The 121,896-nt window shown below is 40.4% G+C and overlaps 11 protein-coding genes, 4 long non-coding RNA genes and 1 pseudogene across 25 annotated transcripts; 12 read left to right on the plus strand and 4 right to left on the minus strand.

Annotated features, from left to right (window-relative positions):
- The first annotated feature begins 1,217 nt into the window (after positions 1-1,217).
- On the plus strand, positions 1,218-2,507 carry LOC117481635. Its single transcript, XR_004555794.1, has 2 exons — positions 1,218-1,309; positions 1,479-2,507. It is a non-coding gene; the product is annotated as an uncharacterized LOC117481635 (long non-coding RNA).
- Positions 2,508-3,364: 857 nt separating this feature from the next.
- Positions 3,365-28,017, plus strand: LOC117481625. 4 transcript variants are annotated; one of them, XM_034129388.1, is made up of 5 exons: positions 3,365-3,484; positions 3,678-4,064; positions 26,708-26,854; positions 26,993-27,042; positions 27,126-28,017. In XM_034129388.1, exons 1-5 carry the CDS (start codon positions 3,448-3,450, stop codon positions 27,237-27,239), a joined length of 735 nt encoding a protein of 244 aa, XP_033985279.1. In that variant the 5' UTR covers positions 3,365-3,447; the 3' UTR covers positions 27,240-28,017. The 4 variants fall into 4 exon arrangements, with proteins under 4 accessions (XP_033985279.1, XP_033985280.1, XP_033985281.1 ...); XM_034129389.1 differs by having other exon boundaries at positions 3,681-4,064; XM_034129390.1 differs by lacking the exons at positions 26,708-26,854; positions 26,993-27,042; positions 27,126-28,017 and adding exons at positions 4,197-4,340; positions 4,495-4,556; positions 4,726-5,699.
- LOC117481632 lies at positions 8,365-9,137 on the plus strand. The gene is made up of 3 exons (XR_004555791.1): positions 8,365-8,496; positions 8,651-8,712; positions 8,882-9,137. It is a non-coding gene; the product is annotated as an uncharacterized LOC117481632 (long non-coding RNA).
- Positions 13,221-20,794, plus strand: LOC117481624. Of its 4 annotated transcripts, XM_034129385.1 has the most exons (8): positions 13,771-13,827; positions 14,236-14,397; positions 14,536-14,585; positions 14,666-14,827; positions 19,436-19,831; positions 20,237-20,389; positions 20,528-20,577; positions 20,661-20,794. In XM_034129385.1, the coding sequence occupies exons 4-8, from the start codon at positions 14,824-14,826 to the stop codon at positions 20,772-20,774; spliced, it is 717 nt and encodes a 238-aa protein (XP_033985276.1). In that variant the 5' UTR covers positions 13,771-13,827; positions 14,236-14,397; positions 14,536-14,585; positions 14,666-14,823; the 3' UTR covers positions 20,775-20,794. The 4 variants fall into 4 exon arrangements, with proteins under 4 accessions (XP_033985275.1, XP_033985276.1, XP_033985278.1 ...); XM_034129384.1 differs by lacking the exons at positions 13,771-13,827; positions 14,236-14,397; positions 14,536-14,585; positions 14,666-14,827 and adding an exon at positions 13,221-13,288; XM_034129387.1 differs by lacking the exons at positions 13,771-13,827; positions 14,236-14,397; positions 14,536-14,585; positions 14,666-14,827 and adding an exon at positions 19,108-19,293 and having other exon boundaries at positions 19,368-19,831.
- A 4,360-nt stretch (positions 28,018-32,377) lies between the features above and the next one.
- Positions 32,378-34,170, plus strand: LOC117481631. The gene is made up of 4 exons (XR_004555790.1): positions 32,378-32,584; positions 32,990-33,151; positions 33,290-33,339; positions 33,423-34,170. It is a non-coding gene; the product is annotated as an uncharacterized LOC117481631 (long non-coding RNA).
- A 4,184-nt stretch (positions 34,171-38,354) lies between these two features.
- LOC117481629 lies at positions 38,355-40,021 on the plus strand. Its single transcript, XM_034129402.1, has 4 exons — positions 38,355-38,808; positions 39,422-39,574; positions 39,665-39,708; positions 39,793-40,021. The coding sequence occupies exons 1-4, from the start codon at positions 38,454-38,456 to the stop codon at positions 39,904-39,906; spliced, it is 666 nt and encodes a 221-aa protein (XP_033985293.1). The 5' UTR covers positions 38,355-38,453; the 3' UTR covers positions 39,907-40,021.
- A 4,223-nt stretch (positions 40,022-44,244) lies between these two features.
- On the plus strand, positions 44,245-46,461 carry LOC117481630. Its single transcript, XM_034129403.1, has 4 exons — positions 44,245-44,769; positions 44,903-45,046; positions 45,201-45,262; positions 45,432-46,461. Exons 1-4 carry the CDS (start codon positions 44,412-44,414, stop codon positions 45,492-45,494), a joined length of 627 nt encoding a protein of 208 aa, XP_033985294.1. The 5' UTR covers positions 44,245-44,411; the 3' UTR covers positions 45,495-46,461.
- A 2,672-nt stretch (positions 46,462-49,133) lies between these two features.
- On the plus strand, positions 49,134-50,097 carry LOC117481634. The gene is made up of 3 exons (XR_004555793.1): positions 49,134-49,248; positions 49,442-49,843; positions 49,977-50,097. It is a non-coding gene; the product is annotated as an uncharacterized LOC117481634 (long non-coding RNA).
- Positions 50,098-57,824: 7,727 nt separating this feature from the next.
- On the plus strand, positions 57,825-63,006 carry LOC117481916 (annotated as a pseudogene).
- Positions 63,007-63,015: 9 nt separating this feature from the next.
- LOC117481628 lies at positions 63,016-64,687 on the plus strand. 2 transcript variants are annotated; one of them, XM_034129400.1, is made up of 5 exons: positions 63,016-63,081; positions 63,275-63,661; positions 63,794-63,937; positions 64,092-64,153; positions 64,323-64,687. In XM_034129400.1, the coding sequence occupies exons 1-5, from the start codon at positions 63,045-63,047 to the stop codon at positions 64,383-64,385; spliced, it is 693 nt and encodes a 230-aa protein (XP_033985291.1). In that variant the 5' UTR covers positions 63,016-63,044; the 3' UTR covers positions 64,386-64,687. The 2 variants fall into 2 exon arrangements, with proteins under 2 accessions (XP_033985291.1, XP_033985292.1); XM_034129401.1 differs by having other exon boundaries at positions 63,800-63,937.
- Positions 64,688-68,226: 3,539 nt separating this feature from the next.
- LOC117482235 (stromal interaction molecule 2-like) lies at positions 68,227-80,932 on the minus strand. Its single transcript, XM_034130277.1, has 12 exons — positions 80,647-80,932; positions 78,070-78,200; positions 76,293-76,404; positions 76,059-76,170; positions 74,444-74,559; positions 73,939-74,116; positions 73,673-73,850; positions 71,543-71,704; positions 71,142-71,242; positions 70,803-71,050; positions 70,027-70,210; positions 68,227-69,892 (listed from the first exon to the last, which is right to left on the minus strand). Exons 1-12 carry the CDS (start codon positions 80,768-80,770, stop codon positions 68,464-68,466), a joined length of 3,075 nt encoding a protein of 1,024 aa, XP_033986168.1. The 5' UTR covers positions 80,771-80,932; the 3' UTR covers positions 68,227-68,463.
- Positions 80,933-84,002: 3,070 nt separating this feature from the next.
- LOC117482410 (recombining binding protein suppressor of hairless-like) lies at positions 84,003-89,729 on the minus strand. 2 transcript variants are annotated; one of them, XM_034130528.1, is made up of 11 exons: positions 89,542-89,729; positions 88,713-88,745; positions 88,464-88,559; positions 88,141-88,306; positions 87,245-87,419; positions 86,989-87,126; positions 86,715-86,827; positions 86,436-86,576; positions 85,922-86,077; positions 85,663-85,766; positions 84,003-85,073 (listed from the first exon to the last, which is right to left on the minus strand). In XM_034130528.1, exons 1-11 carry the CDS (start codon positions 89,559-89,561, stop codon positions 84,731-84,733), a joined length of 1,485 nt encoding a protein of 494 aa, XP_033986419.1. In that variant the 5' UTR covers positions 89,562-89,729; the 3' UTR covers positions 84,003-84,730. The 2 variants fall into 2 exon arrangements, with proteins under 2 accessions (XP_033986419.1, XP_033986420.1); XM_034130529.1 differs by lacking the exon at positions 89,542-89,729 and adding an exon at positions 89,377-89,441.
- A 630-nt stretch (positions 89,730-90,359) lies between these two features.
- On the minus strand, positions 90,360-100,564 carry hgsnat (heparan-alpha-glucosaminide N-acetyltransferase). Of its 2 annotated transcripts, none has more exons than XM_034129514.1 (18): positions 100,548-100,564; positions 98,849-98,952; positions 98,608-98,744; positions 97,130-97,248; positions 96,919-96,988; positions 96,548-96,617; positions 96,292-96,395; positions 95,557-95,633; positions 95,406-95,436; positions 95,162-95,322; positions 94,878-94,993; positions 94,545-94,666; positions 93,481-93,607; positions 93,178-93,264; positions 92,962-93,039; positions 92,708-92,778; positions 91,987-92,099; positions 90,360-91,536 (listed from the first exon to the last, which is right to left on the minus strand). In XM_034129514.1, the coding sequence occupies exons 2-18, from the start codon at positions 98,927-98,929 to the stop codon at positions 91,355-91,357; spliced, it is 1,746 nt and encodes a 581-aa protein (XP_033985405.1). In that variant the 5' UTR covers positions 98,930-98,952; positions 100,548-100,564; the 3' UTR covers positions 90,360-91,354. The 2 variants fall into 2 exon arrangements, with proteins under 2 accessions (XP_033985405.1, XP_033985404.1); XM_034129513.1 differs by lacking the exon at positions 100,548-100,564 and adding an exon at positions 99,283-99,427.
- A 99-nt stretch (positions 100,565-100,663) lies between these two features.
- LOC117481697 (dynactin subunit 6-like) lies at positions 100,664-103,024 on the plus strand. Its single transcript, XM_034129518.1, has 7 exons — positions 100,664-100,782; positions 100,961-101,025; positions 101,158-101,263; positions 101,386-101,471; positions 101,587-101,634; positions 101,768-101,910; positions 102,685-103,024. The coding sequence occupies exons 1-7, from the start codon at positions 100,754-100,756 to the stop codon at positions 102,775-102,777; spliced, it is 570 nt and encodes a 189-aa protein (XP_033985409.1). The 5' UTR covers positions 100,664-100,753; the 3' UTR covers positions 102,778-103,024.
- A 186-nt stretch (positions 103,025-103,210) lies between these two features.
- Positions 103,211-114,625, minus strand: gtf2e2 (general transcription factor IIE, polypeptide 2, beta). Of its 2 annotated transcripts, none has more exons than XM_034129515.1 (8): positions 114,405-114,625; positions 113,340-113,504; positions 106,343-106,425; positions 105,652-105,759; positions 104,782-104,964; positions 104,564-104,657; positions 104,104-104,219; positions 103,211-103,937 (listed from the first exon to the last, which is right to left on the minus strand). In XM_034129515.1, the coding sequence occupies exons 2-8, from the start codon at positions 113,497-113,499 to the stop codon at positions 103,821-103,823; spliced, it is 861 nt and encodes a 286-aa protein (XP_033985406.1). In that variant the 5' UTR covers positions 113,500-113,504; positions 114,405-114,625; the 3' UTR covers positions 103,211-103,820. The 2 variants fall into 2 exon arrangements, with proteins under 2 accessions (XP_033985406.1, XP_033985407.1); XM_034129516.1 differs by having other exon boundaries at positions 113,340-113,500; positions 114,405-114,621.
- smim18 (small integral membrane protein 18) lies at positions 108,168-111,543 on the plus strand. The gene is made up of 2 exons (XM_034129519.1): positions 108,168-108,403; positions 110,427-111,543. The coding sequence occupies exon 2, from the start codon at positions 110,432-110,434 to the stop codon at positions 110,753-110,755; it is 324 nt and encodes a 107-aa protein (XP_033985410.1). The 5' UTR covers positions 108,168-108,403; positions 110,427-110,431; the 3' UTR covers positions 110,756-111,543.
- Positions 114,626-121,896: the final 7,271 nt, after the last annotated feature.

A 121,896-nucleotide genomic window follows, 5' to 3' on the forward strand; every position in this document is an offset into this window, starting at 1 on the left:
ACCTCGGAGCTGTGGAACGCTGTTGCTGTGGGTTTGGGGGTCAAGCTGCACCGCACCACCGCTTATCACCCCCAGGCTAACGGATTGTGTGAGCGGTTTCACCGATCCATGAAGGCGTCGCTGCGTGCCGGCTTGACAGACGGCAACTGGGTGGATAAGCTCCCATGGGTTATGCTCGGCCTCAGGTGTGCCCCCAAAGAAGACCTGCAGTCCTCGTCGGCGGAGCTCGTTTATGGCCAGACGCTACGGGTCCCCGGGGAATTCATTCCCACCGCCACTGTGCCCTGGTCTGCGGCCGGGCAGCGCTCCTCCCTGCTGGAGACCGCCAGGACATTCGCGCCCGTCCCCACGTCGCAGCACAGCAGCCCAGCTTTCCGGGTGTCCCCCGGATTACGGTCGGCGGATTTCGTTTTTATTCGACACGACGCCCACCGCGGCCCCCTGCGGCCCCCTTACGACGGTCCGTTCAGGGTCATACACCACGGGGACAAGAGCCTGGTGGTGGACGTTGGTGGCAGGCCTGAGACTGTGTCCGTTGATCGGGTTAAGCCTGCTCACGTGGACGTTTCCAGGCCGTTGGAGTTGGCTCTGCCCCCACGTCGGGGCCGCCCTCCCATGGCCCGCCCCCCGCCCCCTGTGGGGATGCCCTCGCCCTCGTTGGCGCCCCTGCCCCTGCCCTCGCCTGCGGCCCCGCCCTCCTCGGCCCCTGTGGTCCGTACGCGCCGGGGTCGGGTGGTACTTCCTCCCAGGCACGAGGATTTTGACTATGGGTGAATTCTGGGGGGGCTTGTGTGGTGATTGACATTATTCACCCACAGATCTATGGGTTGGGGTATTGTTCCGCACGGACATTTTAGTGAACCGGACTTTCTGTTTCCGCCGGTTTTAGCTTCCCGGGCATGAAGTTGTTGACATGTGAGTTCAGATGCTAAATAAAAGTCTAGCTTGTTCTTTTGATACCCCGCCTCCGACTCCCGTCTCTCGGCACCACACCGGCCGTCTTTCCTGCAACGGCAGTTTTTCTGTATTTCCTCTATCCTGTAATATGACTTGATAGCTTTAAACTCCGCACACGGAGCTCTGATTGGTCAGCAGGCGGTGCTTTCACTGAGTTGATCTCTTAGCCTGCAACCTAACCTCCTCCCGAGGAGGTTAGCCGCTCAGCATAAGTTACCATGGAGATCTAGCCCGCTAAAAAGAGAACCAGCGTCGTAGGACCGGAAAGCCCGAGTTTTCCCTGAAGTCAGCCGGCTAAGCGAAAATCCGGCTTCGTAGTACAGGCCTCAGGATTCAAACAAGATGGGATCAGGTAATGAACACAAGACATTTAGGAAATGTACAAAGTCTACACTGATCTATAACAGCAACTTTTAGCAGTCATCTCCTCGTCAACAGTGGTTTCATATTTCACAGTTAGACATCTTTATTTATAACAGCAAACAATATTTCTAAATAACAAATGTCAAATGATCTCTCAGGATGAAGATTTGTGTTTCACACGAGTTGTGTTCCGAGCGAAGGATGGAAGAAAACAACAATAGACGGAAAATGGACAACAATATCACATTCACACTGTTTAGGCAGAAACAAACTAAAGTGCAAGGAGTTCAGATACAGAAGGTTTACATTCATGTGCTCAGTTTAAGTATTCAATCCCTCCTGCTTTTCTCTCAGTTGTTGTGCCAATCTGTTAGATCATGAAGTGTTGACATGTTTTATAAAGATTGGGTTTAGTGCCTCTTTCCCTGTTCTTACTGAAATCTTATTAATAAGCTGTGTGCAAACAAAATGTTATCATCAACTAACAAACTGCTCCTTTCCTTATTGATGAATGTGGTATCATTACATATATTTGAATCCTGATAAAAATGATCAATATAAGAACAAATAATAAATACATTGAAAGGATAGCAGGATGAACATTTCAGTATTCCAGAAAAACAGTAAAATTCTAAATATTTTAGATACATTTTACATAGCCTACATTTGATCCAAGTGAATTGACTTAATTCAGAATATTTCGCTCTTTCTCGTCGCTCTTTAACTATTGGATGTGCCAACACAATATTTGGATATTTTCTCCTCAACTAAGTTGCTGTGTCTAAAAATGTAATGTAACATTTAACATGAATTTATATCCAATGTGACATTATCAAAAACATTACCTCCTATTAATGTATTTTGTTTTTCGACTAAATATTATCGATTGAATGAAAGACCCTTTAGTAGACCATAATAATTAAATTAATCATTCATAATACAGGTTATTATTTAGGACTTCTGTTATTGGCATTAACCACAACATAATGCATCCAAATTCACTCATGAAAGAAATGTAATGTATTTCTTAATGTTTTCATTCTTTCCAAATTGAACTTTTTTGTTTCAGTTTGTTTTATTTCTTTCCACAACTCCAATAACAAGTTACATTTGATCAGATGTGCAGATCAACCTCCATGTGTAATTGTATTTCCTGTTTGTTGTTATTAAATACATTTAAACTTCTACTTCACATTTTTGACTGAAATTAATCGCTAACATTTCATCATGGTGTTTTATAATTATTGCTCTGCAACAAGACACACAATCTATTTTCAGACAATTTCCTGTTTTTATCTGAAATGGCTATCGGCCCCCACCCTTCACCAGTGGTCTGAGACAATTCAAAGTAAGCTTTACAGGAAACCCACAGTGACAAACATCCCCTCACTCGCTCAGCATGCAGAGAGACTGAAGCTGCAGATAGTGACCTGCTGAAGGTGTTGGTGGAATTAATCAGTGAACGCATCATAACTGTGAGATCAGATAACACGAGCTCTGGTTACACTGTGCAACAGAGCCATTGTTTGCAGACAGATGCAGAGAGTGGTTTCATACAAAGTCATATTCAAGATGTTCATCTGCACTGTTGAGTCTGAATAACATCTTCTGGCATTTTTGGATAGAACATTCATTGTTAAAAAAAAAAATGCTTCTTCTACTTATGTTTATATTTATCAATACTCTTTATCTATAGAGAAGAGTTTGGGCAGCTCAGAGAGGTTATGTGGTTCATTACATCAGAAGGAGAGATCTGACCCATTTTAAACACATCGTCCCTGTTTCCTCCTTGTTGGACAATGTTTTTCTTTTGCAAAAATCTCCAAAAACTGCTTTTGGGATAGCAGCGTTTAAAATAATGTTTTTATTTGTTTTTAGAGCAGACAATTGAAACCACACACACATATAATACTCACTCACAATCTATACCCCAAGCGGGTTTTGAACCCCCATCTCTGTGTCAAACGTGTGACTTTCACACTGGGCCACTTCCAGCGCAAAAAAAAAGTGTGTTCAGTTCAACGTGCCAATCACAACTGACATGTCCTTAAATAGAAAAGTCTGGGCAGGTCAGTACATCCAGCAGTAAGACCTTTCACGTTTTTCTTCATCAGGTCATCATCACAGATGGAAGGGCTCCGTATTTTTCTGGTCATTCTGCTAGGTAATATTTGGTAGACTCATTCAGTTTGAATATATTTTATTCATTGTGTTATATTAAATTAATGCGTTCATTGTCAGCGCTGTAATGAGCAGTAATCTGCATTTAGTATAGTGGGATACACTGTGTTACTCTGTTGTAATGCACACTCATCACATTTATATTAGATTTTGTGATTGCTTTCATTTTGCTGTAGTAGTATCATGCACTCATGACTGGACCTCTGGATCAGAGTTGGAGATGACAGTCAGACCAGGAGACAACATCACTCTCTACTGTGACTGCAAGTTATCATCCGGAGTATACATCGTGTGGTACAGGAACTGCTCTCATGAGAACCAGCCTTCTCTTGTCCTTAATGTAAAAGCATGGAGAAGATACTTTATGGATATCAACTATTCTCAGAATCCTCTACCTCATTTCCACTTTGTGAGAAACTCTTCCTCTGAGTCCTATGACCTGCTGATCATTAACATCACTGAGACCGATGAAGGGCTCTACTACTGTGGAACTGAACAGTTTAAGGTGGAGAAAAACAAACACATTTACACACATGGCAACATCTCAACAAGGATCCATGTCAGTGAGTATGCTGTTCTTACTAATCGATTTATCTTAATTGACAGTATTAAAAAAAGCTTCATCTACTAAATGAAATCTTTCAATTTTGAGGCAAACTGAGAACAATTCAAATGTAAATCTAGATATGTATTAGTTCCAGATTCCAGCTCATGCCCTGACCCCGGTGGACACATTTTGAACCCTGTTGTGACCTGGATGATGGTGCTCACTCCAGCCTTTACTATTCTCACCTCCTTGATTTCCTTTATTCTGGTGTATCTCTTCTTTCAGAAAACAGGTACTGTTGTCGCACAATTGTTTTCCCTACTATTGTTTAAAAGAAATTATGTCAAATCTATTATTTATACATAAAGGAAAGCTCTCATAGTGAACTATATTTTCATAGGTGCAGTCGGTGGTACTTTGTAATGTTGTTGTATTTTATTTTGCAGATAAGGAACCTCAAATTCTCCAGAAAAGACTTAACACCAGGATTCAAACAAGATGGGATCAGGTAATGAACACAGGACATTTAGGAAATGTACAAAGTCTACACTGATCTATAACAGCAACTTTTAGCAGTCATCTCCTCGTCAACAGTGGTTTCATATTTCACAGTTAGACATCTTTATTTATAACAGCAAACAATATTTCTAAATAACAAATGTCAAATGATCTCTCAGGATGAAGATTTGTGTTTCACACGAGTTGTGTTCCGAGCGAAGGATGGAAGAAAACAACAATAGACGGAAAATGGACAACAATATCACATTCACACTGTTTAGGCAGAAACAAACTAAAGTGCAAGGAGTTCAGATTCAGAAGGTTTACATTCATGTGCTCAGTTTAAGTATTCAAGCCCTCCTGCTTTTCTCTCAGTTGTTGTGCCAATCTGTTAGATCATGAAGTGTTGACATGTTTTATAAAGATTGGGTTTTGTGCCTCTTTACCTGTTCTTACTGATATCTTATTAATAAGCTGTGTGCAAACAAAATATTATCATCAACTAACAAACTGCTCCTTTCCTTATTGATGAATGTGGTATCATTACATATATTTGAGTCCTGATAAAAATGATCAATATAAGAAAAAATAATAAATACATTGAAAGGATAGCAGGATGAACATTTCAGTATTCCAGAAAAACAGTAAAATTCTAAATATTTTAGATACATTTTACATAGCCTACTTTTTGATCCAAGTGAATTGACTTAATTCAGGATATTTCTCTCTTTCTCGTCGCTCTTTGACTGTTGGATGTGCCAACACAATATCTGCATTTTTTCTCCTCAACTAAGTTGCTGTGTCTAAAAATGTAATGTAACATTTAACATGAATTTATATCCAATGTGACATTATCAAAAACATTACCTCCTTTAGATATATTTTGTTTTTCTACTAAATATTATCGATTGAATGACAGACCCTTTAGTAGACCATAATAATTAAATTAATCATTCATAATACAGGTTATTATTTAGGACTTCTGTTATTGGCATTAACCACAACATAGTGCATCCAAATTCACTCAAGAAAGAAATGTAATGTATTTCTTAATGTTTTCATTCTTTCCAAATTCTACTTTTTTGTTTCAGTTTGTTTTATTTCTTTCCACAACTCCAATAACAAGTTACACTTGATCAGATGTGCAGATCAACCCCCATGTGTAATTGTATTTCCTGTTTGTTGTTATTAAATACATTTAAACTTCTAGTTCACATTTTTGACTGAAATGAATTGCTAACATTTCATAATGGTGTTTTAGAATTATTGCTCTGCAACAAGACACAACATTCATTTTCTGACAATTTCCTGTTTTTATCTGAAATGGCTATCGGCCCCCACCCTTCACCAGTGGTCTGAGACAATTCAAAGTAAGCTTTACAGGAAACCCACAGTGACAAACATCCCCTCACTCACTCAGCATGCAGCGAGACTGAAGCTGCAGATAGCGACCTGCTGAAGGTGTTGGTGGAATTAATCAGTGAACGCACTGAACGCATCATAACTGTTAGATCAGATAAGATCTACTATTTTACACTTTGCAACAGGGCCATTGTTTGCAGACAGATGCAGAGAGTGGTTTCATACAAAGTCATATTCAAGATGTTCATCTGCACTGTTGAGTCTGAATAACATCTTGTGGCATTTTTGGATTCAAAATATTTTTTTAACAAATACATTTTTATTTTTACTTATTTTTATATTCATCAATACTCTTTTATCTATACATAAATATACATTCAAGTTACAATAACTTGTAATGAAGACAGGTATATTGGAATACACTTGAACTTATCAGGTTTTGCTGGGAAAAACAGAGAAGGGTGAAGGGATGCTGGTTGTGAACTCTCCTGACCTCTGGAGAAGAGTTAGGGCAGCTCAGAGACGTTATGTGTTTCATTACATCAGAAGGGGAGATCTGACCCATTTTAACAACAGCTGTTCGTTGGAAGGGGCTTGTTTAATCAAAGTAAAACAATCTTCCCTGTTTCCTCCTTGTTGGACAATGTTTTAAATTCGCAAAAATCTCCAAAAACTGATTTTGGGATAGCAGCATTTAAAATAATGTTTTTGTTTGTTTTTAGAGCAGACAATTGAAACCACACATACATATAATAATCACTCACAATCTATACCCCAAGCGGGTTTTGAACCCCCATCTCTGTGTCAAATGTGTGGCTTTCACACTGGGCCACTTCCAGCGCACTAGTTCTGTAGAGAACCACAGTGAGAAACATATCAGAAACATTGCATTCACCAACCTGCAGAGAAACAAATAGTCACACACTGAACTGAAGGTAAACCTTTAATATGAAACGGGATTACAAAATCAGGATACAAAAAAAGGTAACTCCCTGTTTCAGTTGTGTTAAAGAGATCTAAGGTTAAAGGATTATCGGTATGAGTTTGTCTTAATTCGGGAAACTTTTATTTTTCTTTGTTTTATTATTATTTTCTTTTTAATGCAGTAGGTACAAATATGATTTATAAAAAAATAAAATGATGTGTTTACTTTTAATTCATGTGTTGAACTTAAAAAGCATGTTAAAACTATCCTATTCTTTATGCCTAGCCTATAAATTAAGATAACACATTTCTGATTCAAAATATCTTAGTTTCTTTCCTCTGGTTACATTGTTCTATTGTCTTACAGAGCACGATTAAGTAAAAAAACATCTTATTGATATTTCTTCTCTCTTGTTTATAGGAATTGCATTTGATATGAAGGTAATTCAAAAGTACATGAGAGTAATTAGGTACTTTTATGTTGTGATACTTATATTATGTTACTGTTTTTTCATGTAACCAGTAATTGTAACACAATATATTTTTTAAAGTTCCCCTCCCAACCCTGAAATTGAGGCGATCTTTTAATCTAGTCTGTCTCTTTGATTCTAACCAATAGAAACAACGACAGAAAAAAATGTTCAGTTCAACGTGCCAATCAAAACTGACATGTCCTTAAATAGAAAAGTCTGGGCAGGTCAGTACATCCAGCAGTAAGACCTTTCACGTTTTTCTTCATCAGGTCATCATCACAGATGGAAGGGCTTCGTATTGTTCTGGTCATTCTGCTAGGTAATATTTGGTAGACTCATTCAGTTTGAATATATTTTATTCATTGTGTTATATTAAATTCATGCGTTCATTGTCAGCGCTGTAATGAGCAGTAATCTGCATTTAGTGTAGTGGGATACACTGTGTTACTCTGTTGTAATGCACACTCATCACATTTATATTTGATTTTGTGATTGATTTCATTTTGCTGTAGTAGTATCATGCACTCATGACTGGACCTCTGGATCAGAGTTGGAGATGACAGTCAGACCAGGAGACGACATCACTCTCTACTGTGACTGCAAGTTATCATCCGGAGTATACATCATGTGGTACAGGAACTGCTCTCATGAGAACCAGCCTTCTCTTGTCCTTAATGTAAAAGAATGGAGAAGATACTTTATGGATATAAACTATTCTCTGAATCCTCTACCTCGTTTCCACTTTGTGAGAAACTTTTCCTCTGAGTCCTATGACCTGCTGATCGTTAACATCACTGAGACCGATGAAGGGCTCTACTACTGTGGAACTGATCAGTTTAAGTTGGAGCAAAACGAACGACTTACTTTCACACATATTTACACAAATGTCAACGTCTCAACAAGGATCCATGTCAGTGAGTATGCTGTTCTTACTAATCGATTTATCTTAATTGACAGTATTAAAAAAAAGCTTCATCTACTAAATTAAATCTTTCAATTGTGAGGCAAACTGAGAAAAATTCAAATGTAAATCTAGATATGTATTAGTTCCAGATTCCAGCTCATGCCCTGACCCCGGTGGACACATTTTGAACCCTGTTGTGCCCTGGATGATGGTGCTCACTCCAGCCTTTACTATTCTCACCTCCTTCATTTCCTTTATTCTGGTGTATCTCTTCTGTCAGAAAACAGGTACTGTTGTCGCACAATTGTTTTCCCTACTATTGTTTAAAAGAAATTATGTCAAATCTATTATTTATACATAAAGGAAAGCTCTCATAGTGAACTATATTTTCATAGGTGCAGTCGGTGGTACTTTGTAATGTTGTTGTATTTTATTTTGCAGATAAGGAACCTCAAATTCTCCAGAAAAGACTTAACACCAGGATTCAAACAAGATGGGATCAGGTAATGAACACAGGACATTTAGGAAATGTACAAAGTCTACACTGATCTATAACAGCAACTTTTAGCAGTCATCTCCTCGTCAACAGTGGTTTCATATTTCACAGTTAGACATCTTTATTTATAACAGCAAACAATATTTCTAAATAACAAATGTCAAATGATCTCTCAGGATGAAGATTTGTGTTTCACACGAGTTGTGTTCCGAGCGAAGGATGGAAGAAAACAACAATAGACGGAAAATGGACAACAATATCACATTCACACTGTTTAGGCAGAAACAAACTAAAGTGCAAGGAGTTCAGATTCAGAAGGTTTACATTCATGTGCTCAGTTTAAGTATTCAATCCCTCCTGCTTTTCTCTCAGTTGTTGTGCCAATCTGTTAGATCATGAAGTGTTGACATGTTTTATAAAGATTGGGTTTAGTGCCTCTTTACCTGTTTTCAGGCAATTTCCTGTTTTTTTCTCAAGTTACCCATCATTCCCAATCCTCCTCCAGTAAAGTCTGAATCAAGTCCAAATATTTGTTAAGTTAGGGCTCATTCTTCTAAAGAGAATAAAATGTATTTTGTTAAAAGGATACATCATTTAAAAGCCACATGGCTATTGTTTGAATCAGGCACGTTATTTAAGGATGGCCTACCACACAGTTTCCTAGAATATAGAGTATAGAGTATAGAGCATGACAACAATGACAGCCAAGCCGACCTCAACCACATCGTGTAGGTCACACCTTGTATTCAGTTAGTATCGCAGGAAACTCACAGTGACAAACATCTTTAACTATATGTGACTATAGTTTCACTTTTTTGGGTGACCAGTTTCTGCCCTTAATGCGGAGGATGTTGATCCACATTGACAATCCCTAGACTATAATCATTATGTTAACCCCCCATATTGTGTCTATGAAAGGCAGGGGCTCTTTAAAGAAAGTTAGCTTCAGAAGAGCAGCATGAGAGATTTATGCAATAATTCATGTCCAAGTTTTATTCAAATGTGTCTGTAATTGTACACAAGAATCCCTAAAAAATAACTTTGAACTGCAAAAGATTTTAAAATGTAAATGCAGTGATCAATTATTCCACTGGGCTGTCTTCGTCACAGCGAGTACAGCAGATAACTTTTCAAAAATGTGTACTCACATGTGTGGTCACCAATATTTTCCATGGTTGCTTAGAAACAATGGGTGGCTCAACTTCCTAACAGTCTCAAATGATGTCACACTCCCCTACTGTTGTTGTTCTTGTTGTTTTTGCATGACTGAACCTGAAAAGGCTTTAAATGTATTAACTGCATAAATTGCTGGATTGAGAGAGACAGAGACACAGATTTGGTGTATTTGGTAGCATTTGAAAACCGTACACAAAGAGAGGGCTGGTGAATCTGTTTGCCACACCGGCTGAATGTGAAACTCTTCTGACCTCCAGTGGAGATGTGAAGTGATAAACTAAAAGAGCGCTGGATTAGGAAGACACCAAGCTGTCCCGAACAGCCTGAACAAGAAAAAAATGTCCATCTTGGTTTAAAACTGATTCATTAAAACAGCTGGACCTTTACATCATAATTACTACAACACATTTCTCTTCAAAAGAGGTTCCAATCAATCAAATGAAATGAAGACAATAAAAACGCCATTACTTTACATCTTATGTGACATTATCAAAAACTTGAACTTGAAATAAATATGATTTATTTAATGACAGAGCCTATAGCAGACCATAATAACGACAGTAACAATAAATGCATAATCCACTTAAGTATTTAGGACTGTTGACACTGTTAGTGGCATGGACCACACCAAAGTGTATTTAAATGAATTTGGTGAAAAAGCATATTGTATACTGAAGAAATGTTTTCCTTTATTATTTTCTTCTTAACATAATGGATGTCTGTTTTATTTTCTTCCACAATTTAAACTACAACTTAAACTTGATCAGATGTGCACATTGGACTCTATACAAAAAAACACCTGTTAGATGTTATGGAGTGTATAGCCTGTGAGCTAGTTGAGGCAGTCAACTCGAGGTACAATGACACACACATGTGACGTGCCTTACCCCCTCATACCACCAACCAAAAACATTCTCCTAAATCTGGTGCTCTATTTTACCTGCAATACTTGCCATCTCTCCCTCTGCATCGCCAATGCTGCTGCTGCCCTGCTTCTGCACAACTGCTGCTTTTCTGCCCCAGCATCGATCTCTAGGCTCCGGGGGAAAGTTATTTAATCATCACTCCTCTTATTCCATGTAAAAAATATCCTGGAGAGTGATGATGCTGGTGCCTAGATGCCTTACTATATGCTACTGTAAATAAACATTTCAAATGTGAGTGTCTGACTGAAATACAGTTTGGCTTCCGATTCACATTTTGACTGAATTCGACCTGTTACAATTCATAATGGATTTGATGATTATATCTCTCCAGACACAAAAGTTGTTTTCAGACAATTTCCTGTTCTATCTCAAACTGCTATCATCCCCCACATACCGTTCACCAGTGGTCTGAGACAATTCAAAATACACTTTACAGGAAACCCACATACATCCCCTCACACGCTCAGCATGCAGACAGACTGAAGCTGCAGACGAGTGGCCTGCTGAAGGTGTTGGTGGAATAGAGTTAATACAGTTGTTCTTAAATGTGCAACGCTTTGTTCACATGGTAGAAATTCCCACAAGCTTGAAAACAGTAGTCAGTGGTTTGGTTAGATGGTGATATTTATGTATATCTATAGAGTCAAGCCAAGCATCTGCAGCCACCTCAGCTACGTTTAGAAGTACAGGTCATATTAAATGATTTAAACATTTTTATTTCAAAGCCAACTTTTTGATGAAAGTAAAATAGTTAAATAAAATATATTGTTCTCTGTCCTTTGTCTTTGACTGATGGATGTGCCAACATAATATCTGCATTATTTTGTCTTAACATAATTGCTGTGATAATGCTAAATGTTTAATGTAACATTTTACATATATTTTAAGGTATTTCTGAGCTTTCGTCACAAACCGTGTTTTAGTCTAAATTCTATAATGAATGTGTTTTGTTATTTAGCTTGTTACACAATGTAAAGACTTTTAAAAATATAAAATATGACATGTAAATAATGTTATTTTTTTACATGTGTTTTTTAAATATTTGTTATATGTATGCTTTTAAAAGTCATCAACAGTAGCATCGTTTTCGAAGCATATATAACATTTAATTTCATGTACATAATGTTGTATGTGGTTGCCAATTTCTTTTTTGAATATATTTGGCAACATGGTATTAATCAAGATATTAATTTTGAACAATGAAATGAAATGTTTTGTATCTTAATGAGCTACCACTTACAAATCCATACCCCATGTTGTCCAGTATGTAAACTCAGTGTATCTGGAGTGGGGCAAATTGTGTCATCTGTGTGTCCCAGTTTTGTGAGTCCTCAATGTTGGTCAAGAGACGCATTTGAATAAAATATTTGAATGATGCAATATTGTGAAGGTGGATTAATAATTGAGTAAATCAAGATTAATTTCCAAGAACTTGATTGAGGTAAAAGCCTCTAGCCACAGATTGTCATTGTAGATCTGAAATGGAACAATGGCACTACAAAAGATGGTTTATTACTTATTTTGTTAAATCAAATGATTGGAGATACAATCAATATTGAATTTATTTCTGAAGATCCCTGATTAATATACTTACCACTGAGGTTTAAAATATGTCTCAGTGTTTAAAACTGGCAACAGGCTGACATGAAAACAAAAAATAAAATGACACGTTATTTAGTTTTAAATAATTTTGGTCTTTACCACAGCCAACATAAATAAATCTGTCTTTAAGAACAGCATATCTTCTCATTCAGAAAAACCATGCCACTGAGTCAAATGTTAGAGCAGTATAAACATGGCAAGCAAAACCATCTATTTGGAAACCCGTTGAACAGCATCACCTAAACAAGTAGGTAGTATTAAATATCAACTCCCTATATGATATCCTGATTATAACTTCAAACCCAAATACTGTCTACAGTATACATTATAACCTTTCAACTTTTCACATAAACCCCCCAAAACAACTTGTGTGAGCTATTGAAAGTTGGGTCCTTTAGACTTTGGAAGAGTTCTGCTTGCGATACAGGCCACTTACATTTTTCTTCGGAATAAAATCTTTATGGAAGAGGATGTGGCAAGGTTGGGTTTGTCAAAATCTGTAAATGATTTTCAGATCATTACCCCCTGATCTACAATAACCCCAAATGGCCATACAGTAGGATCCCTTAACATTGTCTTATTTGATGATTGTTAACTTCTCCACACCTCAGTTTGATGCTAAGGTTAATCCTTTTGTGGGCCTATATCTTATCTAGTGATCACATCAAAGCCAAGAATAGCATGTATATCTGGACCAACAGAAGACAAGAACTGAAACAATGTTTCCACTCAACCCAACCAATCATTGCCTTAACTTCCTTTAACGGAAAAATCTGCGCATGACGTGATATCTCTGAGTAAAACCTGTTTCACTTGTCTTTAACTCTTGGTCATCATCACACATGGACGGGCCACGTATTTTCATTTTCATCCTCTTAGGTTTTTATTTTGATACTATTTTTGGAATTAATTCATTACACTTCCATTTGGAATGATTCATTTTGACATGTTCATTTTATTTTAGATGGAATCTGCCCCTACCTTAATGTGAAAACACTGACTACATATGTTTGTTTTCCAGGAGTTGTATCTTTCAGTCATTGGACCTCTGGATCAGAGTTGGAGATGACATTCAGACCAGGAGAAAACATCAGTCTCTACTGTGACTGCAAGTTATCAACCGGAGTATACATCGTGTGGTACAGGAACTGCTCTCATGAGAACCAGCCTTCTGTCGTCCTTAAAAATGAATGGACACAAACCACAAACATTGAACGCGTACTTAATCCTCTCCCTCGTTTCTACTTTGTGAGAAACTATTCCTCCGAGTCCTATGACCTGCTGATCATTAACACCACTGAGACCGATGAAGGGCTCTACTACTGTGGAACTGTAAAGTTTGATGTGGCGAGTGCAAAAAAAAATTATTCGCAGACATCTTTACACAAATGGCAACGTCTCAACAAGAATCCGATTAAGTAAGTGTGCTGTTCCAGTTTTGTACCTGCAAGATATATGTGTGAGTGAAGTGTATGGAATCAATTGACTTAATGTTCATGGTACAGTACTGAAATACTGTAAACATTGTTACAAATAATGTTCTTAATTCTGGGGCTGCATGTTTCATCCATATGTATTTATTCTTTATTTTTGTGCATGGTGAGCTTTGGGATGATTCTACATTTCAGGCTCAAGCAATATTGATTCATACATTGCATTTGCTGGAATGAGTTAAAAGAAGTACAATACAAGACAAGCACAAGTTTCATTTGAGGGCCATACTGCATTATATTTCTTTGAATTAGCTGAGGGCTGATTCAAAATGGCCCGGGGGCCAAATGTGGACACCCCTGGATTAAGCTAATCGACAAAACTTTTTGTTTTAGACTCCAGTGAGCCTGATCACAATGAGACTTCACAAAACTGTGGTGTAATGCGAGACTGCAATGGTGTGTGCTGGATGCTGCTGTTCTCTCTGTGTCCAGCTGTTGCTGCTCTGTCCTCTCTCCTCTCCTCTCTCCTGGTGTACCACCTCTGTAAGAAAGAAGGTAACTAATGTTTATCTCACTTTTAAAGTTTAACTTGTAATGTCAGACATATCTGTGATAATTCATTGACAATGATTCTCTTCTCTTGATACTGTGTGAGTGTACCATGCTGTAATGATGAAGTATTGAATTCTGCAGCTAAAGAACTTCAAACTGATCAGCAAACACCTCAAACAAGACAAAATCAGGTAGGAGAAACAGTAAAATATAATCATGACACTAAATCTGAAAATGATTATAATTCTAAACAACAAATGTAACATTTAAGGATGAAGATGTGTGTTATGCTGCACTGGAAATTCGCCCGGCGTCACATAGACCAAAGAGGACGACAACCCAGAGTTCTGACTTCAGCACCTATTCTGCCATCAACACTTCTAGGATGTAAAGAGTTTGAACAACAGCACAAAGCAGAATCTATGACTGATGAGTAAGAAAATGTGAATTAAATACATTTCAGTCAGAAAACTCACGTGTTTCTTTGATATGTTTATTAGAAGCAGCATATAGTTTGACTTTGGTGTCTAGGCTCGGGCCTCATCACTCCACAGACTTACATAGCACATTGAGTGATGATTAGATAACTATCCCCTGAGCCTACAGGTGGGTGCTGGGGTGGAAGCTGGGGTGGTGGTGGAGCAGTGTCCGGTGCCTTGTGCAAGGGCAAATCTGAGTTATATAGGTTTAGGAGAACGTGTTTGGTTGGTTGTAAGAGGGACAAGGCACGTCACGTTTAAATGTATCATTGGTGCTTTAGTTGACTGCCTGAACTAGCTCGGAGGCTTCGCCCCATTTATAGTAGTTTTTAATTTGTAAAGTTTATACGTTGCAAAGTTCTCTTTATGTACTCTCTAAATTACTCTATTTCTAATTTCCTGACACCACTTAAAACATGCTGCTAGCTGGCTAGCTGCAGCATACAGTACAGTACAGCATGGTACTGTAGATGGTAACAATAACTTTTGTGTAAGGGTTATTCAAATGTGTCTGTAATTGTTCAGAATGCTGATGGAGTAAGATGTGAAGTAATAAACCAAAAGAGCGCTGGATGAGGAAGACAACAAGCTGTTCCGAAGATTCTGAACGAGACACAATGTACCATCTTGGTTTTGAACTGATTCCCTAAAGCAGCTAGAACTTTACATCATAATTACAATTACAATAACACATTTCCAAAATGAAATAAAACAATAAAATCAGCATTACTTTGCATCTAATGTGACATTAACAAAAACATAAACACCTACTGATATTTATTTAGTTTTCCATTCAATTATTTCCCTTAGGCAGCACATTGATCTCCATTGTTGTTGTAAAATATGTGAGTGAAGCCTGCAACCTAGTTCAGGCCATCAACCTGAGCTACAATGATACATGAACATGACGTGCCTGCACTCACCACCAACCAAACACGTTCTCCTAAATCTGGTGCTCTTTTTAAGCTGCCAGACTTGCCATCTCTCTCTGCTCTACTTCTGCACCACTGCTGCTTTTCTGCCCCAGCATCCACCTGTTGGATCTGGCGATTCTGTTATTTAATAAGCACTCTTTGTAAAAATGTCTTGTAGAGTGTAACAGTGGAACCTCAATGCCTAACCTTTGTATTATTTTGTAATAAGCATTTTAAATGTGAGTTGTTGTACAGTTCATCTTTCAGTCCACATCTTTGACTGAAATCGATTAGTTACATTCTATAATGGCGTTTATGATTCCATCTCTGCAACAAGACACCAAAGCTGTTTTCAGCCCCCACGTACCCTTCACCAGTGGTCTGACACAATTCAAAGTAAGCTTTACAGGAAACCCACAGTGACAAACATCCCCTCACTCACTCAGCATGCAGACAGACTGAAGCTGCAGATAGTGACCTGCTGAAGGTGTTGGTGGAATTAAGTTTAGTTTTTTGATCAATGTTTAAGTTTATTCTGAAAAGTGGTAGATTTTGTTCACATGATAAAAGTCTCCACAATCTTGAAGTCAGAGGTCAGTTTCTTAGATTCTGTTATTTATGTATAACTTCATCAACCTCAGCTATGTTTAGAAGTACAGTTTATTTTTGAATCTGTCATATCAGTGACCACATCATAACTGTGAGATCAAATAAGACGAGCTCTGGTTGCACTTTGCAACAGGGCCATCGTTTGCAGACAGATGCAGAGTGTGGTTTCATACAACGTCATATTTAAGATATGATGTTTATCTGCATTGTTGAGTCTGAATAACATCTTGTGGCATTTTCGGATGGAAGATCTTTTGTTGCAAAATAGTATTTTCACTTAATTACCTTTGACTTATTCAAAGGTAACTCATAGTTATCAAGTCTTGATTTATCTTTATACACACCTACATTCCATTGAAATAATGAGGCTGGGAATATTGCAAAACAGGTTATGCTTGGAAAAACAGAGAAGGATGAGGGGATGCTGATTGTGAACTTTAGCCTCACCGGCTACAGGTGAAACTTTTCTGACTTCTACTGGAGAAGGGTTAGGGCAGAAAAGAGAAGTTATGTGTTATACTACATTAGCTGGGATATGCAAGTTGACCTAGATCAGAAGCTCACCTACCGGGCAAAGATCATCACAACCAATCTCAGGCCAGATTTGATCACTGCTCCCAGTACTAGGATGGGTAAAAAGCAGAGAACAAATGTCACTGTGTGTGCTGTGTGCTCTGCATGTGTGACCATTAAAGAGGGTTTCATCCCTCCAATTCTATCATGTGGTCAACCTCACCAAAGTCCTTGTACATCGTTTAATTAACTGAACAATGGGAGGCTGCAGTCGATGAAGCTTTTAAAGTACTCGGTTATAGCAGCCGAGGCAGTACAGCAGGGATGGAAAACGCAGGTTCTCCCAGTGGAGGACGGCTGCAGAGGCTTTGTAGCCAGATAAACCACGAGGCTTCTTCAAAGCATGGGGGTCTGAGGGCAGGCACTCCGACAGGCCATCAAGTCACTGGGAGAAGCAGCTGACCAAAGTAGCAACTGGCTGTGGCTGAAAAGGAGAGATTCCATCTGGGCTGCAAAGTAGTAGAAGGGGTAAAAGCGGTGTGGGGGGGCTCACCTGGGACGCCAGGTGAAACCGTTGAGCCCTCTGGAGATGTTGTGGGCCTATCAACGAAACACTGAGGAAAGAGGGTGCCCACCTGATGACCCCAATGGTGTTATTACCCCTTTATCTACTCAAGAACTCAAGAAGGTGCCAATTATTATAAGGGATTTAAAAATAGATCAAATCCTATGAGCTCAACAAAGTAGGGGCCGATCTGACCCATTTCAGCAAAAGCTGTTCTTTTCAAGGGGCTTGTTAAATATATCTTAAAAAGTGTGTTTTCTGCTTCCTCATTGTTGGACAATGTTTGAAATTCAGAAATTCGCAAGTTGAAATCGACATGAAACTGCTTTTGGGATGGCAGCGTTTAAAATGATCAGATTTTTGTATTTAGAGCAGAAAATTGAAACCTCACATAATAATCACTCACAATCCATACCTCGAGTTGGCCACTTTCACACTGGGCCGTCTCAAGCTCTGGGAACTGATTACAAAATCTATTAATGTGGAACATTTAAGGTGCAACAACAGTCAATCCAAAAAATCCCTCTTATTTTTGTATGTGAGCAAGTGAATGTCATCAGCACATGAGGAAGCTCAAACAGACATACAGACCTTCAAAGGACTGCAGAGCCTAGCATGCAGTCATACTGAAGATGTACACTCGTGGCCCGTTGAACTATAAAACCAAGCCGTTAGCTGAAATAGCATACAGCCCTATGTAATAAACAAAAGTTTTAGAAAACCAGTCATGGTTAATTGAGTGAAGACATTAGCAGTTGTATATCTTACAGCAGTCAATAACTGTCTAACTCTCAGCTAAGCCAGCTCAAAACAAACTTGTAACACTGTACCAAACCTATACACATTGCTGGTTGGTATAGTATTTATATTCAAATATGAGCCTACATTTTTTTTAATTAATAACACGATCTGTGAGCCGATGATTTTTTGTGCTTTTATTCATATTAGCTGTAGCCAAAGCAGCAGCTACAGTATGATGATTACTTTACTCTTTGACCAGGTGACATTATGGAAGGCGAGCGGAGTGTTTCCATAAGAACAGAACAACAGTGGTAGCCAAGCAGATCACAGCTTATGTGCAAGGTCTCTGCACACACTGGGCTACACACTTAAGTTGTTTTTACGAATTCAACGCTCCTGTATTGTACATATTGTTGAGGTCTGATGATGAAACATGTCCAAATTGTGAACTTTGAAGAATAAACAAAATAAAGTCTTGATTCCTGGTCCATTAAGTTAAAGGGGTTAATTGGGGATTCAACACATTTCTTAGAGCAGGATCTACTTAATATGATCCATTTGACGCGTTTATTTTATTTAAGCAGGGAAAAAGCATAGGGATCCATGCCCTCTGTTAGAAGTTACAGTATAGTAACAAATGAGGCAGTCTTTTGTTACTGTACACAGTAAAGACATGCATTTGATCCTTTACTTTAGTCCTATTGGAGGATGTTCAACTTGTAGCAATTGTGCATCATTATGTCCAAGTCTATAACTCTGAAATATTCAAATATACAGTGTAAGTCCTTTGTGTGAGGTACTACTCAAGTTTTTTTAGGCTGTAATCTATCGTGTAAATGGCTACATCTCAGTTAGACGCTGAGGTTAATCCTTTTTAGGACTATATCTCCTCTAGTGATCGCATCAAACCAATAGAAAACAAGATCAGAAAAAAATGTTCCACTCAACCTGCCAATCACCATCTATACTTCCTTTAATGGAAAAGTCTGCGTAGGACATGACACTGTTTCGCTTTGCTCTAACTCTTGGTCTTCATCACACATGGACAGGCTGCACATTTTCATATATGTTCTCTTGGGTAATTATTTTTGATTTATTAATTACAAATCCATTTGGAAAGAATTGGTATTTACCTTCTCTTTATGTTTTTAGGAGGAGGAATCTGCCCCTGCTGTAATGTGAAACCCTGTTCCACTGAGCCTATTGTGTTTGTTTTCCAGGAGTTGTATCTTTCAGTCATGGTTGGACCTCTGGATCAGAGTTGGAGATGACAGTCAGACCAGGAGAAAACATCAGTCTCTACTGTGACTGCAAGTTATCAACCGGAGTATACATCGTGTGGTACAGGAACTGCTCTCATGAGAACCAGCCTTCTCTCGTCCTTAAAAATGTATGGACACTAACAAACATTGAACGCGCACTTAATCCTCTCCCTCGTTTCCACTTTGTGAGAAACTTTTCCTCTGAGTCCTATGACCTGCTGATCATTAACACCACTGAGACCGATGAAGGGCTCTACTACTGTGGAACTGAAACGTTTTATGTGGAGAGTGAAAAACAAATTATTCGCAGACATCTTTACACAAATGGCAACGTCTCAACAAGAATCCGATTAAGTAAGTGTGCTGTTCCAGTTTTGTACCTGCAAGATATATGTGTGAGTGAAGTGTATGGAATCAATTGACTTAATGTTCATGGTACAGTACTGAAATACTGTAAACATTGTTACAAATAATTTCCTTAATTCTGGGGCTGCATGTTTCATCCATATGTATTTATTCTTTATTTTTGTGCATGGTGAGCTTTGGGATGATTCTATTTCAGGCTCAAGCAATATTGATTCATACATTGCATTTGCTGGAATGAGTTAAAAGAAGTACAATACAAGACAAGCACAAGTTTCATTTGAGGGCCATACTGCATTATATTTGTTGAATTAGCTGAGGGCTGATTCAAAATGGCCCGGGGGCCAAATGTGGACACCCCTGAATTAAGCTAATCGACAAAACTTTTTGTTTTAGACTCCAGTGAGCCTGATCACAATGAGACTTCACAAAACTGCGGTGACTGCAATGGTGTGTGCTGGATGCTGCTGTTCTCTCTGTGTCCAGCTGTTGCTGCTCTGTCCTCTCTCCTCTCCTCTCTCCTGGTGTACCACCTCTGTAAGAAAGAAGGTAACTAATGTTTATCTCACTTTTAAAGTTGAACTTGTAATGTCAGACATATCTGTGATAATTCATTGACAATGATTCTCTTCTCTTGATACTGTGTGAGTGTACCATGCTGTAATGATGAAGTATTGAATTCTGCAGCTAAAGAACCTCAAACTGATCTGCAAACACCTCAAACAAGACAAAATCAGGTAGGTGTAACAGTAAAATACAATTATCATGACAATACATCTGAAAATGATTATAATTCTAAACAACAAATATCATATTTAAGGATCAAGATGTGTGCTTTGCTGCACTGGAAATTCGCCCGGTGTCACATAGACCAAAGAGGACGACAACCCAGAGTTCTGTCACCTATTCTGCCATCGACACTTCTAGGATGTAAAGAGTTTGAACAACAGCACAAAGCAGAATGACTGATGTGTAAGAAAATGTGAATTAAATAAATTTCAGTCAGAAAACCCACGTGTTTCTTTGATATGTTTATTAGAAGCAGCATATAGTTTGACTTTGGTGTCTAGGCTCGGGCCTCATCACTCCACAGACTTACATAGCACATTGAGTGAAGATTAGATAACTATCCCCTGAGCCTACAGGTGGGTGCTGGGGTGGAAGCTGGGGTGGTGGTGGAGCAGTGTCCGGTGCCTTGCTCAAGGGCAGATCTGAGTTATATAGGTTTAGGAGAATGTGTTTGGTTGGTTGTAAGAGGGACAAGGCACGTCACGTTTAAATGTATCATTGGTGCTTTAGTTGACTGCCTGAACTAGCTCGGAGGCTTCGCCCCATTTGTAGTAGTTTTTAATTTAATTTAAGTTTATACGTTGCAAAGTTCTCTTTATTTACTCTCTAAATTACTCTATTTCTAATTTCCTGACACCACTTAAAACATTCTAAAAGCTAGCTGCAGCATACAGTACAGTACAGCATGGTACTGTAGATGGTAACAATAACTTTTGTGTAAGGGTTATTCAAATGTGTCTGTAATTGTTCAGAATGCTGATGGAGTAAGATGTGAAGTAATAAACCAAAAGAGCGCTGGATGAGGAAGACAACAAGCTGTCCCGAAGAGCCTGAACGAGACACAATGTACCATCTTGGTTTTGAACTGATTCCCTAAAGCAGCTGGAACTTTACATCATAATTACAATTACAATAACACATTTCCAAAATGAAATAAAACAATAAAATCAGCATTACTTTGCATCTAATGTGACATTAACAAAAACATAAACACCTACTGATATTTATTTAGTTTTCCATTCAATTATTTCCCTTTGGCAGAACATAACAATGGCAGTAACAATGCATCCATTATACACCTAATTATTTAGGACTGTCGCAACTGTCTGAAATTGATTCATGAAAACATTTTATACTGGCTATATTCTTCCTTTATTATTGTATTCTTTACAAAATAGATGTGACTTTTCCCTTCCACAATTACAAGTTAAAATTGATCAGATGTGCACATTGATCTCCATTGTTGTTGTAAAATACGTGAGTGAAGCCTGCGACCTAGTTCAGGCCATCAACCGGCGATTCTGTTATTTAATAAGCACTCTTTGTAAAAATGTCTTGTAGAGTGATAACAGTGGAGCCTCAATGCCTAACCTTTGTATTATTTTGTAATAAGCATTTTAAATGTGAGTTTTGTACAGTTCATCTTTCAGTCCACATCTTTGACTGAAATCGATCAGTTACATTCCATAATGGCGTTTATGATTCCATCTCTGCAACAAGACACCAAAGCTGTTTTCAGCCCCCGCATACCCTTCACCAGTGGTCTGACACAATTCAAAGTAAGCTTTACAGGAAACCCACAGTGACAAACATCCCCTCACTCACTCAGCATGCAGACAGACTGAAGCTGCAGATAGTGACCTGCTGAAGGTGTTGGTGGAATTGAGTTTAGTTTTTTTGATCAATGTTTAAGTTTATTCTGAAAAGTGGTAGATTTTGTTCACATGATAAAAGTCTCCACAATCTTGAAGTCAGAGGTCAGTTTCTTAGATTCTGTTATTTATGTATAACTTCATCAACCTCAGCTATGTTTAGAAGTACAGTTTATTTTTGAATCTGTCATATCAGTGACCACATCATAACTGTGAGATCAAATAAGACGAGCTCTGGTTGCACTTTGCAACAGGGCCATCGTTTGCAGACAGATGCAGAGTGTGGTTTCATACAACGTCATATTTAAGATATGATGTTTATCTGCATTGTTGAGTCTGAATAACATCTTGTGGCATTTTCGGATGGAAGATTTTTTGTTGCAAAATAGTATTTTCACTTAATTACCTTTGACTTATTCAAAGGTAACTCATAGTTATCAAGTCTTGATTTATCTTTATACACACCTACAGTACATTGAAATAATGAGGCTGGGAATATTGCAAAACAGGTTATGCTTGGAAAAACAGAGAAGGATGAGGGGATGCTGATTGTGAACTTTAGCCTCACCGGCTGCAGATGAAACTGTTCTGACTTCTACTGGAGAAGGGTTAGGGCAGAAAAGAGAAGTTATGTGTTATACTACAGCTGGGATATGCAAGTTGACCTAGATCAGAAGCTCACCTTGAAGCAGTCAATAACGGTCTAACTCTCAGCTCTAAGCCAGCTCAAAACAAACTTGTAACACTGCACCAAACCTATACACATTGCTGGTTGGTATAGTCAGTGGCGGCCGGTGGTCTTTTTTTTTGGTGGGGCTCTTGACGTACCGTAAGTGACCTACCCGGGGGGTCCGGGCGGTTTCCCCCCGGAATTTTTTTTCGAGAAATGACCCCTTAAATGATGACTTCTGGTGATGTTAGAGGGGGGGGGAAAGGAGAAATCGAGGCTTAAAAATATGAGAAGACTGATCAATACCTCCATAATCTTCAGTGTGGAAAATATTATTTATCAACCTGAACATCTACTACTTTACCAGGAATTTGTGTTCTCAGAACTGGTCTGTTTTTTTCTTTCTTAAAACTGTTCATGTTTTATGAACCAACACCTTCACCAAGTAGCTTTACAGTGAACTGCATGTGAGATATAAAATTAATAGCATCTTTTCAGTAGCATTAATTATAAATATTTAAGTGGTTCAATACAAGTCACTACAGCATTTCAAACTGAACTGTGAATAAATGCAATTTAAAAAAAATAACCACAGCACAAAATGTCATAAATTGTGTTTTTTCTTTGTTTCTCTGAGGATTATTTACAAACAGGCTTATTTACATATAGCAATAACTCAGAAATGAAAAAGCTACATCGTCTAACACGAACAACCAGTTAGCATAATGATAATATATGTGTTATGTACAATGTAACTGGCAAGGCTAGAGCAAGAAAGAACATAAAGTTTGCAAAAGGTTTAAATAACTTCAAGTATCTGTCTTCAGATTACGTGGAGGTTTTAGTCCGATGGGAAGCAGATTTTAAGCGACACCGAAGATAAACCAAAAATGTGGTGGAGCTGCAAACCGTGTAGTGTTGCTGGGACAGAACAGGAGCTATAACCGTTGGAAAATACATCACAGACAATGCAACAAACGTGGAGACAGAACAATCACTTCTGTGATAAATGCCCACTTATTAATAAACTTCTAACAACCATGGGAAACCTCCTCTCTACATATAAAGTGATATCCAAGCATGGGAAACAAAAGACAGCATTTACCTGTTTGCATCCAGCTAGCCAAGCCTTTCTTGTGTACCAGCTACTTGTGAAGCCTCGTGTATACATTTTGTCTTTTTCACGAGATTGCTGCGATATATTCAAATCGGGTTGGTCCGGTGCAAGGTCTTTAAGCAACAATTTATCTGCCAAACTTCTCCTTTCGAAAGGATTGGAGATTAGCTCTTGAACAGAATTAGGCGGGGACCGAGGTCCGGAGACTCCACCTGCACACGAAGCCATCCTCATCAACTACTGCGTCAACCGGATACGAGTCACTGTCCAAACTACTCACAGACTGCACTGGGCGCTGACATTGGCGCCCGGTGACCGTCATCTTTGACGACGCTGATTGGCTGAAATTATATTTTCGCGGCATAGTTTACACGTTACAGATAGCAACAGTCAGCTGCTGGTGGCTGCTGCTGCACTGGTTGAAGGCTCCTCTCTTAGCGCCCAGACGAGAGAAGGTGCATGGGCAAGGCCAGGCAGGAAACATGTGACTTATCAGTAACTTTAGACATCGTAACACAATTTTAAACGAGATTTTATTGTAGATTATACATTTTACTGATACCAATTATATAATATTTACCTTGTTCATTAAAAATAAAAATAAAAACATATATATTTTTTTAAACATATATATTTTTTTTAATTTTAATTTTAATTATTATTTATTTTTATTTTTTTCAATATGGGAAGAGGTGGGGCGGCGCCCCTAGCGCCCCTATGGACCGGCCGCCACTGGGTATAGTATTTATATTCAAATATGAGCCTACATTTTCTTTAATTAATAACACGATCTGTGAGCCGATGATTTTTTGTGCTTTTATTCCTATTAGCTGTAGCCAAAGCAGCAGCTATGATGATTACTTTACTCTTTGACCAGGTGACATTATGGAAAGCGAGCGGAGTGTTTCCATAAGAACAGAACAACAGTGGTAGCCAAGCAGATCACAGCTTATGTGCAAGGTCTCTGCACACTCTGGGCTACACACTTAAGTTGTTTTTACGAATCCAACGCTCCTGTATTCTACATATTGCTGAGGTCTGATGATGAAACATGTCCAAATTGTGAACTTTGCAGAATAAACAAAATAAAGTCTCGATTCCTGGTCTATTAAGTTAAAGGGGTTAATTGGGGATTCAACACATTTCTTGGAGCAGGATCTACTTAATATGATCCACTTGACGCGTTTATTTTATTTAAGCAGGGAGAAAGCATAGGGATCCATGCCCTCTGTTAGAAGTTACAGTATAGTAACAAATGAGGCAGTCTTTTGTTACTGTACACAGTAAAGACATGCATTTGATCCTTTACTTTAGTCCTATTGGAGGATGTTCAACTTGTAGCAATTGTGCATCATTATGTCCAAGTCTATAACTCTGAAATATTCAAATATACAGTGTAAGTCCTTTGTGTAAGGTACTACTGCAAGTTTTTTTAGGCTGTAATCTATCGTGTAAATGGCTACATCTCAGTTAGACGCTGAGGTTAATCCTTTTTAGGACTATATCTCCTCTAGTCATCACATCAAACCAATAGAAAACAAGATCAGAAAACATGTTCCACTCAACCTGCCAATCACCATCTATACTTCCTTTAACGGAAAAGTCTGCGTAGGACATGACACTGTTTCGTTTTGCTCTAACTCTTGGTCATCATCACACATGGACAGGCTGCACATTTTCATATATGTTCTCTTGGGTAATTATTTTTGATTTATTAATTACAAATCCATTTGGAAAGAATTGGTATTTACCTTCTCTTTATGTTTTTAGGAGGAGGAATCTGCCCCTGCTGTAATGTGAAACCCTGTTCCACTGAGCCTATTGTGTTTGTTTTCCAGGAGTTGTATCTTTCAGTCATGGTTGGACCTCTGGATCAGAGTTGGAGATGACAGTCAGACCAGGAGAAAACATCACTCTCTACTGTGACTGCAAGTTATCAACCGGAGTATACATCGTGTGGTACAGGAACTGCTCTCATGAGAACCAGCCTTCTCTCGTCCTTAAAAATGTATGGACACAAACCACAAACATTGAACGCGTACTTAATCCTCTCCCTCGTTTCCACTTTGTGAGAAACTATTCTTCCGAGTCCTATGACCTGCTGATCATTAACACCACTGAGACCGATGAAGGGCTCTACTACTGTGGAACTGAAACGTTTGATGTGGAGAGTGAAAAACAAATTATTCGCAGACATCTTTACACAAATGGCAACGTCTCAACAAGAATCCGATTAAGTAAGTGTGCTGTTCCAGTTTTGTACCTGCAAGATATATGTGTGAGTGAAGTGTATGGAATCAATTGACTTAATGTTCATACAGTACTGAAATACTGTAAACATTGTTACAAATAATTTCCTTAATTCTGGGGCTGCATGTTTCATCCATATGTATTTATTCTTTATTTTTGTGCATGGTGAGCTTTGGGATGATTCTATTTCAGGCTCAAGCAATATTGATTCATACATTGCATTTGCTGGAATGAGTTAAAAGAAGTACAATACAAGACAAGCACAAGTTTCATTTGAGGGCCATACTGCATTATATTTGTTGAATTAGCTGAGGGCTGATTCAAAATGGCCCGGGGGCCAAATGTGGACACCCCTGGATTAAGCTAATCGACAAAACTTTTTGTTTTAGACTCCAGTGAGCTTCATCTCCAGGAATGTAAGTTAACGGGAGACTGTAGAGTGTGCTGGATGCTGCTGTTCTCTCTGTGTCCAGCTGTTGCTGCTCTGTCCTCTCTCCTCTCCTCTCTCCTGGTGTACCACCTCTGTAAGAAAGAAGGTAACTAATGTTTATCTCACTTTTAAAGTTTAACTTGTAATGTCAGACATATCTGTGATAATTCATTGACAATGATTCTCTTCTCTTGATACTGTGTGAGTGTACCATGCTGTAATGATGAAGTATTGAATTATGCAGCTAAAGAACCTCAAACTGATCAGCAAACACCTCAAACAAGACAAAATCAGGTAGGTGAAACAGTAAAATACAATTATCATGACAATACATCTGAAAATGATTATAATTCTAAACAACAAATGTCATATTTAAGGATCAAGATGTGTGCTTTGCTGCACTGGAAATTCGCCCGGCGTCACATCGACCAAAGAGGACGACAACCCAGAGTTCTGTCACCTATTCTGCCATCAACACTTCTAGGATGTAAAGAGTTTGAACAACAGCACAAAGCAGAATATATGACTGAGGTGTAAGAAAATGTGCATAAAATACATTTCAGTCAGAAAACTCATGTTTTTCTTTGATTTGTTTATTAGAAGCAGCATACTTTGAGTTTGGCTTCTTGGCTCGGGCCTCATCACTCCACAGACTTACAGAGAACATTGCAGGCGAGCCTACAGGTGCAGGCAGCAATGTAAAGGCAGCAGCAGCATTAGCGAGGCAGAGACAGATAGATCTGAGTTATATAGAGCGGCAGGTTTAGGAGAATGTGTTTAGTGGGTTGTAAGAGGGACGAGGCACGTCACGTTTGAATTCATTGGTTCTTGAGTCGACTGCCTGAACTAGCTGCAGGCTTCGCCCCATTTGTAGTAGTTTTTAATTTTTCCAAGTTCATACGTTGCAAAGTTCTCTATATTACTCTCTAAATTACTCCATTTCTAATTTCCTGACACCACTTAAAAAAGCTAGCTACAGTAGTACAGCATGGTAGATGGTAACAATAACTTTTGTGCAAGGGTTATTCAAATGTGTCTGTAATTGTTCAGACAAAAGAATACCTAAAAATAATAAAATCAATTTGAATGGCAACAAATATGTAAATGTAATTGCTGTCCCAGCTATTCCACAAGTAAAATTGACAACTGTTCAAATAAAAAATGTCTGCTTACATGTGTGGCCACCAATGTTGTCTTTAGTTTTATTATTTAGTTGTATTTGTTGTTGTTGTTTTTACATTATTGTTCCTCAAAGATTATTTAAATAAACCTGTATAACATGGCTTAATCGAGTTGCTGTACTTGATAGCACTTGAAAAGCGTACACAGAGTGAGGGGGGGGGGGGGGGGGGGGAATGCTGATGGAGTAAGATGTGAAGTAATAAACCAAAAGAGCGCTGGATGAGGAAGACACCAAGCTGTCCCAAAGAGCCTGAACAAGACGCAATGTGCCATCAAGGTTTTAAACGGATTCACTAAAGCAGCTGGAACTTTACATCATAATTACACTTACAATAACACATTTCCAAAATGAAAATAAAACAATCAAATCAGCATTACTTTAGTTTACATCTAATGTGATATTAACAAAAACATAAACACCTACTGATATTTATTTCCTTTTTCTGTTAAATTATTTCCCTTTGACAGAACATAACAATGGCAGTAAGTGAGTGAGTGAGTGAGTGAGTGAGTGAGTGAGTGAGTGAGTGAGTGAGTGAGTGAGTGAGTGAGTGAGTGAGTGAGTGAGTGAGTGAGTGAGTGAGTGAGTGAGTGAGTGAGTGAGTGAGTGAGTGAGTGAGTGAGTGAGTGAGTGAGTGAGTAAGTGAGTGAGTGAGTGAGTGAGTGAGTGAAGCCTGCGACCTAGTTCAGGCCATCAACCTGAGCTACAATGATACATGAACATGACGTGCCTGCACTCACCACCAACCAAACACGTTCTCCTAAATCTGGTGCTCTTTGTAAGCTGCCAGACTTGCCATCTCTCTCTGCTCTACTTCTGCACCACTGCTGCTTTTCTGCTCCAGCATCCACCTGTTGGCTCTGGCGATTCTGTTATTTAATAAGCACTCTTTGTAAAAATGTCTTGTAGAGTGATAATAGTGGAGCCTCAATGCCTAACTTTTTTATACTTTTGTAATAAGCATTTTAAATGTGAGTTGTTGTACAGTTCATCTTTCAGTCCACATCTTTGACTGAAATCAGTTACATTCCATAATGGCGTTTATGATTCCATCTCTGCAACAAGACACCAAAGCTGTTTTCAGCCCCCACGTACCCTTCACCAGTGGTCTGACACAATTCAAAGTAAGCTTTACAGGAAACCCACAGTGACAAACATCCCCTCACTCGCTCAGCATGCAGACAGACTGAAGCTGCAGATAGTGACCTGCTGAAGGTGTTGGTGGAATTGAGTTTAGTTTTTTGATCAATGTTTAAGTTTATTCTGAAAAGTGGTAGATTTTGTTCACATGATAAAAGTCTCCACAATCTTGAAGTCAGAGGTCAGTTTCTTAGATGTTGTTATTTATGTATAACTTCATCAACCTCAGCTATGTTTAGAAGTACAGTTTATTTTTGAATCTGTCATATCAGTGACCACATCATAACTGTGAGATCAAATAAGACGAGCTCTGGTTGCACTTTGCAACAGGGCCATCGTTTGCAGACAGATGCAGAGTGTGGTTTCATACAACGTCATATTTAAGATATGATGTTTATCTGCATTGTTGAGTCTGAATAACATCTTGTGGCATTTTCGGATGGAAGATTTTTGTTGCAAAATAGTATTTTCACTTAATTACCTTTGACTTATTCAAAGGTAACTCATAGTTATCAAGTCTTGATTTATCTTTATACACACCTACAGTACATTGAAATAATGAGGCTGGGAATATTGCAAAACAGGTTATGCTTGGAAAAACAGAGAAGGATGAGGGGATGCTGATTGTGAACTTTAGCCTCACCGGCTGCAGGTGAAACTTTTCTGACTTCTACTGGAGAAGGGTTAGGGCAGAAAAGAGAAGTTATGTGTTATACTACATTAGCTGGGATATGCAAGTTGACCTAGATCAGAAGCTCACCTACCGGGCAGAGATCATCACAACCAATCTCAGGCCAGATTTGATCACTGCTCCCAGTACTAGGATGGGTAAAAAGCAGAGAACAAATGTCACTGTGTGTGCTGTGTGCTCTGCATGTGTGACCATTAAAGAGGGTTTCCCTCCAATTCTGGGATGGAAAACACAGGTTCTCCCAGTGGAGGACGGCTGCAGAGGCTTTGTAGCCAGATAAACCACTAGGCTTCTTCAAAGCATGGGGGTCCGAGGGCAGGCACTCCGACAGGCCATCAAGTCACTGGGAGAAGCAGCTGACCAAAGTAGCAACTGGCTGTGGCTGAAAAGGAGAGATTCCATCTGGGCTGCAAAGTAGTAGAAGGGGTAAAAGCGGTGTGGGGGGGCTCACCTGGGACGCCAGGTGAAACCGTTGAGCCCTCTGGAGATGTTGTGGGCCTATCAACGAAACACTGAGGAAAGACGGTGCCCACCTTATGACCCCAATGATGTTATTACCCCTTTATCTACTCAAGAACTCAAGAAGGTGCCAATTATTATAAGGGATTTAAAAAGAAATCAAATCCTATGAGCTCAACAAAGTAGGGGCCGATCCGACCCATTTCAGCAAAAGCTGTTCTTTTCAAGGGGCTTGTTAAATATATCTTAAAAAGTGTGTTTTCTGCTTCCTCATTGTTGGACAATGTTTGAAATTCAGAAATTCGCAAGTTTAAATCGACATGAAACTGCTTTTGGGATGGCAGCGTTTAAAATGATCAGATTTTTGTATTTAGAGCAGAAAATTGAAACCTCACATAATAATCACTCACAATCCATACCTCGAGTTGGCCACTTTCACACTGGACCGTCTCAAGCTCTGGGAACTGATTACAAAATCTATTAATGTGGAACATTTAAGGTGCAACAACAGTCAATCCAAAACATCCCTCTTATTATTGTATGTGAGCAAGTGAATGTCATCAGCACATGAGGAAGCTCAAACAGACATACAGACCTTCAAAGGACTGCAGAGCCTATGCAGTCATACTGAAGATGTACACTAGTGGCCCGTTGAACTATAAAACCAAGCCGTTAGCTGAAATAGCATACAGCCCTTTGTATTAAACAAAAGGTTTAGAAAACCACAGTCATGGTTAAATGAGTGAAGACATTAGCAGTTGTATATCTTCCAGCAGTCAATAACTGTCCAACTCTCAGCTAAGCCAGCTCAAAACAAACTTGTAACACTGCACCAAACCTATACACATTGCTGGTTGGTATAGTATTTATATTCAAATATGAGCCTACATTTTCTTTAATTAATAACACGATCTGTGAGCCGATGATTTTGTGTGCTTTTATTCCTATTAGCTGTAGCCAAAGCAGCAGCTACAGTATGATGATTACTTTACTCTTTGACCAGGTGACATTATGGAAGGCGAGCAGAGTGTTTCCATAAGAACAGAACAACAGTGGTAGCCAAGCAGATCACAGCTTATGTGCAAGGTCTCTGCACACTCTGGGCTACACACTTAAGTTGTTGTTACGAATTCAACGCTCCTGTATTGTACATATTGTTGAGGTCTGATGATGAAACATGTCCAAATTGTGAACTTTGAAGAATAAACAAAATAAAGTCTTGATTCCTGGTCCATTAAGTTAAAGGGGTTAATTGGGGATTCAACACATTTCTTAGAGCAGGATCTACTTAATATGATCCATTTGACGCGTTTATTTTATTTAAGCAGGGAAAAAGCATAGGGATCCATGCCCTCTGTTAGAAGTTACAGTATAGTAACAAATGAGGCAGTCTTTTGTTACTGTACACAGTAAAGACATGCATTTGATCCTTTACTTTAGTCCTATTGGAGGATGTTCAACTTGTAGCAATTGTGCATCATTATGTCCAAGTCTATAACTCTGAAATATTCAAATATACAGTGTAAGTCCTTTGTGTGAGGTACTACTCAAGTTTTTTTAGGCTGTAATCTATCGTGTAAATGGCTACATCTCAGTTAGACGCTGAGGTTAATCCTTTTTAGGACTATATCTCCTCTAGTGATCGCATCAAACCAATAGAAAACAAGATCAGAAAAAAATGTTCCACTCAACCTGCCAATCACCATCTATACTTCCTTTAATGGAAAAGTCTGCGTAGGACATGACACTGTTTCGCTTTGCTCTAACTCTTGGTCTTCATCACACATGGACAGGCTGCACATTTTCATATATGTTCTCTTGGGTAATTATTTTTGATTTATTAATTACAAATCCATTTGGAAAGAATTGGTATTTACCTTCTCTTTATGTTTTTAGGAGGAGGAATCTGCCCCTGCTGTAATGTGAAACCCTGTTACACTGAGCCTATTGTGTTTGTTTTCCAGGAGTTGTATCTTTCAGTCATGGTTGGACCTCTGGATCAGAGTTGGAGATGACAGTCAGACCAGGAGAAAACATCAGTCTCTACTGTGACTGCAAGTTATCAACCGGAGTATACATCGTGTGGTACAGGAACTGCTCTCATGAGAACCAGCCTTCTCTCGTCCTTAAAAATGTATGGACACTAACCACAAACATTGAACGCGCACTTAATCCTCTCCCTCGTTTCCACTTTGTGAGAAACTTTTCCTCTGAGTCCTATGACCTGCTGATCATTAACACCACTGAGACCGATGAAGGGCTCTACTACTGTGGAACTGAAACGTTTTATGTGGAGAGTGAAAAACAAATTATTCGCAGACATCTTTACACAAATGGCAACGTCTCAACAAGAATCCGATTAAGTAAGTGTGCTGTTCCAGTTTTGTACCTGCAAGATATATATGTGAGTGAAGTGTATGGAATCAATTGACTTAATGTGCATGGTACAGTACTGAAATACTGTAAACATTGTTACAAATAATTTCCTTAATTCTGGGGCTGCATGTTTCATCCATATGTATTTATTCTTTATTTTTGTGCATGGTGAGCTTTGGGATGATTCTATTTCAGGCTCAAGCAATATTGATTCATACATTGCATTTGCTGGAATGAGTTAAAAGAAGTACAATACAAGACAAGCACAAGTTTCATTTGAGGGCCATACTGCATTATATTTGTTGAATTAGCTGAGGGCTGATTCAAAATGGCCCGGGGGCCAAATGTGGACACCCCTGAATTAAGCTAATCGACAAAACTTTTTGTTTTAGACTCCAGTGAGCCTGATCACAATGAGACTTCACAAAACTGTGGTGTAATGCGAGACTGCAATGGTGTGTGCTGGATGCTGCTGTTCTCTCTGTGTCCAGCTGTTGCTGCTCTGTCCTCTCTCCTCTCCTCTCTCCTGGTGTACCACCTCTGTAAGAAAGAAGGTAACTAATGTTTATCTCACTTTTAAAGTTTAACTTGTAATGTCAGACATATCTGTGATAATTCATTGACAATGATTCTCTTCTCTTGATACTGTGTGAGTGTACCATGCTGTAATGATGAAGTATTGAATTATGCAGCTAAAGAACCTCAAACTGATCAGCAAACACCTCAAACAAGACAAAATCAGGTAGGTGAAACAGTAAAATACAATTATCATGACAATACATCTGAAAATGATTATAATTCTAAACAACAAATGTCATATTTAAGGATCAAGATGTGTGCTTTGCTGCACTGGAAATTCGCCCGGCGTCACATCGACCAAAGAGGACGACAACCCAGAGTTCTGTCACCTATTCTGCCATCAACACTTCTAGGATGTAAAGAGTTTGAACAACAGCACAAAGCAGAATATATGACTGAGGTGTAAGAAAATGTGCATAAAATACATTTCAGTCAGAAAACTCATGTTTTTCTTTGATTTGTTTATTAGAAGCAGCATACTTTGAGTTTGGCTTCTTGGCTCGGGCCTCATCACTCCACAGACTTACAGAGAACATTGCAGGCGAGCCTACAGGTGCAGGCAGCAATGTAAAGGCAGCAGCAGCATTAGCGAGGCAGAGACAGATAGATCTGAGTTATATAGAGCGGCAGGTTTAGGAGAATGTGTTTAGTGGGTTGTAAGAGGGACGAGGCACGTCACGTTTGAATTCATTGGTTCTTGAGTCGACTGCCTGAACTAGCTGCAGGCTTCGCCCCATTTGTAGTAGTTTTTAATTTTTCCAAGTTCATACGTTGCAAAGTTCTCTATATTACTCTCTAAATTACTCCATTTCTAATTTCCTGACACCACTTAAAAAAGCTAGCTACAGTAGTACAGCATGGTAGATGGTAACAATAACTTTTGTGCAAGGGTTATTCAAATGTGTCTGTAATTGTTCAGACAAAAGAATACCTAAAAATAATAAAATCAATTTGAATGGCAACAAATATGTAAATGTAATTGCTGTCCCAGCTATTCCACAAGTAAAATTGCCAACTGTTCAAATAAAAAATGTCTGCTTACATGTGTGGCCACCAATGTTGTCTTTAGTTTTATTATTTAGTTGTATTTGTTGCTGTTGTTTTTACATTATTGTTCCTCAAAGATTATTTAAATAAACCTGTATAACATGGCTTAATCGAGTTGCTGTACTTGATAGCACTTGAAAAGCGTACACAGAGTGAGGGGGGGGGGGGGGGAATGCTGATGGAGTAAGATGTGAAGTAATAAACCAAAAGAGCGCTGGATGAGGAAGACACCAAGCTGTCCCAAAGAGCCTGAACAAGACGCAATGTGCTGTCAAGGTTTTAAACGGATTCACTAAAGCAGCTGGAACTTTACATCATAATTACACTTACAATAACACATTTCCAAAATGAAAATAAAACAATCAAATCAGCATTACTTTAGTTTACATCTAATGTGATATTAACAAAAACATAAACACCTACTGATATTTATTTCCTTTTTCTGTTAAATTATTTCCCTTTGACAGAACATAACAATGGCAGTAAGTGAGTGAGTGAGTGAGTGAGTGAGTGAGTGAGTGAGTGAGTGAGTGAGTGAGTGAGTGAGTGAGTGAGTGAGTGAGTGAGTGAGTGAGTGAGTGAGTGAGTGAGTGAAGCCTGCGACCTAGTTCAGGCCATCAACTTGAGCTACAATGACACATGAACATGACGTGCCTGCACTCACCACCAACCAAACACGTTCTCCTAAATCTGGTGCTCTTTTTAAGCTGCCAGACTTGCCATCTCTCTCTGCTCTACTTCTGCACCACTGCTGCTTTTCTGCCCCAGCATCCACCTGTAGGCTCTGGTGATTCTGTTATTTAATAAGCACTCTTTGTAAAAATGTCTTGTAGAGTGTAACAGTGGAGCCTCAATGCCTAACTTTTTTATACTTTTGTAATAAGCATTTTAAATGTGAGTTGTTGTACAGTTCATCTTTCAGTCCACATCTTTGACTGAAATCGATTAGTTACATTCCATAATGGCGTTTATGATTCCATCTCTGCAACAAGACACCAAAGCTGTTTTCAGCCCCCACGTACCCTTCACCAGTGGTCTGACACAATTCAAAGTAAGCTTTACAGGAAACCCACAGTGACAAACATCCCCTCACTCGCTCAGCATGCAGACAGACTGAAGCTGCAGATAGTGACCTGCTGAAGGTGTTGGTGGAATTGAGTTTAGTTTTTTGATCAATGTTTAAGTTTATTTTGAAAAGTGGTAGATTTTGTTCACATGATAAAAGTCTCCACAATCTTGAAGTCAGAGGTCAGTTTCTTAGATGTTGTTATGTATGTATAACTTCATCAACCTCAGCTATGTTTAGAAGTACAGTTTATTTTTGAATCTGTCATATCAGTGACCACATCATAACTGTGAGATGAAATAAGACGAGCTCTGGTTGCACTTTGCAACAGGGCCATCGTTTGCAGACAGATGCAGAGTGTGGTTTCATACAACGTCATATTTAAGATATGATGTTTATCTGCATTGTTGAGTCTGAATAACATCTTGTGGCATTTTCGGATGGAAGATTTTTGTTGCAAAATAGTATTTTCACTTAATTACCTTTGACTTATTCAAAGGTAACTCATAGTTATCAAGTCTTGATTTATCTTTATGCACACCTACATTCCATTGAAATAATGAGGCTGGGAATATTGCAAAACAGGTTATGCTTGGAAAAACAGAGAAGGATGAGGGGATGCTGATTGTGAACTTTAGCCTCACCGGCTACAGGTGAAACTTTTCTGACTTCTACTGGAGAAGGGTTAGGGCAGAAAAGAGAAGTTATGTGTTACATTACATTAGCTGGGATATGCAAGTTGACCTAGATCAGAAGCTCACCTACCGGGCAGAGATCATCACAACCAATCTCAGGCCAGATTTGATCACTGCTCCCAGTACTAGGATGGGTAAAAAGCAGAGAACAAATGTCACTGTGTGTGCTGTATGCTCTGCATGTGTGACCATTAAAGAGGGTTTCATCCCTCCAATTCTGGGATGGAAAACACAGGTTCTCCCAGTGGAGGACGGCTGCAGAGGCTTTGTAGCCAGATAAACCACTAGGCTTCTTCAAAGCATGGGGGTCCGAGGGCAGGCACTCCGACAGGCCATCAAGTCACTGGGAGAAGCAGCTGACCAAAGTAGCAACTGGCTGTGGCTGAAAAGGAGAGATTCCATCTGGGCTGCAAAGTAGTAGAAGGGGTAAAAGCGGTGTGGGGGGGGCTCACCTGGGACGCCAGGTGAAACCGTTGAGCCCTCTGGAGATGTTGTGGGCCTATCAACGAAACACTGAGGAAAGACGGTGCCCACCTTATGACCCCAATGATGTTATTACCCCTTTATCTACTCAAGAACTCAAGAAGGTGCCAATTATTATAAGGGATTTAAAAAGAAATCAAATCCTATGAGCTCAACAAAGTAGGGGCCGATCCGACCCATTTCAGCAAAAGCTGTTCTTTTCAAGGGGCTTGTTAAATATATCTTAAAAAGTGTGTTTTCTGCTTCCTCATTGTTGGACAATGTTTGAAATTCAGAAATTCGCAAGTTTAAATCGACATGAAACTGCTTTTGGGATGGCAGCGTTTAAAATGATCAGATTTTTGTATTTAGAGCAGAAAATTGAAACCTCACATAATAATCACTCACAATCCATACCTCGAGTTGGCCACTTTCACACTGGGCCGTCTCAAGCTCTGGGAACTGATTACAAAATCTATTAATGTGGAACATTTAAGGTGCAACAACAGTCAATCCAAAACATCCCTCTTATTATTGTATGTGAGCAAGTGAATGTCATCAGCACATGAGCAGGAAGCTCAAACAGACATACAGACCTTCAAAGGACTGCAGAGCCTATGCAGTCATACTGAAGATGTACACTAGTGGCCCGTTGAACTATAAAACCAAGCCGTTAGCTGAAATAGCATACAGCCCTTTGTATTAAACAAAAGGTTTAGAAAACCACAGTCATGGTTAAATGAGTGAAGACATTAGCAGTTGTATATCTTCCAGCAGTCAATAACTGTCCAACTCTCAGCTAAGCCAGCTCAAAACAAACTTGTAACACTGCACCAACCTATACACATTGCTGGTTGGTATAGTATTTATATTCAAATATGAGCCTACATTTTCTTTAATTAATAACACGATCTGTGAGCCGATGATTTTTTGTGCTTTTATTCCTATTAGCTGTAGCCAAAGCAGCAGCTATGATGATTACTTTACTCTTTGACCAGGTGACATTATGGAAGGCGAGCAGAGTGTTTCCATAAGAACAGAACAACAGTGGTAGCCAAGCAGATCACAGCTTATGTGCAAGGTCTCTGCACACTCTGGGCTACACACTTAAGTTGTTTTTACGAATTCAACGCTCCTGTATTGTACATATTGTTGAGGTCTGATGATGAAACATGTCCAAATTGTGAACTTTGCAGAATAAACAAAATATAGTCTCGATTCCTGGTCCATTAAATGAAAGGGGTTAATTGGGGATTCAACACATTTCTTAGAGCAGGATCTACTTAATATGATCCATTTGACGCGTTTATTTTATTTAAGCAGGGAGAAAGCATAGGGATCCATGCCCTCTGTTAGAAGTTACAGTATAGTAACAAATGAGGCAGTCTTTTGTTACTGTACACAGTAAAGACATGCATTTGATCCTTTACTTTAGTCCTATTGGAGGATGTTCAACTTGTAGCAATTGTGCATCATTATGTCCAAGTCTATAACTCTGAAATATTCAAATATACAGTGTAAGTCCTTTGTGTAAGGTACTACTGCAAGTTTTTTTAGGCTGTAATTTATCGTGTAAATGGCTACATCTCAGTTAGACGCTGAGGTTAATCCTTTTTAGGACTATATCCCCTCTAGTGATCACATCAAACCAATAGAAAACAAGATCAGAAAAAAATGTTCCACTCAACCTGCCAATCACCATCTATACTTCCTTTAATGGAAAAGTCTGCGTAGGACATGACACTGTTTCGCTTTGCTCTAACTCTTGGTCATCATCACACATGGACGGGTTGCACGTTTTCATTTATGTTCTCTTGGGTAATTATTTTTGATTTATTAATTACAAATCCATTTGGAAAGAATTGGTATTTACCTTCTCTTTATGTTTTTAGGAGGAGGAATCTGCCCCTGCTGTAATGTGAAACCCTGTTACACTGAGCCTATTGTGTTTGTTTTCCAGGAGTTGTATCTTTCAGTCATGGTTGGACCTCTGGATCAGAGTTGGAGATGACAGTCAGACCAGGAGAAAACATCAGTCTCTACTGTGACTGCAAGTTATCAACCGGAGTATACATCGTGTGGTACAGGAACTGCTCTCATGAGAACCAGCCTTCTCTCGTCCTTGATAAAAATGGATGGACAAAATCCTCTACCGCTGATCACATACTGAATCCTCTCCCTCGTTTCCACTTTGTGAGAAACTTTTCCTCTGATACCTATGACCTGCTGATCATTAACATCACTGAGACCGATGAAGGGCTCTACTACTGTGGAACTGAACAGTTGAAGGTGGAGAAAGAAGAGCACATTACTCGCAGACAACTTTACAAATATGGCAACATCTCAACAAAGATCCAATTCAGTAAGTATGCTGTTCTTGTTTTGATCTATGGTTGATTGCAGTGAATGTAATCAGAGTTATGAGTGCACTTATATCATTGATGATCTAAAAATAATATAAATTATTCCATTCAACAGCACACGTACAACACATTTTGTACATGAAAGACATTTGCATCAACAAACCCAACTTGAAGTGGAATAGTGTATAGACTTTTTCAAAAACAATTCAACCCCATTTTTGGGGCACATGTATATGTACATGTTAGTCACCCTTAAAAGGGAATTGAGGATTATCTATGCGTTTTTTTATGGTTGGGTTAGAAAAATATGAGAGGAAAGGCTCAAACAATGTTAGATGTCGCATATAATGGTGGAATTAGCAAAAAATCTGATAAACTTCAGACACAAATGAGAGAGTCCTGACAGGGTGAAACCTGTGCATTGGTCTTTGCTCAAAGGTAATGCCAATGTCATTTTTCTTTAGGCTTATTGAAGTTGAGTTCTCCAAAACTCCATTCTATTTAATTCTTGGACATATCTGGGTTCTAAGTTTTTAATTTAACATGTATTACACTGAGTTATAAAACTATTTTCATAAAAATAAAAAACAAACATTGTGGCGTTTAATTCAGCTGTTTTAGACTCCAGTGAGCCTGATCACCAGGAGACTCCACAAGACTGCAATGGTGTGTGCTGGATGCTGCTGTTCTCTCTGTGTCCAGCTGTTGCTGCTCTGTCCTCTCTCCTCTCCTCTCTCCTGGTGTATCACCTCTGTAAGAAAGAAGGTAACTAATGTTTATCTTACTTTTTAAGATTAGCTTTTGATATCAGAAATATCTGTGATAATTACTTAATTATTCATTTCTTCCCTGAAGAACCTCAAACTGATCAGCAAACACCTCAAACAAGACAAAATCAGGTAGGTGTAACAGTAAGATATAAGTTATCATGACAATAAATCTGAACATGATCATTATTCTAAACAACACATTTTACATTTAAGGATGAAGATGTGTGTTATGCCGCAGTAGAAATACGTCCGGCGTCACAGAGACCAAAGAAGAAGACAACCCAGAGTTCTGTCACCTATTCTGCCATCAACACTTCTAGGATGTAAACACTTTAAACAAGAGAACAAACACATCAAATTGTATGTGCTATTTTGCCGGAATAGTTATAGCCACTCATTGTCCCCATTTTTGAAAAGTAGTACTTAACTATATTTCTTATTTCCTGACACCACTTATTTGATATATAATAAAAATAAACCTTGAGACAAAAAACCTGTGTTTGTGTTGATTACAATTCAGCTTCAGATTCACTCTTAACACTGAATCTGAAGAAATATAACTGTAACATTTTATAATGGCCAAGATGGCTGTTTGTGTGTGACAAGACATGCTTGATGTATTCGGGCTATTTCCTGTTTTTATCTCAAGTTACCCATCAATCCCAACCCTCCTCCAGTAGAGTCTGATACAAATCAAAATATGTGTTATTTTGGGGCTCATTCTGCTACAGAGAATAACATGTATTTTTGTTTTTTAAGGAGATTTCAAATAAATAAGGATGGACCTTTCACTAGAAGTTACAAGACAGCAATGACAGTCAAGCCAACCTCAACCACATTGTGTAGGTAACACCTTGTAATAAACTAGCCTCACAGGAAACTCACAGTGAAAAACATCCCCTCATGCGACTGCAGTGATAGTGTTAAGTGCAGTGTGAGTGAACTGAAGTTTAGATCAAAGATATTGCTTAAAAAGGAACAAGCACACACCAATGACAACAGGAAAGGTTCTGGTCTCATTCACTGTATGGGGAGAGCGTGGTGAGTTGGGCCACTTTCTGTCCTTGTTGAGGGGCCTACTCTATTAAGCATGAATGCACAAATTCATTTCTAAGTTTCTTTCAAACTGATTCCCTAAACATAATTAAATCAATTTGAACTGCTTTTTTAAAATAGATTTAAATGGATTTACCAATTATTCCACTGGGCTGTCTTCATCACAGCGAGTTGAGTAGTAATCTTTAAAAAAAAAAAAAAACAAGGAGTGGCTCAACTTCCCCACACTCTAAAATCACCAAGCATCCCCCTACTTTTGTTGTTGTTGTTGTTGTTTTTTTTTACATTATTTCGATGTAATACCTGTACAACCTGGTTTATTCCGGTGCCACCGAGTTGGTCTACTTCAGGGCTTCTCAAACTCCGGACCAAGGTCCGGATCCGGACCGAACTGCAAATCAATCCGGACCGAACCCTGTGTCCCATTATTAAAAAAAAAAAAAAAAAATCTGATTCTGATAAATTAATGTACATCATTGTGTACGCGCGTCTTGTGTCTGACGCATTGTGAGAATGAACGTGCATATATATTTACTTGTGTGCGCGAGCGTGACACGCATTGCAGACCGCAAGTTTACCTTGACTTTCTAATGCCTTTTTTGCAGAGGTTCAAGGCATTGGTTACAGACAAACAGTGCCATTTCTCCCACTAGTTCAAGCCATCATACTGTATGTATGTATTGAATGTGTGTATTACAAGGCAGGCAAGTGCTTGGACCAGAAGGGGGCCCCCAAAGAAGGTAGATTAAGAAGGTCCACAGCAACGACAACATGAAACACCCTTTAATTTACTGCAACGGCATGTTGGGAAAACCCCTCAAGGGGGCCCCATGCATAGAGCGCCGTAAGACATTTTTTCTTTATTTCAGTTTTGTCGCTCCGCTCCGGGGGGGTGACTTTACTGGCATTGATCCGGACCAGTGACCTTGTATAAAGTTCACAAGTGGACCTTTAATAAAAAAGTTTGAGTACCCCTGGTCTACTTGGTAGCACTTGAGAAATGTACATAGAGAAAGGGCTGGTGAAATGCTGATGGAGTAATCTGTTAGCCACACCGGTTGCATGTGAAACTCTTCTGACCTCTAGTGGAGATGTAGATGAAGTAATAAAACAAAAAACTGCTGGATGAGGAAGACACCAAGCTGTCCTGAACAGCCTGAACAAGACACAACGTGCCATCTTGGTTTTAAACTGATTCACCTAAGCAGCTGGACCTTCACATCATAATAACAACAACACATTTCTTTAGAAGGGGTTTAAATATTTCAGATACAATTAAATCAATTAAATCAGCATTCATTTATATCCTATGTAACATTATCAAAAATATTACGTCCTATTTGATATATTTTGTTTTCCAACTAAATATTATCGCTTGAATAGCAGATCCATAATAGAGACCATAATAATAACATTAACAATTGAGAATACATTATATAATTATTATTATTTATGACTTCTGTTATTGGCATTAACCACAACATAGTGTATCCAAACTCATTCATGAAAGAAATGTATACTAATACATCTTTTCATTCTTTCCAAATTTGACTTTTTTGTTTCAGTTTGTTTTATTTCTTTCCACAACTCCAATAACAAGTTACACTTGATCAGATGTGCAGATCAACCTCCATGTGTAATTGTATTTCCTGTTTGTTGTTATTAAATACATTTAAACTTCTAGTTCACATTTTTGACTGAAATTAATCGGTAAAACTTCACAATGGTGTTTTAAGCTCTGCAACAAGACGCAACTTTTATTTCCGGACAATTTCCTGTTTTTATCTGAAATGGCTATCGGCCCCCACCCTTCACCAGTGGTCTGAGACAATTCAAAGTAAGCTTTACAGGAAACCCACAGTGACAAACATCCCCTCACTCACTCAGCATGCAGACAGACTGAAGCTGCAGATAGTGACCTGCTGAAGGTGTTGGTGGAATTAATCAGTGAACGCATCATAACTGTTAGATCAGATAAGATCTACTATTTTACACTTTGCAACAGGGCCATTGTTTGCAGACAGATGCAGAGAGTGGTTTCATACGAAGTCATATTCAAGATGTTCATCTGCACTGTTGAGTCTGAATAACATCTTGTGGCATTTTTGGATTCAAAATATTTTTTTAACAAATACATTTTTATTTTTACTTATTTTTATATTCATCAATACTCTTTTATCTATACATAAATATACATTCAAGTTACAATAACTTGTAATGAAGACAGGTATATTGGAATACACTTGAACTTATCAGGTTTTGCTGGGAAAAACAGAGAAGGGTGAAGGGATGCTGGTTGTGAACTCTCCTGACCTTTACTGGAGAAGAGTTAGGGCAGCTCAGAGACGTTATGTGTTTCATTACATCAGAAGCGGAGATCTGACCCATTTTAACAACAGCTGTTCGTTGGAAGGGGCTTGTTTAATCAAAGTAAAACAATCTTCCCTGTTTCCTCCTTGTTGGACAATGTTTTAAATTCGCAAAAATCTCCAAAAACTGATTTTGGGATAGCAGCATTTAAAATAATGTTTTTGTTTGTTTTTAGAGCAGACAATTGAAACCACACATACATATAATAATCACTCACAATCTATACCCCAAGCGGGTTTTGAACCCCCATCTCTGTGTCAAATGTGTGGCTTTCACACTGGGCCACTTCCAGCGCACTAGTTCTGTAGAGAACCACAGTGAGAAAAATATCAGAAACATGGCTTTCACCAACCTGCAGAGAAACAAATAGTCACACACTGAACTGAAGGTAAACCTTTAATATGAAACGGGATTACAAAATCAGGATACAAAAAAAGGTAAATCCCTTTTTCAGTTGTGTTAAAGAGATCTAAGGTTAAAGGATTATAGGTATGAGTTTGTCTTAATTCGGGAAACTTTTATTTTTCTTTGTTTTATTATTATTTTCTTTTTAATGCAGTATGGTACAAATATGATTTATAAAAAAATAAAATGATGTGTTTACTTTTAATTCATGTGTTGAACTTAAAAAGCATGTTAAAACTATCCTATTCTTTATGCCTAGCCTATAAATTAAGATAACACATTTTTGATTCAAAATATCTTAGTTTATTTCCTCTGGTTACATTGTTCTATTGTCTTACAGAGCACGATTAAGTAAAAAAACATCTTATTGATATTTCTTCTCTCTTGTTTATAGGAATTGCATTTGATATGAAGGTAATTCAAAAGTACATGAGAGTAATTAGGTACTTTTATGTTGTGATACTTATATTATGTTACTGTTTTTTCATGTAACCAGTAATTGTAACACAATATATTTTTTAAGTTTCCCTCCCAACCCTGACATTGAGGCGATCTTTTAATCTAGTCTGTCTCTTTGATTCTAACCAATAGAAACAACGACAGAAAAAAATGTTCAGTTCAACGTGCCAATCAAAACTGACATGTCCTTAAATAGAAAAGTCTGGGCAGGTCAGTACATCCAGCAGTAAGACCTTTCACGTTTTTCTTCATCAGGTCATCATCACAGATGGAAGGGCTCTGTATTTTTCTGGTCATTCTGCTAGGTAATATTTGGTAGACTCATTCAGTTTGAATATATTTTATTCATTGTGTTATATTAAATTAATGCGTTCATTGTCAGCGCTGTAATGAGCAGTAATCTGCATTTAGTGTAGTGGGATACACTGTGTTACTCTGTTGTAATGCACACTCATCACATTTATATTTGATTTTGTGATTGCTTTCATTTTGCTGTAGTAGTATCATGCACTCATGACTGGACCTCTGGATCAGAGTTGGAGATGACAGTCAGACCAGGAGACGACATCACTCTCTACTGTGACTGCAAGTTATCATCCGGAGTATACATCATGTGGTACAGGAACTGCTCTCATGAGAACCAGCCTTCTCTTGTCCTTCATGTAAAAGAATGGAGAAGATACTTTATGGATATAAACTATTCTCTGAATCCTCTACCTCGTTTCCACTTTGTGAGAAACTCTTCCTCCGAGTCCTATGACCTGCTGATCATTAACATCACTGAGACCGATGAAAGGCTCTACTACTGTGGAACTGATCAGTTTAAGTTGGAGCAAAACGAACGACTTACTTTCACACATATTTACACAAATGTCAACATCTCAACAAGGATCCATGTCAGTGAGTATGCTGTTCTTACTAATCGATTTATCTTAATTGACAGTATTAAAAAAAAGCTTCATCTACAAAATTAAATCTTTCAATTTTGAGGCAAACTGAGAAAAATTCAAATGTAAATCTAGATATGTATTTGTTCCAGATTCCAGCTCATGCCCTAACCCCGGTGGACACATTTTGAACCCTGATGTGCCCTGGATGATGGTGCTCACTCCAGCCTTTACTATTCTCACCTCCTTGATTTCCTTTATTCTGGTGTATCTCTTCTGTCAGAAAACAGGTACTGTTGTCGCACAATTCTTTTCCCTACTATTGTTTAAAAGAAATTATGTAAAATCTATTATTTATACATAAAGGAAAGCTCTAATAGTGAACTATATTTTCATAGGTGCAGTCGGTGGTACTTTGTAATGTTGTTGTATTTTATTTTGCAGATAAGGATCCTCAAATTCTCCAGAAAAGACTTAACACCAGGATTCAAACAAGATGGGATCAGGTAATGAACACAGGACATTTAGGAAATGTACAAAGTCTACACTGATCTATAACAGCAACTTTTAGCAGTCATCTCCTCGTCAACAGTGGTTTCATATTTCACAGTTAGACATCTTTATTTATAACAGCAAACAATATTTCTAAATAACAAATGTCAAATGATCTCTCAGGATGAAGATTTGTGTTTCACACGAGTTGTGTTCCGAGCGAAGGATGGAAGAAAACAACAATAGACGGAAAATGGACAACAATATCACATTCACACTGTTTAGGCAGAAACAAACTAAAGTGCAAGGAGTTCAGATTCAGAAGGTTTACATTCATGTGCTCAGTTTAAGTATTCAATCCCTCCTGCTTTTCTCTCAGTTGTTGTGCCAATTTATTAGATCATGAAGTGTTGACGTGTTTTATAAAGATTGGGTTTAGTGCCTCTTTACCTGTTCTTACTGATATCTTATTAATAAGCTGTGTTCAAACAAAATGTTATCATCAACTAACAAAATGCTCCTTTCCTTATTGATGAATGTGGTATCATTACATATATTTGAGTCCTGATAAAAATGATCAATATAAGAACAAATAATAAATACATTGAAAGGATAGCAGGATGAACATTTCAGTATTCTAGAAAAACAGTACAATTCTAAATATTTTAGATACATTTTACATAGCCTACTTTTTGATCCAAGTGAATTGACTTAATTCAGGATATTTCTCTCTTTCTCGTCGCTCTTTGACTGTTGGATGTGCCAACACGATATCTGCATATTTGTTCCTTAACTAAGTTGATGTGACTTAAAATGTAATGTAACATTTAACATTAATTTATATCCAATGTGACATTATCAAAAACATTACCTCCTATTAATGTATTTTGTTTTTCTACGAAATATTATCGATTGAATGACAGACCCTTTAGTAGACCATAATAATTAAATTAATCATTCATAATACAGGTTATTATTTAGGACTTCTGTTATTGGCATTAACCACAACATATTGTATCCAAATTCACTCATGAAAGAAATGTAATGTATTTCTTAATGTTTTCATTCTTTCCAAATTGAACTTTTTTGTTTCAGTTTGTTTTATTTCTTTCCACAACTCCAATAAGAAGTTACACTTGATCAGATGTGCAGATCAACCTCCATGTGTAATTGTATTTCCTGTTTGCTATTATTAAATACATTTAAACTTCTAGTTCACATTTTTGACTGAAATTAATCGCTAACATTTCATAATGGTGTTTTATAATTATTGCTCTGCAACAAGACACAACATTTATTTTCAGACAATTTCCTGTTTTTATCTGAAATGGCTATCGGCCCCCACCCTTCACCAGTGGTCTGAGACAATTCAAAGTAAGCTTTACAGGAAACCCACAGTGACGAACATCCCCTCACTCGCTCAGCATGCAGAGAGACGGAAGCTGCAGATAGTGACCTGCTGAAGGTGTTGGTGGAATTAATCAGTGAACGCATCATAACTGTGAGATCAGATAACACGAGATCTGGTTGCACTGTGCAACAGGGCCATTAGTTGCAGACAGATGCAGAGAGTGGTTTCATACAAAGTCATATTCAAGATGTTCATCTGCACTGTTGAGTCTGAATAACAACTTGTGGCATTTTTGGATAGAACATTATTTGTTAAAACAAAAAATGCTTCTTCTACTTATGTTTATATTTATCAAAACTCTTTTATCTATAGAGAAGAGTTTGGGTAGCTCAGAGAGGTTATGTGGTTCATTACATCAGAAGGAGAGATCTGACCCATTTCAACACATCTTCCCTGTTTCCTCCTTGTTGGCAGGGGCGCCGTAAGGGGGTGAAAAGTTATTCTAAGGGCCCGTGACTGACAGGGGCCCAAAAATGTTTAGAACATTAAGAAAAAATGTTCTTAATTTGTAACCTTTCATCATTTATCAATAATTAACATTAATAGAACGTTATATTGATAATGTACTCACTAAACTTACGATTCATTACGATACGAACTTTTTTTCTTCCAAAAGTTAACTATCCAAAGCCTCTGTACACCCCCCTCTATTTACATGTAATGGTTTGGTCCTGCCTCCAAACGCGGTGCGGCACCGGCCCTTTCTAGCAGAGAGTGAGAGCATGTGAGGGTGGATGTTAGTACTTACTGTACCATGTCTCAACGACTAACAAAGTCAGGCTTTCAAAAAAGAAAAGAAAGGAGAGAAAGACAAGAGAGAGGGCCTAAAGGGCGACAGTATGCCACCCAGTTTTTCAAAAGAAAAGGTGGGTGTGGTCCATGAGTGGTGGAAATTAGTCTGTTAGCTAAGCTTAGTCCATTGTAAATAATAATTGTAATGTTTTGCTGACATAAAGTACTGTTAATATCTAATATAGGTTTTTAATTTCACTCCTCTTTTAGCTGACATTTAATAAATGCAGGTACATTTTTAGCAGCTATTCATACTAAATCAGTTGTCCCTCCCCCTGGTGCCAGGACCAACAGATCCACATTTAGGCTCAGCAGCCCTGTCCCCCCATAAGGCTTTGCAGTCTTGCCATGCTGTCCATTGAAAGCCAGTTGGCTAGAAAGCTGGACTTCAAGGACTTGATCAGTGACTTTGCCTGTAAGAAGGCTAGGCGCTGGGCTCTTGGTGAGTAAGGCTGAGCAAGGGCTCGTAATAACTGTTAAAGGGCAAGGCTATGGTAACGATATTGGATCACTACACACAAGATGCATGATGAGAAAAAGACTGAGAACAGGTAATAGGCTCTGATTTAGCACCACCATCAGGCCTTTTCATTTCCGTTTCCATTTTGTTGTCCATTTACACTTTAATACCCGCTTATTTTGTAGTTGGTATGTATATTTAATAAAATAATCTGCTGCTTATGTTATTTTTTGTGTTATAGTATTTTATAAATGATAATATTGGTGTTAATGTTCACTTCATTTTAATTTAAAAGGTCATGTATATTTAAGTTATATTTATTTGGATTTATGAATATTCCATTCAAAAATGTTATTATTAAAAAGGCATTTACAGCATAAAAGATGACTATTGAGGTCGACAGTATAGAGTGCCACAGTGACGCGTCCTAAAACCCGGAAGTAAGCTGTGCATGGGTTCCTTCGACAAAAAAGCAATGCAATTTCTCCATAGGATTTTGGAAAATAGCTGGAAATAAGGTCTGTGGTTGACACACATTTAAGAGACGGATCATGTTTTGTTCAGTCGGATAATCTCCACATGTCTACCCTACTTTTATCATTTTCGAATCATAAATCTATCGATCATAAATCTATCGATTAGGGTTTTAGGACGTGTCACTGTGGCACTCTATTGTCAGGAATGTTAGTCTTATATCAAATAGTGAATTCTACTGCAGCAGAATGTTGCACGTCTGCACAGTGTTATATATTCACAGCTCAGTGTCAGTAAATATTGTGCAGTTAGTATTGGACTTCAAGATAGATGCAAGCCTGTACAGGTGGAGTTATTTAAAGCATAAATGGGTCGGTTGGGTTCTGGAGGTGTTTACAGCAATTGTGCTTGGTTGGCGTGGCCTGAGCCTGGTGGTGGGGCCCAATGTGATATCTTTTCATGGGGCCCAAAATCCCTGGCGGCGCCCCTGCTTGTAGGACAATGTTTTTAATTTGCAAAAATCTCCAAAACCTGCTTTTGGGATAGCAGCGTTTAAAGTAATGTTTTTGTTTGTTTTTAGAGCAGACAATTGAAACCACACACACATATAATAATCACTCACAATCTATACCCCAAGCGGGTTTTGAACCCCCATCTCTGTGTCAAACGTGTGACTTTCACACTGGGCCACTTCCAGCGCAAAAAAATGTGTTCAGTTCAACGTGCCAATCACAACTGACATGTCCTTAAATAGAAAAGTCTGGGCAGGTCAGTACATCCAGCAGTAAGACCTTTCACGTTTTTCTTCATCAGGTCATCATCACAGATGGAAGGGCTCCGTATTGTTCTGGTCATTCTGCTAGGTAATACTTGGTAGACTCATTCAGTTTTAATATATTTTATTCATTGTGTTATATTAAATTAATGCGTTCATTGTCAGCGCTGTAATGAGCAGTAATCTGCATTTAGTGTAGTGGGATACACTGTGTTACTCTGTTGTAATGCACACTCATCACATTTATATTTGATTTTGTGATTGCTTTCATTTTGCTGTAGTAGTATCATGCACTCATGACTGGACCTCTGGATCAGAGTTGGAGATGACAGTCAGACCAGGAGACAACATCACTCTCTACTGTGACTGCAAGTTATCATCCGGAGTATACATCATGTGGTACAGGAACTGCTCTCATGAGAACCAGCCTTCTCTCGTCCTTAATCCAAAAGCATGGAGAAGAGACTTTATGGAGGAAAAACATGTTCTGAATCCTCTACCTCGTTTCCACTTTGTGAGAAACTCTTCCTCTGAGTCCTTTGACCTGCTGATCGTTAACATCACTGAGACCGATGAAGGGCTCTACTACTGTGGAACTAATCAGTTGAAGGTGGAGAAAAACAAACAATTTACTTTCACAGATATTTACACACATGGCAACATCTCAACAAGGATCCATGTCAGTAAGTATGCTGTTCTTACTAATCGATTTATCTTAATTGACAGTATTAAAAAAAAGCTTCATCTACTAAATGAAATCTTTCAATTGTGAGGCAAACTGAGAACAATTCAAATGTAAATCTAGATATGTATTAGTTCCAGATTCCAGCTCATGCCCTCACCCCGGTGGACACATTTTGAACCCTGTTGTGACCTGGATGATGGTGCTCACTCCAGCCTTTACTATTCTCACCTCCTTGATTTAGTTTATTCTGGTGTATCTCTTCTTTCAGATAACAGGTACTGTTGTCGCACAATTCTTTTCCCTACTATTGTTTAAAAGAAATGATGTAAAATCTATTATTTATACATAAAGGAAAGCTCTCATAGTGAACTATATTTTCATAGGTGCAGTCGGTGGTACTTTGTAATGTTGTTGTATTTTATTTTGCAGATAAGGATCCTCAAATTCTCCAGAAAAGACTTAACACCAGAGGCCTGTACTACGAAGCTGGTTCAACCTAACCTGGATATGTTTGAGTTAGCCGGTTGGCCCAATCCAAAACATACGCGCTCTCGCTAAACTGTACTACGACGCTGGATATCAAGTGGATCGCTCAAGCCAGCCGTGTCCTATCTAGTTAGGTGCGCGTTCACATGAAAGGGGTGGTATTTGGAGCATTCGACCAATCTCAAACATGGACAAGCGTACTGACAGCGCAGCGTCATACTTCCTGAATGAACTTTAATATTAGTCAAATATGAAGAAGTTAAACTTTAAACATCCATGACTTAAACACTTTATCCAGGATAAAAGCCACATAGCTGCACCTGCAAGGTGAATACAGCTGGTAAAAGAAAAAGCGTTTGAATGCGTACATTAACTAAAATTAATTACATTTGACTCGAGTGTTTCGTCAACTTAATGTGTTGCTTAAAATAATACTTCTGCATACAGTATGTGACACTGTGAGTGTTGCACGGCCAGATACGGCTCAAGAAGCTGACTCAAATAAGGAAATATATGATTCATTATGATGTGATATGATATGAATGATAATGGGACACATCGACGTCTGCACTCACAGTGCCGCGGACTGTAATGTTACTTTGATCCGGTTACTTATGTTGTGGCAGATATTTAAGTAAGCTTTCTTAACGCTAATGTTATAATAGTCAGATTGCTCTGAAGATGGGAGGGGATATTCTATTAATTTTCACGTTCACAGTCAGTTGATTTTTGCCGGTGTGGTGATTGACATTATTCACCCACAGATCTATGGGTTGGGGTATTGTTCCGCACGGACATTTTAGTGAACCGGACTTTCTGTTTCCGCCGGTTTTAGCTTCCCGGGCATGAAGTTGTTGACATGTGAGTTCAGATGCTAAATAAAAGTCTAGCTTGTTCTTTTGATACCCCGCCTCCGACTCCCGTCTCTCGGCACCACATTGGTGACCACTACGTAAATCTCGTTGAAGGATCCGAGACTGTTCCGAACATGGCAAATAACGCCGTTTTTTTCAAACTGCCGGAGTTTTGGGAGACATCTGCGGCTGCATGGTTCGCTCAGGCGGAGGCTCAGTTCGCCCTCCGCGGAGTTACTGATGACGCAGCGCGCTATTTTCACGTCGTTTCGGCGCTGGGGAGCTCCACTGCAACCCGGACGGTGGGCTTTATCACATCTCCCCCTGCCCAGGATAAATATGCAGCGTTCAAGGCTTTCCTGCTAAAGACGTTCGAGCTGTCACTGTGAGGATCTGCAGTACTTCCTCCTTCTTTTCCTCTTCTATGTTTATTTTGTCTTCCTGGCTGGGCGTGGCTGACCTACATTCTGATTCCCGCCAACTCATCTCCACTGCTGTTGTAAATCTCACTGATTGCCACTACTCACCTGCACCTGCTTAAAACCCTGGTTCCCATCCTCAGACTTCGCCAGTTCTTCGTTTATCCTTCAGTGGTAACTATCGTCCAGGCCTACTAGCAGTATTCTAGTAAACCTTTTGATACTCCTAGTGAAAGGTTATTCCTTTCTCACCCTGCATCTTTATTCTTCCAGACCTACACACACCTGCCGCTCTGCTTGCCACGTCCAGCCTCCGACTCCTCGTCTGAGTTCCCTCCGTGCTTCCACGCACACCAGCTCATCCAGACTACGTTTGCCAGCTCTGGATTCCCGGCTCTCCTCGGCGGTGTTTCCTCCGTGCCTCCACGCACACCAGCTCATCCTGTCTACATTCGCCAGCTCTGGATCTCCGGCTCTCCACGCCGGTGCGCCCTCCGTGCATCTCCGCACCTCCGTCTCCCCCTGAGCTATCCAGCTCCACGTCTGTCTTCTCTGAGCTCCTCTCTACACCTTGCCTGTGCCGTGGTCAAATAAAGACTATTGTTTGACACTTCACCACTGTCTCCGTCTAGTGTTTGCGTAGCGGGTTCTCATCTCCAGTCACTTCTCGGGAAGCGTAACAGAAGAACTGGCCAACAATGAACCCCGCAGGCACTGGAGCGGATCCCGCCACAGTCCATCATGCCCTGTCTAGTCAGGGTTCCCTTCTGGGTCAACACGACCAGCTCATTCGGGCGTTAGTCGAGAGCAATCAATCCATGGCTCATCATGTCTCTGAGTTAGCTTGCCAGATCTCAGCTCTAACTACCTCGGCTGCAGTTTCTCTTGCCACTCCCAATCCAGCTTTTTCTCCTACTCCACGCCAGGATTTCCCCATCACCGACCCTGAGCCATTCCACGGTGAGGTGGAGAGATGCAGAGGATTTCTTTTCCAATGTAACAAAGTTTTTCGCCAGCGTCCTGTTTCGTTTGCAGCTGATGTTACCCGGATTAATTATGTTCTGAGTTTGCTCCGTGGCAAGGCTTTAACCTGGGCAGAGGCTTTGAGCTCTTCAGTGGACTATGACAATCTGCGTTTTGAATGCTTCTCTGAGCGTTTTTCTGCTGTCTTTGATCATCCCAATTATTCTGGCTCCGCCGAGAATCAGCTGCTCGGTTTACAACAGGGAAACCGGAGTGTGGCCGAATATTCCATCGAGTTTCACACACTCGCTGCAGAGGCTCGATGGGACGAGGCGGCTCTCAAGGCGGTGTTTTTGAGAGGATTAAAGGATCAGCTCCGGGATGAATTAGCTGCACGAGACGTTCCAGCGGATCTCCAAGATCTGATTTCCTTGGTGTCCCGCCTGGACTGTCGTTTGCGGGAGCGCAGAGCTGAGCGGACACAGCGGAATCCACCTGTCTCACACAGTAAGCCCAGTTTTTCCACCTACCCTGTTCCCTCTGTGTTTAAGTCTCCCTCCGTTTTCTCGCCGCCCAGCGGGCGCACCTCTTCTCACGAGGAGGCTATGCAACTGGGTCGCGCTAGACTATCTCCGGAGGAGCGTCAACGTCGGGCGTGTGCTGGCCAATGCATGTATTGTGGCAACGCTGGGCATGTCATTGCCAACTGTCCTGTACGCCCAAACGTGGGAGCTCGTCAGTGAGATTGGGGGTCCTGACGAGTCCACAGCCATCTTCTCTACCTCCTTCCTTGTGCCGTTTTCTAATACCCGCCAAGATTTGTGTTAATTCTATGACTTTGCCTATCCAAGCTCTCATTGATTCTGGTGCTGAGGATAGTTTTTTGGACCGTGAGCTAGCTGAACAGCTGGGACTCTGCCTGGAGCCGTTAGATGAACCTCTAACAGCCTATGCACTTAATGGACAAATAATCTCCTCTGTAACAGCACAGTCAGCCCCTTTGACATTGATCACCTCCGGCAACCACAGAGAGTTCATCCAGTTAAAGGTAATCTCTGCACCTTCCACACCTCTGGTATTGGGTTATCCGTGGCTTCGCACCCACAACCCACACATTGATTGGGTCAAGGGAAAGATCATTGAATGGGATCAGCACTGTCTCGCTAACTGTCTGTTATCTGCCGTACCTCCTGTCTCTGTCTCCCCAAACTCTGCTGCTTCTGTAGACTTAACTGGAGTTCCTGCGACCTACCACGACCTGAGATTGGTCTTCAGCAAGGAGAGGGCTCTCTCTCTTCCTCCTCATCGGCCCTACGACTGCTCTATAGATCTGTTTCCTGGGGCTCCTCTACCCACCAGCCGCCTCTACAACCTGTCCCGTCCTGAGAAGGAGGCTATGGAGCTATATATCACGGACTCAGTGGCTGCTGGGATTATTCGTTCTTCCTCCTCTCCCGTGGGTGCCGGTTTCTTCTTCGTTGGCAAAAAGGATAAGTCACTGCGACCTTGCATTGACTTTCGTGGGTTAAACAACATTACTGTTAAGAACAAGTACCCATTACCCCTTCTCACCTCTGCTTTTGAACCTCTCCATGAGGCAACCCTGTTCACCAAGCTTGACCTTAGGAACGCCTATCATCTGGTCCGTATCCGTCAAGGGGATGAATGGAAGACGGCTTTCAACACTCCCTTAGGTCATTTTGAATACCTAGTCATGCCCTTTGGACTCACTAACGCTCCAGCAGTATTTCAGGCTCTGGTCAACGATGTTCTGCGTGATTTCCTTAACCGCTTTGTCTTTGTATACATAGACGACATCCTGATTTTCTCCAAAGACCAGGAGGAACACGAGAACCATGTCCGCCTGGTGCTTCAGAGACTGCTGGAGAACAAGCTCTATGTCAAGGCTGAGAAGTGTGAGTTCCACCAGAACCTGATCAGCTTCCTGGGCTATATCATTAGTCAGGGCAGAGTGGAGGCAGATTCTGGAAAGATCGAGGCTGTGGTCGAGTGGCCAGCCCCTACTACGAGGAGGGAGCTTCAGAGGTTTCTGGGCTTCGCCAACTTTTACCGCCGCTTCATCAGGAACTTCAGTAAGGTTGCTGCACCTCTCTCAAGACTCACCTCTGTCAACATTAAGTTCTTCTGGACCCCAGAGGCTAATGAGGCTTTTCTCAAACTCAAGTCCCTGTTCACCTCTGCTCCCATCCTCATCCAGCCAGACTCTGAGAAGCAGTTTATTGTGGAGGTTGATGCGTCAGACACTGGGGTGGGAGCTGTCTTGTCACAAACTGCTGGTTCTAATAACATCCTTCATCCTTGTGCTTTCTTTTCACGCCGCCTCTCTCCTGCTGAGCGCAATTATGACGTTGGAAACAGGGAGCTTCTGGGAGTAAAGTTGGCGTTAGAGGAGTGGAGACACTGGCTCGAGGGCAGCAAGCAGTCATTCCTGGTCTGGACAGACCACAAGAACCTCGCCTACATCCAGTCAGCGAGACGGCTGAACTCTCGACAGGCCAGATGGGCTCTCTTCTTCAGTCGCTTCAATTTTAGTCTCACATACCGTCCAGGTTCCCGGAATGTTAAGCCCGATGCTCTATCCAGACTGTACTCTTCTGACTCTCCCGAGCCCTCTGCTGGTTCAATCCTGCCCAAGAGTTGTGTTGTAGGCGCCCTCTCTTGGGAGATTAATAACACCATCCAGGAGGCTTTGAGAGAGCAACCAGATCCTGGTAACGGTCCTCCGAACCGTCAGTTCGTTCCCGATGCTGCTCGCTCCAAGGTTCTACAGTGGGTCCACAGTTCCCGGTTCTCCATCCATCCCGGAGTAAACCGCACACGCTCTCTTCTTAAGAGACACTTCTGGTGGCCAACTGTCAACAAGGACACTCAGGAGTTTGTTTCTTCCTGTCCCACGTGTGCTAGGAGTAAGTCCTCCCACCAAACACCTGCAGGATTGCTTCAGCCTCTACCCATCCCTAGTCGTCCCTGGTCACATATCGCCTTGGACTTTGTTACCGGTCTGCCTCCCTCCCAGGGTAACACCACAATTCTCACCATTGTTGATAGATTCTCTAAGTCTGCCCACTTTGTAGCTCTTCCTAAGCTCCCTTCAGCCTTGGAGACCTCCCAACTCCTCTCTGTACACGTTTTCCGGCTACATGGAATCCCTTCTGACATAGTTTCTGACCGCGGTCCTCAATTCACCTCTCGAGTGTGGAAGGAGTTCTGTCAATCCCTGGGAGCTTCTGTCAGTTTAACATCCGGATATCATCCCCAGTCAAACGGTCAGACTGAGCGAACCAACCAGGACCTGGAGTCAGCCCTCCGCTGCATCGTTGACCGTAACCCCTCTACCTGGAGCTCCCATCTTCCCTGGGTTGAGTACTCGCATAATTCCCTAACGTGTTCTGCTACTGGTCTCTCCCCGTTTGAGGCTTCTTTGGGGTACCAGCCGCCCCTGTTCCCTGAAGAGGAGAGAGAACTAGCAGTTCCCTCGGTCCAGCAGCATGTTCGTCGTTGTCAAAAGATCTGGAGAGACACTCGCTCTGCTCTCCTCCTGACTTCAGCTCGGAACCAACAGTCGGCCAACCGCCACAGACAAGCTGCTCCTCCTTACGTCCCAGGTCAGTCTGTCTGGTTATCTTCCAGGAACATTCCTCTCCTCACAGAATCGAAGAAGTTGTCTCCACGCTTCATTGGTCCCTTCTCCATTCAAAGGATTATTAACCCCTCTGCAGTCCGGCTGAAGCTTCCCAGAACATTGAGAGTCCATCCTACTTTTCATGTCTCCCAGATTAAGCCTGTTCACACCAGTGACTTGAGCTGTCCGGCCTTCCCCCTCCTCCCCCCCGAGTCATTGATGACCATCCTGCCTACACAGTGCACCGTCTCATGGACGTCAGGCGCCGGGGCAGGGGCTTACAGTATTTGGTGGACTGGGAGGGTTACGGTCTCGAGGAGCGATGCTGGGTCCCTCGCTCCCGAGTCCTGGACCCTGTAATGATAAGGGCCTTTCACAGGGCTCATCCAGACAAGCCTGGTGGTCGCCAGGAGGCTCCCGTTGAGGGGGGGGTACTGTGAGGATCTGCAGTACTTCCTCCTTCTTTTCCTCTTCTATGTTTATTTTGTCTTCCTGGCTGGGCGTGGCTGACCTACATTCTGATTCCCGCCAACTCATCTCCACTGCTGTTGTAAATCTCACTGATTGCCACTACTCACCTGCACCTGCTTAAAACCCTGGTTCCCATCTTCAGACTTCGCCAGTTCTTCGTTTATCCTTCAGTGGTAACTATCGTCCAGGCCTACTAGCAGTATTCTAGTAAACCTTTTGATACTCCTAGTGAAAGGTTATTCCTTTCTCACCCTGCATCTTTATTCTTCCAGACCTACACACACCTGCCGCTCTGCTTGCCACGTCCAGCCTCCGACTCCTCGTCTGAGTTCCCTCCGTGCTTCCACGCACACCAGCTCATCCAGACTACGTTTGCCAGCTCTGGATTCCCGGCTCTCCTCGGCGGTGTTTCCTCCGTGCCTCCACGCACACCAGCTCATCCTGTCTACATTCGCCAGCTCTGGATCTCCGGCTCTCCACGCCGGTGCGCCCTCCGTGCATCTCCGCACCTCCGTCTCCCCCTGAGCTATCCAGCTCCACGTCTGTCTTCTCTGAGCTCCTCTCTACACCTTGCCTGTGCCGTGGTCAAATAAAGACTATTGTTTGACACTTCACCACTGTCTCCGTCTAGTGTTTGCGTAGCGGGTTCTCATCTCCAGTCACTTCTCGGGAAGCGTAACAGTCACGGTCGGAGCGGGCCCGACGCCTACTCGCTATTCATGGCCTGGGGGACAACAAGCCTTCCGACCATATGGAGATGATGCTCAGCCTGCTGGGTACGGAGGAGCCTAATTTTTTGTTTATTGAACTGTTTCTTCGGCACATGCCGCCGCATGTGCAGACAGCGCTCGCTAATACGGCTATTACCGAGCCCCGCGCTTTGGCCGAAGAGGCTGACCGGTTCTTCCTGGCAACCCAGCGTTTTACCCCTGAGGTGCTGGCCCCGACACACAGCGGCACCTTCCCGGGTACAGGCATGCCACCTAGCAGAAGCTCCAGGGCCGACGTCAGCGACTCCAGCCCTGGCCTGTGTTATTATCATGCACGCTACGGGGCGAAAGCGAAGATGTGCCGTCCCCCCTGCACCTACAAGGTAACGGGAAACGCCAAGGCCTGCGCTCGGTAGTGGCCGCGAGCGTGGGCATGTCCAACCGGCTCCTGTTCATCAGGGACACCCTCTCTGGTCGCAGACTCCTTTGTGACACAGGAGCCCAGCGGAGCGTCCTGCCGGCTACCGTGGAGGACGCCGCCGGTGGGGGCCACGGCCCACCTTTGACATCCGCTAACGACACCCCTATTCGCACCTATGGCACAAAGACAGTGGACCTGTGCTTCGAGGGTCAGCGGTTTAGGTGGGATTTCGTCACGGCTGACATCTCCTTCGCCCTCCTCGGCGCAGACTTCCTGTGCGCAGACTTCCTGTGCGCTCACGGACTGCTGGTGGACGTCAAGAACAACCGCCTGGTGGACGCACTGACGTTTGCCTCGTTCACATGTACCCGCGGCGAGGCGTCATTCAGCGGGCTCTCCAGCTCACTCTCACAGGGTGACAAGTTCCAGCACCTTCTCAGTGAGTTTCCCGACTTGACGCAGCCCACCTTTTCCGCTGCCACTGCCAAACACGTAGAGCACCACATTGACACTGTGGGCCCCCCAGTCTACGCTAGGGCCCGGTGGCTCAACCCTGACATGCTGGCAGTCGCCAAGTCGGAGTTCGTCAACATGGAGCGTCTGGGCATCATCCGCCGCTCAGACAGCCCTTGGGCTTCGCCGCTTCACATGGTCCCTAAAGCAGCCGGTGGCTGGTGACTGTGTGGTGACTACCGCCGACTTAACGACGCCACTACGCCAGACCGCTACCCGGTCCCTCACATCCAGGACTTCTCTGCACACCTGGCGGGCAAGCTGGTCTTCTCCAAGGTAGATCTGGTGCGGGGCTACCACCAGGTTCCGGTGCACCCCTCGGACGTCCCCAAAACTGCGGTAATTACGCCGTTCGGGCTTTTCGAGTTCCTGCGTATGCCGTTTGGACTTAAGAACGCTGCTCAGTCCTTTCAGCGGCTGATGGATTCGGCGCTCAGAGACATGCCATCTATTTGGCGGTTCGCCACTTCCGTTTCCTGCTGGAAGGCCGGGAGTTTGCGGCGTTCGTGGATCACAAGCCGCTTACCTTCTGCATGTCCAAGGTGGCCGAGCCGTGGTCCGCCCGACAGCAACGCCAGCTTTCGTACATCTCCGAGTACACCACGGACATTCGACACATCGCTGGCAAGGCTAACGTGGTCGCGGACTGCCTCTCCAGAGCGGTTGTCGGAGCTGTGCAGCTGGGCCTCGATTACCTCCGCATGGGCGCTGACCAGGCCTCTGACCACGGGGTCCAAACCCTCAAGGCCTCGGTCACGGGATTACGCCTGGAGGAGGTCACGGTCGGTGACTCGGGCGCGAAGCTGTGGTGTGACGTCTCCACGGGCCAGCCTCGACCGCTGGTCCCTGCGGACTGGCGCCGACCCGTTTTTGAGGCGGTTCACAATCTTTCCCACCCCGGTAGGAAGCCGTCCGTGAGGTTGTTGTCGCAGAAGTTCGTGTGGCAGGGGCTTAAGAAGGACGTGAGGTCCTGGGTCGACTCATGCGTGGCCTGTCAACGGGCCAAAGTCCACCGCCATACTAGGGCCCCTTTTGAACTTTTTGCGGTTCCTGAGAGGAGGTTTGACCATGTCAATGTCGACCTCGTAGGTCCGCTTCCCCCCTCTCACGGTTTCACCTACCTGTTTACGATGGTGGACAGGACGACCCGCTGGCCCGAGGCCGTTCCCCTCACCTCGACGTCAGCTTCCGACGTCGCCCGCGCTTCATCGGCACGTGGGTGGCGCGCTTCGGGACCCCGTCTGACCTCTCCTCTGACCGCGGTTCTCAGTTCACCTCGGAGCTGTGGAACGCTGTTGCTGTGGGTTTGGGGGTCAAGCTGCACCGCACCACCGCTTATCACCCCCAGGCTAACGGATTGTGTGAGCGGTTTCACCGATCCATGAAGGCGTCGCTGCGTGCCGGCTTGACAGACGGCAACTGGGTGGATAAGCTCCCATGGGTTATGCTCGGCCTCAGGTGTGCCCCCAAAGAAGACCTGCAGTCCTCGTCGGCGGAGCTCGTTTATGGCCAGACGCTACGGGTCCCCGGGGCATTCATTCCCACCGCCACTGTGCCCTGGTCTGCGGCCGGGCAGCGCTCCTCCCTGCTGGAGACCGCCAGGACATTCGCGCCCGTCCCCACGTCGCAGCACAGCAGCCCAGCTTTCCGGGTGTCCCCCGGATTACGGTCGGCGGATTTCGTTTTATTCGACACGACGCCCACCGCGGCCCCCTGCGGCCCCCTTACGACGGTCCGTTCAGGGTCATACACCACGGGAACAAGAGCCTGGTGGTGGACGTTGGTGGCAGGCCTGAGACTGTGTCCGTTGATCGGGTTAAGCCTGCTCACGTGGACGTTTCCAGGCCGTTGGAGTTGGCTCTGCCCCCACGTCGGGGCCGCCCTCCCATGGCCCGCCCCCCGCCCCCTGTGGGGATGCCCTCGCCCTCGTTGGCGCCCCTGCCCCTGCCCTCGCCTGCGGCCCCGCCCTCCTCGGCCCCTGTGGTCCGTACGCGCCGGGGTCGGGTGGTACTTCCTCCCAGGCACGAGGATTTTGACTATGGGTGAATTCTGGGGGGGCTTGTGTGGTGATTGACATTATTCACCCACAGATCTATGGGTTGGGGTATTGTTCCGCACGGACATTTTAGTGAACCGGACTTTCTGTTTCCGCCGGTTTTAGCTTCCCGGGCATGAAGTTGTTGACATGTGAGTTCAGATGCTAAATAAAAGTCTAGCTTGTTCTTTTGATACCCCGCCTCCGACTCCCGTCTCTCGGCACCACACCGGCCGACTTTCCTGCAACGGCAGTTTTTCTGTATTTCCTCTATCCTGTAATATGACTTGATAGCTTTAAACTCCGCACACGGAGCTCTGATTGGTCAGCAGGCGGTGCTTTCACTGAGTTGATCTCTTAGCCTGCAACCTAACCTCCTCCCGAGGAGGTTAGCCGCTCAGCATAAGTTACCATGGAGATCTAGCCCGCTAAAAAGAGAACCAGCGTCGTAGGACCGGAAAGCCCGAGTTTTCCCTGAAGTCAGCCGGCTAAGCGAAAATCCGGCTTCGTAGTACAGGCCTCAGGATTCAAACAAGATGGGATCAGGTAATGAACACAAGACATTTAGGAAATGTACAAAGTCTACACTGATCTATAACAGCAACTTTTAGCAGTCATCTCCTCGTCACCACTGGTTTCATATTTCACAGTTAGACATCTTTATTTATAACAGCAAACAATATTTCTAAATAACAAATGTCAAATGATCTCTCAGGATGAAGATTTGTGTTTCACACGAGTTGTGTTCCGAGCGAAGGATGGAAGAAAACAACAATAGATGGAAAATGGACAACAATATCACATTCACACTGTTTAGGCAGAAACAAACTAAAGTGCAAGGAGTTCAGATACAGAAGGTTTACATTCATGTGCTCAGTTTAAGTATTCAATCCCTCCTGCTTTTCTCTCAGTTGTTGTGCCAATCTGTTAGATCATGAAGTGTTGACATGTTTTATAAAGATTGGGTTTAGTGCCTCTTTCCCTGTTCTTACTGAAATCTTATTAATAAGCTGTGTGCAAACAAAATGTTATCATCAACTAACAAACTGCTCCTTTCCTTATTGATGAATGTGGTATCATTACATATATTTGAATCCTGATAAAAATGATCAATATAAGAACAAATAATAAATACATTGAAAGGATAGCAGGATGAACATTTCAGTATTCCAGAAAAACAGTAAAATTCTAAATATTTTAGATACATTTTACATAGCCTACATTTGATCCAAGTGAATTGACTTAATTCAGAATATTTCGCTCTTTCTCGTCGCTCTTTAACTATTGGATGTGCCAACACAATATTTGGATATTTTCTCCTCAACTAAGTTGCTGTGTCTAAAAATGTAATGTAACATTTAACATGAATTTATATCCAATGTGACATTATCAAAAACATTACCTCCTATTAATGTATTTTGTTTTTCGACTAAATATTATCGATTGAATGAAAGACCCTTTAGTAGACCATAATAATTAAATGAATCATTCATAATACAGGTTATTATTTAGGACTTCTGTTATTGGCATTAACCACAACATAATGCATCCAAATTCACTCATGAAAGAAATGTAATGTATTTCTTAATGTTTTCATTCTTTCCAAATTGAACTTTTTTGTTTCAGTTTGTTTTATTTCTTTCCACAACTCCAATAACAAGTTACATTTGATCAGATGTGCAGATCAACCTCCATGTGTAATTGTATTTCCTGTTTGTTGTTATTAAATACATTTAAACTTCTACTTCACATTTTTGACTGAAATTAATCGCTAACATTTCATCATGGTGTTTTATAATTATTGCTCTGCAACAAGACACACAATCTATTTTCAGACAATTTCCTGTTTTTATCTGAAATGGCTATCGGCCCCCACCCTTCACCAGTGGTCTGAGACAATTCAAAGTAAGCTTTACAGGAAACCCACAGTGACAAACATCCCCTCACTCGCTCAGCATGCAGAGAGACTGAAGCTGCAGATAGTGACCTGCTGAAGGTGTTGGTGGAATTAATCAGTGAACGCATCATAACTGTGAGATCAGATAACACGAGCTCTGGTTACACTGTGCAACAGAGCCATTGTTTGCAGACAGATGCAGAGAGTGGTTTCATACAAAGTCATATTCAAGATGTTCATCTGCACTGTTGAGTCTGAATAACATCTTCTGGCATTTTTGGATAGAACATTCATTGTTAAAAAAAAAAATGCTTCTTCTACTTATGTTTATATTTATCAATACTCTTTATCTATAGAGAAGAGTTTGGGCAGCTCAGAGAGGTTATGTGGTTCATTACATCAGAAGGAGAGATCTGACCCATTTTAAACACATCGTCCCTGTTTCCTCCTTGTTGGACAATGTTTTTCTTTTGCAAAAATCTCCAAAAACTGCTTTTGGGATAGCAGCGTTTAAAATAATGTTTTTATTTGTTTTTAGAGCAGACAATTGAAACCACACACACATATAATACTCACTCACAATCTATACCCCAAGCGGGTTTTGAACCCCCATCTCTGTGTCAAACGTGTGACTTTCACACTGGGCCACTTCCAGCGCAAAAAAAAAGTGTGTTCAGTTCAACGTGCCAATCACAACTGACATGTCCTTAAATAGAAAAGTCTGGGCAGGTCAGTACATCCAGCAGTAAGACCTTTCACGTTTTTCTTCATCAGGTCATCATCACAGATGGAAGGGCTTCGTATTGTTCTGGTCATTCTGCTAGGTAATATTTGGTAGACTCATTCAGTTTGAATATATTTTATTCATTGTGTTATATTAAATTAATGCGTTCATTGTCAGCGCTGTAATGAGCAGTAATCTGCATTTAGTGTAGTGGGATACACTGTGTTACTCTGTTGTAATGCACACTCATCACATTTATATTTGATTTTGTGATTGCTTTCATTTTGCTGTAGTAGTATCATGCACTCATGACTGGACCTCTGGATCAGAGTTGGAGATGACAGTCAGACCAGGAGACAACATCACTCTCTACTGTGACTGCAAGTTATCATCCGGAGTATACATCGTGTGGTACAGGAACTGCTCTCATGAGAACCAGCCTTCTCTTGTCCTTAATGTAAAAGCATGGAGAAGATACTTTATGGATATCAACTATTCTCAGAATCCTCTACCTCATTTCCACTTTGTGAGAAACTCTTCCTCTGAGTCCTATGACCTGCTGATCATTAACATCACTGAGACCGATGAAGGGCTCTACTACTGTGGAACTGAACAGTTTAAGGTGGAGAAAAACAAACACATTTACACACATGGCAACATCTCAACAAGGATCCATGTCAGTGAGTATGCTGTTCTTACTAATCGATTTATCTTAATTGACAGTATTAAAAAAAGCTTCATCTACTAAATGAAATCTTTCAATTTTGAGGCAAACTGAGAACAATTCAAATGTAAATCTAGATATGTATTAGTTCCAGATTCCAGCTCATGCCCTGACCCCGGTGGACACATTTTGAACCCTGTTGTGACCTGGATGATGGTGCTCACTCCAGCCTTTACTATTCTCACCTCCTTGATTTCCTTTATTCTGGTGTATCTCTTCTGTCAGAAAACAGGTACTGTTGTCGCACAATTGTTTTCCCTACTATTGTTTAAAAGAAATTATGTCAAATCTATTATTTATACCTAAAGGAAAGCTCTCATAGTGAACTATATTTTCATAGGTGCAGTCGGTGGTACTTTGTAATGTTGTTGTATTTTATTTTGCAGATAAGGATCCTCAAATTCTCCAGAAAAGACTTAACACCAGGATTCAAACAAGATGGGATCAGGTAATGAACACAGGACATTTAGGAAATGTACAAAGTCTACACTGATCTATAACAGCAACTTTTAGCAGTCATCTCCTCGTCAACAGTGGTTTCATATTTCACAGTTAGACATCTTTATTTATAACAGCAAACAATATTTCTAAATAACAAATGTCAAATGATCTCTCAGGATGAAGATTTGTGTTTCACACGAGTTGTGTTCCGAGCGAAGGATGGAAGAAAACAACAATAGACGGAAAATGGACAACAATATCACATTCACACTGTTTAGGCAGAAACAAACTAAAGTGCAAGGAGTTCAGATTCAGAAGGTTTACATTCATGTGCTCAGTTTAAGTATTCAATCCCTCCTGCTTTTCTTTCAGTTGTTGTGCCCATCTGTAATCAGACTTTTCTCACGGTAACCTTGTCATTATGTTATGTATACTATTAGATCATGAAGTGTTGACATGTTTTATGAAGATTGGGTTTATTGCCTCCTTACTTTCATTAAAATGAAATGTTCTTACTGAATAAGCCGTGTGCAAATAAAATATTATCATCAACTAACAAAACTGCTCCTTTTCTTTATTTATGAATTTGATATCATTAGATATAGTTGAATCCTGATAAGAAATTATCAATATAAGAAAGAATAATAAATACTTTGAAAGGATAGCAGGATGAACATTTTCAGAATTCCAGAAAACAGTCAAATTCAAAATATTTTTGATAAATATCACAAAGCCTACTTTTTATCAAAAATGTTCACTCATTGAACTTCTTTTTTACCACTTAAATAAGTGCATGGACCACTATTCGCTCTGTGAAGCAATTGTATTTTGCATAGAACCATTAACCATTTAATTGTTCTGTTCTATAACTGTCATTTAGATATGCATGTGATGAGGCTTGCAAGTCCAGAAGGGTCACATCATCATTGTGACATCAATATCTTGTTCCAATAGCTACTAATGCATTTTCCTGCCATATGTTGTTAAATTACAGCTGTGTTATAAAGCAATATGACAGTTAATACACCAGTTTTGTCTTTAAGTCTGAAAAAAACACCAATATTTCGACCAACAAAACATCTAGATAAGACATGTTCTCTTGTAGCCAACGCTGGGATGAATGATGTGGGCGATTGCCTCTTTGCTGATCAAATCTGACAGCAGGCATCCAATAACTCACCATTGGGATTTATAATAACTTGATTGTCCACACCAGTTAGAGGCATGACCCATTGTTTAAACAAATGCATATGTTTTATTACTTACATATTGTTGTTCATTATCTATGTATGCTTTTATAACATATGAACTGAAATAACAAGACAAACACAGTGCACAATGAATTTGAGCACAGACCACAGTCTTGTGTAGTGTGAAGTGATCGGTAAAGGCGTACAGGAAACCCACAGTGACAACAGCCTCTCATACGCATGCAGAGCTCAACATGCAGACAGACTGAAGCTGCAGGCTAGTGGTCTGATGAAGGTGTTGGTGCATACCCTCACTGTGTTTACCGTTTGTCAAACTGCATGCTAATCTCCTCCTGACCTCTTGTGGAGATAATAAGTAAAACACATACAAACAAAGCCCACCAGAAGAGGTTTGCCCTGCACTATACCCAACAGTTCAAACTTGATTATTTCTTGTAATCTTCCATCTAAAGTCCATAAACATGAGTTCTCAAAGGCTCAAACCTACATTTTCAGTGTTTCTGTTCTGGCTAACTAAGCGTTATATTTCTAACAGCTATTTTATGCATTCCGGAATTAAGGTGTATCGGCTATATGTTCTATTTAGTTTTGGAAAAAACATGTATACATAAAACAATCAATATTCTATTTAAAGGTTCCCTATACTGATTTTCATCAATATATTATAGGTCTCAGATATATACAAAACATGTCTCTGAAGTGTTTGGCTTGAAATACCAAACAGATCATTGTAGCATCCCATAAACCCCTCTGTTTCAGCCCTGTTTCAATAGTGCTGATTCTCTGTCTGTTACTTTAGATGAAAATAAGGAGCCACTCCCCACGCCCCTCTGAGAGATATTTGGTTAAAAAAACACAATGGTGCTCTAGGAGGAGATTCAGGTGATAAGGTGGGGGGGGGTTACCTTGGTTGGTGATTGGCTAATGGTTACACAAGCCAAAAAAATATTATGACATCATAAAGTGGCCAAAATCTGTTCAGCTCATTTTCAGACAGGTTTTTATAGAAATGGATCAGGACAAAAAGAGAGAGAATCTTTTTTCCTGAAACTTTCAGAATCTCTTTACACAGAGGGGACACATGTTTATGTATAAAAGACATGAAAACGTGGATTTTGCATAATAAATGACATTTATATTAATTCTTAAACTGCAATTTATTATGTCATATTGCTCTCACAAATGTTTAACCATGCTGGCAATGTTAAGATTCTTACTTTACTCTCATTACTTGTTAATATATCAACAACAGCCCTTTGTAATCTTACATTCATAGTCCAATAAAGTGCTTGTCCATGTAAAAGACAATCGAAAACATTGTATTCAGATATTTCTAAACAAACACAAAAAAAAAACGTCATGAATACTATGAATAAAAATAGACTTAAAGGTGGGGTAGGTAAGTTTGAGAAACCGGCTCGAGATACACTTTTTGTTATATTCCATGGAATGCTCTTAACATCCCGATAGCAATGAATATTTTAAGTGCTTTGACAAAAAATCCATAAAAAAATGTCATCTGTGGAAGCCGTAATACTGTAAAAAGTACGACCAATCATTTTAGCCGGCCTGGCTAAAATAACTGGATGGCCTACCTGCCTGTCAGCCTTCCATCTGTGCACAAACTTATCTCGTGCCCTCATTGGTCATGTGCGCGTTCGTGTGTGTTGGAGGAGGGGCTCTGTAAGGAAGTGGCAGATTTTCTCCGGTTGTGTATTTTCAAATTCTAGCGATCTCGAGCTGGTTTCTCAAACTTACCTACCCCACCTTTAAGGTTCTGCCTGTATGCTTGACAAAAATATAAAAGCAAATCAAATAAACAATTTGAAAATTCAAAATATGCAATAAGATGCACCCAAAAAACAGCTAGCAAGAAAACTATTCATAAGCATCTGGCAAATCAAAGGAGAACATTTTCAAAATGTGTGGGATGTCCAAGGCCGATCCATAGGATCAGAATGAGGACAGATTCTTTTTTAAATAGGTCAATATAGGCAATGTTAAGGTTGGTTGACCCATTTCCAAGCTTACAAAATAAATAAAAACAGGAAACAATGTGATAAAAACACATATTTTGTATCTATTTTAGCAACAATCTGAAGGCTGACCACACTTAAAGTATCCAAACCTTTTTCAATGAAAAAACAAAAACATTATCTATCTTTACAAAATATTACAAGAAAGCATTTAAAGTATTGCTTTCTTATTTGTTACATCATTCATATTAATTTGCTGCAGGCCATATTTTTGTAGTGCAGACCTTTTCAGCTTTTAAACATATTTAAGCCCCCTGAAAACGTGGTTTTAAATCCCAGCTAAATCCTGAGAAACAATATATAGTCAAGACTAAATAAGAAACAATACAATATAAAGTATCAGAAAAACATCCTTACATCGTTTTATTTACCGGGTCTAAACCAAAATAACTCAACTCTGCTGTAAGGGTGTGGTTATGTCATTTCATAATCAAAGAACCCCACAACTGTAATCAGATTATGATTATAACGTTATAAATCCGTAGCCTAGAAAAATTATATAGGGCCCATTTCAAAATTGCGAGAAAAACAGAAAGAAATGGACAAATACAGAAACTGTTTTACCTGGGTCATTACTTTCACTGAATTAAAATATGTTAATCAGTGCACTGTGAAAAAAACTCTCTATTCTCAATACTCATTATTAAAGGCATCAAACCCGGATCAGGATGAAAAATCTGAGATTATAAAATCACTAAATTAAAAAGTTTCTCTCCTGCAGTAAATGTTTTCATAGGAGGTTTATATTAAGTGTAAGCATTGTGTCTGTTATACAGAAGACAGCATCAACTTAATGTATTCCTTCAGCCATAGGCAAGCGTCAAAATCTGCATCCAAAATACTATATGGTAAGGTAAGGCAAGGCAAGTTTATTTATATAGCACTTTTCTGTACGCGACAATTCAAAGTGCTTTACAAAACAAATTGTATGACTGGTATCAACCATATTTCTACCTAAGACTTATATATAATAAATAAAATAAAACAACTTCAGCTCTCCATGCCAGATATTATCAATGAGGTTATGAAACTCATTTTCAAATTCAATAAAAAAATAAAAACACTGATTATCAGAGTTTTTGAAGACCACTTTGAGGCTTCTCTGTTGTTGACTCTTTCTTTTTAAAAAGATTTTTTAACCTCATAGATTTCTTGCTCTTTTCCTTATGCTTGTTCTTCTCATCTCCAGTCTCAGAGTGCAATGAAGGAGATGGTGGAGACAGTGGTGGCTCCACATCTGTTGAAGCAGAGAGGCTGGTCGGGCTTTTAGCCACGGAGTGGCAGGACTTCTCAAGGATTCCATCATACACAAGCTGGCTCAAAGGGCCAGTCAAAACTTCTGATGACGACTTCCATGGTACCTGGGAGGCTGCCATAAGGTCCGGCTGTCCAATTCTACCAGGAGATGAACTTGATCCTGATGCTCCCAACTCCTCCCTCAGTATTGAATGTTTAGGTATATACATTTGTACATCAACTGTGTCAATATCATCTCTTTGCATTCTTGGTATTCTTCTTCTGAGAGAACCAGCAGACACATCAAGTTCATCTCTTAGTATCCTTTTACTTGTTGACAACCCAAAATCAAACTCTTGCTTCTCTGTAGAGGATGAGGTATCGATAAGGGTTTCAAATCTCTCTCTGGGTAGCATTTTTAAGGAAGCAGTATCTGTGCAATACTCCAGCTCATCTCTAGATATCCTTCTTGATGGTATTCTAGTGGCTTCGATCATGTTCTCCATTGCTAATGCCCTCATAGAGGTATCAAGCTGGCAGTCTTCTTTATTCCATGGAAGCTTTTTAGAACCTGTGTCGAGGGACATTCCCATTGTATCTCTTGTAAGCCTTCTGGACAATGAGTCAAACTCAACATCATCCTGTGTCATCTTTCTTGATGCACTGTCCATTGAAGCCCCCATCATATCTCTTGATAACTTTCTAGGTCTAGGCTTCTCTGTTGTTGCATCTATTTCATTCCAAATAATCTTTCTCACATCCAGAGGTAAATCACTAACTTCTCTGTATACATTCCTTGAAGCAGTGTCAATCAAATCCTTAATTGTATCTCTCTCTACTTTCCTGACTGGGAATTCTGCATCCAACTCATCGCAAAGCACCTTTCTAACTGAAACATCCATGGGAACTTCACTCCTGTCCCTGGATTTTTTCCTGGATGTACTCTCTATTAAAGACTCTTCTTTGGACATTTTCAAAGAAAGGGTTTCTAAAGAACTGTTCAACTTTTCTTCTTTTGCCGACATTCTGCAGGAAACATCTATGGAAGCTTCAAGTTCTTCTACAGTAGTTTTGCGAACTGGACTTTCAACAACAGCGTCTGCCTCTTTACTCAAGGGCTTTGCAACGGAGCTGTCAGCATGGAACTCAATATCATCTAGATAGAGCTTTTGAGAGCAAGTGTCAACAGAAGGGCTAGGGAACATTTTGCCGAGAGGTGGGGAGATTATATAATCTGTGTCGTAGTACATCTCTTGGGAGTCTCTATTTGTGAGAGAAATACAATGAATCAATCAAGGAATGAACTAAGAATGTAGCAGAAATAATCAGTGCTTGAGCATGATCAGTGATTACAAAATAATAATGGCTATTTAAACGTTTTAGGCAGGAAGACGTACTGTTTCTTTAGAGTTTTCCGGAAGAGCGTCCCTTCCTCGCCGGGGTATGGGGCTCTGATAGGGATAAGAAGGTCGGGGTCCGGTGAGATCATCGCAGCCGGTGGATGAGTGACGCCCGAACGACGTGACCGACATATGGTGGATCCCCGTGTTCGAGGAGAGGCCTTCAGTGGTGACATTGGAACTAGAGGAAGGCCAAAGATAAAATAATCAGCAAAACTAAAACAACAGCAAACAACATCCACATTTGTCCATACAACCTTTCTAAATATATGGTTCTGGAAGCTTTGTGATGCAGGGAAAAGTCACCGGACGTTTAGGTAAAGCTACAAACATGTTTATCAGCTGGAACATGCTGGCGCTATTCAGGCACAAAAGCTTCTGTCCATAGCTGTACTGTTATACTCTGTAGAAGGAAAATATGATATATGAGCTTACAAACTAGTTAAAATTCAATCAGCAATCTTGCTAACGTTCAGTCAGTAACATCGTTAGTCAATTGGCCAAAGGTTCACATTTGTTTAAAATATCAAATGTTGTCTGAAAGCCTTGTTACTTGTGGATGTGGATGACATCTGTTACAGGGATTGATATCATATGTCCCTTGGTTAAATTAAGTATATACATACAGATATATTAAAAACAGAACCTGTGATGAGTGAAAAACAAAATTGAACTAAAACTATGCCAATCACATGCCTTGAACTCCAAACACATAGTGGACACTCATAGGGAACAAAGTAAAGAATCAAAAAGGACTCATTGCTGTTGCTTACCATGTTGTACGGCTGGAGAAGGAGGCGCTGTTAACAGATCCTCCATAGATCCATGGACGGAGCTGTGGCATGACCATGATGGTTGGGGCACTCTGGGAAACCCCAGGGCAATTGAGTCTGAGTAGAGCTGAGCACTGAGGTTTGCTATGCCAGGATTCCTAATTATTGGAAAGCCACAGACGCGCTCAATATACTGCCATCGATGGAGGCGCTCCCGTAAGCAGGCTGTTACTTCACACAAGGCATTCCTTTGGGATATATGAAGAGCGTTGTGACATATGTTAATTATTGACTGTGACAAACACAATCAAAACTTGCAGAGTGTATTTTGTGACTCACTTTGCCTCCAGGATCTTCTGGTCAACTTGGTCTAGAGAGGAGCTGTGGGCGACCTGGAGAGTCCCGAACACAGAACTCCTCTTCTTCTTAATCCTCTCCGCCTGTGAGGAAGTATGTGTGCAGGTCACTAAACCAAACTGAGGCTGCATGGCGGCCATGCTGATCATAGCCATGGTGAAATTCCTGCCTTGGCATTTGACCTTTGTGCCCTCAAAACATTTTTAAATCCTTATTGACCATTACTTCTAAATTATGAGATTCCAGGCCTGGTTATGTATGTAGTAATTTGTTAGAATTTCTGTACATTTTAATGCTTTTTTTAGGGTTTTGCAACTAATCAAGTAGAGTCACTGTGAACATTGGTGTGTTTTTCATGTCTGTCCCCCTTTTGTATGCATTACCTCTTCCTTGGCGATTGCAAGCTGTAATTCTGCTCTGTGCCTCTTGACATTGTAGTATTGGACTTCTACCTCATGTGTCAGCTGCAACCACAGCTGGAGGGTCTCTGAGGCATTTGAGCTAGCCTGCATGTCCTTCTCTGCCTGCTTTAGTGCTCCACGGACCTGAAGGGGTGGCATCAGTCAAATATTAGAGATCAGTTTGTAGACAAATTAATGAAAACTAATGTTAAAGATCTCCTATCATGCAATTTTTAGGCATCAGATATATAACAATAATATATAAAAACATATCTATGATGTGTTTTGCTCAAAATACCAAACAGGTCATGCATTTTAGATATCCATGAGGGATGTCTAAAATGCATGACCTGTTTGGTATTTCCCTCTATTTCAGCCCTGTTAGAGAATGGCTGATTCTCTGCTGGCCCCGCCCCCTTTTGAGCACGCTGTCACACTGTGAGTTCTGTGACGAGCAGGCTGTCTGCTCTGCTCAGATTCTCAGATAAATGCTGCCGTGATCGAACGCCATATCATGTTCCAAACCACATCAAAGATTATTTCTGAAACAGTATAGAGCTCAAATGCTTCTTTTCTTGAGGGTTTACCACAAGGTGAGTTATTTTCTTTATTTCCTGCTTTTTTACACATACTCTCTCCAGTACAGGTTAGCTCTGAGTGTTAGTGATGCTAGCTAATGTAAACAAAGACCATATTAAGCTGAACAGCAATAAAACGGAGCTCATGGTTGTGGCACCCAAGGCCCTGCTCCAGAAGGTTGGTGACTTCATCCTCGAGGTCGACGGCTGCTCCATCTCCCCATCTCCTGAAGCCCGCAACCTGGGTGTCATCCTTGACTCCACCCTTTCCTTCCATTCCCACGTCAAATCTGTGACCAAATCTGCCTTTTTCCGCCTGAGGAACATTGCCAGACTCCGACCATCACTCTCGGAGTCGGTTGCCGAAACCCTAGTACATGCATTTGTCACCACCCGCTTGGACTACTGCAATGGTGTCCTGTTCGGGGTTCCCAAAAAAACCCTGGACAGGCTCCAGTATGTCCAAAACTGTGCTGCTAGGGTACTCACACACACAAAGCCGTGGCAGCACATCACTCCCACCCTCATCCACCTACACTGGTTGCCGGTCAAGTCCCGTATATCTTACAAAGTACTCCTCCTTACCTACAAGTCCCTCCATGCCCTTGCCCCCCAGTACCTATCGGACATCCTTCACCCACATGCCCCACCCCGGAACCTGCGGTCCTCAGACTCTGGCCTGCTTACCACCCCGCGCACCAAACTGCGAACCTTCGGGGACAGAGCTTTCAGTGTGGCAGCCCCCACCCTCTGGAACGCTCTCCCTGCGGAGATTCGCAACATCCCCACACTCGACGCCTTCAAAACGGCCCTCAAGTCCCATCTGTTTGCCAAGGCTTTCGGCCCATAATCGATCTGTTGTTTTGTCTGTCTGACTTTTGTTTTGTTATGTTTGTTTTTGCCCTATTACTGTAAAGCGACCTTGGGTCCCTTGAAAGGCGCTATATAAATGCAAGCTATTATTATTATTATTAAAACAGTCTGCCATCGTTTCTGATAGCAACGTATCTGATAGGGCCGTGGGTGTAAAGCCAGCCCATATTTCCGATATTACGTCATATCGGACGCAAATCTGGATCCGTTGTACCCCCGTTTTTAGAGATGTGGGTACGGAGGAAAAGAGAGAGGGTTTTATTGTCTGACACTTTGTGAGTTCCCTGGTACACCGGAGACACATATTTAGGTATAAAATACATCAAAAAGTGCATTTTGCATGATAGGATACCTTTAAATTCCTTCAAATAACATTCACCTGTTTGCAACTTACAAATTATGTATCACTTGTATATAGACTCTTATGGCACTACTTCTATTCTATTTTATTGTATTTACTTGCACTATTTTATCTGTTATATTGTGTGGCACTGTTGGAGGAGCCTGTGACCTAAGATTTTCATCGACATAACTACACTATGTGCGAATTACAATAAAAGCCTTGAATCTTGAAATAATTGAAACTTTCCAAACTCTACCAAAGATGACAACATGACAGGTGATGACTAGAGAGTGCAGTATCCTGTAGTTGTGTCTCTACCTGCACCAGCTCTTCCTCTGCCCATCTCAGGCGGCTGAGTTCACTGACAGCTCCCTGCCTCAGCTCGTGCAGTCGGTAAGCCTCCTCATGCGCCCCCATGATCTCATCCCTCATCTTCTCCTCCAGGTTCTGTTTTTGCTCAGCCACATTACGTTTTTCTTCCTGTGCTCTCTCCAGTCTGAGGAAGTGAAATGTTTTAGGTGCAATCAAACCAAACTAAGTACATTCAGTAATGTAGAGTAAGTGAGAGATAACCAAATACTCACTGTTCCTGCATATCTAGGAGGCTCTGTTCAGCCCTCTGAAGACTTTCCAAATCTTTGATCATCCTGGCTATGTGGCATTTACTAGCTTTGTTCTGGGTCCCAGCAAACCAGCAGCCTCCAACTCCCATCACCACCGATACAATGAGCAACAGGTCCTTCATATAGTTATGAGGGGGACCTGAGGTGGAATTGGGAGTAATGATTATGAATTGTTGATTAATCATAACAAATAAAGGGATAGTGAAGAGTGATTTACACATAAACAAGTTAGCAACAAAATATTTGACATTCTCTTTTAATTGACACACTGTTTCAGCCTATTAAACCGCTGCACACTGGTACTTTTTGGGACACACAACACAATAGGGACAAGTCAGATGTTATCTGTTAGATACTGGAAACATCTGAAGAATTTGTAGGTATTTAAGCTAAAGTGGCAGGTTGGTAGAACAGTAACAGATACACTAAAGAGACAGTGAGAGAAAATGTGGTGAGGCCTTCTTACGTGTAGGAGGTCCAAACAAAACAACATCCAGAGCTTTGATGTTGAGCTTCTGTTTGTCTCTCTGGTCCTGAACCCTCAAATGGCCACTCAGAAATGCTGGCTCATTGGCTGCAATCCTGCACAAAGGTGTTAGAGTTTAATGTGTTGTGTGACCCTTCAAAACAACTGACTTGTTTTTAAAGTGTCTCGCTTGGAAGACACACAAGAGATCTGGCAGCAGTCAAATAGTCTTTTTTGCTTAGGAAGATTCCTAAATGAGTGAAGAAAAGTTGCTTCAACACTTCCATTCTTATCTCATTTAGCAAGGAGATAATCCCATCCCGTAAATAAAGTAGGATTCTCTTATTTCCACAGTTTTAAAGTCAAATATGAATTATTATTCTTAACATCTTCCCTTAACCCAGTGGTTCTCAAACTTTTTCTGTCAGGCCCCCCCTTTGGAGAAAAAAAAAAGTCGGGCCCCCCCGACACAAATAGTCAGGCTCAGTGGCGGCGCCAGAGATTTATTTTGGGGGTGCTGTGGGGTAGCTTGACATTTCATAGAGGGTGCTCAAACATTTAGGGTTTCCCATTAATGTACCGGTCGCTACAGTGGAATTTTCTACTGCAACGATCCCCACACATATACACAATGTACCCGCGACTGTTACAATGACGGCATATAGGTGTAAGCAGGGGTAAAGTGCTATTTTTATAAGTGGGGAGTGGACCTAACATAGGAGGGTCCAGGGGCATGCTCCCCCGGGAAGATTTGTTTTTAAATATTGAAGTTAAAAGCATCAATCTGGTGCACTTTGAGAGCAAAATGAAGAGATCTATGGATACCTCTCAACACCCATATGAAACAGAACTGTAAACAGATTTACTTTTTCTTTATTGATATTTTACAAATCACCCTTTTAAACTTTATTATTTTTTTACTGTCATATAGTATTTCATACCTGTTTTTCATTTATTCTCTTATTTTTTTATAACTATAATGATCATATAAACGTGTGCCTCGGAAATAATTGTTTACATTAATGGTGACCAAAACGTTTGAGACCCACTGAGATAACTTAGACTAAAGTTAACTATCTAAACACTGAGAGAGTCCTTTAGCTCACTGAGTCTCTCTGACAGGAGAGGACTCTCCTCCACTTTGTTGTTGAAAAAACTCCTTATAACCGTTAGCGTAGCTCGCTAGCACCAGAAGCTAACAACAACGATCTCCGGTACCGGTGCGCTCTCTCTCTCTCGCTCGCGCACGCACACAAAATGGCTCGTTCCACACACACACAGAGCCGAGATTTTATGAAACACAGAGACCCAGATGTAATAGTACTGTACTGTATCATATTATTTTCGAATCAATAATTTTTCAAATTATGATTTTTTTATTTTTTTATCTTTTATTTTAATTTTTTTTAAATAACCATTTTTCCTCCTGGTCTCTCGCGCCCCCCCTGTCATGCCTCTGCGCCCCCCACTTTGAGAACCACTGCCTTAACCACATGATGTATTCCATTGAGGTCAAGGGAAATTGGGGAAAAGATAATAAAATGTTAATTTATTTGACTATCTGATTGCAGCCTTAATCCCGGTTGACTATAGTATTATTTTTGGATATCCTCACCTGGGGAGTGTATTTCCATTGACCTTAAAGTCTTTAAAGTTCCTTTCATACTGGGGCAACTCAACAAAATCCTTCAGCCAGCGAACCACATCATCTTGAGTCCAATTATGTACTGAAAGTGAGACAAAGAATAAGATAAAGTAAGACAAGATAGACTGACACCTTGTGGAACAAACCCTGTCTCTCTCTTTCTCTCTGTCTCTCTCACACACACAAACACATACACACACACACCTTCAGACGACTTCCAACCCCTCCATAGCTCCTCGATTGTGATGTGTTGGTCTTCTCTGTGCAGGTGGCTGTGTTTGTTGGTCTGCTGCTGCTTCATGTCCTCGATTATGAACTGTATAACATAAGAGAGGGACAAAGGAAATATGTAAAAACTGAGAGAGTGAAGATCTCGACCAAGGCCTTTCAGTAAGTCCAAAAATAATCTGTGTGATTTGGATCCCCTCCAAATTTGGGACTCTGTCTTTAAAGTTAGTATTTATTTAGAACGCATGCAGTGTGAGTGTGTGTGTGTGTGTGTGTGTGTGTGTGTGTGTGTGTGTGTGTGTGTGTGTGTGTGTGTGTGTGTGGTGTGTGTGTGTGGTGTGTGGTGTGTGTGTGTGTGTGTGTGTGTGGTGTGTGTGTGTGTGTGTGTGTGTGTGTGTGTGTGTGTGTGTGTGTGTGTGTGTGTTATTGCTGTCTTGGAATGTGTCCTAGGCTGTAAACGGAGTCTTCATATGATTGCGAGAGGAATCTTGGGGCTGGGTTTTGATGAGCCCAGCCCCCTCCTGAAGTCTCTATGGCGACCGCAACCTGAGCCCCTGGATACTGTATCCCTGAACTGCATTCTATATGGCGAAAGTATTCTAGAATCATGGATTTACTACCAATGTCAGATACAACTTAAATCTCACAAACTCTTTGGAATAAATAATAATTAATTTTGGATATTTAACACTTAATAGTTATTCAAATGTGATCCTGAAGACACCTACTGTTGTGTGAACCACCACAAATGAGGTTTGTCTTTAGACACATTTTGTCAACAAGATATCCACAATAGGGTAAGTTGCAGTCCTAAAACTTCATTGGTGTGTTTGAGAATAAAATGAAGACTAAGTTAAAAGTAGGTGTGGTCCAATCAAGGCCACTGGAAATAGGGGGCTAGGAGGTTTTGAAAGGGCAATTGTGGCATTATGACTGGTGTGATCCATTACATTACATTACATATCATTTTAGCTGACGCTTTTGTCCAAAGCAACTTACAATAAGTGCAAAAACCACGAAGTTTCAAACTCCGAACAACAAGCAAAGTGCAGATATATTAACTTCAAGCAAGATCATACCATAGTAAGTGCTGGTGAATTAGTTAAAAGGCCTAAATTAACTCAAAAAGTTCTTTGTTTTTGATCCCATTTTTGATCCCATGGCATAATGGTCTTCAGTTAAAGAAAATTATTTTTGTAGAAAGAAAACTATGTTTAGGAGGTGCAATATAGTACAAGTATGCAAAAAGATCAGATACGATAAGATAACAGATGCATATCTAACCATTTTTGCAAATACAATAGTGAAATTCAGTCTTGTATTTGTCCATTAACTTATTGTTTTTTTTTGTCATGGAATTTCACTCAATTACAGAAGTTTGCTCAACTTAAATAATAGTATTTTATAGAATGTATTACATCACTGAGGCAAATCAATTCTTTGTTCAAGTTGTGTGGGACAACTATAATAAATTGGCTAAAGAATAAGAGACGCAGTGGTCAGGTATCATTAGGAGGAGTTATACTGTTAAGTGTAACTATGAAGGTCACCAGCTTTGCCGTGTTCTATTAGTGCAAACCAATTTTGACACTGAGCCAAAAGCAAAGTAATACTGTTGCTATCTTTGAAGTAGCATTTGACTCTTCCAGCAGCCAGGACACCTGTTGTTGCTTTGCCCTGTCTGTCTAATGCAAGAGCATACATGCAGGGCCAGCTAGGAAAACAAGGTAAACATGAAGGATGAGTTTTGTACCTCCACACTCTCCTCCACCTCAATCCCTCCGTCTTGATCATCGTCCATCATCTGATGGATGCTCCGAAGGGCTTCCAGGCTGTAGCGATCCGCCTCGCTCATACATGGTGGATATACCACCATGCAGGGATCTACATGTGACAGGAAGGCAATGACATTATATCAATTAGTATTATATTACACATATCAATCATATCAATCGTTTATTTTGTAGCAGTAATGGAGTGACAATGCTCGATTAATCATTCCAAATTCAAGGAGCAAAAATGATGTGTGAACATTTAGTTATCCATTATCTTCTGTACATCATAGAACTCTTCTCTTTTTGTATATTGTGAACTCCTAAACATATAAAAAAGAAAAACGAAAAAAAGTAAATGGCCATGGTTTCTCTTAAAACACAAACAATGTTTCGGACAGCAATTATTAATTGCATGTTTGTTAAAATAAATGGTCCTGTTAGATCAGTAGTTGAAAATTGTGCCAGACAATATGACACATGTAATCCTAACGCCCTCTTGATGCTGGAAAGGGACATCTGTTGCTAGGTACCCCTCTCTCTCCATATATGTTGTGACTCTGTCGATAACATTTAAATGCCACACAAATCTTAATTATTTAAAGGAACCATTTCTATATATGTGTACAAACATGGGGAATAACTATCTACATATCAGTTTAAGGATTTGTTGACAAAATAATTTCTCCTTAATATGCCTTTAGTAGCTATACATGGTCCTTGCTCTTTTTTTTTAACCACCATAATTAAGGAAAATATAAAGCTTTTTAAGTTAAGCATAATATCTGAGCCCAATGTTCAAATGTAAGTCTGAACCAGGGCTTTTATATTCATCTTATGCCACAATAGTGGAGTCAACAAGAGAGTCTCTGAACCAAGAGACTGACAAGTTCTGGCAAGCTGCTGTTTGTTTCTGTAGTGTCTATAGATCTAAGCAGACTGTAACAACTACAGTTTTAACCAACTGTGAAATGGAAACACATATACATGTAGACTGTAGACAATCACAATGCTTTTTAAACTCAATTTCTGTAAGTTATCAAATGCTGTTAATAAAACATAAACTACGGTTTTGGCCAATGAGCTTTAGGCTAAATCCTTAACTCCAGCGCTCTACAAGACAAGGTTTGCCAAACATACTTGTGCAAATGCCAGCAAAGATTCTCTAGAAAATCAGTCATTGTGGCCAAATGTACTTTTGTAATTACATGTTAAACGGTATGTGTTCCAGGCTCAATACAGGAACACTAATAAAGGAGAAGATGACACAGCTTTTCATCCTCGTCGTGAGTCAGAGCCCATTTTTGTTTCTGTGACTGTGTTATTTGGTTGCTCCAATGAGCTGAGGGGACAGGGGTCAAAGGTCTGCTTGTTAAACCCACTGTCAAAACCAGCTCGAGTAACATACAGTATGCTACTCTCCATCCACAATGTAAGGGGAAAACAAGGGATGTGAAGTGGCTTCAGATGAAACCTGTGAAATATTTTTTCTTGGAACATTTTGCAAAAAATGTCGTCAATAATGTCAAAGTAGTATAGTTTTAAGTCCAACATGGTGCTGTAGTAAAAAAGCACCAGATTAAATGATGCTAATAGACTAGTAGAAAAGCACCAGGGGTGCAGAGAAGGTTTTTTCGAAAGTTTTAGAAATAACACAACATGAACAGAAGGGGACAAAATTGATCAAACTGATTCATTATTCGGCTTATTCTCACATAAAGGATGAATGTATAAAGACATTGATCCCATCATAGTTGCATTTCTCAACAAGGAGGAGACCTCCCAGCTTGGCATGGCTATCCAATATCAATGGTCTAAGGCCCTCTGGAAAGTGCGTGTCTGAGTGTGTTATCTGTGTCCCTGTGAGACCTAAACATGACCCGAGTTTCAGTCTTTTCACAGGTGAGCTGTTAGGAGACCTGGGAACATGAGAGGAGCACAATGCAGCCAAGTTAACTAGTTATGATGTTACAGTTTTAGAATAAAAACAACCCAGACAAGGTCCAGCAATATTTAGAGTGTGAAACGTTTTCTGAACATGTCTTCACATATCTATATCTCTACATGTCATTTTGGCAATGACACAAGAACACATGTTAACAAAGGGTGTTCTTGTAAAGTTGGCTGCATTGTCTCGAGTACAATGACCTGTGGAACAGTGCTTTAAAATAAGGCAGTTCATCTTTCAGAGTCATCAAAATGGAAAAAATGGACATGAAAACAAGGGCTTTCTTTCAAGTCTAATAAATAAACAATATTTAGGGCTGAAACCAACATGGTTAAAATGTTTTTGAATGGGTTACCACCATGTGCACAGTTAGGATACATTTTTTCTAATTTGAATGCAAAATTGGATAAGTTAGAAATAGAATAATGCAAAAATACAGAAGCATGACCGTCTGCCTTTCTCAGCCATTGTAGAGAAGAGATTGAAGTTAGGCCTTTAGTCTAACTTTTGGAACATTATTGGCTATGACAGTGCATATTTGAAAAAATGCAACTATAGGAGTGAGAGCTGATGTACAGCTTTCCTATATACATTGGCTCTTCTGTAATACCTGTTGGGTCGAATCCTGCGCTCCCTCCGGGGAAGGTGAAGCCCTGGAGGTCCCCAGCGCCTTGCGCGACCACAAAGACCGCAGCGGGGAACACGAGGAGCAGAAGGGGGGACAAGGGAAGCATTTCAGATGGTAGATAATCCTGTTGTCCAGATTTAAGAAACTCTTTCAAACAGAAGGAGTAAGAACATACACAGTAACAACCCCCGTTTAGGAGGCAACGCGGTCAGTCAGCGACAGCCGTCAAGCGATCCGAGTTGCTATTACAGGGTCAGCCTTGCAAGCGAGATGTGATACCGACGATTCACTTGAGAAATCAGGCAAGTTGGGTAATTGGCACTTCGAATTGTATGAAAACGCGAAGAAAGTTCCAACACGACTCCAACATGATTTGTACTATCATCCGAAGAGGTCTGTGCGTAAAATACTCCAAATATGGTCTTTGGTATTCGGGCAAAATAAGAGACAGTGGTATTATTAATCCAAACGTGGCCTAATAAAAAGTTAGAATAAAAAAGTCCTGTCGCTCATCCATCATTATTAAAATCCAGAGTCAAAATTGCACTCAGAAACAGATTTTAAGTGTGCCAATGTTGTTTAAATATGTAGACAAAATCAGCCTATAATCCTGCTCATGGTGAAGATTTCTTCCCTGCTCCTTGTTGTTCCTGTTGGAGTCTGTTTGGGTCTCTTTATAAACCTGATAATCGGATTTGTCCAGTTCTCTCTTCTGTCACCACTTTCCCAAAAGAGACGTAAGAGTTGTGACGTTCATACCCACCTCTTGTCTCCCTCACTCCCCCCCACTCCCTCTCTAGCAACAGGGGCCCTAACACTTCCTCATGTTTCCTAACCCAGCCTCCAACCCAGACCATGGAGCTGCAGTGTTGATCCAGTGACCTCGATTTGTAGATATACCTAGTCTATTATTTGTAACAGAACTGAGCAGCTGCTTGTAACCCACCATGTGGCACAACAACAGAACACTCAATCATACCAACTGGTTTTTACTATCCATTCTCTTTGTGTGGCTTTATTGATCCTGGTTTGGGCGGAGGATCAATTTAAAGGCTTTAGATCTCACTGTGGGGAAGTGAGTTTAAGAGTATCTTGCCGGGAATAGCTTGTCATATGTCCAGTCAAGGCCAGGCTGTCTGGGTCGCCTGACACTTGTATGCTTGTTCACAGATCTTCAAGCTATGTGCACAGACTTGGTAAATGTTTGTGCACCTGTTCATGAGGTTTCTGGTGCTATATATGGCTTGTCATTTAATCAACACACTCAGACGCAAACAGTGTATCTCCTTAACTTGAATTACTAGAAACGTTGAGAGTCGGAGGGACACAAACAGACCGCAGGACTACACATGCACACAAACAAGCACATCACATTCACACACTCTTAAACAGATACAAAGTATCAGGTTTCATTCCAGAAATTCAGCCCTGAGTTTAAAAATAGTGGGCCTGTGGAGCATGCCGAAAGCGGCACATGTCCAATAAGGCCTCTCCAGTATCCGAGTGTGTGGACTATATATGAATTTACCAGGATTGCATCTAACCTTTAGCTCTGTTTCTACTCATTAATGATGATGAAAAATAACCACAAAATACAAAACAAAAAACATTTGTACAAGTGATATTCAGCTTCAGCTTGTTTTTATTCATGACCTTTTACTAAGAAACCTTGCCAGATTGATTTACTTATGAAAGACTAACACACCAGACTAAAACTATGGTGGGATGATCATATAGGGAAAGAGCAGTGGACATCAAAAGAAGGATTAGAGTAAAGACACTTATTCAATAAACGAAAAAGCCATGGAAATACTCATAAAGCTGCCAGTGTAACATGTTACCGTTGATTTACCATGCTAGTTCACAGTTGACCTTATGACAGGACTGACTTACATCACACCTGGCCTTGTAGATAGAACATGGAGACTTGACTGCCAGAAACATTAGCATAAGGCACAGTAGGGGGAAAACAAACAGGGCAGAACAAGGATCCGGTGACCAAAGATTCAATCATTTGGAATGAGCAGAGATTGTATCAAGTGTGACCACATCGCAATAAAAGAATAAACAAGTTGGTGATGTAACTGAATCAAATCAAGAGATGGTCCATCAATCTGACTGTTGTTTAGAGAGAGCACGAAAAGAAATGGAGATTAGTGTTCAGCTGGGACTTGATGGTACAACAAAGGAGAGTTTGTTGTACAACCATAAATGTACTTCTTAGGCAAGCTTAAAACAACATGCAAAGATCTACAGCTGTGTCATGAAAACTGACAGTGAGCTGGTCAACCTTCCACATGTACTTCAACTTTACTTGAATTTTGGAACAGTATGACAGAAAAGCCCGATACAAATCAGGATTTTGTGTGAGAACTTTAGGCAAAACAAATTGTGTAGGTAGGTTTTTTTTTTAAGGCAAGGACATCTCATCATTCCCAACTACTTCAGTAAGTCAGTTCAAAGTCATTTTGTATTCAACCGACTGAACGAGCTAGGTTTTTAACTCTGTTCATGTCATTCCCAAAAACTCAACCAATTCTGATTGTATTAAATTGAGTTTTAGTGCTTTTGCAGTCAGATGCCATATTTCACAAAACCAGGTTCAACGAAGTGCAATGGCTACGTTTGGTGCATGTGTGAAGCCAGGGATACCAAGCAACAATGTTAAAGCTCTTCTTCCAACACATAAGCACACACTCAAAAGAAAATGTAAGGGCGGCCCTATGCGAAGAAATACATCTGTAACATGACTAGTCAGATAATACTTTTGACCTCTTTTCTTTGTTCTTTGACTTAACGTAAACTCTGTACTTTGTTCAAAGGATTCTCTAATGTACATGAAGAAGTACTGCTGTGTGATAGCTATAATAGAAAGAGAACTGATTATGTTTAGACTTGAGTTTAAGCACTCTGATACAAAAACAGCACGCTGATTGGAAGCACAGGTTTCCCAGAATACACTGACAGTTTACACATACACTACTTATCAAAAATGACATCTGTTATAAAAAGTTGGGGAAGGTTTTTGAACTTAAAGGTGGGGTAGGTAATTTTGGAGAAACCAGCTTGAGTGCGCTAGAATTTGAAAATACACAGCCGGAAGAAATCTGCTACTTCCTTACAGAGCCCCTCCTCCAACACACACGAACGCGCACATGACCAATGAGGGCACGAGATAAGTTTGTGCACAGATGGAAGGCTGACAGGCAGGTAGGCCATCCAGTTATTTTAGCCGGGCCGGCTAAAATGATTGGTCGTGCTTTTTACAGTACTACGGCTTCCACAGATGACATTTTTTTATGGATTTTTTGTCAAAGCACTTGAGATATTCATTGCTATCGGGATGTTAAGAGCATTCCATGGAATATAACAAAAAGTGTATCTCGAGCCGGTTTCTCAAACTTACCTACCCCACCTTTAATGACCTAAAGATTTAGACAAAACTCAAAAAGGAGTCAACATGAAAAAAAATCTATTTGGTAACAAAAGTGAACTTACTATGCAGTATCATAAAATAAAAAAAGTCAAATGTACCTCGGCAAAAGCTTATAAAATATAATATGAATAAAATAATATAATATTCCTTGGTCCGTAAAAACTATGTTACTCTTACAACAAATGTTTCCCTTGCACACAGCAGATGAATCAACAAGACCTGTTCAGCAAAAACGTGATCTCAGTAGAAAGAGAGCACAGCTGAAATAGCTTCCCACAGGCGTATAAAAAAACTAAATTATTGTTTCTTGTACAAATCCGGTTGTTGTGAGCGTTACATGGGGCATTTTCCTTCTCTTAGCTGAACATCTTGAATATCGAGGTCCTTTAAGTGTAGCTTTTGAAATGTCCAAAACAAACCAGTAGAGGGAGCTAAAGAGAGAATTCAGTATTCTCTTTGTCCTTGCTTTTTTTCTCCAACTTTTCTTTAGCATTCCCAATGATCACAGTTGCTCTCTGATGAAGAGTTTGTGAGTCTGTGTGCATTTCTTCACAGGTCCATGAGCTTTTCTGGCTCAAAAGCATATGCACACATGTTCTCTCTCAGCCGTTCAAAGCACAGACAGATTGACTATGACAGTAGCGACATGGTGGACGCCCCTGACGACATGCCTGAGTCACTACCGTTGTAAGCCCCATGGCCGTCCCCGAGCCCCCCCAACGAGGATGAAGGGGAAGATGAAGATGCCGGTGATGATGAAGAGGTGCTATGTGTCCGCAGAATGGCCCCAGCAGCACCGCAGTGGGGTCTGGGCCCAGGCTCAGGGGTGTAGGTGAAGGTGAGGGCGGTGGAGTAGATAACTCCATCGTTGCGGACTAGTGTGACAGGGACTTGTACCGGCTGTCTCACCCAGCGCCAGCCCTCCCTGAAGGCAGAAATGTCCGGCACCACACACAGGACGCTCTCTCCACATCTGAGGGGACAGACGTTTGAGACAGGGTTTGAATATTCAAAGATTCAAAGGTTTTAATGTCATATTCACAAAGCTACAGTGTAGAAATGGCAATGAAAATCTTATGACCTGAGCTCCTCCAACAATCCAACATATATAATAAAATACAAAATAAAAAGTAGTGCAAAAAGTCTATATACATGTACATAGAATATGATATGTACAAGAACAGAATATTAAATAAAATAATGTAAATTAAGACAAAATTAAATACGGTTTATTGTGTTGATAACTATTTATATAAATAAGTATATTGCAAGATGACATCAGGAATGTTTATCGGGGCACTTAGCAGAGCTCAGGTGTTTAGCAGTCTTATTGCCTGTGGGATGAAACAGTCCCTGAGTCTGGTGGTTTTAGTCCGGATGCTGCGGTGCCGCCTGCCAGATGGCAGCAGACAGAACAGTTTGTTGCTGGGGTGATGGGGGTCTTTGATAATCCTGAGGGCTTTCTTCCTGAGCCGCTGGGAGTAGAGGTCCTCCATGGATGGCAGCTCCGTCCTGGTGATGCCGTTACTCACAAATGTTCACACGGAGAAACAGAAACTTACCTATACATGGTGTCAGCCTCCACATCTCCAAACCACACTCTGAGCTTGGGGGTGAAGTTCTGTCCGGTCAGCTCCAACATCGCCACATCTCCTCCCCCGTTTAACTTCACACAGACATACAAAAAAAAAGGTTTTGTCTTTAAATGGTCCCTTAATGCTGAGTAAAAACTGAGAGAGGAAGTGGTTGGTAACCAGCACTTCAGTTGGTTGATAAATGCATAACAGACATTTTTTCTTAAAGAAATGGTTGCATGCATACCTGCAAAGTCTCCACCACAGGGACAGGTGTGACCGGTGTTGGGACCGGTCCCATTCCCTCGTAAAAGGTGTACTCTGCCTTGTCAGTGCTAATGATAGTCCAGGAAGCCCCATCGTTTACATTCTCCTTGTTCGTCTCTTTGGAGCACTGTGTGGCCTGGGAGGGAGAAAATAAATATAGAAATACGTTTCACTTCCCACTTGCACATATAACAAGAGAGAAACCCACGTGAGTTTAGATAGGCCGCTTGTCGATGACAGGGATAAATATAAGACTCTCTTCTAACGCCTTGGGATGCTCATTAAAACAAACAGGTAGACATGTAGCCTGGGTACTAAATTCACAACACATACTTGCTGTAGGCAGACATGTTCTCTGTAAAAGCCCCGTGTTTTATGGTAAGTAACAATTAAAAGAGTATAATTTTAAAATGATTTGATTCAGGCAGAATTTAAACTCTTACTCAAAACCCCAATTCCAGCCCATGTGTGTAAGTGTGTGCGTTATTACACACCTGAAACTGGATGATCCTCTCCTGCGAGAGACAGAGATACATTTTGTCTGTATCTTTCAGGTAGAAGGCACACTTGTGAAGCTGGGACACCGGGTCATCTGCGTCCATTAATGCAGTCTGCTTGTCTACTTTACGAATGACCTGGGAAATGAAAACAAACACACCCATCATAAGTAAACAGAGAAAGATAATGCATATATGTGTATACATGCAATTTAACACAAACATGTGTGTGCAGTTGAAATACATCAGAGACATGACTACATAGACGGTGCGTACCAGTCTCGGCAGGGCCATGCCAGTAACAGAACAGACCAGTTTGACTGTCTGGCCATAGTGAATATAGCCGTCTCTCACAGCAAACTCCTCTCCCTCAGACTCCTCCTCGTCCACTAGGAAACGAAACAGAGCATAACAATTATGTAACTTTCTCTTAACCTTTAATAGGTGCTCTCTATCAGTCAAGGGACAAATGAACATCAATGAAAACAACTGTAAAGACCACAGAGAAAAAAATGTAAAGTGAAAAAATGAACCACAGATAAAGACTTACAGAGGTGGATGTAGAAGGCTCCCCACTGTTGGGAGCTGGCGAGAAAGTTCCCCCCCTCCACATGAAGATACCTGGTACTGACTGTCTGGGAACGCAGGCGGTTAAACAACGCCACCTTAGTCCCTGAAGCTATACACACTGGGGAGAAAGGAAAAAGGGTAAAGGAAGAGAGATAAGTGTCAGTGTGTAGTGAGACCATACAGCTGTCAAGCATCAGCTAGTGTGTATGTGTGTGTTAAAACATCCTGTAACTCACAATCTGCATTTTTCAAGGACTGTTTCTTCTTGGAGGGCTTGGAGATGACCTTGATCCTCTTGCTGAGGAAGACTCCTATGTTGTCGCTGTTCCCGTACAACATCTTCACAGACAGCATGAAGTGTTTTCTTTTGTCCGAGTCACTGATGTACAGAGTCTTAGCTGTGCAGAAGTGCTAATGCAAGGAGAAAGATTAGGTTAGGGGTTTTTGTGCATTTGCGCATGGTTTTGTTTGTCCCCCTTTCACCTCCCGCTTTTCCCCTTATAAGAGTAATTTGTTGGCATTGGTGCAATAATAAAACACAAGGAAGAACATCAGTGCCAGTGCATATGTGCAGTGAAAAACAGAGGATATGACAAATAGCTAATTAATGCAACTGTACATTTTATGGTGTGGTTACTTTGCGTACTTTGCTAAGAGTGAAGCTGAGCAAAGGTAGAATGGTAGGAACTTAGATAATCGTGAATTAATATATATATTCATATGATTGACTTCAAAAAAGCTGTCAAAATAGAGCCTTAGCATGAATAAAACAGCTATTATCATATGAATGTAGCAGACTCACACAATATTGCTTTCTTTTTATTGATTGTTTATTTATGCAGGGGTAACTTATGATTAATTATTAACTCATTCAAGATCACTGATTTTACTGAAAATTATGTTCACTCAAATTATTGTTTTTTTAACTAAATATTAGGTTTATAAGCATATTTTAAGCATCAGGATACTATTGTGCGTCAAAATGATCATGGTCAGGATACATTTGAAATAAAATATTCATATTGTCCCATGCCTAATGGGAAGACTTTGTTAACAGTGACGATTACCAACATCATAACATGGAACCATAATTAAAACCCCTTTAATATTAAATGTATAAATGCCAACTCACCTTTCCCTCCAGATTGAGTTGCTGCATCTCCTGCTCGCTGTTGCCTATCCCGATGAATGCACATGGCTGGGCCTCCTGCTCCGTGCACCCCTCCTTCTCCATATTCTCCAACTTTTTCTTCCAGCCACTGCCCATCAGGTACACACATGGTGGAGGGCAGAAAAACCTAAGAGACACAAGTAGGGTTAAAAAACATACAGTACAGTTTTGAACATTGATTTCTCATCTAACAAACTTAAACTTGAGTTTAGATTTATAAAGTAATATAACAAATCATTGATACTGTATATAAAGTATAGAAATATGAGAAGTCCTAGTCAAACCTTTTTTCATTGCCGTAGGACTTTTGTGCAACTTTTGCATGTAGTATGATCACAGTTTGATCATTTTTGTCCTTCAAGTAATTCCTCATAGCCTCCCTGAAATGAAGGAAAATCATGTTAACACTGACAGAACAAATTGTTCTAACATTTAATGCAATCAAATGTAATCAAGTTGTCCCAGTTGTTGTGCTAGATTTAAAGAGTTTGAGATGTATGCACTGTGTGGGTTGCCATTCTGCTTCTGCTTACCTTGTCAAACGCTGAGGTCGCTCACCAAACTTCCTGCAAAACAAAAACATCAGGGTGCAAGGTGTTTACGTGGTTCTGCTGCTGGGCTAATGTATCAGATAAAACAATAAGCCTGACTGAAAGTGAAAAACTGAGTGACAATGTGCACAATGCTAGCGAGTAGCGACATCTGTAAAATGCTTATAATATCCTATTGCTTTATGAACTCAGATACACATGTAAACTAAAGATAACAAAATGGTTTTGCCTTTTGTTTATAGTATGTTTTTATACTTGTTAAGGAAACTCAGTATACAATAAGGAAACAATTCAGACAGATATTTAAATAATGGTACTAATAGCACAGCAAATGTTGTACAATGTGTGCAATGACACTAATATATATATTTGATACTCATTGTCACTGACCATTGTCTTTAAAGGGTAGTTTTTGAGCAGTTTGTAAAGCTATTATATTGTTGCTGTGCGTAACCTGTTGAAACCATTTACTGTCTATGGTTAAACCACACATTACACAAATACAGAAGAAGTAATTCAGTAGAAAAGTAAAACGTTTGACTGACAAAAAGTTTCTTAAGTAGTTTGAAACATATTCAATATCGTACAACTCCTCAAATGGCAGAGAAAGCAGCAATACTACGAAGAATACTTTGGCACAACTGACCCCACATCAAGCCTCAAAGTAGCAATGCGTGGGGTCAGCTCACTGAGGACAAGGCAACACTCCGAACACCCCGAAGCATCACTCAAGAACACTACTAACTACAAACGGGTTAACACAAGAAAAAAACTTTTTTTATATCATTATGCTTTGAATTTCAGCACTTACCCCGTAACAACGGGCGCCATCTTCCAAAATAACTCTCCCCCCCGGAAAAAAAAAAGTCCAACAATCGCGAGATCCCTCCCCCAGCTCCCTCACCAAAGCCAACGGCACAACAGGAGAACCAGACTGGAAGGAGAAGCAGGAGAGAAAGAGGGGGAGGTGTGACGGGGCAAAGGGGTGAGAAGAGGGGGAGGGAGTGGCGACGGGCAGAGGGCAGACGCCTAAACAACAGGCGTGGGAAAGTTACAAAGTCACGCGAGAACTCAAAAACTCTCACAATAGACATAAATGAAAATCGACCTTTTCTATCGCGAGATGAAGCGGCTCTCTCACAACTTGCTTTTTTTCACAAGGCACCCACACTGTAACTCGATTCCCACGCCTTATTGAGCAATAAAGCTAAACTACACCTCTCTACGGTGAAGAACTTCGAAACACAGCTTGAAGATGATTAAGTGTTACGTAAGCGGTAACACCAGGAATATAAATTATTGTTTAAAGTCTTCATATGGTCTTTTTATACTATTCTTCCCCTGATTTAAAGGCCCAAAGGGTGATTAGAAATAAGTTCTTAGAACAAAACTCACTCTTAAATTCAAACTCAAAAAGTAACAACTTCTTGGAACATATTTTATTATATAAACTTATATTCAAATGGTGATTATAAAAAATAAATGTATAAAAGTGTGGCAAAATTCATTCTTAATTTTAGACAGTACTTTCTCTCACAGCATTCAGATATTATACAGATTGAATGTATGATTTTGTAAAATGTGGTAATGAATTCATATTTATGTTAACTGTCAAATGTAGAAATGACAAATGATAACACATTTTTATAGTAAGAAAATACATCAAATATGTATTTTTAAATCGCACAATTACACATGGGCACCATACAGTATCATTGCTTTCTCATCCCACACTTAACAAAAAGTAAATATAAAAATGAAAGGCAAATCATTTCTGCCAATACTTTCATCACAAAAAAGAAAATTGTAAAAATAAAAACGATAAATTCTGCAAATTTGACAACTTGATTATAAAGATTATCTCATGGACATGCATGCTTCTGCACTGACCAAAATGCCAAGCAAGCAACCTCTGGTGGTTTTCAAAAGTCATCTGACATGCCCTCCTTCACTTCACGCAGCATTTCAAATGGAGAAAAGACAGCCAAGGACAGATATATTGCAGATGTTTAACTTTCCATTTAAACATAGCTTTAACTACAGTTTCCCCCCTTGTTTATATAGCATTCTCTTGATAGTACATCATTTAATGTGTCGCTCTCACAAAAACCCACTTCAGTTTTCCGACTAATGCAACAGTATTTGTGGCAGCACGGACTGTCCCAAGAGGAAGTCAAGAAGGGATTGGTAAACCACTACTTTAACACTCTGCTGCTGTAGTCTGTGGTATAGGATGAGGAATTGAAACTAGCATCTATAACATAGTACAATAACAATAACATACTCCTCAAATGTATGAACTGTTCTCTGACGAGTTCTTCCTGAGTCAGTTAAGGTATTTGGCCGGGGTCCGCTGCTTCATATCTGAAGATCTTTGGAAAAATACTTAAAACATGTATGGTTGTGTAAAGTATTGGCTGAAAAAAGTAATTACAAAAACTGAAAAAATATTTGCTGTTTAAAGGCTACCACAAATGTTCAGAGAACAGATAATCATCATAGTTTTGATAAAATAATCTCTCGTTTCCAGCTTTCCAAATGTCGTCAGATTTGAACTCCAGCAACTGATGTAAACAATGTCCTCTGATATTGTTGTTGGTACGTCCCATTCAGAGGCTCAGCTATTAAATCTTCCAGAAAATCTTCTTTCTGTGGAGCACGTAGGCGATAAAGACCCAACAGGAAGTAGCCACAAGGTTCTGGGTGAGGTGCTCAGTGTGGGATTGGCTGTTGGACATGTGCCAACGAAAGGGGAAATACTCCTCGAACACTTCATGACCCACGTACACAAGGATGGAGTTCATACCTGTAAAAATGCACACAAGTCACACAGTTCAACTAAAATTCGTAAACATGGCAGATCTAGTCAAAGTCAGCTTTATTGTCAAGAATTCTACATGTTGTACATCCAGAAATCTCGAAATATCGTGTGACATATATACATCAAACAAAAAACAAAAAGGGCCAAGATAAACAATGTGTTTAATGTGTCTAATGTTTTGTCCTCAGGCAGAAGTGAGACACATCAGTTATTATGTAGACTGAAAAATGTGCTATTATTGAACTTCCTCTTGGAAAATACCCTTGATATGAATTCAAACTAAATGAAAATACTGAGCTAGCGTGAGAAATGGAAGGTCGAATCCGTTTACAGTCGGTATATACATATAAAATCATGCCCAATGTACACAATTCTCATTGTGAAAATCAGCTATTGATCCTCAGTGTATATTTGACTATACAGGGCAATACTTACCAGGATAGTAGAAAGGTGCTCCAGACCACCACTTCTTCACATCCACTGTGAAGTACACCAGCACTAGCAGCACGTTTGCAAAACAGGCCAGCGTTGTCACATAGGACAGAGACCTAGAAGTGAAGTTAACAGACACAAGCAGCATTATTAAACAAGTTATATTGCAAAGATTTGTATCTCTCTAAGTTTAGGAATGTTTCAATTGTATTTAATTTCTCTCTGTAGCTTGTGCTGAAGGTTAACTGCTGACTGTGCCGATTAGGCAACCAGTGTTGCCTTTTAGTAAAATTCCAACTAGTAACACTCTTGAATTCATCTGTTTTCTGATTACTTTTTTGGTGGATGTTAAGGAAAAGGGAGATAGCTGGCTAGGAATTAAGCGCAAATTTGGAAACCAGAAAAATACTGGAACTTTGACAATAATACCTTAGTTGTAATGTAATTGTCCACAAAGCTCAAAAAGTAGTCTTTGGCCAACATTATAAAACATACCTGCCTACACCAGAACAAGCCACAATAAAGCTATAAAGTACTGTAAAACGCTTGAAACATAAGACCTATGAACCAAATACATCAGATGGGGTGGTAAACAACAACCAAAGAAAAGCTTGTTATGTGTTCTTTAAAACTTTCTTAAACTGTCTATTCCTTGAAAGAAGCGATACAGAAAAAGGCAAAACTTGTAACATCTGAAGGAGCATACAGTAAAATCAAACTTTACCATAGGTTCTTGTTAACAGGGATGAAGCCATGGTCAGTGGAACATTTGGTCAGAGCTGCAGATATGGCTCCCTGTGTGTCACAACAGACATTATTATTCACTAAGGATCAACATTGTCTCAGCATTGAAACTGAGAACCTGTTTAACAAATCAGTGAAATGTTTACTTATCTGAGGTAACAAAAAACGGATTCATGTGTGCACATACTGGAGCAGCATATGATAATGCTTATGACAACTTGTTATTGTACTCACCAATAACAGACCCCATATAAGGAACCTTGAAATGATACTTGTGTGGAGATCTCTGTAGTGTAAGATTATTTTTCCTGCCTGGGGACAATTCAAAATGTTAAAATTGGAATCTGTTTAGTTGTTCAAATAAGCTTTCTTAGTATCAATTTTGACATCAAAATACCGATATAAGCAAGAGACAAAAGGTAAGAGAAACCAACAAGTACTACAACAAACCTGTAATCCAAGGAAAGCCATGAGAATAGAGTTGATGCTACCGAGAACACCTTCTGGGTCATATGGCATATGAGTTGCATAAATCACCTTTATTTAAAATGGGAACAGAAAAAATATTTTTGTGAATAAGTTAAATGTATCATTGCATCACCTGTGATGTAAGCATTGTGGGGCTAGCAATTGTGCATGGGCCTCTTAGAGGAGGGAAACCTTATATGTAAGCTCAAGTTTCACATCTCAGGTTATAAAAAGACTAAATGTGTCTACACCCGGTATGTTTGAGTTGTTGTTCTGGTCACTAACCCGTGACGAGGGAGTCTGGTAGATGTGGCTTTCTCCAAGAAGCCATCTGTCAATGAGACGAGCAGCTCCACCGGTGCAGTTAGCGTACAGGCCCATGTCCCCGATCCCACCTGGACCCAGATAGCCTCTGTTCAGGAGAGTCGGGAAGTCAAGTGTTATCAATGTAGGATAAAGGGTAATGAGAGCAAAGTTAATAATTCAAAACAACCCAAAACTAAGGATGGAATTGTTGGGGTTTCTATCAATACTGCTTTAAATCTGGATTATGCTAGATGTTTTTAATTGTGATTTGCTAATAAATTATTTTACAATACCTTGTTGGCTTTGCAATTATCTAAACATATTTCAACGACAGAACATGTTTGGAAGTCTAAAACCTGTACCTGAAGCTAAAATTGAATACAGAATGTAGTGATAGTCAAACAGAATTGCCAAAGCATTTCACACAAACACAGGGGCTGGGCTTGAAACCAGAAGATCACCAGTTCCAGTTCCTAAAGGGACCAAGGATATAGTGTGGTCTGGATCCTGGAGAGGGGCCAGTTCCTCTCCTGAGCATTGCTCATTCTACATCAGGGGTGCCCACACTTTTTCAGCTTGGGAGCTACTTTTAAAATGACCAAGCCCAAAAGATCTCCCTACAGGGCCGCCCCTGCCCAATCTGTGTCGCGAGCGCGAGGGGGGGGGGGGCTAGTGGAGTAAACGGCGGATAAACTGTGGCGCCCTTACACTAATTGCGCCGCATAAGCGCATAATAGTGCGCCGCATTTGCGCTTCAGATGAGGAGGTGAGGCCCCCTCATAACTGCATGAACCTGTATGGCACAATATAACTCAGACTGGCTTACCTGTACGTCAATCAAGTGGCAAATGCCATAGTAAGGATGGATGATAGGCTAACTTTAATAAAAAAAAAAAAAAAAAAAAAAAAAAAAAAATTTCCCAATGCCATGCGATCTACCCACACTACCTTTGCGATCGACCGGTCGATCGCGATCGACGTAATGGGCACCCCTGTTCTACATGAATACAGACAAACAGACTAACATTCCTTGTTTTACTCACGTTGGGCAATCTGGCACAGGAAGTAGGAAAGTGAGGCATAACCAGATGATTTCTAAGATAAGTACACACAGCCAGGCTGGCCAGTACAGCAAGATGTCAAGACCAGGGGACCACCAAGCATCCTGGGGGACAAATACACATCAATCAAACACTTTAGTTCTCATTCAAAATACATGTATCATGGATCAGTAAATGAGGGATACAATTCCGAATTTTGACACTCTTTTATATTTTCAAAGCAAATACAGCAGTTTTATTTTTAGATAACTTTTGCACCAGTTGAGCACTAACTAGAAAGTTAAAGAATAACGGTAAATGGAGCTGTTTGCTGACCGTTGTAAGGATGTCAAGGCGACCTCTTGCCACCAATAGATCCAGGCAGGCTACAACTAAGTATGAAAAGGCCAGGCGCTGCAACACACCAGGAATCCGCAGGTTGTCCCAGGATACTGTGGAGTAGATGAGTAATGGGTATGAGAACACATGTAGGCAAAAACATGACAAGCAAGCAAAGAAAGAAAGAAAAAGGTCAACAGTGTTATCAAAGAACATGATTTATTAATAATGAAAATTATTGGCAATATTACAGTCAACCTCAAAGTAGTGTTTATTCTCACATGGTCCATGGCAGTAGTTTGGGTTGATGATGAAGACACCGATGATGAAAAGCTGCATGCTCCTCCACACAACTTTCCTCAGCAGTGAGCAGCGCGTGGAACCTGCTCGGAGCATGGAGTGGGTTGACAGGGCGATGGATGTCCCCATTATAAACACAAACCTGGTGGAAAAAGGGTGAGAAAATCAGACACAAAGAGGAGGAAGCTGAATATGACATAGGGTTTAAACTAATACTGAACTTACCAGGGAAAGACTAGATCTGCAACTGTGAGGCCTGTAAGAAGACACATGTAAAACACAGGCTTTAAAATCAACTACAATTCCAAGGCAGAAGACAAATATCTGTGAAGAACTTGGTTGAAAAAAATTAAAAGTATAACCAGGTGGGACTCACCATTCCAGCTTTCATGTCTAAAGAACCAGTATCGTCCCCCTCCATAGTTTACAAACACCATAATGACTAAGGAGATACTGACAGGACATAGGGAAAACAACAAACAAAACAAGCAAAGTTACATTGAAATATTTGCTTCAAATGATGCGACAAAAATGCATACCTAATTGTTCACTTTTCGACAAAAAAAACACTTCAAGGTCCCAGACCTTGGCAAAGACAAGAAGATTCGGAGACAGTTGCTTCCCGCGGGCAGTGAGACTGTTAAACAATTGAACTGCTGAAACAACTTCAAAACATTCATCTGCTACTCAGTAATATGTATCTAATATCTAATATATATCATTCCAATAACTTGTATATAGACTCGTACTGCACTATTCCACATGCTCACTTTATTTTATAACTATTTTTCTTTTTGTATTGCTCTTGCTATCTGTATTGTTATTATGTTGCATTGTTGGAGAAGCCTGTGACATAAGATTTTCAACAACATAATTACTCTGTAGCTATGTCAGTTTGACAATAAAGAACCTTGAATCTTGAACCTTGAACCTTGTTTCATGCTGATATTATCAGTATAAGCTTAATTATGAAAATCACAAATCTAGTGTCAGCTGCCTACATTTCCCAGTACTTTAAAAACACATGATATGACCGATTATGCCAATTGGTAACTTGATTAATATCTCTTTTTGAGGAAGCCAAGCTGCAGAGTTGAGGGGGAGGGCCTACCCTCTGAATGTGTCCAGAGATCGCAGCCTCTTGCTGGGGCTCGATGGTGGAGGGAGGATGTTGTCAGCTATCAATGATACCGTCCTGTCAGGGCTGCCCAGTTCCTGAATGATGAAAGTTGGTTCGAAACACTATTCAACTGAAGCATACACTTTTCTGTGTGTATGTACTTTAATAAATAACAACATTTGGTTGACATAGTAATTTTGGCTAAAAAGATTGTTGTTCGAAAAATATCTTCTACACAAACACTCACAGAGTTGATGAGCCTCTCAGTCTCCATGGAGCCACTTATTCGGAAGAAGAAACCCCTCACGACATCAAGCCTGGAGAAAAAGCAGTCAACCAGTTTAGAAGTAATTTAAACAGTTCACATTTGAGACACAAGAACACAGCAGCAGGGACTCTCTGTTCTTAGCTGTAACCTTAGTTAATGCCGCAGCACTGCAACACATAATACATATGATTTAACTCTAAGGAATTCATTTTTTGCATCATACATAGATTTGATTTTGTTTGTAAATGTACACATGAATTTAGATTTTCCTATGAGTATGAAATCAACGCAGTTCTACTTAAAAATGTAATGAATAAATACAGAAGAACAAAACAATAAAATGACATTACCCTAATATTGTTGTTCCTATGGCAGACGCCAAGGCCAGTCCAGCAAAGATAAGAAAAGCTACCAAGATCGCTTGAGAGATCATGTAGAGAGAAAGAGGAACATGATTTTGATTTGACATTTTTTTAATGGCATGATTACATCATAAAAAAAAACTTGGCACATGTGTGTGTCATAAAGTGTAATGAACGTGTTAATACATGCAAGACTCACGTATGTAGCTGTTGACAGGGTCTGCACCAGTCACCACAGAGCAGTTGACCACTGAGGAGTCGTTCAGATTTTTCACCCAGAGAGAGTAGTTCCCGTGCTCCCCAAAGTGGAATGGAACCCTGGAATTAAAAAAATGAAACGCTATAACACGCCGCAAACAAACCGGGCTCATTGATTTATGGATATATGCTCATAGTCATTCCGTGGATCTTTAATGTTTTATATATGTAGGTTGCCATTCAACAATGTTTTAATAACAAGATAGAGAGTTGACACACCACACTTTACAAGTTTATGTAAACTATGTCTGCTACAATGTTACATTTTAACATTTGATTGTTTTCACCTTTGAGCTAGGGACTTAGCCTTAGTGAAGGGGCACCCCAACCAGGAGAGCTGTCGACCCCTAAATCTGCTTTTCATAAAAATGTCTCCCTTATATTCTAGATGGTTCGAGAATGGATATTAACATTAAGACGTACTGCTGCATGTCAACTGTGAAGGGTCTGTGAAGACACTTGAATGTTCTTTCATTCTTATTCATTCATAATTAGCCCAGCTGTATTATCAAGGCCATTTCTCTTAATCCAATTCATATTTCATTTTTAAAGGGCCCATGTCATGCTTTTCCGGTTATTACCCGTCCCCTTGTGTGTTATGAAGGTTTTTATGCATGTAAACAGTGTGCAGAGTCACAAACCCTCAAAGTACACCCTGTAGCGAGTAAAACTCTAACACAGAAAATACCTCCCCAAAACGCCTCGTTGGAGATACGTCATTGTCCATTTGATTCTTCCATTTCGTTCCGGGTACAGCATGATGTCATGCCGTACCCGGAACGAAATGGACCAATCCGTGGAGCCGTTACGTTACGTCCGCGGAGCCGTTACGTTAAGCCCCCGCTGATTGGTCCAAATTGACCAATCCACGGACTTCCTCACACACACACTCAGTGCAGGCAGCTCTGCTGAGGGTGGGGGCTGGAGCTATTGGAGCTACAACGAGCCGTTAAAGGCAGAGAGTGAAATTAATTGAATACACGTAGTTTACAGAGATGCTGTATGAGAAACCAATGTGAGTTTGGAAAATTGCACAATATAAATCTATTCTAGTAGACCTCAACAATGGAATTATGATCAGTGGAAATGGCCATGACATGGGCCCTTTAATACCACAAAATATGTTTTACATTAAAACCAAGACATTTTGTAAAATACATGCAAGCTTATTAGAGCTAAAGACTTGTTTACAGATTGTGTGTAGTTGGTTAATAACATTTATAGTTAATAATACATTCTATTTAAAGGCGTCTGTCATGTCACTCAAGGTCACATTACATGACACAAAGCCAGTAATAAAACATAGAGTTAACAACAAGCAGTAAAACAACATAAATGAAAATCAATAAGACTTTCACATTGAAAGTGGATTTCATGATAATATTTAAACATTTATACTGCTGGTGTTCTTGAACTCACGTGCAGAGCTCCAGGTTGACAGTGGTGCTGTTGAGCTGTAGTGTAATTCCATGCTGTGTGCCCACAACAAAGTCTACTGAACTGGGCTGGCCAGGACTGGGTCCTGCAGGGACAACACCCAACTGCTGGTACAAACACTAACACACAAGGAAACAAGGGTCCAGATCAGAACAACCATCACCATCCTCATCTGAAACAAGTCATATGTCCACAGAAAAAAATGCAAGGAAATATCTGGTACCTGATAGCATCGCTCTGACATCCAGGACACCACCAGCTCAGTGTCCAGCTCATTGTTGACTGTCAGAATCGCCTCATCCATCCTGAGGGCTATATGCCGAGTAGCTGGAGTAATAAAAAGCAGTACACATATTAGCTGAAATGATTAAGCAAATTAATTTTTACATAGACAAGATGTTACAGCTTACAGTTTAGCTGGCCACACCCAACTGTAAAGCCACTGTTTACTGAACAGACTTCAGGATCATTAGCCTACTCATATTATCAAAAAGAGAACTATGGTTGTTGTGGCAGTCAACCAATAGCAATGAGTAAAATAATCCCAGTTTTCCTGACTACTTCTTCACTGACATACTCTATAAATCAGAGAAATCATACAAGTATGGCGTTGCTTTTAAAGCCTTTCTATGTGCTACAGCCGTACAATTAACTTACCTTAAACATATGATTCACGGCTATCGATATAGACGAGAATCCTATTCCATTCAAACGTGTATGGTAGCAAAACTAAATGGGTAGCCACAGTTTAAAAAAATATACCAAATCTAACAGCAAGCTACAACCAGTCAGCTAGCGTTGCTCCCAGGAAGAGGAGAGCATGTGAGAGGGCTGAAGTTTTATGGCTGCAGAGCCCTGTGGTCACATGCTGTATTAATCCGTCCACTACCAGGAGGGAAGTTTAAATGTCTGGAGCTCATTTGTGGACTGTCAACCGTCTTCCTTTGAGTTGAAGCCGTTTTAGGTTTATCTACGGTTAGCACCAGGCTAAGAAATTGTATTAATGGACAACACATTTAACTACAAGATATCTATTTGTGGCGGCTGTACAGTTGGTTGGTAAAAGCCATGGTCAATGAAATGTCAACAAATAAACCGGTGTATGAGATGTAAACTTACGTAGACATTTGGTAACTAGCTAAGCTAACCTAGCATTATCCTGCTTGTTCTTGTCAAAAGTCCTGGATACTTACAGGTGACGTTAGATATTTCAGCTGTCAGTGGTACCACGCAAACAGCTACAACCAAAGCAAGGGCAGCAAGGGGAAACATATATTTCTCTAGTTTTGTCATGACTTTCTGTCTTAATCGTTTCACTCCAAAATCTGAAGATTCTTTTTTCGTTTCCCTTTTTCCATAGCAGATGCCACTTCCGACCCTTCCTTGTTTTGACATTGTAGTGGGAGCGATGAGGGTCAAACTACATCACTACCGCTAACGTTACCTGTGTGTCGCTCCTAAAGGGACACTTACACATCTATAGCTCAATCCCACTACATTTATGCAGTGCTAAAATAACATTACCAAACTGTGTCATCATCAGTTTACATATTTTATTTGCTAAAACCTTTTTTTTTGCCATAAATTGTATCTTGAAATACATTAATTTCATCCAACGGACTGCTACTGCTGCTTGTCCATGCTAACGTTAAAATAAAATATTCCATAGACTGCGCAGATAAAACGGGCTCAGTAAAAGCTATAATGTAACAGTATGGATTGGATCATGCCGAATGGAGCGCTCTGGTGATACATGCGGCTTCAATGTCCGTTTCTATGGTAACGTTTATTATCTTGTTTATTTAAACACGCTTGTATGCATCCGTGTTAAAAAATGTGTTATTGATCCTTTTTCCACAGAAAAAAGGGAATTTTTGAATGAAGGGAATTCTTCCGAATCCCCATATTACATTACATGTTACCTGTATATGTAAACAGATAATCATGTTAAAGTCTTCAGAGCCATCTCTTTGTACCGGTTTTTTTACCGTTCTTATCATACATCCATGCTTTGTACAGCCAATCGTATTACGTCGGTTGACGCATGCTCATACGCAGTGGCAGCAAGGACTCCAAATCGATAGTCGAGTGAATCATTGGATCCTCCCATAGGATTGCATCTATTACAATGGCAGATAAACAAAATGCTCAGAAAAGGTAATACCATTGTTAGCCCACTTATGATGTTTAACAGCTTAGCTAAAAGTTAGTATCCGATCAAATGATGACTATAGAGATAAAGTAATGATGTACCTAGTTTAGACTGCTAGCAAGTTGGCTAGATAGCATACTTAGCTAACATTTTTTCTCTGGTACTCTTTTACTTTTTTTGCAGTGTTAAAATAGCAGCTGGAGCCGTAGTTTGTGTTGAAAGTGAAATCAGAGGAGATGTGACCATAGGTAAGATGTTTTGCTTTGGAACAATTCCAAGTGACATTGGTCACTGCTGACTTGACAGAACTTGCATTAGTTTACGTCAAATCGGACTCTCAACTTATTCTTCGGTTGTTTCAATAATGTGTGTTTCCACAGGCCCCAGGACAGTAGTCCATCCAAAAGCTCGTATCATTGCAGAGGCAGGGCCCATTGTGATTGGAGAAGGCAATTTAATCGAGGAGCAGGCTCTGATTATTAATGGGTATTAAAGATTCCTTGTACCCATGCCCTGTTTATCACTGTTCAACATTCAAGATACGTAATCTCTGTTTTCAATTTATCCTGCATCTATATAATTACCATCATGTTTGTTCTACACCACAGTTATCCAGAAAACATCACACCCGAGTCTGAGGTGGAACCAAAGACAATGACCATTGGCATGAACAATGTATTTGAAGTTGGCTGTGGTATCCTTTTGACTTTCCTGACAGGTCTTATCTATAAGTGAAATTATTTGATATTATAGGCATTCAGGAATCATAACAATCAAACATAAATGTTGCCTTGACTAACAACCAACAGTATCACAAGCCCTGAAAATTGGGGACAACAACGTCATTGAATCCAAAGGTTGGATGTTGGCTTTCTTCTTGGATTTTTAAATGCATTTTCATGTATGAGCAACCCACGTATGCAAAGTAGCATGGGAGATTCAGAGAAATTGTCACTCACCGTATCAAATATCCTCTATTTCGTTCTCTAGCTGACGTTGGTAGGAATGTGATCCTCACCAGTGGCTGTATCATTGGAGCCTTCTGTCAGGTCAACACGTGTGAAGTCATTCCTGAAAACACGGTCATCTACGGCTCTGGATGTATGAGGCGGGTTCAGACGGAGAGACCACAGGTACCTCAGCATTCCATTACATTTTTCGGCTAGACCATTAAAATGTAGGTTTATTTGTAGACAGTCAGAGAGGTGTTGCTCTAACACATTGGTAATAAGAGGCTTTTGTCTATGGATCTGTTTTATAGTAGATGCAATTTTATATACAGGCAAAGCCCATGTATGTATTCTAGGCAGTTCCTTTCTTATAAGTGTCCCAACTGTTGTAACTGTCATAATGATAAACACAACACTTTATGTGAACATTTACTATGTGCTGGCAGATTTCAACAGCAGACCTTTCCTGCTTAATTAAATACAAACCATGTGGACCAAAAAGCCTTTAGTTTGATTCAGCTTTGTCAAACTGATTTGATAAATTATCTTAATGTCATGTTGGTTTATGTACTTAAAGCCTAAGGGGTGAGCAGTACACCAATACTATTGCCAAAAACACATATCAGATTATGTGAATATGCCTATTTTAAACATGACTGTGAAACACTGTGCTTAATGGTGAGTACCTGCACTAAATTATTAAACATTTTGGTTCATATAATAATCTTGCCCATTTTGAAATGGCTATTTCATGTCTTACAACTTTGACATAAACTACCATAAATTTAAAAAAACAATACTATCACATATGTATCAAAATGCAATATATTATCTTAATAACAGTGGGCATATTTTTGCTGTTCAGGAAAATACTATAACACATGGCCATTGTCTGAGTTTGAAAGCATTGTGAAAAACAACACTTATGTCTTCAATTTATTTTTTAAATCCTTACAGCCCCAGACTCTTCAACTCGACTTTCTGATGAAGATTTTGCCAAACTACCACCATTTGAAGAAAACTGTTAAAGCTGGCCACAACGCCAGCTAAATGGAAATGTTCCCTTTTTTTGTTAGTTAATTGTTAATGGCTAGCAAACCCATATTTAAATACCACATTCTGGCAGGTAGTATGAATGTATATGACCATATAATATGTACTTAAGCTTCATCAGGAAAATGTCTCTTATTGATAAATATTTTCTAATATAACCGCAACAGCTGATTAAGTTTTTCCTCTTTATCTTGCTGTGCTGATGTACCCTTTTCTATGATTCATTAAATAACCTAAAAAATGCTGACGGTGTGTGTATGCTCATTTATGATTACAGTGGCTACCTCTAATGTCATTGCTAGGTTGTATAGTACAGCAAGAACACATACTGTAGCAAATTTCCAAATATTTTCAGTGCATATCCACATTTACCAACACTAAATTCATTAGAATTGTTGTCACTGTAGTCATATAAATCAAGCAGAGGCCGTTTACTGTAACAGTGTAATTTATTCAAATAAGTTCAAAAAGTTTAAGTATTTTAAACCACTATGCCATGCTGCAAAGAATGTAAATACTTTGAAATGAAAGGAGAAGTAATGTCCAAGCTGGATGAGAGACCTCAATGTGATGCACTGCACAACACACGCCTGTCTTCTGCTATTCCTATTAAAAAGATGGAAGGCTGCAATAAGGGGAGGACTGCTGCCCTTTGAAATAATACTAATAAGTAATTTGATACTACAAAATCAAATGAAGAACAAAGTATTAACACACTTCAACCTCATTTACATTTGAACAGTGAGGTTGCAGCACCCCTTCAAGGATGATGGTTTCGGTACGGGCCTTCAGCGTCCTTAAAGGGTCTTGGTACTCTTTTCCTCCAGTTATCACTGATCAATAAACTCAAATGATTCCACTACACAGTTTCTATTCACTCCCTGTTATACAGTACCACTTATCAAAATAACCCAGTTTTGATACAACAAACAGGTAAAAAGTCTTTGTATTGTTGTGTGGCCGGGGTCTCCATCTCCAGCCATTTTGGATTTACAGATTCTACACCCGTCACTCCTCTTGAGGCAGCGAGGGAACGGATCTCACTTCTTAGAGGGAACACCGTCTGTGTAGTCCTCCAACACGCCGGCCAAATGGTTGTTGTGTGTCTTGAAGTTTCTCTTCTTCTGCCCACCTTTCTTCCTCTTATGAATTGGTAACTGCAGGGAGAAGGTGAACATCATCAGCAGAGATTCAAGATGATTGATTCACAAACTTTAAAATGTTGAAACCTTTTTTCTAGTATAATAAATCAGGAAAAGTATATTCAAATGTTGGGCATTAGAATAATAAAGAGAGCAGATGGGGAAACCAGGGGACACTGACCACTTTCTTTGGTCCTGTTTCTTGCATGGAGGAGATGCCTTGCTTTTTCAGGTATTCGTCAATCTTTTCGTCATCTATGGAATCCACGGGAACGCTCCTCCACAATTTCTGGAATTCTACAATTGAATACATTTTTGAGCAAGAAGCACACCGATTGACCAGCTGGACACCTTATATTTCATGATTTTAACCAAACAAACACACAAAAACCTGGATGAACTGAACAAAAGGAATATGAAAGTAAGCTTGACTTTTTTTTCTAGATCTATAATTATATCTGCAAATACGTAAACATATACATGTATGGTGAAATAAACTTGAATTATTATTGCCTGTATATGCTCTTGAATAACCAATTAAAAAAACTTCGAAAAAACACCCAACATCCAAATCTTTTAGATACAGAGATTCATTTCAGAAATACTTCACAGACAGCCTTAGAACACAGACTTCTTCTCACCTTCGTCGACTGTAAACTGGCAGTGCTTGTCATTGTAGAATAGGATCTTCTTTTTATCCGGTCGCGTCACAAAGATGATCTGATCCCCCAAAGCCTGCGAACACACGAGAGAAATGCTGATCCTCATTTTGCATCCTCCATGGCGTTTACTCATTATACAAAGGTGTGAGACACAACTGTATGGGGTGCTTAGCATAAATAACATGAATGCGTGTTACCTTGATGGCCTTGGCGGAGTTGGGCAACCCCTCCTCGACGTCGTCCAGCAGCACGCCTCCCAGGCCTAGCTGGTCGTGTTTGTCCAGCAGCCTCAGTAACGCTTTCTTGTCCTTCAGGTTGTACTTGGGCTTGAAGCCGTACGACCCATCCCGGACGTCAATTTTTGGGTTGTTGGCCAGAGCCTGATGGTTTCAGAGAGTGAATAAGTAGATAAGTCTCTCTTATTATCAGGGAACTACACGTACATACTGTGCATAAAACATGCAGGTTGTGCATCAAACTGGCCACCATGTTGTCATGACCTGAACACCATATAAACCAGGGAGGGCCCCATCTAGTGGCTGAATCTTATCAGTTACCAATTGCACCTTGAACTTTTCGACAAGCTTGGGGTTGTACAGTATATAGGGATTAAACAATTATGTGATGTAAATATGATGCAAGTTTATTTAATACTAGTTTGCAAATCTTAATACTATTCATTCATTTTGTGGTACTATTAAAATCTTTAGAAATTGTAATTATGTAATTACTTTTATATAACACAGAGCTACCACGTGGAAAGATAAACTCTAAAACCACAATTAAATCAGTTATTTTCTTAAATTCATATTATTTTTCTACTTTTAACAACAAGAAGTTATTGAACGTTTTTCAGATGTGTCATAAGATGTCACTCTCGCTTCTCAATGGCATTCTTCATTTGCAAAATACAGGGGGTTGTGACTCACATCAGCCCACAGATGACTGAGGGAATATAAGTGTTGTGGGGATTTCAGCTTTAAAGCAGGCGAGAGAAATGTTGTAGGAATCGAACAGGTCTACTCCTGAATTAATGAGCAGTATAAAACCGAAGTCCAGAAACACACCTCAGTCATAAGCCACTGCTTCTGTTTCATGCTGATGTCTAGAAGTTTGGTCTCATCCAGAATCTCTTCTAGGTTCAGGTGGTGTGTATCACCATTCTGATGTCTTGTCTGAGAGTGAAGGAGAGAGATGCACATGACCAGTCAACAACATTTGAAATGACAGTTCACATTTAAATGTACGTAATTATTAGCTCCCATCTTTGACAGCGTTTCAGCCAAATGTCTACGGTAATTTTGTGCCTTACATCTAACTGTCATGTTATGTTACATGGATTCAAACTGTTTATTCAACAGATGGCACAACAAGTGAACACATTAAAAGAAAATCTGACAACTTGAGTGTGGGAGATGAGTCAGAGAGGGACTGTGACGAGTCCGGGCAGCCTCTTTCAGAATCACAGCATGATAAACAAGCTGTTAACGTACCAAAAGAAAGACTGGGGACCAAATGTAACACAGCGACACAACTGACTCACTGGGCTGACACACAACAAGAGCTTCTAAAGTGCTTTAATGGAGATGACGACAACCTTAAAATCTAGCAATTAAATAGATGCTGTTGGGAAAGCTTCAATGAGATGGAATTAAATATTTGATTAATATGCAGAGGAGAAAAATATGAACACAATCACCAGTATATTGATGAAGAATGTTCCTTTCAAAGAGGAAGTGTCTCTGAAGACGTACGTACCTTCATATAATTGACTATCTTGGCCAGGCAGCCAAACTTGTACCCAGAGCTCGTCTTGATGTTAAATTTGCCATTACTAGACTCTGAGGAGAAAAGAGAAGGAGCGGTTATGGAAAGATGTTTAAATGTCACAAACCACTATATCATAAGCCACAGATTTTTGTGAATATTCTTTAAAACCATTTTTTTTTTAGAACCAGTAGACAGGCTGAGCACACCATTTTTTTTCTAAACCATCATAAGACAAAAACAAAATTACAATTTTTTCAATAAGGCCATTAATCTTTATTTAGAGTTTAAATTGCTAGCATTGTTTTACATCTTGTCAACAAATCCCAGGAAAAGAATAAAACCAGCCATGTGTCAGTGGCACCTTCAGACTAAAGCCTATTAGTTTCTACTAAAAAGTATAACTCTTTTTTAAAGGGTACAAACATATGCCCAGGATGTCCTCGTACAGTGCAGCAGAGATTGATAGAGTAGCTCAAAAGAATAAAAGGAGAAGCATGTGAACAAAATGTCTACTACAGAGGACATTGGTCAATGGGCTTGGTCTCAGGAGGATATACCTCTGTAAACTTCAATATATAATAATACATTTAATTAAATGTATACAGCGCTCTACAGAAGTCCTATTTAACAAACACAGTTGTACAAGAAAAACAGACAATTTAACATTCAGGTGGAGTTATGACATGGGGGGGGTGGGGGTTCCACGGGAAATGGAATTTTGAAGAGGTGGGGTTTGAGAGCTTGTTAGAAGGATGATTGGGTCGTTGATTGTCTGATGTATAGGGAGAGCGTTCCAGAGCCATGGTGCGGCAGCAGAGAAGGCCGCGTCACCCCAGGTCCGGAGTTCTGGGGGTCTTTAGGGTGCTTGTGTCTCCGGACCTGAGGCAACGGGTGGGGATGTGACAGTGGACGAGGTCAGAGAGATAGGGAGGGGCCAGGTTGTTTAGGGCTTTGAAGGTGGTGAATGGTATTTTGAAGTGGATTCTGTATTTTACTGGGAGCCAGTGGAGGATGTGGAGGACCGGAGTGAGGTGGTCTCGGAGGGGGTTGGAGGTGAGCGGCGGAGTTCTGGACGTATTGCAGTTTGTTGGTGATTTTGTTTGCTCAACCGTAGAGTATGCTAATAGAGTAGTCGAGTCTGGAAATGATGAGGGCATGGACGAGGGTTTCAGCAGCAGTGAAAGTATTTTTTGAGGAACAATTCATTTGTTAATTATATGTAGCCATTTCATTGTTATTTTTTCCTGTCCGTATATTGTAACCATTGCATTATCTTTTTTGTGTATACAATGTGTTCATGATATAAAGCCAACCCTAGAGCAACAGTATGGCTCGTTGATTACTATGGAAACTATGGAGCTCTTTTGGCACAGAGGAAACAGATATATCAGGTTGTGGCTAAAAAGTAATGATGTGTTAGCTGGATCAGCTCATTGTTAGTTTTGGTATTTTCATTGTATGTGATAACAATAAGTTAACACAGTTTATTAACAGCCTTATCATTTACTGTAACAAACATGTTCTAGTAGTACAGGAGTATATGAGATTAATCTATTAAGACTGATTTGAAGTCTGGCCAGCTGGTCCTATTCTCTGTGGGAGTCCAACAATGCTCCCCCCCCCCCCGTAGTCTGTCGGAGGTCTGGACTCTCCAATCAGAGCTGTAAACAGACACCGATACATGAATGATGCATGGTGTGGGCGGGAGCTTCTGCTGCTGAGAGCTGCACTGTGGGCAGGACGCTGACATTGTGACAGGCCGTTTAACGAATGGTGCAGAGGCAGGGCTTAAAGAAAAGAGCCAATGAGGGAGAGAGTAGCCCGTTCTGTTCGGCTGAGACGTGAGGAGCAGCAAGGAGTGGCGGAGGGGGGTGAGGGAGTGCACGAGCGACGGCTGATAGTGCGTGAGAGTGTGCTGGGGAGGAAAACGGGTCGAGGAGTGAACACAGATGAAGGAGAGAGTACGAGACAGAGCAATAGGTGGAGCACCGAACACACACGAGTGCATCTGTTGACTCGCATCTTCTGGAGACTGAGCCAGACACACAGGTGAGTCTGCGTATTTTCAGAATAGCATCATCCCAATAATGTGTTTAACATCAGCACATCATCAACACTCCAGAGTGATCATTTAAGCTACAGGCTGTGTGCGCATCATATAAGGTTTCTAGTTGCCTGTAACCCAGCATTCACAGGGTAAATCATAAATGTTTTATAGGCAGCGATTCTATGAAGCCGATTCCTTCTGCATTAAATTGCAAATTACTATATCTAACAACTAAGAATGGGAAATGTTATTTATAGTATAACAATTTCTAAGCGAAGAGCTTTAGGTGGCACTTGTAATATTTAGGCCAAGACTGGGCAAGCACGTAATGGATTAAATAAACATGGATCTGTCTGTCAGCACACTTCCCGCTGGAATACCAAACATCCAACACAGTGTTTCTGTGTTTCTGTGTCTGTACTCATATGGATGCACTCTGTTTTGTGGAAATGCATGACTCTGTGCAAACTGCAGCTCTCAAGATAAATCAATGAGGGACTGACAGCTGTGAGGAGCCAGCCAGGGGCATTAAGAGTGCATAAGTGTATTTGGTGGGTGTGTTTGTTTGAGTGTGTTTAATGAGAGGCAGCAGAGAGCAATATATGATCCCACAACACCTTTAAAAGCCAGGCTGGGGTGGGGCTCATTTTGGGGGAGAGACAACAGATGCTTTAGGGAGCCAATCTGTCAATGTGTATGTGACTGCTCTGACAAAAGAGGAACGGGGGGAGCAATACCAGCGGAGACAAAATAGTTAAAAGAGGTTGTTGTCATGGCAATGAGTTGAAGTGTTGATATTAGGAGCTGGGTCTGCAATAAGAGGTTGCTAAATATGGAGTTGAGTTGCATTCTGTGCACTCTGTAAACAGATGTGCGTCAGTCTGCTCTCCTAAACCACTCGCAGTTAATGTAGTTATAACCTTGTGTGACCCCTTGGTAGTATTTTCTTCCGGCCTTACATAGTCCAGTTTAAATCATACCATCTGCACTTAGGCCACTTCCTGAATTGAACAGACTAATGAAGCCACGACAGAGACAGGTTCTATCACATTACGGTTTCAAGTAACAAGAAAACCAGGTTACCATCATACAAGAAGCACTCATCACCTAAACTGCACTGAAATACACATATACAGTATATACTCTAAGATGCCACAAATCTACCCTGCATACATGTATCTGTGTTTTTTATACACAGTAAGCCCAGTTGTAGTTATACAAATGCAGAAAACAATGTAACCTTATGGAATTAGCCTTGTGTGAAGAGAGACACCAATGCCCCTCCAACTCAAATCATTTCTGTGGTTCCCTCAAGTAATCTAGGTCAGCTTCCCTGGTCTCAGTATGCGATATGAAAATATCTGTAGCTGTGAGTGTGTGCATATGTGTGTTAAGAGCATGTATGTGCTCACACGTGAATGTGTATGTGGGCAGAGACACTAGTATGCTGTTTTGTTTAAAATGGTAGGCTTTGGCTGAAAATGTCAAAGGATAGCTGAAGCGACATGAATGGCCTAACAGTGTGCATACTCCAGAACTTCTACTTATTACTAGAGTAAGCAGTTGCTTATTTTTAACATTTGTTTTCAGTTGTTATGGCCAAAGAGTTGCACACCAAGCACAGATGCTGCCTTCCTTTTCTACCAGGCTCAAAGCAGATGGCCTCAACAGGGTTTATGCTCAATTGCCATATAACCGTTTGCTCTAATAACAAATGGTCTTCTTATTTAAATTACAAGTATTCTCTAGTGAGACTAAGTCCTTGTCAAATAGTACATTAGCAGTATAAAAGTGAAAATGAAATTCAGGCACATTAACCGCAGAGAGTTTTTTTTCCAGACATTCTTCTACCACTTTCATTTTCTAATCATCTTCTCACCATGGAAACAAGTATTTTACAACCGTTGTTCTCTAATTTGGTCTCCCTTCTGCTGCCACCTCCTCGCAGCGATACCTAGATTCACACTGTGTCGCACGCATTAACAATCTGTCTTTCTCTACGTTCTTCTTCTTGCTTCAAACCAGATATCATGGCCAACATCACTACCACGATACACCCAGGCTATCTCCCGGGGCAGCCAGAGGCGGCGCTTCTCTCCCGTGTGTCCTTGCAGGTCCAGGAGGTCTACCCTTTCCATGATGGCTGGAATGTGGCTTGCTTTATCATCCTTCTGCTCTTCATCCTCACCGTCGTGTCTCTGGCTGCTTTGGCCGTGCTCTATGAGCTACTGGACTGTGGGTGCTGTGCCAAAGGGAAGACACATCACCAGCTACAGGAGGAGGGGCCGGGGAGCTGCGGCAAGCTCATGACCAGCATTTGCAAGGAGCCAGAATCCTGCACTGAGGTGGTATAAGGGCAGCTATAAGGAGGAAGATGGGAATTTGGGCTTCAGCTCTGAACTGGGCAATAACACAACCATAACCCTGATGCCCTGAGAAAATAACTTCCTAGTGCCCAATAGTGGTTTCATTGCTCACAGTTTAGAGAATGCAGAGAGAGGATATAAGGTGACAGAACAATGTAAAAAAATAGTCAGTTTGTCACCAATTTGGAAACGAATTTCAGTAATGAGGGAATCTTCACACATTAGCGTTCACTACCACTAACACATATTGCAGACACTAAAAGCCATATTTGACTCCGGAAACACAACCAGAGAAAAAGAGAGCACCCAAGTAGTTTAATAAGTGTGGCTATTTTAGCATAAAAACACTAATAACACGCAATATCAGCTTGTTGAATGAAAATCCTTCTGCCCTGTGAGTACTGCACATACTTATGAGCCGGATGTCAATGAAAATGAGCTTCTAAGAGACATGGTCAAATGTTGTATACAGACAGAATACGCTGTGCAAATGTAAAGACTTCATTATCATTGTTTCCCAACAGGACCTGACGAACAGCAAATAAATGATCAAGCTTAGCTGGCAAACGTTGTTACTTTGAATAAAGCTTGTGTTTCTTTGTTCTTTAGTTAATTGATGGCCAGTGATGTCAACATGTTTTAAAATGTCAACATTATCTCAAGTCAAGGGACACTTGGTTGCTGCAGTGATGTAATTTATCATGTCATATTAAGCACAATGTATGATTTTAACAGGCCTTACCACACAATGCCTAATAAATTGCCACTTCATTCTGTACCAGCCTTTTTTTTTCTGTTTAGAGAAATGCTATATAAAAGGGAACAGGAAAGGTAAGATACGTAAAACATTTTAGTGTTGAGCTTAGCCTGGCCTCAAAATAATTAGAAGACGTTTATTACTGTTCCTAATATTTTTGCAACTTTCATTATAAATGTGCTTAATTACAAATCTTAGTTGGAAGTGCTTCACCATCAGGCACAGATCAGGTCAAATGCTGTTAATACTGGCCAGAAAGATGACAATATTAATGTCACAGTAACGTACCCATACTAGCGTGGACATACGTATCAAACTAGCACTGTTTCTATTTCTGTATTTACTTGTATGTACAAGTGTGTTTAACACATTGATCAAACTGCAGTTTTTGATTTAATCAACTCTTAAATGCATACCTCGGGTCTTTAGCAACCTGAGAATATATTCAACCTCGTCTACATTATTAATTTAATTCCATTAAACATTCAACTCACCGGGCTTCTTTAAAACGTAACATTTTTTAACAATGCTTAACAATGTTCTGGTTTGTCTAAAAGGATTTCCTATTAGCACTACATTTACTCCGTAAAGGTTCTAAGGTCTTTAGATACCTGTGGTATGAAAGAGACTTACAAATGTTATTCAAGGTAACCTGGATGCAGGTGACAAATTCTTAGGTCGTGTTTACCTGGATTGGCCAAAGGATGGCACTGTTCTGTCACTGTGAACTATGAATAAATACAGACTGTGGGTGTTTCTCAATCGCGAGTACGCTTGCTTGGTAGCACATGTCTGCCGAGCATCTTGCTTCAGAAGCGAGTCAAGAATACTTCCTGGCATTCGGAAACGAAGTGTGGAACACGCTAGCAAGTGTGCAGGTGTGCGTCATATGAGAGGCCCCGCCTTACATCTTCCGCCACAGATTTGGGGAAATTGGGCCGTGCGCAAAGCATTGTGGGGATTTTAAGACCGCGAAGTCTACTCATGTGTAGACTCGATATTTCTCCAAACGGAGTACGCCGGGCTCGGTAGATTTCCAAGTATACTGGAGATTGGAACAGTACTTCGGCGGCACTCGATGACGTAGTATGCTTGAAATAGTGGCTCTGAAGCAGCTTTACTCGCGATTGAGAAACACCCCAAATGATGGAAAAGATGTGCTTAGTGTCTCTATGACACGATGGTACAGCACCTGGGTGTCAGAGTTAGAGCAGAGCAGGATGTTTTAATAATAGAGGGTTCTGACTACATTAGCCCTGACGATAAGGATGTACCTAAAGCCACTGAATACTGATGATGAGGACCGTTTAGGAATAAGAACATTTTAAAGCAGAACTGAAGCATGAGCATGACAACATGAGCTCAGACAATGTGAGCTTAGCATGGGGCAAATATCATGTCAAAATATCATGGAAGAAGTTGTCCAAAGGGAAGTTAAAACTGACGAGGAAACTTTGTAGCTACCTCAACCGCCTAGACCCTACTGCTATAAACATGCACATATAAACAGTAGTTTTCCTGAACAAACTTTCAATTTGGGATGCCAGAAGATCTCATAAGAGCATGGCCTTCAGCTGATGAAGTCATGATGGTGGAAAAGGAAGTTACCACAACTTCCAAAAGCTGATGGATGCTCTAAAAGCATTTTGTTTTTCCAGAAACAGAATAGTTGAGGAACTCCTATAAAAACACTGAGGTGCCTCGTGTTTTCATCCACATTCAACCGCAAAATAAGAGGATCTGTGCCCGGTTTACTATTACTGACTGTGAATGTTGAAAAAAGAATCAATACAATCTTTTTTATCCTTTACTTACCAGAGCCGTGTTTGGATCCAGAGGAGCCCTCTTTCTCAACTTTGGGCTTCTTCCTTTTATGGGACCCCGAGTCAGAGGCAGCATGTCTCTTCTCTACAGCTGGGGTGGACAGAGCTCTTTTCTTGAACAGCTCCCTCTCCCTCAGTAGAGCTGGATCCATCCTGGCTGACAGAGTACAACACACATCAAAAACAGCAAAGATGATAATCAGAACAAATATAGTAAGTGATCCATTAGAAATTATGTTATGGCAAACATTTCAAGTAAACCAGATACTTTTTTGCTATGCGAAGAGAACACTCTAGGGTTAAAATGTGCTGCTAAGACCCCACTTTCAATCGTAAGTGGATGCTCATGTTCCCAGCAAGTAGGCATACAGTCCAAGCAGCAGACTACAAACTTCAATATGTCCCCTCAGATAGTACTTATATGTTGATGTATCAGTACCTGGCCCTATAGTTTTGAATTTGATTTTGACACCGATATTTTATAATGTGCATATCGTTACAATGTAAACGAACGTGATACATCTGGATTCTGACAAAATAATTTACAAACAGGATCAATTGCTAATCATTGAACCTAGGATTTTTAGGGACCTTGTGGAGCTCCACAGCATAGTCGCGCGTTTAGAAATGCAGCCTTTACTCGGACCAGTATGTAGCGTTTTCATAGTTGTTAACGATGTGTCAATTATGCCCAATCATCTCAAATTATAAGGGCTCTTGCATCAAGTTTAAATGGAACATGAGATGAAAAGGCAACGAGGTAATTCCCTCTAAATGCGACGTTAGGTGTACGGCTAAGTTAGCTACAATTTACACCAGCCAGGTAACAAATAACTTTAGTCAGTCGGTATTGTTCCAGGTTAGCCTGACGTTGTTGCTATATTGTGATAACGTGAACACAAACGTTATTTACTTCATCAAACGTTGCTGACAAACGTTACTCTAGTTATTTGAAAGATAACATAGGTAAGCAATTGTAAAAACACAGTCTGACTCTTGGTTTGTTAGCTAGCATTAGCTTGAAGATTTGTCCAATGGTATCTTGAGCACAACGTACCTGACTCTTCGTTCCTGCTCTCAGAGAAAGAGACCAGGAGGACTATCTAATTTCGGAGGATATCAAACAGAAGAAAATGCTCCCTTCCACAATGCAATGCTTGACTTCTTTTTAAATGACAACACAACTTAAGGTTAGCTAACTAACTTCATACACGAAACATCTCTTTTTTTCCTCATGCTTCACTTCCGTTTGTTGTTCGATTTGTCGGACATCGACAGCGAATCCTTGAACGACGTCATCACGTATGATAATTCATAACAGTACAAAAAACACGACACTGGTTTGTATGCACATTTTTGATACACGCGATACAGTTTGTTTATCTATTCGACAGACATTAACTCCATATCCAGCGGCTTCTTGTCCCTCAGTTTCGCAGACTGTCAGTCAGTCAGAGGATGATTTTTATTTTTATATTTTTATATTATCTATAAATTACTTTTTGAGTGACATAAAAACAATGTTATATTCTATTTCTCTGTGCTAACTTACCCATTAAAGTGAGGAAAAAATGATATCAAATCGAATAATGTGTCTTCTGTAGCACAATTTTCCTTTGATTACTAATGTGTCATGAATAGATTTAACAAAAACATATTTTACAAGAAGATCAATTGAATTTCTTCCAATAACTCCCATGTCATCTAACCCAGGGGTTCCCAACCTTTATTGTGCCAAGGACCGGTAGATACATTAAAAAAAAATCGCGGACCGGTTGTCAATTTTAACTGATTTTAATATTTACTCACCACCAGCAGGTAGCAACAGAGGCTAATTGTATGTAACAGCCTGAACAAATACTAGAACAATATGCATCCAAAACATATTAACAAAGTTTAAAAAAGAACCGGTGTTGTTTTTTTTTAATCCAGTGAATGCTGGGAAAACGAGGAGAAGGTGCATTATGAAGGAGATGTCCGGTCGCCAGGGTGTGTGTGTGTGTGTGTGTGTGTGTGTGCGTGTGTGTGTGTGTGTGTGTGTGTGTGTGTGTGTGTGTGTGTGTGTGTGTGTGTGTGTGTGTGTGTGTGTGTGTGTGTGTGTGTGACACTGGCATTTATTTTCAGAAGATATTATGATAGTGTCGTTCGTTCCGGTGCACTCCCGACAGTTTAGCACTACATCGAGATTAAGATTAAACTAATTTATTTTGGGAACAGCCGCATATATGCCGGTGTCGGACAGACACAAACACACCGAACACATAGCTGAGCTGAGCAGAGCACATACACACACATGCGTCTTGGTGACTGACTGGACATCTCCTTCATAAAACTAATAAAAGGGGGAGTAATCGGGCAGTTCGATGTGTGTAGATGTGTGTGTGGTTAACACGTAGCAGCCTGCAGTCACTCTTAAACTGTTCTGATTAAGTTAAACACAGCGAAGGCGGTGCGTAAAAAGGCACAGCTCTTTACCGAGTACGTCCCGCTGCCTCCTGATGCTGCAGCCAAATCATGAAGTGAAGGAGGGTTTCCTTCTATAAAACAGCTGCGGGCAGCAGATACCGTGAGAGTCCCGGTCATTAATTCATAGATCAAGGCAGACTGGTTTACTCTCCTATTTTGCCAATCCGGTGCTTAAACAAATAGCTCCCTCTACACCCCTGGCCCACCTTAAAATGAAGTCCGAGTTTGAAATATATCTCAAATAATGTATGCACCACCATTTCCCCACATAAACATAACAGTCTGCAATCAAACGGTTGTCTCCTGTGCGCTCCTCTTCCTACTTGGCGCACCGGTAACATGCTCGTGCGCACAAGAGGCTGAGACCTTAGGCTGAGCCGCCGAATCCCTCGGAACATCATAAAAGCCATTTTCAACGGTTTTCTGGTGTAAGATTAACTAGCTACTGGATGAAATAATATGACTGGTGGCATATGTGCGAAAATTAAACACTTTTTGAAAAAAATATTATGATAAAATATTTTTATATATTTATAATTCTGCAAATATTACGATAAACTCACAGCTATTTCGCGGCCCGGCAGTAACACCTCCGCGGCCCGGTACCGGTCCGCGGACCGGGGGTTGGGAACCCCTGATCTAACCCATTGACCTAATCCATAGCCTACCAGACATTGTAAATACCTTGGACAAATTAGACACAGCTCTTTTCATTGGATTTTAGTGTTTCTTCAAAAAGGTAGTTTTTGAAAAGAAAAGTCTCAATTATTTTCAAGAGGCTCAGAATAGTTCTTTGTGTACCTCTTGTCTATGCATTTTGAACTATCCTCAAACCCTGTCAAGTTCTAAGTATCTCCAAAGAGTAAATGGCACTATGACGCCACTTGGTGGTTTGTTAATAATACTCCCTATTTTCCATTCCTTATTATAAATAAGATAAGATAAAGATAAGATATCCTTAATTATGTTGTTGCAGCAGCATGTGAAACAAAGTATTGCACATCATTAGAAATAAAAAAGAGTATAGAAAATAAACAATATAAACATCTAAAAATAGAAGATAAAACATAAAAGTTGACAGAGAAAATACAAATCTGTAAACTATCTGACAAATAAAACACTATTGAAGGGATAATATAGATAAACAATTATACTATTTAGCATCTCTGGCTTACACAGTTGAGTTCAATCGAATTTTCTAATCCTCAAAAACAGGGTTGCCGATTAAAAGTGGAGAATTGTGAGTGTGGAATAATTATCTGCACACAAAGGATGATAAGAGTAAGTATGACAAGTCTTTCTTTTATGATTCTCAATGTCTCAATTTGATAATAAACAGATCATGTATCTTCAAGCTCAACATGAATGCCTTTTTGTTAAGCAAAGGAAGATCAGAGGTAAAAAACATGTGACTGAAACAAGGTAGCAAAGGAAAAAATTGATGAAAAAATATGAAAACCCCTGGCCATCCACTGTGTTAGAAGCAATGCTGTGGCTTTTCTGTTTTTCATGAATTTATGTATGGAGGCAAAGCCCGCAGGGGTTTAGATGTCAGGCCCTTATATTACTCCTATGTCTATTGGTGTCCTCTGGCATATTTTCCAGGATAAATTCCACTCCCTAAAGAATTGACTATTATTATGTGCTTATAGTGCAACTTTAGCCATAGCTGAGGCTATAATCTATAATGCACATTGATCAATAAATATGATTCAGCCTTATAGTCACTGCATTCTAAGATGTGCCATATGGGAGTCTGGAGCCGGTGAACGTTTAAAGAAGCCCTAATGTCTGCACTACAAGGATTTTTCTTATGTTGATCCGACTGAGTTCATCCAACTCAAGCTGGACTTTGCTGACTGAAGAGGAAAGGCAACCCCGCTACTGGGTAATTAAGTGAGAGAAGACGTGAGATAAAGCCGTACGGGTCACCAAAGCAAATAGGGAGCGAAGCACCCAGGAGCAGCAGAGCGTGGAATATTAGATACAGTAGAGCTGAACTATAGCGTTCAGCCGAAACTGTAAAACGAGAATAGAGAGCATAATGTTCCAAATTTGTTCGCAAGTCCTGCACACGCATAAGCTTTCACGCATAGATTAATTGGCAAGGGACTTAACATAAAAGATGCTACCTCATGTTTTTAAAGCATTATGCAGTTACTTGTTTCAATGTGAAAGCTCCTTACATATTAACATAATAAGGTATATCACAGCTTCCTTTTTGATGTGATTGGCTTTAACATACTGTGTGAGTGTTTTGGTGGATTAAAATGCTATTTGAGTTGAGGTGCACTTTGTTCTATAGTATTCTGTTTGGAGAGATCAAAGACTGAGAACCAGTTCAATCATACTTGACATCAGCACTTGTAGCATTCAGCTAAAATGAACTGTAAGATAGGGAAATTACAACAAGTACCTAAGAATGCACAATTGCCACATTTATTTAAGGTTTTATAGGGTTTAACACTCAAAACGTCAGCTAGTACCTGTATGGGTGTGCTATAATCAGACTTGACCAAACAACCAACCAGATTCAACCCGATCAAATTCTGATTCAAAATTATTTGATGAGCTTTATTACTTAATCCTCATTGGCACTTGAATGTCCACATGTTTCCTGAGAAAAACCAAAACAAATATGAAACTACCTCCTCTGTTGTAACCTTAAAATACATTTTGTTTTCATGGCCTTTAACGAACTCTTGACACTTTTACATTTACATTCAATACTTTTATTCCGTAAATAATATGACTGACAAAGAAATGATTGGCCAAGTAGCCAACAGTTTCATCCATACATCACACACAGAGATGTGTACTCTCTGAACAGATGTTAAAACCCACAGTGAGAGAAAATGCCCCCAATGGAAACTAGGTTTGCTTTTCTTTGTCGGACCTGTGCTGCCTGGTTAGCCATCATGCAGATGTTAAGGATGTAAGCATCAAGCGAATCGAGCACAGCAGCTCTGTGAGTACTTTCAATGTGTGTTGTATTCTTAGTTTAAAATCTTTGCCAGAGTTGTTTTATACACTGCACAACACATTGTAGCACATAAAGTGTATTATTACCTACTCCATAGGGATATGAAAATAAGAGTATATGAGCGTGTGTGCATAGTTGTGCACGATATATAGTCTATCTTATTATGAATCCTCCATCTATTTGTACATCAATATCCAAAGCCTGATAAAAATGTGAAGGACCTCTGGTGTCTTTTTGTGTGTAGGTAAGTGGACAAGAGTCTTTGGTCTGGCGTATCATTCCAAAAGAAAACAAATATTCAAGGTTCATTCCAGGAAATAAAAACGGACACCGGTTCATCCAACTTTTAGATGCTCATGTGGATCATAGAACAAATTAGCATCTCCAAAACTCCTAATTAATGATTCAGCAGGCCAGTCAAAGAAGTGAGCCCACATGAATGATTTAATATGTGCTAACCTAATTTAGGGCCTAATCCATAATAAATGAATTACACTGTTTAGTCATAGCAGAGAGAATGGAAGAGCCAGGGAGAAGATTTAGACATCAGAGAATAGCGAGACTTGTGAAGTGACAAACAAATTATTCTGCTTGGATGCCTCAACCTCACCATTACTTCATTTGCAGACACTTTCGAGCCTGGGCACGTCAAGGTATAACCATGGCCAATTAGACAGCCGCTGTCACTAAGAAGTGAACTGAACTGAATTATCATTTTAGGAGTCACAGTGTTCTCTTTACTAACCTGTAGAGGTTAAGTGCTGTTTTGTTTTTTTTCACAGCTGAATTTGTAAGAGACACTAATTTATTAGCAGGTCTCTATGTGCGAGAAAGGAGAAGGAGTCTGTGTATCAACAGTAGCAGAGAGAGAGAGAGAGTCAGCGCTGTAATCTAGAGGTGAGGAGTAATATCAAAAAGAAGAGACGAGAGAAATTCTGGAGCGGCAGCCAAGCAGTGCAAATCCCTGTGAAGGAGGAAATCTCAAAGTGACAGCTTTCAATTACAACAGTAGGAGAAAAGTGTGTGTGTGTGTGTGTGTGTGTGTGTGTGTGTGTGTGTGTGTGTGTGTGTGTGTGTGTGTGTGTGTGTGTGTGTGTGTGTGTGTGTGTGTGTGTGTGTGTGTGTGTGTGTGTCGGTGTGTCGGTGTGTGTGTGTGTGTGTGTGTGTGTCGGTGTGTGTGTGTGTGTGTCGGTGTGTGTGTGTGTGTGTGTCGGTGTGGGTCGGTGTGGGTCGGTGTGTCAGTATGTGTGTTACCTGTCAGCACTTCTGGGCTTCCCTGACAGTTCGATGTCACAGCTTCTGGATTGAAAGTACCTCATGTACACACGGACACAGAAACTCATATGGACACACAGACACACTTTTTCTTCTGCTTTCTCTCTGCGTTGTTCTCACATTTATCTGTGTTGTATTCCCAGGTGTCTGGTTCGAAATGCTGTTGGACTGCACACTGGAACTCACTTTATGTCTGTGCGTTGTGTGTAGGTGTATGTAATTCGTGCCTGCAAGTGTTTGGGAGTATGTTAAGGATATAGCTGGTCTCTTACATCCTTTATGGGAAGCATTGTGCCAATAGTTAACAAAATAGGAGTAAGCCTAAGACTATTTAATGTATTTGCTGCCATTCAGCCACAAGAGCATTAGTGAAGTCAGGCAGTGATGTTTGGGGATAAGACCTTCCTCACAGTCGGTGTTCCTCCTCATCCTATTGGTATCATATGGGGTTGCGGTCAGGGCTTTGTGCAGACCAGTCAGGTTCTACTCCTCCAAACCCAGAAACAGGAATAAGACATCCCCACAGTTCCACAATTTGAAGCATGTTATTATTTTCAATATCTATAATATCCATCTATTGTATACTATTGTATTACTATAGAATGAAAGCTCAAATCCTGAACAAAAGCTCCAGACAGGGTCTACGTCTTGTTCTCACCTGCCACTTTTGTAAGTCCCTAAACATTTATAGTGACCACTCAACGTTTTTTGTCTGCCACTTCTTAAATTTCCGTAGAACGCTTTACAATTGTAGTACCAGACATTAGGAATTATAAATATTTAATAAATAATTTGTGCAGGTGACCTGACATTTTTACCTGCCACTGCCAACATTTACTCTGTTTTTGGCAGGTAGGAGGTGCTAACTTTCTTCCATGGCCAAAGAAAAAAAGCACACAATGGTATCCTTGTACTTTTGGCCAATATTCTTGAAATCACCTTCATTTTATTTAAGTGTGATGTACATGTCAATACAACGGTTATTCTAGGTTATTAATATTGAGTCCTTTCCAGGTGAATTCGTATTTATGCATAATACTGTTTCGTTGTTATTAAGGCCTATTTTACAGTGGCGTCATTTACCTTTGAGAAGACATTAAATGTCTTTGTGTAATGAGGTAATTGTGTGCTTAGTGATTTTGGAAACAACCTTTGTCCATTACAGAAAGCACAAGGTGGCAGTAGAACAGCACTATGTTCTGCTGCAGCCTGGCGAGTGACTCATCGCAGCAGAGGAGCTGCAGCCTCTCAGACAGACCGAGAAGATAAAAACAGCCAAACCTGCTGTACTGACCCCAGTCTCAAAGCTGTGGTACATCTACTAACCTCCACGAATGAAAAGCACACCACGGCTGCAGAAGCATCCATATTTCCTTGTTAAATATAAATAGAGGAGATCCTGGAACAAAGCATATCTAATAGAGGAGACGTAGAGGTCTGACATGCTGCCACGCTCTAAACCAGGCCAGCAGTGTGTGGCTTTATTCAGACACTTTCTAGTGTGCCCTTTCTTCCAACCTTGCATCACAGAAATCAATGATCTGATTTTGACTGACTGGGGAGAAGTGTATTGGTCAAGCCAGGCAATCCTTTGCTAAATCTGACAATTTAAAAGACGGAAGAGATGCCTCTTTAGGATTTTGAACAAGCTCACTTGGTGTGAGGTGGCTGGTGAGGCATCGTTATGTAAGACAGCTCAGACATTAAAGGATGGGGCAGAGTTTGGTTGCTGAGGCAGTTTTTCAATTCTGTACTCTGTAGCAGATATAATGTCGCAGAATGAGTCCTACTGGCGTTTCATTGTAAGATGACGAACAGCATAAAT

Source organism: Trematomus bernacchii, unplaced genomic scaffold (assembly GCF_902827165.1).
Source record: "Trematomus bernacchii unplaced genomic scaffold, fTreBer1.1, whole genome shotgun sequence".
Classification (NCBI taxonomy): domain Eukaryota; kingdom Metazoa; phylum Chordata; class Actinopteri; order Perciformes; family Nototheniidae; genus Trematomus; species Trematomus bernacchii.

What these genes read in the sequence shown, in the direction of transcription:
- LOC117481625 (XM_034129388.1), top strand. Translation starts at nt 3,448, where the DNA reads ATGGAAGGGCTCCGTATTTTTCTGGTCATTCTGCTAG. An exon ending in CTCAACAAGGATCCATGTCA is followed by an intron (nt 4,065 to 26,707) that starts GTGAGTATGCTG and finishes TTTTTGTTTTAG; the next exon opens with ACTCCAGTGAGCTTCATCTC. An exon ending in CCACCTCTGTAAGAAAGAAG is followed by an intron (nt 26,855 to 26,992) that starts GTAACTAATGTT and finishes TGAATTATGCAG; the next exon opens with CTAAAGAACCTCAAACTGAT.
- LOC117481624 (XM_034129384.1), top strand. Translation starts at nt 13,252, where the DNA reads ATGGACGGGCCACGTATTTTCATTTTCATCCTCTTAG. An exon ending in TTTCATTTTCATCCTCTTAG is followed by an intron (nt 13,289 to 19,435) that starts GTTTTTATTTTG and finishes TTTGTTTTCCAG; the next exon opens with GAGTTGTATCTTTCAGTCAT. An exon ending in CTCAAACAAGACAAAATCAG is followed by an intron (nt 20,578 to 20,660) that starts GTAGGTGTAACA and finishes ATCATATTTAAG; the next exon opens with GATCAAGATGTGTGCTTTGC.
- LOC117481629 (XM_034129402.1), top strand. Translation starts at nt 38,454, where the DNA reads ATGACAGTCAGACCAGGAGAAAACATCAGTCTCTACTGTGACTGCAAG. An exon ending in CTCAACAAAGATCCAATTCA is followed by an intron (nt 38,809 to 39,421) that starts GTAAGTATGCTG and finishes CGTTTAATTCAG; the next exon opens with CTGTTTTAGACTCCAGTGAG. An exon ending in CTCAAACAAGACAAAATCAG is followed by an intron (nt 39,709 to 39,792) that starts GTAGGTGTAACA and finishes TTTACATTTAAG; the next exon opens with GATGAAGATGTGTGTTATGC.
- LOC117481630 (XM_034129403.1), top strand. Translation starts at nt 44,412, where the DNA reads ATGACAGTCAGACCAGGAGACGACATCACTCTCTACTGTGACTGCAAG. An exon ending in CTCAACAAGGATCCATGTCA is followed by an intron (nt 44,770 to 44,902) that starts GTGAGTATGCTG and finishes GATATGTATTTG; the next exon opens with TTCCAGATTCCAGCTCATGC. An exon ending in TTCAAACAAGATGGGATCAG is followed by an intron (nt 45,263 to 45,431) that starts GTAATGAACACA and finishes ATGATCTCTCAG; the next exon opens with GATGAAGATTTGTGTTTCAC.
- LOC117481628 (XM_034129400.1), top strand. Translation starts at nt 63,045, where the DNA reads ATGGAAGGGCTTCGTATTGTTCTGGTCATTCTGCTAG. An exon ending in TCTCTTCTGTCAGAAAACAG is followed by an intron (nt 63,938 to 64,091) that starts GTACTGTTGTCG and finishes TTTATTTTGCAG; the next exon opens with ATAAGGATCCTCAAATTCTC. An exon ending in TTCAAACAAGATGGGATCAG is followed by an intron (nt 64,154 to 64,322) that starts GTAATGAACACA and finishes ATGATCTCTCAG; the next exon opens with GATGAAGATTTGTGTTTCAC.
- LOC117482235 (XM_034130277.1), bottom strand. Translation starts at nt 80,770, where the DNA reads ATGCTTCCCTTGTCCCCCCTTCTGCTCCTCGTGTTCCCCGCTGCGGTC. An exon ending in CAGAGGAAGAGCTGGTGCAG is followed by an intron (nt 71,705 to 73,672) that starts GTAGAGACACAA and finishes CCACCCCTTCAG; the next exon opens with GTCCGTGGAGCACTAAAGCA. An exon ending in CAGAAGATCCTGGAGGCAAA is followed by an intron (nt 71,051 to 71,141) that starts GTGAGTCACAAA and finishes TATATCCCAAAG; the next exon opens with GAATGCCTTGTGTGAAGTAA.
- LOC117482410 (XM_034130528.1), bottom strand. Translation starts at nt 89,561, where the DNA reads ATGGCGCCCGTTGTTACGGG. An exon ending in AACTCAATCTGGAGGGAAAG is followed by an intron (nt 87,420 to 88,140) that starts GTGAGTTGGCAT and finishes TCCTTGCATTAG; the next exon opens with CACTTCTGCACAGCTAAGAC. An exon ending in AGAGGATCATCCAGTTTCAG is followed by an intron (nt 86,078 to 86,435) that starts GTGTGTAATAAC and finishes TCTCCCTCCCAG; the next exon opens with GCCACACAGTGCTCCAAAGA.
- hgsnat (XM_034129514.1), bottom strand. Translation starts at nt 98,929, where the DNA reads ATGGATGAGGCGATTCTGACAGTCAACAATGAGCTGGACACTGAGCTG. An exon ending in AAACTACTGCCATGGACCAT is followed by an intron (nt 94,994 to 95,161) that starts GTGAGAATAAAC and finishes TCTACTCCACAG; the next exon opens with TATCCTGGGACAACCTGCGG. An exon ending in ACCAGACTCCCTCGTCACGG is followed by an intron (nt 93,265 to 93,480) that starts GTTAGTGACCAG and finishes TTTTAAATAAAG; the next exon opens with GTGATTTATGCAACTCATAT.
- LOC117481697 (XM_034129518.1), top strand. Translation starts at nt 100,754, where the DNA reads ATGGCAGATAAACAAAATGCTCAGAAAAG. An exon ending in CAGGCTCTGATTATTAATGG is followed by an intron (nt 101,264 to 101,385) that starts GTATTAAAGATT and finishes TCTACACCACAG; the next exon opens with TTATCCAGAAAACATCACAC. An exon ending in TGTATTTGAAGTTGGCTGTG is followed by an intron (nt 101,472 to 101,586) that starts GTATCCTTTTGA and finishes AACAACCAACAG; the next exon opens with TATCACAAGCCCTGAAAATT.
- smim18 (XM_034129519.1), top strand. Translation starts at nt 110,432, where the DNA reads ATGGCCAACATCACTACCACGATACACCCAGGCTATCTCCCGGGGCAG.
- gtf2e2 (XM_034129515.1), bottom strand. Translation starts at nt 113,499, where the DNA reads ATGGATCCAGCTCTACTGAGGGAGAGGGAGCTGTTCAAGAAAAGAGCT. An exon ending in AGCAGTGGCTTATGACTGAG is followed by an intron (nt 104,965 to 105,651) that starts GTGTGTTTCTGG and finishes TGAAACCATCAG; the next exon opens with GCTCTGGCCAACAACCCAAA. An exon ending in CCAGTTTACAGTCGACGAAG is followed by an intron (nt 104,220 to 104,563) that starts GTGAGAAGAAGT and finishes ATTCAATTGTAG; the next exon opens with AATTCCAGAAATTGTGGAGG.